The sequence below is a fragment of the Schistocerca piceifrons genome, chromosome 1 (assembly GCF_021461385.2).
Source record: "Schistocerca piceifrons isolate TAMUIC-IGC-003096 chromosome 1, iqSchPice1.1, whole genome shotgun sequence".
NCBI lineage: Eukaryota > Metazoa > Arthropoda > Insecta > Orthoptera > Acrididae > Schistocerca > Schistocerca piceifrons.
The window spans coordinates 1,169,276,102-1,169,420,280 of record NC_060138.1 but is presented as its reverse complement, the minus strand read 5'-3'; the positions used below and the strand labels follow the sequence as shown (position 1 = coordinate 1,169,420,280).

At 40.5% G+C, this 144,179-nt stretch overlaps 1 protein-coding gene across 2 annotated transcripts; it reads right to left on the bottom strand.

Moving 5' to 3' along the window:
- Window positions 1-22,961: 22,961 nt before the first annotated feature.
- LOC124801898 (SREBP regulating gene protein) lies at window positions 22,962-79,059 on the bottom strand. Of its 2 annotated transcripts, none has more exons than XM_047263107.1 (5): window positions 78,850-79,059; window positions 68,828-68,987; window positions 58,319-58,470; window positions 27,188-27,427; window positions 22,962-23,740 (listed from the first exon to the last, which is right to left on the bottom strand). In XM_047263107.1, the coding sequence occupies exons 1-4, from the start codon at window positions 78,949-78,951 to the stop codon at window positions 27,203-27,205; spliced, it is 639 nt and encodes a 212-aa protein (XP_047119063.1). In that variant the 5' UTR covers window positions 78,952-79,059; the 3' UTR covers window positions 22,962-23,740; window positions 27,188-27,202. The 2 variants fall into 2 exon arrangements, 1 of the variants encoding a protein (XP_047119063.1); XR_007017114.1 differs by having other exon boundaries at window positions 22,974-23,740; window positions 27,051-27,427.
- Window positions 79,060-144,179: the final 65,120 nt, after the last annotated feature.

Here is a 144,179-nt window from a genome sequence, read left to right as displayed (position 1 = left end):
GTGCTGCAAATACATAGAAAGATAGATCCCTTATCATTTAGCTACAAAATAGCAGGTCAGCAACTGGAAGCAGTTAATTCCATAAATTATCTGGGAGTACGCATTAGGAGTGATTTAAAATGGAATGATCATATAAAGTTGATCGTTGGTAAAGCAGATGCCAGACTGAGATTCATTGGAAGAATCCTAAGGAAATGAAATCCGAAAACAAAGGAAGTAGGTTACAGTACGCATGTTCGCCCACTGCTTGAATACTGCTCATCAGTGTGGGATCCGTACCAGATAGGGTTGATAGAAGAGATAGAGAAGATCCAATGGAGAGCAGCGCGTTTCGTTACAGGATCATTTAGTAATTGCAAAAGCATTACGAAAATGATAGATAAACTGCAGAGGAAGACTCTGCAGGAGAGATGCTCAGTAGCTCGGTATGGGCTTTTGTTAAAGTTTCGAGAACATACCTTCACCGAAGAGTCAAGCAGTATATTGCTCCCTCCTACGTATATCTCATGAAGAGACCATGAGGATAAAATCAGAGAGATTAGAGCCCACACAGAAGCATACCGACAATCCTTCTTTCCACGAACAATACGAGACTGGAATAGAAGGGAGAACCGATAGAGGTACTCAAGGTACCATACGCCACACACCGTCAGGTGGCTTGCGGAGTATGGATATGGATGTAGATGTAGATGTAGATGTACCAGAGATACCATAGGGACCTCAACTAGTATCCTCTCCTGTTAATTCTGTCTTATCTGTGGGAATTATGGGATCCATCATTACTCACTCACTTGACTGTGACTGGCATACCAATTCCTGAACAGGGGAGACAGAGACCAGAAAGAACTCAGGATATTACACCCATCCATCTAACCAACAATTTCAAGCTGCTATCTTCCACTGGAACCACAACAGTTAAAACTCACTTCACCTGTTGGAAAACCTTCTGTGTCCTGTGTCAAGACCAGACAAATGCAAAGGGTAGGGGTCTATTAATCATTGGTAGTTCAAACATATAGTGAATAATGTAATCCCTTACAGACATTGTGGCAATTCATGGGAAGGAACACCAGGTGCATTCATTGTGCATGCCTGGGGCCTCATTCAGCATGTTGTAGAGGCTATTCTGGCAGCCACTGAGGGAACAGGGTGCAACCAGCTGAAGACCATGGCACATGATGGAAGAAACGATGCTGTCGTCTGGGCTGAAAGGCCATCCTTGAATCATTCCAGTGAGTAGGAAAGAAAGTGGATAATACCAGCCTTGCTCACAGAGTTTCAATTTAGCTCACGATCTGCAGCATTGTCGCCAGAACAGATAATGGACCCACGGTTCCAAGTTAAGTAGAGGGCTTGAACCAGAGATTGTGGAAGTTTTGCGACAATCTAAGCTAGGACTTCCCAGACTTGTGTGATAACATTGAAAACTGTAGGGTCCCACTAAATGTGTCAGGTGTGCACTACACATTTGAGGAAGCTACCCAGGCAACTGACTGTGTGGGATGCACACAAAAGGATTAGGTGACACTCCATCCAGTACTGATAATGATAACTGGAAGTGTCAGTGTAGAAGCCAAAGAAAAGCACCTCACCCTATAGGTGAGATTATTAAAGTCCTAGTGGTTAACTGTTGAAGTATTCGCAACAAAGTGCCAGTGTTTGCAGCGCTCCTAAAAAGCAACTAAGCTCACATAATACTAGGTACAGAAAGCTGGTTAATACTTGAAGTTAACAGTAGTGAGATTTTTGGGGCAAATTTAAGGATTTACCAAAAGGATAGTCTAATGATAGTGCATTTGTCGCAGTGGACTAGAAACTCGAATCCACCGAGATACAAACTGAGCTGCACGTGAGATTGTTTGGGCAAGATCCATTATCAGTGGTAGGCTCACCTCCCAATATAACTGGAAACTTTAGAGAATGTCATACTTCACTTGAACATAAGTTTCTTTATCATACTGTAATCAGCAGAGGATACTTTAATCAGCCAACAGTCAATCCGGATAATTCAGTTTTGTTAGTGGTAGGCCTGAAAAGACATCTAGCAAACCATTATAAATACCTTTTCTGAAATCTGCCTAGATCACACTCATAATGGAAATGTATTGAATCTAATTGTGCAAATAGACCTGAACCCTCTGATGATGTCCACATCAAAACTGGTTTTAGTGACCATGAGCCAATTGTAGCAACAGTGAATACCAAAGTAGAAAGGTCAACTGAACAAGTAGAAAGATTTATAAGGAACCATCATAAAGTTTCTGTTCGAAGGTCTTACTTTCCAGAACAGATATGCAATCAGGCAAAATTGTCATGAGCATTGAGGTAATTATAGCACCGACCAAGTCAGTTGTAGGTAACTGTTTGGTAAAGTAGTCCAGCTGAGTGAAGAAATCTGTACCTGCCTGATGCATATCCTCATCCAACAGGATCGCAGCTTGTGGTCTTTTTATTTCATTATTTATTTATTTCATTCATGTTCTGTAGACCCATTAGCGATAAATCACTTGGGTGTAGAACATGTCATTTACATAGATTTGAGACATTTGTTTATAATCATAGGTTGTACAATGAATAATATATTACATAGAAAAAATGTTTACAAGAATTGTTTTTTGTAAAAAGTTACAAATTACATTGAACAGACTTACAATAGATCAAAATCAATTCACATATTCTCACACATAAATTCGTCCAGTGAGTAAATGGTTTTACTTAGAAGATACTGTTTAAGTTGATCTTTAAAAGTAGGTGGATCAGTAGCTGACATTTTTATTGCCTGAGGGAGAGCATTAAATACTTTTATGCAAGAATAGCGTACTCCTTTTTGCACCAAACTAAGATTCTTTTGCTCATGATGTAGATCATTTTTTACCCTAGTGTCATAGTTATGATACATGCTGTTTATTTCAAAAAGGGAATGGTTTTTACACAAGAAACACATGAGAGAGAAAATGTACTGAGATACTGTTGTGAGTATTCTCAGTTCTTGGAAGAGTTTCCTGCAGGAATGTCTGTAATTGACACCACACAGAATCCTAATGACTCTTTTCTGGGCTATGAGGATTTTGTTTGCCTTTGGCTTGTTTCCCCAGAATATAATTCCATAGGCCATCAGGGCATGAAAATAATCAAAATAGGCAGCTTTCAAAGTATTTAAGTCACTGAAGTAAGCAATTTCACGAATAGCATAAATTGCTGAACTTAGTTTTTTATATAGGTAAGGAATGTGTAAGGACCAGTTTAGATTGCTACTAACAAGTAGACCCAGGAACTTTCTTGACTCCACTCTTGCTAAATTCCCATCACTGTATTTAACATTAATCTCCCCTTCGATATATTGGCTTGTATGGAACTGAATCAATTGAGTTTTTTCAAAATTTAGTGATAATCCATTAGAGGTAGACCAGTTAAAGGTCTCCTGAAAAATTTCATTTACAGTGATTTCAAGATTAGTATTTGTTGAATTGTCTACCAGAATCATCGTGTCATCGGCAAACAAAGTAAATTTTATCTTAGCCCTTGTACACATTGGAAGGTCATTCATGAAAATAAGGAAAAGTAGAGGACCCAGAATAGAGCCCTGTGGGACTCCACAGTTTATTGTGCCCCAAAAAGAGGACACTGGTTCCCCATTAGTGTCGTTTACCATGACTTTCTGTTTCCGGTCCTTTAAACAGGAGGCAAGCCACATCCCCGGTTCTCCAGTTAACCCATAAAATTCTGCCTTCCTCAGAAAAATCTCATGGTTCACACAATTGAACGCCTTAGAAAGGTCACAAAAAATTCCAGTTGGAGACATTTTATTATTGATTGATTCAAGAATTGCATTGGCGAAAGAATATATTGCCTCTTCTGTTGAGACGTTTTTCTGAAAACCGAATTGACTTTTATTTAGAATCTTGTATTTACTAAGATATTCAAGACTCCTTCTGTGTACAAGTTTCTCAAGAATCTTGGAGAAACAAGTTAAGAGTGAAATATAACGATAATTGGTTACTACATTTCTGTAACCCTTCTTGTACAATGGTTTCACCAATGCATATTTAAGTCTATCAGGGACAATTCCTAGTCTCAGTGATTCATTAAAGATGTGGCAAGGACTTCACAAATGAAAATGTGTGTGCGTTTCAACACTTTGATGGAAATACCATCAATACCAGCTGAGTTTTTGTTTTTCATGGTCCTTATTATCTTCTTAATTTCCTAAACAGTGACAGGAGGCATGCTAATCTGGAGTGTTGCACTAAGTCCACTTCTTTGTAAAACATTCAGAACCTCACTTATAGAACCTTTATACCCTATTTTATCCACTGCAGTCAAAAAATGCTTGTTGAAAATTTTTGCAACATTTCCACCTTTATCAATGATATTCCCATTATGTCTAACTTCAATATTTTCTGCATTGTTTCAGTGACTACCAGTTTCTCTTTTAATAATACCCCAGATGGTTTTTATTTTGTTGCCAGAATTATCTATTTCTGATTTGATGAACATACTTTTTGCCTTTACCAGAACTTCATTTAAGATCTTGCAGTACCTTTTATAATGAGCTCTTATTTCAGGATCATTAGTATTTTTGAGAGAAACATAAAGCAGTCTTTTAGTCCTACATGATATTTTTATTCCTTTTGTGAGCCACTGTTTGCTGGTACGGCTCTGGCAGTTCTTAGAGGGAAGACAGCTTCAAAGTGGCACATAAATTCATTTATAAATAGGTTAAATTTGTCATTGACTTTAAGTGCTCTATAAATTGGACTCCAGTCAATGAGTTGAAGATAACTGTTGAAGATCATGAGATTTTCATTATTAATTACCCTAAATGACCTTTTACAGTCTTTGTCCTTCTTGTGTGGGCATATATAATTGATAGTTAGCAATTGGCCATCATGGTCTGAAAGACCATTAAGGACTTGTTTTACTGTTGCATTGGTGTTTCTATTCTCATCATGAAAATATTATCTACAAGACCTGAACAGTAGTTCGTAACCCTTGTGGTGAAGTCTACTATGGGTGTGAGCTTGTATGTGTTCATTATATGTAGCATGTCAGCTCTACTACTATCATAATCTAGAAAGTTAATGTTTGAGTCTCCTAAGACTACAGTATTTTTATTTTTTGAATATATATGGGATGGAAGAGATTCGAGTTGCTTAAAAGAACATACATTGCTTCCCTAATGGGGCCCTATACACTGTTACTACAATGAGTGACAGGGTCTTGGTGCTAATTTCTATACCACAAGCTTCAAAATGCTGATCAAAACAGTATTTTGTGAGCTCTAGAGATCTATACATTATATTCTTTTTTACAAATATAATTACACCACCCTTCTGCACACTGTTTCTACAACAATGAGAGGCAATATTATAGTCATCTAGATTCAGCATATTGATTTCCTCCTATATATGGTGTTTGGTAAAACAAAGGATATCGGCATTATCAATAGTATTACTGTCACTAATATTCACTGTCAACAGTTCTAGTTTACTTTTTAGCCCCCTTATATTTTGATGGAAAATACACAGTTTGTCACATTTAGTATTGACTTTTTGAGGAAGTGAGTTGCTAGGTTTCAAGATGGGTGAGTTTTTGCAAATGCTCGTTAGACTTACCCGAGTCATGGTTTTCCCCTTTTTGTTGCGAAACCATAAAAAAATCTTGATTTAGTAGAGCAGGTTTTCTAGGCCTCAAGCTCCTCTTTTGATTGTAGACTGCTGCAGGCCTTGGTGACACTACAGTAGTTTTGATGGAACACTGATCTAATTGTTGATCCTGCTGCAGTTCATATTTCTGGTGCTGTAGTTGCTGTAGCTGGAGTTAATGACACTTCCACCGATGACGGGACAGGTGATGTAGTAGAAACTGAGCTTGGCAAATCATCTATGTCGATTTCTTCACTTGAATTGTTTCTCAATTTATCCGAAGTCACTGCAGTTGTACCACTCTGTGATCCTAGATTAGGCTCCACCATACTTACTGCTATTGGTGGATACTGTGATTCATTGAGTTGATTTAGGTTTTCCAGTATTCAGTCACACAATCTAGATTTGCCACTGCTGTTCCTGTGCATACCATGCGTTGTGAAGTCTTCTCTTAGATTGGCAGCTTTAAGAAATCTCACGTTGCAGAACAGTTTGCACATTTTCTCAATTTTACAATTTGTAATTTCTATTTCTTTATTTACACAAGATGTTTTTGTTAGGTCATGTCACTCAGGAATACTAACTATAGTTATTTTGAGTGCTGGCACACACTCTAGCATTTTCTTCAGATCTCTTATTGCATGTTTCGCTTCGTTTTTGTAAACATCATTTGCTCCAGCTATTATTATAAATGAGTTATTTGAACCCGAATGTTTGTATTTGTGGATATCTTTCGTAACAACATGCAGAGGCGCACCTGGTTTCACTAGGCCCATAACATTTACCTTTTCCATTTTTTCTTTCAGTGTTTCAGCTAGCCCTCTTCCATGATTGTCTGAGAATAAGTAAATATTTTCTTGATTTACTTTCCGGTTTTCAGCCCTGTCATTTTTCCCCAGCAATAAAGTGTTCACCTTATCATCACATTTGTTTCTAATATATAATCCAGTAGTTATTTTTTTGCTGCCAGAACGAGTTAAATGTTTTTCATTGAGACCTTTTGCCGTAAGGTATTCATGAGAATTCGCAATGACTTTCTCTTTTTGCACTACAGTATTGTCTGATAATACCTGATACCTATTACTTAATTTGATATGAAAATTATCTGTAGAATTTCGCCTGATGAGCCTTTTTAGGTGTGTAGGGCATGTTACAAAGCAGGTCCAAGTGAGTGTCCGCTGCTTTTACATTCGCCGACTTGGTTTCTTCTACTGAGAAAGCATTTTTTAGTTTGTTTACTTCAGCTTTTAGCCAGCACACATCATTCATTAATGTTGTAACAACACATTGTTCAATGCCTGCATCATAAGCCACGAAAAGTTCGTTAAGGCGTTGCACTGATCACTACACAAACACGTTTTATTGATTGCAGTATAATTTAAACTGAGTGCGACAACACAAATTGAATGAACCCACTGTTGAGCTTCTCCACACATATGGAGTCCCTGCGTTACATTTTCTCCACATACATAACACTTAACACCATTATTTTCGTAATTTGAACTGGAGGGATTTACCACTACATCAATACGTGACGCCATCTTGGAACAGGTCTAATTGCTGCCTCTGGATAACAGGGTCCCGGGTGCCGGGTTGGGGATTATCTCTGCCCGGGAACTGGGTGTTTGTGTTTTCCCCATCATTTCATCATTATCATCATCATTTGTGACAATGGCTAGATTGGACTGTGTAAAAATTGGGCTGTGAAAAAAAGGAGACTTTGTGCAAGTGCTGATGATGGTGCAGTTGAGCACCCCAAAAACCAAACATCATCATCCAACAAGAATCGTCAACATTCAAGGTATTTTTTAAGGGACCAAAAGCATGATCAAAGCAAGGAGAGATAGCAGGACTAGAGGTTGGCTGCTCAAGTGGGTACCACTTGAATTGGAATAACTTACATTTGCAATGTGGGGATGTGTGTTATCATGAAACAGTATTTTTCCTGGGCATTTCCACTTAACTGCACGCTGTAATTTCTCCAACATTGCACAGTACTATTCCGTAGAGTTGGAGACAGCAGGGCCCTTGAAATCAATAAGTAATGGGGGCCCCAGAAATCAAACAACAGGGTGATCATCACCTTTCCAGCAGAACGTCTTGGGAAGAGGGGACAATGGATGACACCACTGCATCATTGATACTTTTGACTCCAGTTCTCAGTGATGCCACCGGCTTTCGACACCTAATACACGAATGTTTGTGTGTCAGCCCACCCTAATTGCATCATCAACTGCCTGCTTGTTGTTGCCTGTAATGGATCAGGCTGGCTTCCCATATCAACTTGCATCTTGTGTCAAAGTGCAACCAGTGCGGAACTTGGCGCACGACTCCAACAGTGGTGGTTTTCGATGAACCTGCTGCCCCATTCAAGTTCTTCTTTCTTCCATGGGTATTTACTGGTGTTTGTCCTTCAGCAGGAAAGAAAAGAATAACAGCAGGTTTCTTCTGTTTGGATGCATTTGGTAATAATGTCACCATAGTTCACATTTCTGCATTAACCACACAAATGTCGAAAAGACACGAATGCCATTCTAACCCCTTGCCTGCATTTCGGTCCTTATATACCCACCCAGAAGTCCTACTGTGTTGCATAGGCGTTGCAGCAACACCCTCAAACAGAAAATTTTTGATTGTCCCTTGCATATGTTCAGCAAACTAGGCAAGGAACCTATAGCGTCATACCTGAATGAAGAACCTGAAACTTTTAGTTCAGGACGAAATGTGACTCAAGTTTAGAAAAACAGATGACTATTCACTGGACAGATGTTGTTGTTGTGGTCTTCAGTCCCGAGACTGGTTTGATGCAGTTCTCCATGCTACTCTATCCTGTGCAAGTGTCATCCTCTCCCAGAACCTACTGCAACATACATCCTTCTGAATCTGTATTCCTCTCTTGGTCTCCCTCTATGATTTTTAACCTCCAAGCTGCCCTCCAATACTAAATTGGTGATACCTTGATGCCTCAAAACACGTCTGACCAACCAATCCCTTCTTCTAGTCAAGTTGAGCCACAAATTTCTCTTCTCTCTAGTTCTATTCACTACCTCCTCATTAGTTATGCGATCTACCCATCTAATCTTCAGCATTCTTCTGTAGCACCACATTTCGAAAGCTTCTATTCTCTTCTTGTCCAAACTATTTATTGTCCACATTTCACTTCCATACGTTGCTACACTCCATACAAATACTTTCAGAAATGACTTCCTGACACTTAAATCTATACCTGATGTTAAGAAATTTCTCTTGTTCAGAAACACTTTCCTTGCCATTGCCAGTCTACATTTTACATCCTCTCTACTTCGACCATCATCAGTTATTTTGCTCCCCAAATAGCAAAATTTCTATACTACTTTAAGTGTCTCATTTCCTAATTCCCCCAGCATCACCTGAGTTAATTCGACTACATTCCATTAGCCTCATTTTGCTTTTGTTGATGTTCATCTTTTATCCTCCTTTCAAGACACTGTCCATTCTGTTCCATTGCTCTTCAAGGTCCTTTGCTGTCTCTGACAGCATTACAATGTCATCGGCGAACCTCAAAGTTTTTATTTCTTCTCCATGGATTTTAATTCCTACTCCAAAATTTTCTTTTGTTTCCTTTACCGCTTGCTCAATATACAGATTGAATAACATCAGGGATAGGCTACAACCCTGTCTCCCTCCCTTCCCAACTACTGCTTCCCTTTCATGCCCCTCGACTCTTTAACTGCCATCTGCTTTCTGTACAAACTGTAAATAACCTTTCGCTCCCTGTATTTTACCCCTGCCACCTTCAGAATTTGAAAGAGAGTATTCTAGTCAACATAGTCAAAAGCTTTCTATAAGTCTACAAATGCTAGAAACGTAGGTTTGCCTTTCCTTAATCTAAGTCATAGGGTCAATATAGCCTCATGTGTTCCAACATTTCTACTGAAACCAAACTGATCTTCCCTGAGGTTGGCTTCTATCAGTTTTTCCAATCTTCTGTAAAGAATTCATGTTAGTATTTTACAGCCGTGACTTATTAAACTGATAGTTCGGTAATTTTCACATCTGTCAACACTTGCTTCCTTTGGGATTGGAATCATATTCTTCTTGAAGTCTGAGGGTATTTCGCCTGTCTCATACATCTTGCTCACCAGATGGTAGAGTTTTGTCACTCCTGGTTCTCCGAAGGCTATCAGTAGTTCTAATGGAATGTTGTCTACTCCCAGGGCCTTGTTTCGACTTACGTCTTTCAGTGCTCTATCAAACTCTTCACGCAGTATCGTATCTCCCATTTCATCTTCATCTACATCCTCTTCCAGTTCAATAATATTGTCCTGAAGTACATCGCCCTTGTATAGCCCCTCTATATACTCATTCCACCTTTCTGCTTTCCCCTCTTTGCTTAGAACTGGGTTTCCATCTGAGCTCTTGATATTCATACAAGTGGTTCTCTTTTCTCCAAAGGTCTCTTTCAATTTTCCTGTAGGCAGTATCTATCTTACCCCTCATGAGATAAGCCTCTACATCCTTACATTTGTCCTCTAGCCATCCCTGCTTAACCATTTTGCACTTCCTGTTGATCTCATTTTTGAGACGTTTGTATTCCTTTTTGCCTGCTTCACTTACTGCATTTTTGTATTTTCTCCTTTCATAAATTAAATTCAGTATCTCTTATGTTACCCAAGGATTTCTACTAGTCCTCATCTTTTTACCTACTTGATCCTCCGCTGCCTTCACCATTTCATCTCTCAAAGCTACCCATTCTTCTTCTACTGTATTTTTCCCTCCATTCCTGTCAATTGTTCCCTAATGCTCTCTCTGAAACTCTCTACAACCTACGGTTCTGTCATTTTACACAGGTCCCATCTCCTTAAATTCCCACCTTTTTGCAGTTTTTTCAGTTTTAATCTGTAGTTCATGACCAATAGATTGTGGCCAGAGTCCACATCTGCCCCTGGAAGTGTCTTACAATTTAAAACCTGGTTCCTAAATCTCTGTCTTACCATTATATAATCTATCTGAAACCTTCCAATATCTCCAGGCCTCGTCAATGTATACAACCTTCTTTCATGATTCTTGAACCAAGTGTTAGCTATGATTAAGCTTTGCTCTGTGCTAAATTCTACCAGGCAGCTTCCTCTTTCATTCCTTACCCCATGTTCATATTCACCTACTACGTTTCCTTCTCTTCCTTTTCCTACTATCGAATTCCAGTCACCCATGACTATTAAATTTTCGTCTCCCTTCACTATCTGAATAATTCCTTTTATCTCATCATACATTTCATCAATCTCTTCGTCATCTGCAGGCTAGTTGGCATATAAACTTGTACTACTGTGGATGGCGTGGGCTTCGTATCTATCTTGGCCACAATAGTGCATTCACTATGCTGTTTGTAATAGCTTGCCCGCATTCCTTTACTAAACCTGCTCCTGCATTACCACAATTTGATTTTGTATTTATAACCCTGTATTCACCTGACCAGAAGTCTTGTTCCTCCTGCCACCGAACTTCACTAATACCCACTATATCTAACTTTAACCTATTCAGTTCCCTTTTTAAATTTTCTAACCTACTTGCCCAATTAAGGGATCTGACATTCCACACTCCAATCCGTAGAATGCCAGGTTTCTTTCTTCTGATAACAATGTCCTCCTGAGTAGTCCCTGCCCGGTGATCCAAATGAGGGACTATTTTACCTCCAGAATATTTTACCCAAGAGGACGCCATCATCATTTAACCATACAGTAAAGCTGCATGCCCTTGGGAAAAATTATGGCTGTAGTTTCTCCTTGCTTTCAGCCATTCGCAGTACCACAACAGCAAGGCTGTTTTGGTTAGTGTTACAGGGCCAGATCAGTTAATCATCCAGACTGTTGCACCTGCAACTACTGCAAAGGCTGCTGCCCATCTTCAGGAACCACACATTTGTCTGACCTGTCAACAGATACCCCTCTGTTGTGGTTTTTGCATAAACAAAGTCGGAAACAGAATTCCTATGAACACAGCAACATAACATTAAAAGAAAATGGTGAAGAAATAAATGACTCAAAAAAAGTGTGTGAGAAATTTATACAATAGTTCAGTACAGTTGGTACAAATGAAGTTCATATCAAGCCCCAATCTAGCCAGTCGTTTTATATCCACGGCATTACTGACCGGGACGTCCTAGCAATCATAGCAGCACTTTGACCAAAAATGTCTTGTGGCTGGGATAATATTTCACCTAAACTGCTAAAGGAATGCAGGGATGAACTAGTGAAACCCCTGACTCACTTGATAAATAACTCCCTCAGGAATGGAGTATTGCCTGGCCTTTTGAAAATTACTGAAATTATACCAGTGCATAAAAAGGGATTAAAAACTGACACTAAAAACTATAGGCCAATATCATTAACCTCAGAACTAGGCAAATTGTTAGAGAGAGTAATACTAAATCAAGCTGAATCATATTTCACCAAACATAATCTGTTAAACAACCTACAACACGGAGATCTACAACAGCAGTAGCATCTTTTATCCATGAAATATTAAATAAGCTGGACAAAAGTGACAAGGTAATAGGCACTTTCCTAGATATGAGTAAAGCCTTTGATACTGTGAATCATACTGTTCTTCTGTGTAAGCTAGAAGAGTACGGGTTGAGAGGACTAGCCTCGAAACTACTTACCTCCTATTTGAAAGACAGGAAACAGTGTGTAAAGCTAACTTATCAAAATAATGAGCAGCTCCTAACAACCAAATCAAACTTCAGGACACTTCAATGTGGCGTGCCTCAAGGAAGCGTACTAGGGCCTTTTCTGTTCCTTGTTTATGTAAATAACTTATTTTAACCCCAAAATTGCACGGTTTTAAGCTATGCCGATGACATATCCTTCATCAGCTGTGGCAGTGATATGCAGTCTGCAGCTAACAGTACCAAGATCAGTTTCAATACTCTGTCCGCATACCTTACAGCAAACAAGCTTCTTGTAAATAAAGACAAAACGGTAATAATTAAGTTCATTCACAGTTATAACGCTGCCATAACTGATACTGTATTTACATCCCCATCGTGTCTTGCATATGCAAATTCCCATAAATTTTTGGGCATCATTGTTGATGAGCACTTATCATGGAAAGAACATGTAGATAATATTTGCAAGAAAATAAGTACAAATGTGTATCTACTAAAACGGGTCTCAGCCTTCTTGGACCATGATACTTTAAGGCAAATATATTTTGGGTTGACCCATCCGCAACTTCAGTATGGTATTGAGATATGGGGTGGGGCATCAGCAGTTCATATAGATAACTTTTTAGATTACAAAAAAAGGCAGTAAGAATGGTAGCCAAGGTAAAGAAGAGAGAGCCTTGTAGAGACATCTTTAGAAAATGTAAAATTCTTACGGTGTACTCCACGTATATACTGCAGACAGTCATGTTCGTGAAACAAAATCCTGAATTTAATATGAGAAACAGTAATGTACACAACTATGATACACGGGGAAGGGAAAATTTTCATAGAATTGTGACCAATAAAAAGGCAACGGACCACAGCCCACACAGAATGGGAGCAATTTTCTACAATGCACTACCCTGTGAACTCAAGAAAATAAATCTAGACATGCTAAAGAGTAGACTGAACCAATTAGTAACAGAGAAGTGTTGTTATTCTATAGAGGACTTTAAGTTGTAGTGCCACCTTGGAAAACAGTGTATATAGACAATGTCTCCGATCTATCAGTGGTATGAAAGAATGTAATTATACACTGTATTACGTGTACTGTACTATTATAAATATAAGCTCAATTGTGTTACACTATAGAGGAATCTACTTGTAGTACCCTTTTGAAAAATAATGTGTACAGACGTGTCTGATCCATCTGTTGTTATGAAAGAATGTAAATATTTTACTGTATATGTGTAATGTAATCTAAATTTTCCTGACAATGTCCGAAAACTTATTTTTATATGGATAGAAAATAAATAAATAAACCTATGGTCTAAAACAAGCATCTAAACTATGGAACTGACGATTCACCAGAGTGCTAAACAAATGTAGTCTGATAGCAACAGGCGCAGATCCTTGCGTTTTTGTAAATATCAAGGGCGGGCTCTTTACCATCCTAGCTATTCACAACAACGAGGGTCTGATTGTATCAAAGTCTAAAGAAATCATTAATTTGTTGCTGAATAATTTAGACCAGGAATATGATGTGACTACAAGCAGTGATAGTTGTTAACTAGGTTTGCAAATAGAGCAGTTTCAAGATGCTCTATCTTCATAAGTCAAGAGGCATATGCAAGTGCTTTAATGGAATGGTACAACATGGAGAACTGCAATGCTGTCGCAATACCTGCTGATCGTGGTAAAGTGTAACATGAGTTGGGCCTCAGTTCAGAAATTGTCATGCTCCATACTGTAAAGCTGTTGGAAGCTTGCTCTATCTATCGGTGATCACTAGATCTGACATCACCTTTGCAGAGCACAATGCTAGTTGTTGTTGTTGTGGTCTTCAGTCCTGAGACTGGTTTGATGCAGCTCTCCATGCTACTCTATCCTGTGGAAGCTTCTTCATCTCCCAGTACCTACTGCAGCCTACATCCTTCTGAATCTGTTTAGTGTATTCATCTCTTGGTCTCCCTCTACGATTTTTACCCTCCAGTACTAAATTGGTGATCCCTTGATGCCTCAGAACATGTCCTGCCAACCGATCCCTTCTTCTAGTCAAGTTGTGCCACAAACTCCTCTTCTCCTCAATTCTATTCAATACCTCCTCATTAGTTATGTGATCTACCCATCTAATCTTCAGCATTCTTCTGTAGCACCACATTTCGAAAGCTTCTATTCTCTTCTTGTCCAAACTATTAATCATCCATGTTTCACTTTCATACATGGCTACACACCATGCAAATACTTTCAGAAATGACTTCCTGACACTTAAATCTATATTCAATGTTAATAAAATTTCTCTTCTTCAGAAACGCTTTCCTTGTCATTGCCAGTCTACATTTTATATCCTCTCTACTTCGACCATCATCAGTTATTTTGCTCCCCAAATAGCTAAATTTCTATACTACTTTAAGTGTCTCATTTCCTAATTCCCCCAGCATCACCTGAGTTAATTCGACTACATTCCATTATCCTCGTTTTGCTTTTGTTGATGTTCATCTTATATGCTCCTTTCAAGACACTGCCCATTCCGTTCAACTGCTCATCCAAGTCCTTTGCTGTCTCTGACAGAATTACAATGTCATCAGCAAATCTCAAAGTTTTTATTTCTTCTCCACAGATTTTAATACCTACTCCGAACTTTTCTTTTGTTTCCTTCGCTGCTTGCTCAATATACAGATTGAATAGCATCGGGGAGAAGCTACAACCCTGTCACACTCCCTTCCCAACTACTGCTTCCCTTTCATGCCCCTCGACTCTTAACTGCCATCTGATTTCTGTACAAATTGTAAATAGACTTTCACTCCCTGTATTTTACCCCTGCCAAACTTCAGAATTTGAAAGAGTATTCCAGTCAGCATTGTCAAAAGCTTTCTCTAAGTCTACAAATGCTAGAAACATAGGTTTGCCTTTCCTTAATCTTTCTTCTAAGATAAGTCGTAGGGTCAGTATTGCCTCACGTGTTACAATATTTCTACAGAATCCAAACTGATCTTCCCCGAGGTTGGCTTCTACTAGTTTTTCCATTCGTCTGTAAAGAATTCGAGTTAGTATTTTGTAGCTGTGACTTATTAAACTGATAGTTCGGTAATTTTCACATCTGTCAACACCTGCTTCCTTTGGGATTGGAATCATATTCTTCTTGAAGTCTGAGGGTATTTCGCCTGTCTCATACATCTTGCTCACCAGATGGTAGAGTTTTGTCACTCCTGGTTCTCCGAAGGCTATCAGTAGTTCTAATGGAATGTTGTCTACTCCCAGGGCCTTGTTTCGACTTACGTCTTTCAGTGCTCTATCAAACTCTTCACGCAGTATCGTATCTCCCATTTCATCTTCATCTACATCCTCTTCCAGTTCAATAATATTGTCCTGAAGTACATCGCCCTTGTATAGCCCCTCTATATACTCATTCCACCTTTCTGCTTTCCCCTCTTTGCTTAGAACTGGGTTTCCATCTGAGCTCTTGATATTCATACAAGTGGTTCTCTTTTCTCCAAAGGTCTCTTTCAATTTTCCTGTAGGCAGTATCTATCTTACCCCTCATGAGATAAGCCTCTACATCCTTACATTTGTCCTCTAGCCATCCCTGCTTAACCATTTTGCACTTCCTGTTGATCTCATTTTTGAGACGTTTGTATTCCTTTTTGCCTGCTTCACTTACTGCATTTTTGTATTTTCTCCTTTCATAAATTAAATTCAGTATCTCTTATGTTACCCAAGGATTTCTACTAGTCCTCATCTTTTTACCTACTTGATCCTCTGCTGCCTTCTCTATTTCATTCCTCAAAGCTACCCATTCTTCTTCTACTGTATTTCTTTCCCCCATTCCTGTTAATTGTTCCCTTATGCTCTCCCTGAAACTCTGTACAACCTCTGGTCCTTTCAGTTTATCCAGGTCCCATCTCCTTAAATTCCCACCTTTTTGCAGTTTCTTCAGTTTTAATCTACAGTTCATAACCAATAGATTGTGTTCAGAGTCCACATCTGCCCCTGGAAATGTCTTACAATTTAAAACCTGGTTCCTAAATCTCTGTCTTACCATTATATAATCTATCTGAAACTTGTCAGTATCTCCAGGCTTCTTCCATGTATACAAACTTCTTTTATGATTCTTGAACCAAGTGTTAGCTATGATTAAGTTATATTCTGTGCAAAATTCTACAAGGCGGCTTCCTCTTTCATTTCTTAGCCCCAGTCCTTATTCACCTACTACGTTTCCTTCTCTTCCTTTTCCTACTGTCGAATTCCAGTCACCCATGACTATTAAATTTTCGTCTCCCTTCACTACCTGAATAATTTCTTTTATCTCATCATACATTTCATCAATTTCTTCATCATCAGCAGAGCTAGTTGGCATATAAACTTGTACTACTGTAGTAGGCGTGGGCTTCGTGTCTCTTGGCCACGATAATGCGTTCACTATGCTGTTTGTAGTAGCTTACCCGCACTACTATTTTTTTATTTATTATTAAACCTATTCCTGCATTACCCCTATTTGATTTTGTGTTTATAACCCTGTATTCACCTGACCAGAAGTCTTGTTCCTCCTGCCACCGAACTTCACTAATTCCCACAATATCTAACTTTAACCTATCAATTTCCCTTTTTAAATTTTCTAACCTACCTGCCCAATTAACGGATCTGACATTCCACGCTCCAACCCGTAGAATGCCAGGTTTGTTTCTTCTGATAACGACATCCTCCTGAGTAGTCCCCGCCCGGAGATCCTAATGGAGGACTATTTTACCTCTGGAATATTTTACCCAAGAGGACGCCATCATCATTTAATCATACAGTAAAGCTGCATGCACACGGGAAAAATTATGGCTGTAGTTTCCCCCTGCTTTCAGCCGTTCGCAGTACCACAACAGCAAGGCCGTTTTGGTTAGTGTTACAGGGCCAGATCAGTCAATCATCCAGACTGTTGCCCCTGCAACTACTGAAAAGGCTGCTTCCCCTCTTCAGGAACCACACATTTGCCTGGCCTCTCAACAGATACCCCTCCGATGTGGTTGCACCTATGTTACGGCTAACTGTGTCGTTGAGGCACGCAAGCTCCCCAACGATGGCGAGGTCCATAGTTCACGGGGGGGGGGGGGGGGGGGGGGGGGGGGGGAGACAATGCTAGTCAGTACATCGAAAAACCAGACAAGACACAGTGGAATGCTGTGAAGAGAATCTTAAAATACCTAAAGGGAACCGTCCTTTATGACTCATACTATCTAAGAAGAGGGGATATTCGTTTGTCTGTTTTTAAGGACTTGAGCTATGCCGGAGATGTCCCTACCTGAAAGTAAACGATAGGTTTTGTCATCAAACTTGGTGAAGCCAACATAGGAAGGCACTCTCAGAGGAAGAAAGTGGTAGCCTTATCAACAACAGAAGCAGAATTTTTATTTTTGTGTCAAACTGTAATGAAAATCATGTGATTCCAGTCAATTTTGAGAAATATTGTGAGGCTAAAAGAAATACCTGCCACCTTGTTTATGGATTGTCAGAGTGCTATACAGTTGACCAAGAACTCTGAGCATCACAAGTGAACAAAAGACATAGATGTGAAGTATCATTTTGTACAAGAAAAATTCAACTTGAGCAATTTCCACCTGGAACTTATAACCTTTGCTGATCAGCAAGCAGTTGTTCTCACCAAGCCACTCACTAGAAGCAACTAAGACAGCTGTTCTCTGTTGTAACCACTGAAGATGTTAGAGATAAAGACAGAGAAAGTATTATTATTAACTGAAGTAGGATAGTTGTAATCAGTTAAAAATGTTCAGTTTTGTTTGTTTCTCCTATATTCATAAACAGTGCTAGACTGTCAGTTTGTATTTGGCACACTGTTCAGGTATGTATACCGTGCTGCCACCTGGAACTTGCACATTGAACTTAATGGTAAAATGACCACCTTTTCTATATACTGTTGTGTGTATCTGACTGTGTGCGCTATGTGAAACGTTTTGTACTCACTTAACAATAAAAATTTGTCATTATCCTGCAGTGAGAATCAAGTGTAATTTTACTGTGACTCCTTCAACATTTAGCATATAATTAATTCAGTTTAAGTTTTAAATTAATCTTGTGTAGCACGTCATTGCAATAATGCAACACTACACTGTTATTTAACTTATTGGTAATGATTGATAGTGAAAAGCCTTATTACAGTGTAGAATGAAAGGCATGACGACATATAAACCATTCATTGGCACTGTGCATAGCACATGTCACAGCACTAATGTGCCACTGCACTACTGTTTAATTACCACATTTGTTGAAAATGATTAACGACAAAAAAATATATTATGTTATAGAAAGAGAGGCTACATGGGATAATACTGAATCATTAACACTGAGTATAAGAAACATCATTGTATTAGATACCACAGGACATGATGCTGCACAAAGCATAAGACCAATAACCATTATGATAAAGATGAATACAACAATTATAACAGTGATACATAATTGTTTAGAAAGGAATGGATCAGTATTAATGGGTTAGCCTTATCTCCTTCTGTACAAGAGTGTAGTTGATACTGAGGTTCATTTTTATCTTTATGTATTTCTTTGTATGTTCTCTACCTGATTTTTTTTTATTGTGTTGTTAATCACCTACAAAGAGATATGTTGTTCTATGTAAGTGCTCTGGTTTACAAAAAAAAAAAAAAAAAAAAAAAAAAAAAAAAAAAAAAAAAAAAAAAAAAAAAAAAGAAGAGATCAGTTTATGTGATTTTCCTACAACAAAATGACGTATGATAGTTTAGGAGAGATTATTACTTGCTACAGTGGAAAAGAAGGCTGACAGATTATGAAGACTTAATGGCTTGGATACCTGACTGAATTATTTCCTTCTCACAGAATTCATGTAATGTTAAAACAGCTAATGTAATATACCTATGTAATTGTATTTTTTTCTTATTTACTGTACTCATTTTTGTTGTCAACTGTTTAATTTGTACTTTTACTAGTTCTTTTGCCTGGAAGAGCCTTTCACGGCCTGCCAATATACAACACTCTTTGGAGAGGGGGGGGGGGGGGGGCTGTTACTGATACGTACATCAGTTTAGGGGGTTTACTGCACAGATTGATACAACAGCTCTCAACTCTTAGTTCATTTAGGCCATGTATTCAACCCAATTCAAATTAACAGTCAAACCTACAGAACCCAGCTGATTGATAGGAAAGTCTGAAATTATAGCATTCTGTTCTAATTATTGAATAGTGAAATGATATACTGCAGTGCTATTTAATTTTCATTTGTTGGTCTAAATACCTGAAATAGCATGTGATTTGTTAATGTACATAATGAATGTATTTAATTATCAATCAAATTAAACTAATGCACTAAATAATGCAATGTAATAATGTCAACAAACTAGCAAACAGGACTTCTGTATAAGAGGACAGAACTACTGCTCATACTTAATAAAAGACCCAGTCATATGTAACTCAAAAACCGTGGCAAGACTTTGAATGTATTTTCACCTTGATGCAATTAAGAAAACTAATAAGTTCACTGTTCGTTCTAGATATTTAATGCAAATTTCTGTAATAACATTGTAATTTGGCAAAAGTGTATGTGTAAAACTAAAGAGAATATCGGAACTATAACGCATGCCAGTCAGCTCAATTGGATGTAGTTATTTTAATATTAAAAACTACATTTACAGTGAAAACATTATTTGGAGTGATATATTAAAGCAAGAAAGCCAGCTTGCTGGAGGTTTTGTGACATGCCATCTGTATCACTGTGTACAATAAATCTGCAATGAGAAGAAAAAAGGAATATCTGTTTCTTATTTCACATTACGTGCTGATTGAATTTCAAATATGAATCCAGTTCTTGGCAAGATTTCCAGGACAATGAGCAGATCTTGAGATGTATACTGAATTACTCCTCCCATTCATACTGCTTATGTTTCATCAAATTTCTAACTGCAATAACTTGACATAAACTCATTTCATTTAAAGATGAACATATTATGTCGCAAAGCAACTGGAATATTTAAGTGTCACCAGATTTAACTGCATCGTAACCAGGGGGACAATAGGAAGAGGGATGGGTATAGGGAGGGATAGAGGGGGGAGGGGGGTGAGGGGGGGAGGGAGGGAGGGGGGGGGGAGAGAGAGAGAGAGAGAGAGAGAGAGAGAGAGAGAGAGAGAGAGAGAGAGAGAGATGGTGGTTACTTAAAAAACAATAGATCCATAGTATCCATCAAAATTTAGAACATTTTGAGGGCAACTCCTCTGAACATCTGTACTGAACTAGACAGTACCTAGTCATTGGTAAATAACATGGAAAACTATCATTTTATATGGCTGTAAAACTTTCAAATAAAATCTGGCTATGGGGCAGGGGGAGGGGCAAGATAACATATAGATCTATAAAATATTAAATCACAAACAGAAAAAAAATGTTTATACTATTAGAGTCCAAAAGATTTGATGAGGACTTGCACAATGACTTGTCACTCTGGTTATTTCCTTTTCAGTTTGCTACAGAGCACAATATGAATGTATTATGTCACTTAATGAAGTAACCATTTGCATCTCAACTTGCAATTAACATTTTCAATCACTAAGTAATGTTCTAACTCACAATATATGAGGATTGCCCAGAAAGTAATACACCGCATTTTTTTTTCTCAACTGAAAACAATTCTACGAATGTGAATTGTTATGTCTGTATTATTTGAAGTCTCCTGAGTGAGCCTGCCATGATTCCATCACTTCCAACAGATAGTGCAGCTGCAGGACAGTTTCAAAATGACTGACTGTAGGTGATGTATGTTACAAGCAATGTGTCATCATTGAATCTCTCACTGCACAGAAAGAAAACATGGGGAATTTTCACAAACGCTTGTGCAAAGGCTATGGAGCATCTGCTGTCGACAGTACAGTTAGTTGCTGGGCACGGAGGGTGGGTCATCAGAAGACGGTTTGGTGGAGCTCCACAGTTTCCAACGGTTGGGGAGATCATCCACGTCTGTCACACATGACATGTTGCAGTGAGCTGATGATGCCATTTGCGAGGACAGAGGCATTCATGAAAAACATTTTGAGGATAGTGAGGAGGTGATTCCCACAGTGAAGCACTGGCTCTGCCACCTGGACAAGGATAGGTACTGACAGGGCATACACGCCTTTGTTTCGTACTGGAGGAAGGCCATAGAACAGGTTGGAGATTAAGTGAAAAAATAGGGTGTGTAGATAAAACACCATTCTTTCGTGCGTGTAATTCTCACTATGTTCAATACAGAACTGTTGAAGAAAAAATGCAGTGTATTACTTTAAGCATAACCCTCATACACTCCTGGAAATGGAAAAAAGAACACATTGACACCGGTGTGTCAGACCCACCATACTTGCTCCGGACACTGCGAGAGGGCTGTACAAGCAATGATCACACGCACGGCACAGCGGACACACCAGGAACCGCGGTGTTGGCCGTCGAATGGCGCTAGCTGCGCAGCATTTGTGCACCGCCGCCGTCAGTGTCAGCCAGTTTGCGGTGGCATACGGAGCTCCATCGCAGTCTTTAACACTGGTAGCATGCCGCGACAGCGTGGACGTGAACCGTATGTGTAGTTGACGAACTTTGAGCGAGGGCGTATAGTGGGCATGCGGGAGGCCGGGTGGACGTACCGCCGAATTGCTCAACACGTGGGGCGTGAGGTCTCCACAGTACATCGATGTTGTCGCCAGTGGTCGGCGGAAGGTGCACGTGCCCGTCGACCTGGGACCGGACCGCAGCGACGCACGGATGCACGCCAAGACCGTAGGATCCTACGCAGTGCCGTAGGGGACCTCACCGCCACTTCCCAGCAAATTAGGGACACTGTTGCTCCTGGGGTATCGGCGAGGACCATTCGCAACCGTCTCCATGAAGCTGGGCTACGGTCCCGCACACCGTTAGGCCGTCTTCCGCTCACGCCCCAACATCGTGCAGCCCGCCTCCAGTGGTGTCGCGACAGGCGTGAATGGAGGGACAAATGGAGACGTGTCGTCTTCAGCGATGAGAGTCGCTTCTGCCTTGGTGTCAATGATGGTCGTATGCGTGTTTGGCGCCGTGCAGGTGAGCGCCACAATCAGGACTGCATACGACCGAGGCACACAGGGCCAACACCCGGCATCATGGTGTGGGGAGCGATCTCCTACACTGGCCGTACACCACTGGTGATCGTCGAGGGGACACTGAATAGTGCACGGTACATCCAAACCGTCATCGAACCCATCGTTCTACCATTCCTAGACCGGCAAGGGAACTTGCTGTTCCAACAGGACAATGCATGTCCGCATGTATCCCGTGCCACCCAACGTGCTCTAGAAGGTGTAAGTCAACTACCCTGGCCAGCAAGATCTCCGGATCTGTCCCCCATTGAGCATGTTTGGGACTGGATGAAGCGTCGTCTCACGCGGTCTGCACGTCCAGCACGAACGCTGGTCCAAATGAGGCGCAAGGTGGAAATGGCATGGCAAGCCGTTCCACAGGACTACATCCAGCATCTCTACGATCGTCTCCATGGGAGAATAGCAGCCTGCATTGCTGCGAAAGGTGGATATACACTGTACTAGTGCCGACATTGTGCATGCTCTGTTGCCTGTGTCTATGTGCCTGTTGTTCTGTCAGTGTGATCATGTGATGTATCTGACCCCAGGAATGTGTCAATAAAGTTTCCCCTTCCTGGGACAATGAATTCACGGTGTTCTTATTTCAATTTCCAGGAGTGTATGTTATTGTGTGAAACATCCAATGTGACAATGGAGATAAGTTATGATCTGGTATATAGGTTACACACATCAATTAGATAATAGGCTCCCATGTGAGGTACTTATGGTAAGCAAACAAGGTATTAAAACTTTAAATTATTTTTTTCTATGATTACACAAAGGACTGAAAACATACATAGTTCATTTCTTACAGAAATTTTCTATTAAGCACCAGAAGATTAAAGGAACGCACAATTCTGAACAAAAACATTCTGATATATGCTTGAAACTTATTAACAGAATATAATCTGTTTCAATAAAATAAAATACTGTCATGTCATTACATCAAAATCTAACAGCTGTGATAAATAAACAGCATATATAAAACAAATTGCATATTTTATGACTTAGTCAAATTTGAGTCTAAAAGGAGCACAGTTCTTAACCACATTCGACAACAACTTCCAATCACATGCCAACTTCAACATACCACAATTCCAAATATACTGCTAAAACCCTAAGTATACAAAAATCATTATATTATGCAGCTTTGCAATGTACGAGATAACTTTTGCAAAACAATACAATCACAGTTAATGGGAAATGACAAGTGATAGGGTGAAACTGCAGAGTTTCATGTAATATAGTGGTTATCACACTGATGTATCACAATGTCGGCGATACAGGAATCACAACTCTTCTGTAATGACTACAATACCAGTAACAATTATGAATATCTTCTCACAACGAGCACCGCCAAAACCTAAAGAAGAAAATTATGTTTTATTAGTTTCTGCCTTCCTTATCCAAATATATAAATTTGATATTTATAATACATGTGTTAAAAGCTCTTCACTGGTGAAAAATGTTCTTTTAATGTGAAAAATAACAGCTCAAACTATTAATTATTTAAATAATAACTACTTACCAGACAACAGCAAACTGACAGAAAAGTAACACAAAAAAAGAGAGAAAATTTCAAGCTTTTGGAAAATGAGACTTGTTCTTTGACACAAAAAATGAATGAGATGGGAGAAATACAATAAGTGAAAACTGCTTAGATTCCCATGCAAAATGGGACAAAAGTGATGACAGCAACAAAATGTCAGCAATGGCTGAGGTCAGAAAGCATGGGGTTTAAGAGAAGAGAGAAAAGTTAGGGATAAAGGAAGGAGACACAGAAGCCACAGACATAAATTAGATGATGATGATGGAGAGAGACAGATATGGACTTTGTACCGTGGGGTAACTTGGCATTTTTCACACTAACAAATTATTACCAGAAGTGAAAGATGCAATAAGTGACAGAAAAAAAATCTAGGATCAACATTGGATTGAACCCTAGCCCTCTCGATTTGAAGCATGGCACCTAACAGAGCCACTGTGCCAAGCTGCTTGACTGTACCTAAATAGAACATAGTATGTTTTGTGATTACAAATGCAGTAGTACTTCCAGAGAAACTGCTGCTCTGTGTGGCCTGTAAAATGTACCACAGCACATTGCGAAAGTTCACTGTGTCTTCCATTACATGAAAGTGAACATTTTTACTTTTATTTATTGATGCCCATTCAGAGTGCACTACCCAGTAACTCTGCATCTACTGACTGGCTCTGCTCTTGTTAAATAACCACCTGCTCTATTTGCTCCAGACAGGCTCCAATTGTACATCATCTCCTATGGCAGCACCAGAGATGGTGGGCACAACACCACTTCAAAACTCTGACTTACTCATCACTTAATCAGATCCGCTCATCAACTCTACTCATGTCACCAACAGTTGCCTCCAGAGAAATGATATTACTCAAAATCTGAAGTGAAGAATATTTCCATACCAGTTGGCTATAGAAAGGACGAACTGTTGGGTCTCATGGATCAGATTAATATTGTCTCTCTATTTATAAGTGTACCTGGCTAAGAAATACTGGCATGGATCTCTGGAATGCCTAGATTATTATGTTTCTCTCATTAGCATAAATTAAGATTAGAGCTGTGTTGCAAACAATGGAAAAAAAAATGTTCACCAGAAGTACAACACCCTGGGAAAATGAATAAGTACAAAAACCAAACTAACAAACAGTAATTTATTATTTCATTACAGCAGTCTGAAGATGAAGCTGTCTAAAATATATAATAATTCTAATAAATTGCTTTCACAGACAGTTGACTGATTTTTCTAATAAAATATGAGCAAATATTCAAACAGTTTACAGGATGATGACTTCTACATTGAAAACGACAGGGCGCACGCCTGTCAAAAATACTGGCAGTTGTCGAGGACATCTTTCGGATGGATTCCCATAAACTGTTTCACACATTTTATATGCTGGGGGAAACTCAAGCTTCATACTGTATATAAATAGACTCATGTTTTGGTCTTATAAAATGTACTTGCATTAGTTGTATGGAGTTAAGTTGTTAGATTCACAACATCTACTGTGTGTAACCTCTTTTAATTTCCACTAACTTTAAACAAGTAATTACAGTGTCAATATATGCAAGACAATCTCTTCTGTTTTCTACTGCTGCCACCAAAATAACCACCACCTTTACCCTCAGCAAATAATTCGAAATACACATTTTTGTTTCTTTTTGCAATGCCCTTTCAACCAGCAAATACAAAAGTACATGGCCTAATGCCTGCCAACATGCAGTGCATCCCTTCACCACTGTCACCTGTAATTTGAAAGTTATGGCCATGAAATGGTCGAGTGCATGAGTAGACATAGAAAAACTGGCCACCTCATGAACACAAATTATCAATGACGACTAACTGAAACCCTCAGCTGGGCAAATGTCTACAAGGTACATTACATATGTAGAATTGTGGACAGTTGGGAATGTGAGTGTCACGGGAAGCGTGCAAGGGATAAATCCCTGCAGTCGCGCTATTCATCTGTGTCCTCGGCGGCTCAGATGGATAGAGTGTCTGCCATGTAAGCAGGAGATCCCGGGTTCGAGTCCCGGTCAGGGCACATATTTTCAACTGTCCACATCGAGGTATATCAACAACACCTGTCAGCAGCTAAGGGTTTCAGTTAGTCATCATTTATTCCAGGGAAAAGCTGCACGGTCATCAACAGTATTCTGTTCTTTCAAGAACACTTACCGTCTTCACATACTGAGCCCATTCTACAGTGTGACCCAAGGGACATGAATGCCTGCTACTTTACAGGGACCACCCAGTATTAACTTACCTGAACTCCAGTGATGGGAACGTGCTCTCCAAACATATCATCTGCCCCCCACCCCCACCCCCCCAAAACCCACCCTTCAATCTCAATCTAGCTTCTATTAATAAATAACACCTCTCCCCCTTTTTTCTCTCCTTTTTGTTTTATTTTCATAGTTTGGATCTTATTATTTCCTTAATTATTTGCTCTATATTTCCTCAATTATTTGCTCTATTACTTTTATCATTTTTTACCATCACCTTCACTCCGCTTCTCCTTTTTGATTTTCCTCACCACCTTTTCTACTGTCCTCCTGGTCTCGATTACACTATTTATTTCTCTTCCATTCATTATACTGCTCACTCAATCCTTCTATCATATCTGGACAAAAGCGAGCACAGTGCTTACCAATATGTGATCTTTGATTCCTATTCTCTCTTACATCTCCCTGTTGATTTTTGTCTCTCCTTGTCCGCATAACAGGTGAGTCCCTCTCAAACTGCAGTCTGAGTGATTTGGCCCAGGCACAGGCCCTCCTTGAAACTTTCCACAACTTATCACACTACAACTTACAAATTCTTAGACTTAGGTATACATTTTTTTATGTGTGTTTGCAGTATTCAGTAATTTTGCTTTGCCTCATGAAAGGGAGCAAAGCATCTTCCAGCCATTCTGTCTCCTTGTAATTTTACAGTTATCTCAAATGAATTTTCCTTTCAATGCAAGCTAATTTAATCAGACAGCAACTGAACTTACACTGACCCACACTGATATTATGCCTCCTTTCTTACAATCTGCACAAGAATTCTTTACAGAAAGAAACAAGGTCAAAAACTAAACATTAATTTGGGAATAATTTTAACATGGATAAAAGAAGTTTGACAATGTTGATTTCATCTCACCTTTCAATGAACAGCAGGATAGTTTCTTTTTTCCCTGTAGTCATTAGGGGTCAGTCCAGAGCACTCACCAGGGAAAAGACAACACGAGCACCGAGTCATTCACTGAGCCCACACACATATTAAAGGGATGCACTCACACTGCTCTGACAGTCTCATGATGGTGCAGTGCCACCTTCACCAGCTGGTCCTGCTGGAGCAGCAGGTGTCTCACCGTAGCAGTGTTTCGCACGTGGATCACGGTAAGAATTCTCGTGCTGCACACTCTGAGAGCTAGTTCGGCATTTCGCTAGACAAAGCTCAAAATGGTCTGTGACAGAGGCGAATAGCACATTGAAAGTTTCTGATGCTTTTCCCAAGACATTCTGCAAAACATTTTTCTGTAATAGAAAGGAAAAAATAAAATGATCATCAATAAAAAGTTTGTCACAGTTTAAAAATAACAAGGGATTATATGGCCTTGGCTTTTGTGCTAGGCTCAATGTGTAAACATCAGTAATTTTACAGAATACAACATAGTGCACAACAAATAAAATCATTTACCATAGCAAATAATGGTGAACTCAAATTATTAAACTGTGCAGTCAGAATGGTGGCCACTGTAGTCTATTCCGAGCATCTCTCGCATCACTGCTTTATTAGGTCACTAAAATCAACAGATCAATAAAAAAGAGATGTAAGACATGCTCAGAGTGCACACAATGGTTGCAGGCCTCCTGTATGACTATGTCACAAATTATGCAACTGTAGTCTAGGAGGTAACATCTTCGATTACGAATCTCAGGATCTTGTATTTCATTTCCACCAATGCCAAAGCTTTAGATAAAAGTCATATGATGGCACCCTCATTTCCACAATGGCCATTAAAAAAATTAATTTAAAAAAAATGAAAGAAGTGATTTAAGATCGGAACACCCTGCTACCTTGGGGTGGTACTCTACACCTGAAGACGGCTATTGGGATGCCGAAGGCTATGTAAACAACTGAATTACAGACATAAGATGTTTGTTCATTGGGTGTAAAGTCTACTGAAATGAAATATAACCCCACTTTTTCATTCCTGAAATAAATTTTTTTCCCTCCTTTTATGACTTTTTTATCACTCTTGTCAAATTTCTTAGGTCCACAATGTTAATTCGCACCCGACTTTGTGTCAACATATTTATAATTTTCCCGCAGTTTATGCTTTATGAAAAAATGTTTGTGGGGAAAAATCTGACGTAAAAGGACACTGGAATGATGTTGGCTGTCAAGTAGTGTTTACAAACATTATGTGGTTAAATTTCTTAACACCAGGGCACCCTACTCAGCAGATTTGAACCAGTAAAAGTGTAAAAGTGGGAGCAATTCGTGTCCTATCTCCTGCCGCCGCTGAGCTCTACTCGGCATGGTGCCTGATGGGAGTAACCATTTTCATTTGAATGAAGATACAATGACCAACCGCAACGACTGTGCGCCTGGTCCCGGCGAGAGGTTTGAGTCCTCCCTCAGGCATGCGTGTGTGTGTGTGTGTGTGTGTGTGTGTGTGTGTGTGTGTGTGTTTGTTTGTCCTTAGGATAATTTAGGTTAAGTAGTGCGTAAGCTTAGGGACTGATGACCTAAACAGTTAAGTCCCATAAGATTTCACACACACACACACACACACACACACACACACACACACCAACCGCAACCATTTCCAAACTGTGTCTACTGCACATGCTCAGTTTCATCGTTGTTGTGATTGTCTTGACACCTCTGTCGAACCATATTTAGCATGTTTCACCGTTTGGCCACTTGTAGCACTAGTTGACATACACTCCTGGAAATGGAAAAAAGAACACATTGACACCGGTGTGTCAGACCCACCATACTTGCTCCGGACACTGCGAGAGGGCTGTACAAGCAATGATCACACGCACGGCACAGCGGACACACCAGGAACTGCGGTGTTGGCCATCGAATGGCGCTAGCTGCGCAGCATTTGTGCACTGCCGCCGTCAGTGTCAGCCAGTTTGCCGTGGCATACGGAGCTCCATCGCAGTCTTTAACACTGGTAGCATGCCGCGACAGCGTGGACGTGAACCGTATGTGCAGTTGACGGACTTTGAGCGAGGGCGTATAGTGGGCATGCGGGAGGCCGGGTGGACGTACCGCCGAATTGCTCAACACGTGGGGCGTGAGGTCTCCACAGTACATCGATGTTGTCGCCAGTGGTCGGCGGAAGGTGCACGTGCCCGTCGACCTGGGACCGGACCGCAGCGACGCACGGATGCACGCCAAGACCGTAGGATCCTACGCAGTGCCATAGGGGACCTCACCGCCACTTCCCAGCAAATTAGGGACACTGTTGCTCCTGGGGTATCGGCGAGGACCATTCGCAACCGTCTCCATGAAGCTGGGCTACGGTCCCGCACACCGTTAGGCCGTCTTCCGCTCACGCCCCAACATCGTGCAGCCCGCCTCCAGTGGTGTCGCGACAGGCGTGAATGGAGGGACAAATGGAGACGTGTCGTCTTCAGCGATGAGAGTCGCTTCTGCCTTGGTGCCAATGATGGTCGTATGCGTGTTTGGCGCCGTGCAGGTGAGCACCACAATCAGGACTGCATACGACCGAGGCACACAGGGCCAACACCCGGCATCATGGTGTGGGGAGCGATCTCCTACACTGGCCGTACACCACTGGTGATCGTCGAGGGGACACTGAATAGTGCACGGTACATCCAAACCGTCATCGAACCCATCTTTCTACCATTCCTAGACCGGCAAGGGAACTTGCTGTTCCAACAGGACAATGCACGTCCGCATGTATCCCGTGCCACCCAACGTGCTCTAGAAGGTGTAAGTCAACTACCCTGGCCAGCAAGTTCTCCGGATCTGTCCCCCATTGAGCATGTTTGGGACTGGATGAAGCGTCGTCTCACGCGGTCTGCACGTCCAGCACGAACGCTGGTCCAACTGAGGCGCCAGGTGGAAATGGCATGGCAAGCCGTTCCACAGGACTACATCCAGCATCTCTACGATCGTCTCCATGGGAGAATAGCAGCCTGCATTGCTGCGAAAGGTGGATATACACTGTACTAGTGCCGAAATTGTGCATGCTCTGTTGCCTGTGTCTATGTGCCTGTGGATCTGTCAGTGTGATCATGTGATGTATCTGACCCCAGGAATGTGTCAATAAAGTTTCCCCTTCCTGGGACAATGAATTCACGGTGTTCTTATTTCAATTTCCAGGAGTGTATTTACTCACTCTGTGATGCTCAAATGTTTTCGCTTTAAGCAGTGTCAGTTACAATTTTTTGTGATGAGCAAATCATATTTCAAGAATTTAATCTCATTGTCAAGTGCTGTATTTATGTATGTATTTTTTGTGGTGTTACACAAACAAACAATGTGAGTTATAGTTTGCATGTGTGTGGTTTTCTACATAACTGAGGAAGCACAGTACCTTATAAACTCAAAAAGATGACAAAAGTGCAAGAGACGAAGAACACCACATACGCAAACACCAACCCAATTACTCTGTAAATGTTAGAGGAAAAATTCTCGAAGCGTAATGTGCTACACATGAAAAAATTCGTAACTGGTACAGTGTTTCACTGTTTAAATGATGAATGACAATTGTACGATTTCCAAAAACGTCGAGCATGATGTATGAAAATGAATCAAACATTTCTACTTCCCAGACTGTTATCAGTTCCAGTTACATCACCGATTTTTATTACATAATAAATAAGCCCCCGACAAGCATTTTGTAGCCTATATGTATATATATCATATATAAAGCAAGGGGATATCCTACACGTAACTTTTACAGCTCATTTTACATTTTCCCATATTTTACACTTTTTTTTAAGTGCCTTGAAAAGTGTAAATGCGGGCTTTCACTGTATAATCTCCCTCTGGCCTGTACCTTTGCCCAAAAAAAGACAACACTAGCTCCCAAGGTCAAATTCCCCATTCTAGTCTTCAGATGGGGGCTGGTGAGGATCAACTGAGCAAACTGGAATACGAAGTATTACAAGTTTCAATATTCTGTGAAAATTAGAAAATTGTAAGATAGAGATTAAAGCCTGAATATACACTATGTTATCAAAAGTATCTGGATACCTGGCTGAAAATGACTTACAAGTTCATGGCGGCCCCCATCGGTAATGTTGAAATGGCCCACCCGTAGCCTTGATGACAGCTTCCACTCTTGCAACCATACATTCAATCAGGTGCTGGAAGGTCTCTTGGGGAATGGCAGCCCATTCTTCACGGAGTGCTGAGGAGAGGTATTGATGTCGGTCGGTGAGGCCTGGCATTAAGTCGGCGTTCCAAAACATCCCAAAGTGTTCTATAGGATTCAGATCAGGACTCTGTCCAGGTCAGTCCATTACAGGGATGTTATTGTTGTGTAACCACTCCACCCCATGCTGTGCATTGTGAACAGGCGCTCGATCGCGTTGAAAGATGCAATTGCCATCCTCGAATTGCTCTTCATCAGTGGGAAGAAAGAAGGTGCTTAAAACACCAATGTAGGCCTGTGTTGTGATAGTGCCACACAAAACAACAAGAGGTGCAAGCCCCCTCCATGAAAAACACAACCACACCATAACACCACCGCCTCCGAATTTTACTCTTGGCACTACACATGCTATAGATGCCTGCCTATTACACATTACGACCCTCTTCAATTGTCGGTGGTCTATTTCAGTCAACAAACAAGGTCGGCCTGTACGCTTTTGTGCTCTACAGGTCCCTTCACGTTTTCACTTCACTATCAGATTGGAAACAGTGGACGTAGGGATGTTTAGGAGTGTGGAAATCTCCCGTACAGACATATGACACAAGTGACACCCAATCACCTGACCACGTTCAAAGTCCGTGAGTTCTGCAGAGTTCCCCCATTCTGCTCTTTCACGATGTCCAACGACTACTGAGGTTGCTAATATGGAGTACCTGGCAGTAGGTGGCAGCACAATGCACCTAATATGAAAAAACATGTTTTTGCAGGTGTCCAGATACTTTTGATCACATAGTGTAGATGCAATTGGTAGATGATCAAGGAAGAGATGGCTGGATCTGGTGAAGGACATTGGAACACAATTGCAGTGTAGATACAGTCCTTAGAGAAGAATGGTGCATGGGCAGACACAGGTGGAGAGCACCCATAAACCCCAACTGGACAGTTGGAGTGGAAAACTGATGATGATGATGATGATGACGAATAACCATATCAGAAAAGTAGCACAAACTGACATCATTACAAACAGCAAGATAAGCTATAAGATAAATTACTATGAGCACTGAAAAAACACAGACACCTTCTAAGGAGTGAAATAAAGCCAAGACATCTACTTTCCATAATGAAATTTTCACTCTGCAGCAGAGTGCGCTGCGATATGAAATTTTCTGGCAGATTGAAACTGTGTGCCAGAACAGTGAAGTTTGAAAGGTAGGAGACAAGGTACCACTGAAAGTAAAACTGTGGAGACGGGTCTTGGGTTATACTCAGTTGGTAAAGCACTTGCCCGCAAAAGGCAAAGATCCCAAGTTCGAGTCTCGGTCTGGCACACAGTTCTAATCTGCCAGGAGGTTTCATCATTCTACTTATTTGCCTAACAATGTTACCAGCAGTAATTTATAAAGAATAAACAACAGCTGGAACTTCTCAGCCACATCAACTATCATCTCTGGACTACTGTCACTGTAATACTTTGCTGCAGTAGCTCACGCTTTTTGAATGTGGGGCATGCAGGTACCAATACGAGGCAACACTCTGGAGAATATGGCTGCTGTTTCTTCTATTCCAACGGTAAAAATGTTCTTCTGGAACCTCTGGACATGTAGGTTAACTGTGACATCCAGCTCAGAAGAACAGTCCGCTGCACTGTCCTGTTGTTGATCGAGTTGTCTTCTGGCTAGGTACCACAGCCAGTACCCACGGCCTTTTGTGCCATCCGACCTTAGATTGTGACATTGTAAACATTCTCTTGCCAGCTGTCAAAAATTCTTGTCTGCTTTCGACCAAGTAAAACACTGAGTAACTGCATTTGCCGACACTTGAATTCCTGGATGTGAGAGGTCGTGAACCATGTGAAATATAGTCTTACAGCATTGTTCAGGAATGCAGGGGCGAATCTGACCATGAACTGTGTCACACTACAATGTTGTTTGTGTGGCCAGTGCACAAATTTCTTTCAATTCATAACTCGAATTTTTGTCTTCTTTTAATCTCCGCATTTCTTTGTCCATTTTTTGTGCCAACACAGTAGCTGACCATGAAATTCCTTGAATTGCTGTACACTCTGTTGATAGACAGTATGTCACAGTGTTATCATAACCACTGATGTGACGTATGTCCATTGTAAATTGTCCTATGAATTCTAAATATCTGATGTGATGTGGGGAACTTTCTTGGTGAATCCTCTCAAAGGCATTGACTAGTGGACGGTGGTCTGTATAAACAGAGAAGGGTCTTGCCTCTAAATCTGCATGGAAATATTTTACTGCTTCACACATTGCCAAAAACTCCCTATTGACAGAGTTTGAGGTAGCATAAGCTTTCTTGAATAGAATGCCAATAGCTGCCATATCCCTGCTGTCCGTTGCTGCACTGCTGCACCAACGGCGGTCTAGCATGTGTCAACCTTAGAACTACTTCTGCAGTATGACTTGGATGGCATAAGCAGCCGACACCAAAGAATCCTTAAGTTTAAAGAAAGCTCCTGTCATCTGCTGTGACCATGGCACTTGACATTTACCACTGGTATGTTTCCCCGATAGCACTGCATTAAGTGGCTCTTCAATCCCTGCAACATGTGATAAGTGAAATCTGTAAAAATTTATCAGTTCCAAGAAACAACATAACTCTTGCTATGTTTCTGATTGGTGCATATTGCATATACAGGGTGATCAAAAAGTCAGTATAAATTTGAAAACTTAATAAACCACGGAATAATGTAGACAGAGAGGTAAATTTGACACACATGCTTGGAATGACATGGGGCTCTATTAGAACCAGAAACAAACAAAGTTCACAAAATGTCCGACAGATGGCGCGTGAAGGATCTCTTGCACGCGTCGTTTGGTGATAATTGTGTACTCAGCCGCCACTTGCCTCCCAGGTCCCCAGACCTCAGTCCGTGCGATTATTGGCTTTGGGGTTACCTGAAGTCGCAAGTGTATCGTGATCAATCGACATCTCTAGGGATGCTGAAAGACAACACCCGACGCTAATGTCTCACCATAACTCCGGACATGCTTTACAATGCTGTTCACAACATTATTCCTCGACTAAGCTATTGTTGAGGAATGATGGTGGACATATTGAGCATTTCCTGTAAAGAACATCATCTTTGCTTTGTCTTACTTTTTTTATGCTAATTATTGCTATTCTGATCAGATGAAGCGCCATCTGTCACACTTTTTTGAACTTTTGCATTTTTTTGGTTCTAATAAAACCCTATGTCATTCCAAGCATGTGTGTCAATTTGTACCTCTCTATCTACATTATTCCGTGATTTATTCAGTTTTCAAATTTATACTGACTTTTTAATCACCCGGTATATGCTCTGGAAGAGGCTTTATACCTTCTACTGTTACCTCGTACCCCAGAAATTTGGTCTTCCTTTTTCCTAATGTACATTTATCAAGGTTTAAAAGCATGCCAAATTTTTGTAAGTGACTCAATAATTGTCATGAGTGTCTCTTGCGTTCTTCCCTGCCTTGGGAAATCACCAGAAATATAATCAATATAGGCTACAAAAAAATTTAATCCATGTAAGACCTCATCTATGAATCACTCCATGTTTGTGCAGCATTCCATAACCCAAACGGCATAAACTGAAACTCAGAGAGCTTGAAAGGTGCTATGTTTTTGGAATATCACGGGGAGCCCTCGGGATCCAAGGGTATGTCTTATCACAACCTGTGACACTGAATACTGTTGATCCATGTAATGTACCCGTAAAGTTTTGAATGTTTGGGTTTGCATTAATGGTCTAGCACTGTCCAACTGTTCAGGTGTTAAACACCCTGAAATCATCACAAGGTCCTAAGGTATCATCATTCTTACTCACCAGATGTAGAGACAATTCCAAGGAGCTGTCTGAATGACGTACAATCCCTATGTCTAACCATCTATCAAAGTGTTGTTTGGCTGCTGCACACTTCTCTGGTGCTAGACAGCAGGCCCAGGCGTAGATTGGCAGACCAGGAACAGTTCTGATGTACTGCATCATTGCACGCTGCCTCTGCTTCCGTCATGTTTAACTCCGGGTAGTGCATTATCTGTTGAAATGGGTCATCACCCTTAGCTATGCTTGTTGTTGTTTGAAATTCCACCAGTTTAATGGCAGGAATCTTGTGTGAGAAGTTGCTAGTAATTAGTTGTTGATTATTTATATTAATTAGTAACTTGATGTATATCAATTAGTAAGTGGATGTCCTAGGAGGTCTATCCCCATGGGGATGAAATTCCACGTTCCCCGAATCTCTGGACTCAGTGTCACTGACATTCAAGTTGTTCCAGACGTCCATAGCATTGTCTCAATCACTGTTTTCGGCGTAAACATTTGCTTGGGATGCATCATCGCAATGCACTATTGGGGCAGAATGCTAATATCTGATCTGCTGTCGACAAAGTATTCTTTACCATTCAAGGTGTCCTTGACAAAAATATGCATCTTTGATATTGCTGGTTTGTTGACTAGCACTTCACACTACAGTCATGTTGTGTTGCTCCTGTCTCTCACTGGGGTTTGTGGGGTAATAAAATTGTTGCTGGTGATCAATAACGTACCTTCACAGCTGCTCTTGGCATTTGGGTACCCACATGGCTGTCCACACTTCCTAGCCTGTAAACTGAACTTCCTGTGATACCAGCACCCTGCTACCCAATCTTCCCTTCTCGAACATGGCCTGTGGTCATACTGTTGAGGAAACCATGTCTCCCTTGGACGTCAACTAGTGATGAGTTCTATATGGCTTCCACCTTTCTCTCTCCTGTGCTGTTCTCTTGAGATCCATCCTCCAATGCCCTCTTAACTGTGGCACATTTCCTTGATGTTGTAGCCACTGGTGAGAACTGGGAGATTGCGTCCAATTTTTTCCCCCAGTTCTGATAGCGACAAAGTATCGTGGGCCGTCAGTACTAATCCAATATTTGTTGGAAGATGGTTGAGCCAAATCGTATGTAATGTCTGATCTGAAATAGACTATGTCCTGCTGTGTGTGTTGTTCCTAGGGCAATAGTAAGTGCTTCACAACTCTCTCTTTGAAGGCTTGATACGATTGCTCATGAACTAGCTTCATGATGAGATCTTGTGCTACCTTTGCTAGTTCTTGGTCCATATTTACAAAAATATAGCTTAGTTTGTCACTGTTGCTGTTCACATCACATTGCTGGAAAATGTTCTCCACTCTTATAAACCACTCTCTTGGTAATGCAGTCAAAAAATTTCAGCGAACGTAAGTTGTAGTCATACTTATGGTTGCTGTAGTGGAATTGCACATTTGTGCCGAAGATGACTGTATGCTTGTATCCTCTCATTGCACTGCCATCATGCTACACTGCCTTTCATTTGTGATTTGCACTGTACTTTTTTTCGTTCAGGGTCACCAATGCAGGTGCTCACTATTCTCCAAAATAACAGGATTAATAGATTCATGTCAAACCCAAAAACCAAATCTGATAAACACTAAACTATGACAACCAGTAATTTACAAAGAATCAACAATGGTGGTGAACTTCTCAGCCATCTCAACTATCATCTCTGAACTACTGTCACAGTAATATGTCACCACAAGTTCAAGTGTGCCGCACTGAAGTGTGCTAGGGTCCCACACTAGCTGCTCATGTTGTATATTAATGACCTCACAGACAATATCAACAGTAACCTCAACCTTTTTGCAGATGGCAAAGTTATCTATAATGATTGCGTGAAAGAAGCTACACAAATATTCAGTCAGAGCTTGATAAGATTTCAAATACTGTAAAGACTGAGAATTTGCTTTAAATGTTAAGCAAAGTAAAATTGTGCACTTGTCAATAAGAAGAAATATATAACATCAATGAATCACAGGAGGAAAAAGTTTACGAATGTTCAACTGTGAGGTTATCAGTGTAATGGTGTCATAGTTGGATTCAACTCATACAAATACCTCACTGTAAAGCTTTGTGGGTTTCTGAAATGGAACAATCATATAGTCTCAGTCGTAGGTAAAGCTGGTGGCATACTGTGATTCTTAGTAGAATACTAGGAAAATTCAACTAGTCTACAGAGGAGACTGCATACAAAACACTGTTTCGACCCAACCTAGAATATTGCTCACGTGTGTGTAACCCACACCACACAGAACTATCAGGGAATATTGAATGAATACAAAGAAGGGAAGCATGAATGGTCACAGGTCTGTTTGACCCATGAGTGTGTGTCACAAAGATTCTGAAAGAAATGAACCTGCAAGATGCTTGAAGAGAGGTGCAAACTATACTGTGAAAATCTACTTGGAAAATTTTTAGAACTAACTTTCAGTGATGAATCTAGGAATATATTACAACACTCTCAGTATTGCTCCCATAGGGATTGCAAAGACAAAATTAGAATAATTACAGCACACACAGAGGCATTTAATCAATCATTATTCTGCTCCATATGTGAACGGAATGGGAAAAAGTGCAATGGGTCGTACCCTCTACGGTGAACTTCTAAGTGGTTTGCATAGTACAGATGCAGTTTTAGATGGAGATGAAGAAGTAAATGCATAACTTAATCCTGAAGCTGCTGTGACAGCTAAATGATGACAACATGATCACAGGATAATACAATATTTTGTGATTGGGATCAGGGGATGGTCACACATGAACCAGTATTTATTTGTAGCATTGTTTGGTCAGATGAAGCACATTTCAAACTTAATTGAATTTTCATTGGCATAAATACATATACTGAGCTGAAAACAATATATTACTGCTGAAAAGATTTTGAATTTTACGGGTGTGAATGTATGGTGCAGTTTGTCTCCCAAGACACTCACTCACTGACCCTTTCCATTTTGAAGCTATGAACACCTCCATATATAACATGCATGCCACTGTACTGTGCATGGCATGGAGTACATCATAACAACATTACCTCCTTTTTTTCTATTCCATTTGTATCACAAGGGAAAACTGAGTCCATGTGCCCTAATCTCTCTTACCTTATTCTCATGATGCTTACATGAGATATAGGAAGGTGGCAGCATAATGGTTGCACCATCTTATTGAAATACAAATTCTCTAGATTTATCCGACAGGATTTGTGAGAACTACACTGTCTTTCATCAATGGATTCCCATTTAAGTTCCCTGTTACATCCATAGGTGCTATACCTATCTTTTACAGTCCTGGCAGTACATTTCTGAATCCATTTGGGGTACGGCGATGACAGATTTTATTCCAATAATATGGCATACCACCATACTACCACAGGGAGTGGGAGTATATCTGGATGAAAATGTACCACACCAGTTAATAGGATGCAGGGGACCAACTGAGTTTCCTACATGCTTCCCAAACTTCAAAGAGCTCAATTTTTTGTTGAGAGACACAGGAAAAGGGAAAGTACACAGTCATACACTACATAATGTGAAGAATTTAGGACACAATTCAAATGGTGTGTGCAGAAGTCCCATTGGACACTGGTGAATTTGTTGTGATGCATACTATGGAATATATTGATACTGAAGGTCAACAATATGAACATTTACTTTAACCTGCAACTGGAATTCTTACTTTAAGTGGAAAGTACATGTCCAAAAACAAAAATAAATTTTACATTTTACTTCAAAGTGTGAACACACTTTTTTATGTATCCTGCTTTTATATGTATAAATACTTGGGCAGTTGTTGTTGTTGTTGTTGTGGTCTTCAGTCCTGAGACTGGTTTGATGCAGCTCTCCATGCTAATCTATCCCGTGCAAGCTCCTTCATCTCCCAGTACCTACTGCAACCTACATCCTTCTGAATCTGCTTAGTGTATTCATCTCTTGGTCTCCCTCTACGATTTTTACCCTCCACGCTGCCCTCCAATGCTAAATTTGTGATCCCTTGATGCCTCAGGACATGTCCTACCAGCCGATCCCTTCTTCTAGTCAAGTTGTGCCACAAACTTCTCTTCTCCCCAATCCTATTCAATACCTCCTCATTAGTTACGTGATCTACCCATCTAATCTTCAACATTCTTCTGTAGCACCACATTTCAAAAGCTTCTATTCTCTTCTTGTCCAAACTATTTATTGTCCATGTTTCACTTCCATACATGGCTACACTCCATACAAATCCTTTCAGAAACGACTTCCTGACACTTAAATCTATACTCAATGTTAACAAATTTCTCTTCTTCAGAAACGCTTTCCTTGCCATTGCCAGTCTACATTTTATATCCTCTCTACTTCGACCATCATCAGTTATTTTGCTCCCCAAATAGCAAAACTCCTTTACTACTGATACTTGGCCAGTATCAGCAGATAAAAATGACATTACAGTGCCTTTTTTGTTAAGAATTACAATGCAATGTTCCTTTGGACACACTTGCATGTCCAAAAGAATATTGCATCATCATTATTTTGTGATAAGTTGTACAAAGGTGGCCAATATGGCATTGTTTTACTTTGTTTTTGAGCACATGGAGATTTTTCAGTTTCCTGGCTGATGCCTACTACCAATCACATAGGCTTTTAAATCAGAACATAGAACTCCATTCTGACACCTAGATGGGGATGCATAGTCTCTGTGGAAAATATTTTTACTTCTGCTACTCTGGTAATAAATTTCACAATTATCCTAAATTCACATTTGTTATTAACTCAAATACCATTAGGGAATAACTGTTTTATTATATTAGTGTTGGCACCCCTAGGTCTCTGAATAAATGGCTGCATGGTGTTCAGCTATCAAATTTAGATAACATTCTTACTGCAGGATTCTGTAGAATAAATACTTCTTTCGGCTTAGGAACATTGCCCCAGTATACTATGTTGTATGATAGTACTAAGTAGGTATGGAACAGGTATGGAACTTCACATATGGAGTCTCATTTTCATGTGTCTGTAAAATTAATGATAAAGCTGTTGCTGTGAATCTGTTGTAAGCCTGTTCCATTATTGTCCAGGCTGTGTCTAATATGAATGTGTTTGTGTTGTTGATCAGGATACTAGTCTTGTAAGAACACATCACAGTTTTTTGAGAGTCCTCGAAAGCACCTTGTAAATCAGTTATGTAGGACAAAGATAGGAGCAGGACAAGCAGCAGATATTGTAAAATGCCAGATTTAATGTTTGCCAACTCTGAATTTAGTCTTATTCCTGTGATAACTTTTGTTAATGTGACAGTGTTTTCTTTGTTAAGATATGCTTCTATTTCCTTGGCCTTTCAAGACCTAAAATTTTAATTTTTCTATGAAGTTTGTAAGATGCATGACATCTGTTCAAAAAATTCCAGAATATTCGTAATTTCACGCCAATGGTGCATTGGAACAAAATGCAGTTGGCATCCCTACACATGCCTGTGTTTAATGTGTAACTGCCAGATGTTTTATCATTGTATGTCTATTACTTATTGTTCAGCGCTATATTGAGCAGAATGTTATGTCACACAGTTTGTGAATTAAAAAAAAAAAGTTTAAATGTGTGTGAAATCTTATGGAACTCAACTGCTAAGGTCATCAGTCCCTAAGCTTACACACTACTTAACCTAAATTATCCTAAGGGCAAACACACACACCCATGCCCGAGGGAGGACTCGAACCTCCGCCAGGTAAAGCCGCACACAGTCCATGAGCACGAAACTCAAGAAAACCTTTACACACACATACCAAATGATGCAGGAAGTCTACGGTGATGAATGCTTAAGTCATACTCAGTGTTATGAATAGTACACACACTTTAAAAATGGCTGGATGGAAGTTAAAGCTGACCTTCATTAGGACGCTTCCGATGTCTACCATAGACACTCATTTCAGGAACATCAACAAAATTGTGCATGCCAATTGAAGAATGACTGTCCGGGAGTTTACAGATGAATGTAACATTTCAGTTGATCATGTCATGAAATCCTGACACAGCATCTTGGAATGCATCGTGTTGCTGCCAAGTCCGTACCATGGGTCATAAATCAAGAACAGAAAGAACTTCGCCTCATAATCTATTGCACAAAAAACAAAATCACTGTGCTGCCTCATCCTCTGTACTCTCCAGATCTGGCCCCTACGAACTTTTTTCATTTTCAAAGTTGAAAACCCTGTTGAAAGGAGGAAGATTTGCAACAATAGATAAGATAAAAGAAAATTCGCAGGTGGCGCTTCGTGCGATCCAGCAACAGATATACCAAGACTGCTTCAGGAAGTGGAAACAGCATTGGGAGCGGTGTATCAATTGTGGAAGAGAGTATTTCAAAGGACACCATGTACACTAAGTTAAAATCAAGTGCTGAAAAATTTTGTGGACAAAGTTCCGGAATTTTAAATGCGAACTTTTTGGTTAGGCTTTACCGTGACCGTTATGGAGATTAAATGAAACAACAAGTTTTCTATTATCAGTCACTGTTTATTTACCTCCATGACACGTTTCAAATGTTTAAACCTCCGTCATCAGGTGGATTAACATTTGTTAATATGACATGTGTCTATGTGTTGTGTTACAATTTTTCGGATGTATTGTGGCACTGTCTAATGGGAAAAACAAACCACTATTTCAGAATATGGTTTTGGGGTTCTTTTGACAAAAAAACTAAACATACATCTAACGGTAAAAATAAAATAAGAAAAACAGAGTACCTCCAGAGGCCACAGGTTTCTTTCACTGCTGTAACATATCACATGTATACTGCCATATTTTGTAAACAAATACAGTGTCAGGAAACTATTTGGTGCAAGGATCATATAGCAGAAGAGAAACATTATCACTAAGTTCACAGAATACACATCATAACAACATTATTACAGAATAAATTTTAAAGGATTTTACAGAATAAATTTTAAAGAATTTTGGAGATCTCTGTTTCAAGGTGTTGAATACATGCATTGTAATAAATATTACAGGTGGTATATAAATCCGATTTTGTCAAGTTTTATTTTCCTGAGAAGTGTTGAATAACTGGTTCAACTCACTGATGTTATCTTTTGTGCCACTGATTAAAATTATGGTATCATCTACATATCTGCAGTAAGAGATGATATTTTTTAGGAGGCAGTGATTGAATTAAAGATTTTGTCATCCAAATTACTTATAAATAATTCAGCTAGCAATCCAGAAAGGCTTTAACACACTATCAGGCCGTATTTGTTTTTAGATTTTATTGTTAAATTTAAAATAGTTGTGTGAAAGTGTGAATTCGAGCAGGTCCATAAGTTCAATAATGTGAGTTGAAGGGATTTTTTTGTGCTTTTGTAGGTTGGCATTAATTATCTATAGTGTCAGAACTATTGGCACACTGGAATAAAGATTTTGTATGACAAATGAGCCAAGTGTGGCTCCATCAGGAACTTCTATGTTTGTGACATGTTGTGTAAATTCTGCTTTGTTTTTGGGGTGAAGTGTTCTCTAATTATTGAATGTGTATGCTTCTTTGAGAATATGAAAAAAAAAAATTGCAGTTGAACACCAAGCAGATGACAGTATAAATTTTGTAGACCTTATTAGAATAAAGAATAAGGAATAACAGACATCAGTCTGAAATCTATTGGAAGCCTACCACAAAACATACTACAATCCACAGCTCCTCTTGTCACACTGTTGTTGTGGTCTTCAGTCCAGAGACTGGTTTGATGCAGCTCTCAATGTTACTCTATCCTGTGCAAGATTCTTCATCTCCCAGTATCTACTGCAACCTACATCCTTCTGAATCTGTTTAGTGTATTCATCTCTTAGTCTCCCTCTATCATTTTTACCCTTCATGCTGCCCTCCAAGACTACACTGGTGAGCCCTTCAGAATATGTCCTACCAACTGAACCCTTCTTCTAGTCAAGTTGTGCCACAAATTTCTCTTCTCCCCAATTCTATTCAATACCTCCTCATTAGTTATGTGATCTACCCATCTAATCTTCAGCATTCTTCTGTAGCACCACATTTTGAAAGCTTCTATCCTCTTCTTGGAGGAGGAGGAGACTAGTGTTTAACGTCCCGTCGACAACGAGGTCATTAGAGACGGAGCGCAAGTGCGGGTGAGGGAAGGATGGGGAAGGAAATCGGCCGTGCCCTTTCAAAGGAACCATCCCGGCATTTGCCTGAAGCGATTTAGGGAAATCATGGAAAACCTAAATCAGGATGGCCGGAGACGGGATTGAACCGTCGTCCTCCCGAACGCAGTCCAGTGTGCTAACCACTGCGCCACCTCGCTCGGTCCTCTTCTTGTCTAAACTATTTATCGTCCACGTTTCACTTCCATACATAGCTACACTCCATACAAATACTCTCAGAAACAACTTCCTGACACTTAAATCTATACTCAACGTTAACAAATTTCTCTTCTTCAGAAATGCTTTCCTTGCCATTGCCGGTCTACATTTTATATCCTCTCTACTTCGAACATCATCAGTTATTTCCCTCCCCAAATAGCAAAACTCATTTACTACTTTAAGCGTCTCATTTCCTAATATAATTCCCTCAGTATCACCCGATTTAATTCGACTACATTCCATTATCCTTGTTTTTCTTTTGTTGATGTTCATCTTATATCCTCCTTTCAAGACACTGTCCAATCCGTTCCATTGCTCTTCCAGGTCCTTTGCTGTCTCTGACAGAATTACAATGTCATCGGCAAACTTCAAAGTTTTTATTTCTTCTCCATGGATTTTAATTCCTACTCCGAATTTTTCTTTTGTTTCCTTTACTGCTTGCTCAATATGCAGATTGAATAACGTCAGGGATAGGCTACAACCCTGCCTCACTCCCTTCCCAACCACTGTTTCCCTTTCATGCCCCTCGACTCTTATGGGATACCAGTTTGATTTTACACAGAGTACGCAAAGGAACTTGCCCCCCTTCTTGCAGCGGTGTACAGTAGGTCTCTAGAAGAGCGTGGCATTCCAAAGAATTGGAAAAGGGCACAGGTCATCCCCGTTTTCAAGAAGGGACGTCGAACAGATGTGCAGAACTATAGACCTATATCTCTAACGTCGATCAGATGTAGAATTTTGGAACACGTATTATGTTCGAGTATAATGACTTTTCTGGAGACTAGAAATCTACTCTGTAGGAATCAGCATGGGTTTCGAAAAAGATGGTCGTGTGAAACCCAGCTCGCGCTATTCGTCCACGAGACTCAGAGGCCCATAGACACAGGTTCACAGGTAGATGCCGTGTTCCTTGACTTCCGCAAGGCGTTCGATACAGTTCTCCACAGTCGTTTAATGAACAAAGTAAGAGCATATGGACTATCAGACCAATTGTGTGATTGGATTGAAGAGTTCCTAGATAACAGAACGCAGAATGTCATTCTCAATGGAGAGAAGTCTTCCGAAGTAAGAGTGATTGCAGATGTGCCGCAGGGGAGCGTCATAGGACCATTGCAATTCACAATATACATAAATGACCTTGTGGATGACATCGGAAGTTCACTGAGGCTTTTTGCAGATGATGCAGTGATGTATCGAGAGGTTGTAACAATGAAAAACGGTACTGAAATGCAGGAGGATCTGCAGCGAATTGACGCATGGTGCAGGGAATGGCAATTGAATCTCAATGTAGACAAGTGTAATGTGCTGTGAATACATAGAAAGATAGATCCCTTATCATTTAGCTACAAAATAGCAGGTCAGCAACTGGAAGGAGTTAATTCCATAAATTACCTGGGAGTACGCATTAGGAGTGATTTAAAATGGAATGATCATATAAAGTTGATTGTCGGTAAAGCAGATGCCAGACTGAGATTCATTGGAAGAATCCTAAGAAAATGCAATCCGAAAACAAAGGAAGTAGGTTACAGTACACTTGTTCGCCCATTGCTTGAATACTGCTCATCAGACCTTCACCGAAGAGTCAAGCAGTATATTGCTCCCTCCTACGTATATCTCACGAAGAGACCATGAGGATAAAATCACAGAGATTAGAGCCCACAAAGAAGCATACCGACAATCCTTTCCACGAACAATATGAGACTGGAATAGAAGGGAAAACCGATAGAGGTACTCAAGGTACCCTCCGCCCCACACCGTCAGGTGGCTTGCAGAGTATGGATGTAGTTGTAGATGTAGATGTTATAACTGCCATCTGGTTTCTGTACAAACTGTAAATAGCCTTTCGCTCCGTGTTTTTTACCCCTGCCACCTTCAGAATTTTACAGAGAGTATTCCAGTCAACATTGTCGAAAGCTTTCTCTAAGTCAACAAATGCTAGAAACATTGGTTTGCCTTTCCTTAATCTATTTTCTAAGATACGTCGTAGGGTCAGTATTGCCTCACATGTTTCAACATTCCTACGAAATCCAAACTGATCTTCCCCGAGGTCGGCTTCTACCAGTTTTTCCATTTGCCTGTAAAGAATTTGTGTTAGTATTTTGCTGCCGTGGCTGATTAAACTGATAGTTCGATAATTTTCACATCTGTCAACACCTGCTTTCATTGGGATTGGAATTATTGTATTACTCCAGTTATCACAGACATCTTCAACCTGTCTTGTCAGTAGTACATATCCTACTGAGTGGAAGCAAAGTTTAATTCAACCTATACCCAAGACTGACAACCCTAAGTCGCCAGGTGACTACAGGCCGTTCAGCATACTACCTGCAATATCTAAAGCCCTAGAATACATCGTCCATGAACAGCTGACGGATTACCTCAAAACTCATAACATCCACAATAAATATCAGTCAGGCTTTCGAAACCATCATAGTACAGCAACTGCATTAATCAAAGTAACTGATGACATTAAACATGCTATGGACAGACGTGAAGCTACCATCCTAACACTGCTTGACTTTAGCAAGGCTTTTGATACAGTTGACTTTGATATATTACTAATTAAAATGAAACAGCTGAATTTCTCAAACAGCGCAATACACTGGTTCGACAGCTACCTCAAAAACAGAAGTCAACAAGTCATTTGTGGGTCGGAAAAGTCATCATGGAAAAACGTGCGCTCTGGAGTTCCCCAAGGCTCCGTCCTTGGTCCATTACTCTTCTCACTGTACATTAATGATATTTCTTCAGTGATTCACTCCTGCAACTACCATCTATATGCCGACGACATCCAACTGTACATAAGTGCAAGCCCCAAGAACATTGCTGATGCAGTAGCGAGTATGAACGCAGATCTTTGCTCTGTTTCTCGATGGGCACAGAACCTAGGTCTGAAACTAAACCCCAAGAAATCCCAGGTCATACTTATATCTCATCCAAAGTTAATCAGTCGGTACTTTCGCGAAACAGTCCCTCAAATACTCCTCAATGGTACCCAACTACCATATCAAAAAACAGTAAAAGACCTTGGAATAATCTTGGATGAACACCTAAACTGGGAAGAACAAACAGTCACAGCTTGCCGGAAATCGCTGTCCTCCCTACATGCAATTCAAAAATTTAGAAAAATATTTCCAACCCATGTTAAACAAAAATTAGTCCAAACACTAGTCTTGCCTAATCTTTACTACTGTGATGTAGTTCAACACGGCACAAATAGTGAAAATTCGAGATGCCTCGAGCTAGTGATGAATGCTTGCGTTAGATACGTATGCAATATAAGGTTGTATGATCATATCAGTCCTTCATACTCCCAGCTGGGTTGGATACGCCCACATAAGGCACGCGATCTCCACACGATGTGCTTACTTCATCGATTTCTTAGCCACTGGTGCCCCCAATACTTATCTTCTCACATTAAACACCTATCATCATTCCACAACCGCAATACCAGATTGGATACGTCTAGCATATTGGCTGTACCTTTACATAACACAAAATCTTTCTCCTTGTCATTCTCCATCTCAGCCATACGACGATGGAACGCGCTCCCCTGTGATCTGCGTCTTATCCAGAACCACTTAACATTCAAGAGGGAACTCAAGACTTACATATTAGGGACAGTATAGCCACCATTGTCGTGCCCCTCCCATCTTTTTCTTTCTCCTCTTGTAACGTTCCCTGGCAAACTCACACATTAACAAACTAAAATTTATTTGTACCATATACGCCGCTCTGAGCAATCTGTATATAATGTAATTATTTAACGAAAAATATTATTGAATTTTGTGTAAAAGACATTTGTTATTATTGTAATATTTTTTGTAGTAATATTCTCTCTGTATTTAGGATGGTAATATTTCTATATTAATAATGTAATTGTGAAATGTGTCAATATCTGTGATAACAGAGACGTGAAATTCAGCCAGAGGGAAATAATGTCGTGAAATTACAAAGAAATGTTAATAGTCAGCAATACTATAAAAGCACAATGCACTATGCATTCTTTGGTCTTCCTCGTTTAGAGCTGAAAGCGGTAGGAAGCTGTGTCGATGTATTCGGTGAATGGGTAGACGTCATTTGTCTGTATCTAGATTTAGCCGCCATCGAAGGAGAAATTACGAACTAATGTGAGTTGAATATTTGTTGTGGTAAAAATATATTGAAATTTATAAAAAGTGTGTATTATTAATGTAAATTAGCTTGCCCATGTCATCTATAATATTTCTTTAAAGAGTTTTCAGCATTTTTTAGCGGTGTTGCTGGGCTGTGCCGCGACCGATCGATTTGCAGCGGCGGCACATTTAAAAAATTGTTCCGCTAAAGGAAAAATCAAGCAAACCCGTAAATCGGGAACAGATAGATAAAAAATTAACAGTGAATTAAGAGAATGTTCTTCTTTTACAGCGATCCAGAGACTGACTGAGATTTTAAAAAATAGTTACACATTTGTGCATTCTTAGACGGATAGTTAACATTGAAATTTAACAATTTTGGTTCTTTCAAATAACTTTAATGTATAGCAAAGTAGGTTTGATCAGTGATAATTAAATGTCGGCTTGGTAATAATTAACCATTTTCTGCTAATAGTGATAATCTTGTGTTCAAAAGCTAACGCCGGGAAAGAATTCAGTAAAAATATTTAACAAAAAATCCAGTGCATTTAGAAAATGTGTGCCAAGGCCGAATGATGTAAAGAATTTAATTTTCAACCAAATATTCTTAATCAGTTAATATGAGTTCACGTAATTTTTAAATGTACGTAATTCTTTTGAAAGTGAAAATTTTTATTACCACACGTAAATAAGAGAGAGGTTCTACAACAAAGTTCGCACGCAAAGAAAGTAAGGTAAAGAAAATTAACCAAAAAGCAAAAATTTATTATTCTTTAACGAAATAATTTCATAGCGATTTCGTTAAACTGGCGCCTAACGTGGGGCTCGAATATGCAGTGGCCACTAAATACCAATGAGATAACTAGGGAATTATTATAGTCGAACTTTGTTGGAGAACATTTAATAATTTTTCCATGTATTGTATGTATTGCATAACCAATATTGTGTGGTAATACCCGTATATGATTTTTTGCATGAGAACACTATATACCCAGAGGCAAGCTGAAGAAGAGAGCTCATTATTTCGAAAAATTAATTACCTACCACAATACCAGGGGGCAGCTGCACCCAAGATAGATCACCAAAAGGTAAAGCTACAGTGTAGTTGTCCTGTGGGTAGTAAAGTAGCCTCAGTGCAGTGTTCTCGGATCATTAGTGGTGTGCTTGTTGTTAGTGCTCTGTTTTAAAATAACAGGACATTTGAGTAGTTAGTCATTGTAGTATATAATAAGTGTGTTTTAACAAATGACCATTTCTTGTGTGATTATGTCAGTGAAACCTGAGTGTTAGGATATTTAGTTCAGATTTTATTTCTTTTGTTTACTATGGTTAGATTGCGTAGTCAGAAGGATATCAACATGGATAATGAACAACAGTCAGTAAGTAGTGATACCGAGTTAGAAAGTGGGACACAAAGTAATGTTAGTGACGTAGTTCAGGAAGTACAATGTGAGAATCTGGGGGCAGAAGGGCAAGAAATGTTGCCACTGCTACCCAGTGATTCAGTTGATAGCGGAAATACTGTGCCACCCGCAAGCACTGGACACGGACCAGAGAGTGGTGAGGTGTCAGAAGTGCAATCATTAAGAGTTATGTTCGAGCGCATGCTCAATTTCCAGGCTGAATTTGTACGTATGCAAGCAGAGCGTGATAGAGAACGTGATGCTGAACAAGCAGAGCATGATAGAGAACGTGATGCTGAACAAGCAAAGCGTGACCAGAGATTGGTAGCTGAATTTGCCCGTATGCAAGCAGAACGCGAAAGAGAACGTGATGCTAAACAAGCAGAGCGTGACCGACGCCTGCATGAGAGAGACTTGCAGTTAATGCAATCTTTGGAAGCTATGCAAAGTGAGATAGTTAGTTTGAAACAAAACTATGAAACCATACCCAAAACGGTGCAAGAACTAAGCGAAAGAGTAGATAGTATCCAAGTGGCTAACGCCAGTATCGTAGAGGAAATCAGTGTACTGACCAACAGGGTGGAACAATTAGAGATTGACACAAATCAAGTAATTGAGCACAAAGTGTCCGAACAAGTGCACAAAATGGAAAGCGAATTTAAAAAGGAAATAGGCGAGAAACTGCACGCCGCGATTGAAGCCAAAGACGCGGGCTCCAATGCGGAAAAGCAGGACCTTGGAAGGGCGGTGCGCACTGACATTCCGCTATGGCAGCGGAATGTCAACCGTCGTCTTGTCAAGCTAGAAATCAGCTTGCTGCACGGCGACGCGCAGGCGTGTGTCACGCCAGCCAGGTCCAACAATGATAGGCATATAAATACAGCAGTAAAAAATTGCGACTGCGTGACAGAACAGGCAACCAATGTAAGCGAAACAAATAAATGTCATTCCAAAGTAGTGATTGAAGAAAGCCTGATTAGAAACCGACAGTTTCAGACCTTTACAACGGAGAAGAAATCTGTTCACCCTGTAGTGTTTATCAAGGGATTTAGAAACATTTGGCTAGCGTTTGGAGTCATACACAGAAAATACAGTTCGTTATGTCTTACATACAAGGAGATGCTGCATTATGGGCAACTGAAGCAGCTGACAGTTGTGATACATATGAGCAATTTGAAAAGGCATTCTTGGCCAAATATTGGTCAACATGTATTCAGGAGAGATTACGGAAGGAGGTATATAATCCAGAGCCGTATTCTCCACAATTAGGCAATTTGCGAAAATATTTTGAGAAGTACATTAATAAGACCCGTTATTGGGACGAGCAGATTTCATCCCGGGATTTGATCAGACTTTTGAAATCACACTTGCCGATACACGTAAAGGAAAAACTTATACACGTGCCCGAAAACGATATGGAACATTTCTTGTCTGTTCTGGACTCAATTGACCTGATTTAGGAGGATGTTAAGGCAGCCTCTGAACAGGCTAGAAGTAACAGAAACGGTTACAGAAATGGTCAAAATAACACGCCTCCACCAAATAATGGAAACGGCAGAGGTAACAATAGGAGACAAGATTATGTACAAAACGGGAATAGAGGTAGAGACCGGAACAGCAATAGTCCGCCGGTGAATAATGACCGGAAAAGGAGGTATGATGACCGATATGAAACAGGCCCACCAAGCAATAGTAAATGGAAAAATGCCAGGGGGCCGTGGAACACTAATACTTATAATGATGCAAACCGAACTTGGCCACAGAACCAGAGGCCCAGTCCGGACCGGCAAAACAGTGAAAGATATGACAATAACCGACCGACACCACAAAATGCGCCAATTGCGCAACCGTGGCGGCCGACGCAACACAACTTACACATAGTGGAGGTCAGTGACACAGAGCAGCCACGCCCATCCACCAGCAATAATCCAACAAACTAGATTCAGCCGAGATACGCTCTCCATCGTCGGCTGAGGTTTGGAGTGAGAGCAGCCAGACACAGAACAAAACATCGGGAATCTGTATTCTTAGGTATAATGACGGGGTACAGATGGGACATGAATTAATAACTGAACCATCCACGTGCATAAAGGAGCACAAAGACAAAGTACAAGCGATAATAGAGATCAAAATTAACAATATTGATGTGCAAGCAATCGTAGATACAGGTGCTACTGTCAGTGTCATGAGTATGGACTTATTCAAAGTACTGGGGAAAGAAAGGCGTATGCTGACTTTTCCTGTGAATAATTGTAAAGTCACTGGAGCCATAAGTGCACAGCGACAAATAATTAAACTCCAAGTGCGGGTAGATATGTATTTAGGGGATGAAGCCATAGCGTGCTCATTCCTGGTAGTAAAGGGTTTAAAGGTAGCCTGCATTTTGGGGGTAGATTTTTTGAGAGAAAGGGACGCAGTAATCGACCTTTCTCGGGGAAAATTAAGTTTGATGAACGCTGGTAGGAGGATAGAATTGTCCATGCTCAGATCTGAAGAGGTACCTGTGCCTAATTGTAATACTATTAACATAAAGTGTAGGAATCAGTGGATACTACATTTAGATAATCATTGTCAAGGACAAAATCTCTATTATCCAGACGTACAAAGTGATCAATTAAAAGCAAATGTGGACGCACTTGTGAACAAAGTATCACAGTCCGAAAATTTGAATTCAATGCAACAGCAGGATTTGGTACAGTTATTATCTAATTATGTAGATGTATTTTCAGAACGAACAGGAATTGTTAAGGGATATCAGCACAATATCGAGGTGAAGCCTCACAAAACCTACTGTCGAGCCTCATACTCCATTCCTTAGTCCAAGAAGGAAATAGTAGCTATCTCTTAGCAGATCCCCACTCAGGGAGAGTACGGGGACTGTATCCGCATAAGGGTGTAAAAATATTCATACAGTAAAAGACTAATAGTCCTATGTGGACACCATTCTTTTGTAAATAATGAACATTAATGATGTGTGATCTGTAGAGATAATGTACTAGTGTAGAAGTGTTTAGTTATAAGAATATGATTGACTTTCTCATGTGTTTATAAATATTTGTGTCATGTACTCTTTTAATTTGTGTTATCTAAACATGCTCTAAATGTCTGCACAGATAATCTGATTAGTGCAATTATTTATAGTGTTAAGCTGTGACAGAGTTCAGTCAAGAGAAACATTTTAGTAATGATTAGTTTGTGTACTGCATAATATTTTATATGTGTGTCAAACTTGAAATATTTCTGGCACAATCTTTTCTATTATATGTGTATATATGTGTAGCTGTCAGATTGACAGATTCGAACCCATAATAATATCAATAATATGAGGCCCTGAGAACCTTATTATCTAACCAATGTTATCAAAGAGAATAATGCACCCAGTAGTGACCCGAGGGCACCATGGGAGGCAAACTTATTGCAAATTTAAGTAACGCAAAGTTACGCACAAAGAAGCTTCAATTGAAGCATGTGCAGATTCAATCAGTAAAAAAAAAAAAAAAAAAAAGGGAACTAGCCAGATACAGTCCAAGTCAATTTTAACCTACAGAGACTACACTGTAGTTACGTAGGACCTTGATAGTAAAGTGTGACATGATTTCAAAGGAGTTATTGAACAATATGCCTGAATCCGGCTGGAATGCACAAATAAAATCTACTCGAACACGAATATAGATGATTTTTGGGCAAACTAATACGAAATTTTAATATTTGTTACCATGTACGCAAATATCACACACCTTGGTAAAGAGTTACGAATGTGCTGTTACAAAAATTGCACAGCTGACATTGTAAATAAAAATAAAGGAACTTAAACAAAAGTGCAGTATTGTGTGGCAGAGACAGACAGTGACTGTTAAACCTGCAGCAATACGTCACGAAGTTGTTGTGTATAAGTAATAAAAAACTGTATCATCGCCGTGTGTGCAAGTGGACAAGGAACTAGCACGACACGAACAGTGAGCCGATAACGGACGGTGGATCAAGTTAGTGTCAAACTTTAATTCTTTGTGTGTCAAGGGACGCCAGAAAAGCGTATTGACTGCTGAGATACATTTTGTCCTAAGGTGAAACTTGCGTGTGACTAATGACAAGTCATGACATGGTGAAAAATATTGTGTGCCCATAAAACGTGTTACTGTGACAACGAAACATTGTGCAAACCAGACTAGTGAAGGCCTACTGAATAATAACTGCCAATAACTGTGTGCATTCTTTCCCACAGCAGGAAAAATGCCCATAAGGATAGTACACTGTTTGTGAACTTGTTGCATGTTTGCTGGAGCACTGCAAGAAGACGTCACACGGGCGAGCTGATATCCAACGCGCATCCGGCTACATCAGCCATGCAGCGGCCGCAGCAGCCCGTAGCAGACCAGACAGCCACGCCCCTCCGCGCCGTAGCTGTCAACACCGGGGGCGGTGACCTACACGGAGCCGACGCGCCGCGCCGAGCGCCGCTCAACAATCAATCCGCACCGCTCACCGACTACAGCATTGTTGTCATTTTCCAAAATATTTACACAAACTGCATAACATGTCAATGACTCCATTTTTGATAAACATTGAACATTTATTATGTATACCTGTGAAATGATAAGAGAAAATGAACACTAACAAGTGTAGGAGATGGATTTGTGACACGTAGGTAGTGGGAACATTATAAAAAGTGATGCTGTGCTAAATGATTTCAAAAAACTAAGTGATATATCCTAGGACAAGTGACCTTGCGGTATATCGTTGAACTGTATGTGACATTGATCTTATGTAACCGTAGATGACAAACTGTTAAATCAATTCAAAAGAATGACTGCTAAAGAGGCAAGATTAATCATGAATCAACTGGGATGGCTGGGCTCCGGCACAGTTAGGCCCAGGTTTTCTGTCTGCCTTCGCCCAAATGGGGGAGCCATAAACATATATAACCCTGGGACTAATTAAAAGAGCCATTCCATAAAAAATACAGAATTGTAAAGAACGTTACTGGCACCATTGTGTCAAAGTATAGAAACTCTTTGCCAAATGCTGCCAGGGGGCAATGTAACGTTCCCTGGCAAACTCACACATTAACAAACTAAAATTTATTTGTACCATATACGCCGCTCTGAGCAATCTGTATATAATGTAATTATTTAACGAAATATATTATTGAATTTTGTGTAAAAGACATTTGTTATTATTGTAATATTTTTTGTAGTAATATTCTCTCTGTATTTAGGATGGTAATATTTCTATATTAATAATGTAATTGTGAAATGTGTCAATATCTGTGATAACAGAGACGTGAAATTCAGCCAGAGGGAAATAATGTCATGAAATTACAAAGAAATGTTAATAGTCAGCAATACTATAAAAGCACAATGCACTATGTATTCTTTGGTCTTCCTCGTTTAGAGCTGAAAGCGGTAGGAAGCTGTGTCGATGTATTCGGTGAATGGGTAGACGTCATTTGTCTGTATCTAGATTTAGCCGCCATCGAAGGAGAAATTACGAACTAATGTGAGTTGAATATTTGTTGTGGTAAAAATATATTGAAATTTATAAAAAGTGTGTATTATTAATGTAAATTAGCTTGCCCATGTCATCTATAATATTTCTTTAAAGAGTTTTCAGCATTTTTTAGTGGTGTTGCTGGGCTGTGCCGCGACCGATCGATTTGCAGCAGCGGCACATTTAAAAAATTGTTCCGCTAAAGGAAAAATCAAGCAAACCCGTAAATCGGGAACAGATAGATAAAAAATTAACAGTGAATTAAGAGAATGTTCTTCTTTTACAGCGATCCAGAGACTGACTGAGATTTTAAAAAATAGTTACACATTTGTGCATTCTTAGACGGATAGTTAACATTGAAATTTAACAATTTTGGTTCTTTCAAATAACTTTAATGTAGAGCAAAGTAGGTTTGATCAGTGATAATTAAATGTCGGCTTGGTAATAATTAACCATTTTCTGCTAATAGTGATAATCTTGTGTTCAAAAGCTAACGCCGGGAAAGAATTCAGTAAAAATATTTAACAAAAAATCCAGTGCATTTAGAAAATGTGTGCCAAGGCCGAATGATGTAAAGAATTTAATTTTCAACCAAATATTCTTAATCAGGTAATATGAGTTCACGTAATTTTTAAATGTATGTATTTTTTATTACCACACGTAAATAAGAGAGAGGTTCTACAACAAAGTTCGCACGCAAAGAAAGTAAGGTAAAGAAAATTAACCTAAAAGCAAAAATTTATTATTCTTTAACGAAATAATTTCATAGCGATTTCGTTAAACTCTCCATCATAGCTTCGAATTTTACCATTCTATTTCACTTCCTCTAACCTATCTACCTCTTCTATATCTCTTTCACCCCATTCTATCGTCTTATGTCTCTGCTTGATGAGAATAACTCACAAGCTGCAAGAATATAACGAGAAAATTCCCAACTAGCAATAGGACTGACATTCATAAAAGAAAAAAATATGTTTACTTTCCTATACATAGTCATTACTATTATTATTATTATTCTTGATTGTTATAATTATTTTTTGATTGTTATAATTATCATTGTACTACTTCTATAATCTCTAATTTTTTTTCTGTAACATTAATACTGTATAACATGTTATATGTCCTTAATGTTCTGTAGAAACTGAAATTTGTTGAATCTGAGTATGCCTGGTTAGGTGTAAGAGAGGGCCTGAAGGCCCTAATCTTGCCAGGTAAAATAAATGCATAAATAAATAAAATAAATAAATAAATAAATTCTTCTTGAAGTCTGAGGATATTCCACCTGTCTCGTACATTTTGCTCACCAGATGGTAGAGTTTTGTCACAGCTGGCTCTCCCAAGGCTGTTAGTAGTTCTAATGGAATGTTGTCTCCTCCTGGGGCCTTGTTTCAACTTAGGATTTTCAGTGCTCTGTCAAACTCTTCACGCAGTATCATATCTCCCATTTCATCTTTATCTACGTCCTCTTCCATCCCCATAATATTGGCCTCAAGAATACCAGCCTTGTATAGACCCTCTATATACTCCTTCCACCTTTCTGCTTTCCCTGCTTGTCACACTATAGCCCACAAAATGGCAGCATTCCAGCACTAGATCAATACAGGTATCCAACTACCACTCTCTGAAGACAAATATCAACAAGAAATTGAAATTGCAAATGGTTACAACAGCTCCAAAGTAGATACCCTAAAACACTCTACAGTGGCAAAGCAATCGCATCACAAAAAAACAAAAAGAAAACATTTTCCATGCAATTCAATTTCTTAGTAACATTTCATATCAGATTGCTAATGTCTTCATATGAAATGGCATAAACATATACATTACCACAGAAAAAAAGATTGGACAGAAGTTACCCCACAACATCAGCACACGAAACCCACATCATCACACAGGTGTGTACAAAATTGAACGTTTGGACTGTGACTGCTTCTACATAGCCCAGACAGGCACATCATTTGAGATTAGTTTCAAAGAACACATGGCAGCTCAAAAAAACAAAAAATACCACACATCAGCAGTACCCACCCACTGCACGAAACAAAACATCTGTTAACTACAGAAGTATCAGCATCCTACAATCCAACCATCATAATCAGAAGAGATACTGTTTGTCAGTGACCAAATGATTTTTATTATCTTGTCAACAGTTTATCTGGCAACATCAGCGTCCACAAGTGAAGTAAGCAATGCCTGTCAAAGTAAATTTAATGGGTCTGTTTTCAATAGTCCGTTTTTTTGTCCCTGTGTTTTCAGCTACTTTCATGAATAATTCAGTGAATTGAAATTAGCATCACCTGTACCTTTGCTGCTGTCTCCAGGCTGTTTCGCCTTCCTAAATTGATTCATTTTACACACAATAATTTACCATATATGAAGTCTTCACAGGTTGTCAGCCGAGTAGCATCGTCATCTCATAGCAACGTTTCGATGGAATGCGTCTCCATCATCTTCGGGCGAAGATGATGGACACACATTCCATCGAAACGTTGCTACGAGGCGACAACGCTACTCAGCTGACAACCCGTGAAGACTTCACATATGAAATTTGCTGAGAAAGACTGCACTCGCACAATAATTCACCAAATTTCCTTTAGTTCGTACCTTGAATTTTTTGTGCATAGTGGGTGGTTTCTGGAGTTTTTATGGCACAATGAAAAATTATAACAATGGATATGAGAGAGGTGGACCATCCTAGCTTTTCTTATACCACTCCTGACACCAGTATACATATTTGTTTCCTTTATTTTAACTCATTTTGTTAAGAGTACACATGCAGCAATTATACAAATCGCTAGTTTCTTATGCATGCCTTATTATATTAAACTTTCTTATTCACCGTATAGTTTCTCAATTGCCGACAATAATATTAGGTACTTCACCAGGAAATAGTTTTTTTCTAAAGAAATATCCACAATTTAATATTGATAAAAACATACAGAGATGAAATTTTGACTGAGCAAATGGCTGCTTATTTCTAACTTGTCAGAGCTTATTTAAAAGCCCTCGTTCTTTTCGTTTCAGCAAACATTTTAAAACTATTTAAAAAGTTACTCGTTTTCAAAAATTGTGTTCATGAAAGTTCAAATCTTAAATAGTGATTGCAAAATATAGTACCCTAGTTTTGTAGCCCATATTTTTCTGATTCCAAAAATAACTACTTTCACTCTAATAACTTACTAGTTTGTTAATCATTCAATTTGCATAATTCCATTTTAGCAAGTTTCAGCAGGGCTTTGGGAATGACTGCGGAAGTAGCAATCATTTCCATTAAACAATACATAATATTTTGCCTTTGTTATGGTTAAATAGCTCATGGTGAAACAGATTGCTCTTTTGCCTACTGTAATTTTGTGCCCTCTAATTTTGCTATCTTTTGTGTTAACACTTAACATTTAACAACAAAGTTTGATTTCTAATCTTAAGTGTGTATAGATGTAGGCATTTGAGACAATGATTGAGTTGTTGGATGGTTTGTTTTTAATTATCAAAAACTTAACTAATGCACAATTTAGTCACCAAAAACGTAAAATTTGAATCAAAATAATGTGAATAGATGCATTAAGATACCACCAGTAAACAGTGTTACACTGCACCTATGAATGTAACTGCTAACATAGTTTATATGTTGAAACTATTGCGTGTGACAAAGCTCGTCATCAGTGACATTGGTTAAAAATAAACAAGAAGAAATCGAAAATTAAATATTGCACTGCACTGTACACTGTTTGCCACAGGTTTGAAAAATACTTTCACGACAGGAGAATCGTCAACACGTAGTGCCAGAGCAGCTACCAAGTGCAGAATACAATGTTAGCAAACGTAAAAGATGACAGAATAAAAAGTTCTTACATCAGCTTACCTTATCTGGGTGTAAGCAGCATGATATACAATATTCATAAATACTACAGCATCCATTGTCTTTGCAGGTTTCACATGAATATTGCTTTGTAGTATCTATATCTGTGTTGCAACATCCAGTTGATAAAACATCAGTCCGTGAACATATATAGCCTAAAAGGGTGAAATGAAATTTTTAAAAAATATATATTTTTTTTATAATAAAGAGGCAATATGTGACATCATAATCAAGTCACTGTATTTTGTTTCTGGTTTTCCTCCGAGCTTAAAGAAATAAGTAACAATTAACAAAATAAATTTTATCCATTTCACAAGTCACTCCCATTTCAATACCTGCCGCCCAAAAAAATATACCATATCAGAACCCCTTAGCAGTCATCTACATCAGCATATATACTCTGCAAATCACTGAGAAGTGCCTGACAGAAGGAATTTTCCACTGTACCTCGTATTAGAGCTTCTTCCCAAACCATTCACATATGGAGTGTGGGAAGAATGACAGCTTAAACACCTATGTGGACATTTAGCCCTGTATCTCTGCAGTTGTTAAAGCGGTGATAAATAGAGGGATATAATGAACTCGTCAATTCCTCACTTAATACTTGTTTTGAAACATAGTAAGTATATTTTTGAGGAATAATTTTCTGGAAAATTCTGGCAGAATGTAAATACTTCTGGAGTAAAAGAGACCCCCCGCCCCCACACACACACACACGTACATACACAAAGCGGTGCAGCCTATGTCATTACATGGCGCAAACGGGACACACAATGCCAGTGCTGCATTTCAGCAGTTGGGCTAGTTTGCGGGAGGGGGGATTGTGTCCAGTGAGATGGATAGTGGGAGAGAGAGGCAGGAGCCATGGAGAGGGGTTGGGGTGGGATGCTAGCAGCTCAGGAGGAGGTAGGTTTTTAGGAACAGTTGATGTCTACCTTCAAGTATGTGCCAATTCATAAATTGGAAATTGCATGATGGAAATGATAAATTGTTACTTACCACATACAGGAGGCACTGATTGCAGGCAGACACAACAAAAAAGTATACTAGAAATATTTCTGCTTTCAAAAAAAGTCCTTCCCCTTAAATGAACTCTCATACATTTAAGCGTAGTTTACATGATGACACTAGGTTGCAGGCAACTGCGCTACCGTCCACTGCGAATGCGCGCCGTGCATTTGCGCAACTCGTTGGTGAAACTAAACACTTTCGGCGTGTTCCAACTTTGGCAACACTAGTTGCGCGAGTTTTGAGGTTATGTTTGTTTGTAGAGTGTAGACAAACTGAAATATGAAGTGGGGGAATGGAGAATAATGTTCGCTTTTTGGATATGTATGCTGTGCATAGATGTTTGTGGGATTTCAGTGACGCTGATTACAAAAATAAGCAACATATTGCTGCCGCTGAAACCGTCATGTGCGATCATAACATAGATGGTTTGACAATATCTGAGCTGCAGCGCAAGATTTATTGAGTTAGGAGCACATGTATGACTAAATTAAGAAAAATACAAGTGTAATTCTAGCTGTGGCAATGCTCTCGTCTACAAGACTAAAATCCCATCATTCAAGTTGGCCACCTCTTTGTTAAGGAATATTGTTGACAGGAGGGAAGGCTATACAAATTCAAGAAGCTGCATTCTTTATTCAATATTCATCTATTACTCGTAACCTACCCTTCTATATAAAAGAGACCACCCATTTCCTGCACTGACTTTCCACTGTTCCTGTCCCTCTACCACACAACACCCTGCTTATCACTGCTGGTGCCACGTCCCTTTACACTAACACCCCTAATGCCCATGGCCTTGCTGCTATGGAACACTGCCTTTCCCCGACATCCAATTGATTTGAAACCTACAACCCCCGTCCTGATCACCATGACCTACTGTATTCTCACCCACAACTACTTCTCCTTTGAAGGAAACACCTTCAAACAAATCTATGGTATGGCAATGGGTACCTGCATGGCACCATCCTATGCTAACCTATTCATGGGTCATTTAGGGGAATCCATCCTAACCACTCAGAATCCCACACCCCTCGTCTGGTTCAGATTCAGTGATGACATCTTCGTGATCTGGATCAAGGATGAGTACACCCTATCCACATTCTTCCAAAACCTCAACACCCTCTCCCCCATTTGCTTCACCTGGTCCTACTCAACCCAACAAACCACCTTCCTCAATGCTGAGCTCCACCATAAAGATGGCGACATCAGTACTTCATTCATACCAAACCTACCAACCAGCAGCAATCCCTCCATGTCAACTGACACTCATTCTATACAAGAAGGCCCTTTCATACAGCCTAGCCACATATGGCCATCACATCTGTAGTGATGAGCAGTCCCTCGCCAAATACACCAAGGGTCTCACTGAGACCTAAACATACTAAAATTACTCTCCCAACCTTGTCCAGAAACAGATATCCCATGCTTTATCTATCCAATCACGCACCACCTCATAAAGTCTCATCATCCAGCCAACTGAGCTTAACGCATTATTCTTTTGCGAAGGCACAGTTTTTATATTTCTGAGCATTTTAAATAAATTGCCAATATCTGTACCATTTTGAAGTCGTATCAAGAGCTAACTGAATATTTGTCAGAAACTACTTAATTATAGATAACGGCATCCTCTGCGAGAAGTCTGAACTGACTATCACTATCTTCTGCTAGGCTATTAATGCAACACGAGCAGCAAGGGTCTCAACATATTTCCCTGGGGCATCCCTGACATTAATTCCAATTCTAATTCTGCCATTGAATCTCCATGAAAGATAACACTGTGTCCACCTGATTCCCTAAGATCCATAACTTTCAGGATGTCATATGAGAAAAGCATGAACTGGGTTTCATATGATCTTTATTTATGTAATTCATGCTAGCTGAGATCGAAATGGTAATTGTGTTAAAGGTACTTCATAACACAGAGTTCCAAGTTTGTTCTAAAATTCTAAAACAGATTGATGTCAATGATATTTCGTGGACATTTTCTGGGTCATTTCTTCTGCTCTTCTTTCAGACAGGTGGACTTGTGCTATCTTCAAAAGATAGCTGCAATAGCAAATTTAATGCCTTGTATTAAATAAGAGAGCAGTGTCAGCATAGAGACAGAAGAACTTATTGGTTACAGAATAAACAATGATTTAATGGATGAAAGCTATGTGTGAACAACTTCCTAGTGTATGAGGCAGAAAAAGCAGTGAAATATTATCTATGGTACAATATTTAAATGCATCCATCACCAAATCAGTTATTAATGCATATGTGGAATAAATCATATCACAAATTTTCTTTCTTTTTGTGTGTGCCTGTTGACGATTCAACACTTCTGCTTTTTGGTGAGTGGCCTCCTTTACTTCTACAGTATTTCCAAAATATATTGTTACCATGTGGAGCTTCTCAGCTGTCTTACAAAAATTATACATTTTCTCTAGATACTCTATGGATATCTGCGCTCTCTCTCTCTCTCTTACTCGTACTAATGCACGCATGCATGCAGGCATGCGCGGGCGTACACGCACGCGCACACACACACACACACACACACACAACACACAACACACACACACACACACACACACACCTTTTTTTCTCTGCTTAGTTGGGTTCACGAACAACGGCAATCAAGTTTAGGCTTTTTCTGCGCACCTACGTCATGCATTCACCGACAGCCAATGAGTGTACAGTGGGGTCCTGGGTGCTATGCTGTGGATGTCATAGCCAATGCGAGAATTAAACGTGATCATAGTGAGTTTTTAACTAAAGTTTTACTGCATTCGTTGTCAGCTGTCAAGGGGTGGTGGTGGTGGTGGTGGTGGTGGTGGTAAGCAGCAAATACTACATAAGCAGGTGAGAGGCACAATTTGCCAGATGACTGCCAACAGTCCTCAACAATCAGTCTTTCCTTCTATCCCGTACAGTAAGTCTCCCCTGACCCACGGTTTTGGGTGACTTTCCCCAAATCTACCACTTTTCCTAGACCTCTCCAGTCCTTTTCCTTCACCCCTCTTCCTTCCCCTTCAACCCTTCTGCCTGAAGAAGGAGCTACTAGCTCCTAAAGCTTGCCAATTACAACCATCCTTTACGTGTGTGTTCTGTCGCCACATGGTGAGTAGATTTTTTATCTATCCAATTAAATAATTCAATCCATCTGTATGTTATTAACTGACTCAACATTGCTGCAGTGGATTGTACCTCTGCCACAGATCTGCTCCCGCCAGTTCCATTGATAGCCTAAGCCTTCACAACAACAACTACCCCTTAAACCATATTGCTCACCTCAACCACGTGACCATGTCGACTGCTTTGCCCATGCTGACAACCCTCCAATAGCTCAAAGATTGCTGAAAACTTCTCAACATGCTTCTCCTTTTCTGTCACCTTCACACCTGCTAAATTTACTTTGTTCATAGTTCTTCCCCCCCCCCCCCCCCCCTTCAAAATACTTAAGAGTGTTGCCGTGTCATTAGAGTCTTTTAACATCAGTTTGCCTAAAATTTTCTGCAAACAATTTGTAGTGCTGTAGGTTCCTTGGAGTATTATTTGTCAAACTGCTTCACTGCCTCAGACACTGTTTCCTTATTCACAGTGTATACGTGGACAAGGAAAAAAAATTCCCGGATTTCCTGGTTAAAAATACACTTTCTCCCGGATGAAAACACACTTTTTCCATGTTAAATGACAGGATATGCTCCCTCAGAGCTGTAAAACTTATCAATCCTTTCAAGGGTTAAGGTTTCATACACCGGCCTGAAATTCCCGGCATATTAGCTAACGACCGTGAGTGGGGTAAAAAATAATTATATGCAGCAACATGTACGCTGCTTATTTTCATATTACAAAAGTATAAATTCGAATTTCCACCAAACTCGGCAAGTTAAAATTGAGATTGCGATGCGCTTTTGTAAGTCAATCATAGCTCATGCCACATGATCTCGCCAGCCAATGAAAGCAGGTATTCAGAGCATAGAACATGCGATGTAGTCAATCAACAGCAACATCGCTGTTAAATAGTGCGAACACACAAGAAGAAAAAGTTAATGGTTTAAATTAATATATAAGTGTGGCTGCAAGGGAAGGTATGCTTTCACATATAATACTGGACTCGAAGATCAATTAGCCACCAGAAAAGCTAAGGTTTCAACTGGTCTTTTTTTACGTGTGTTACACTTTAAGATACATCACACAAATCTGCCAGGAAAATTTTAAGTTTTAAACGACAGTCAAACGGTCTATGATTTAAGAAATTCATCGAATATTCTCATACGCAACATAATTCATCTTGCATAAAAGGATATTTACATTGACGCTTTTCAAACCACCATTCATGATATTTTCCCACGAGCTATTAGAAACATGTTCGTTTCTTCAGCTGCCATTGACTGCCAGAAAACAGTTGTTACTGCTCATGAGCAGCCTGTATGTTCGTGCGTTTAAAGCATTAAGAGAACTTACATAATGTAGTAAAAGAAACAGAACATCACATGATAATCCAAGACCATCGGAATTTCGTAAACCATACTAAAATACCCAATTCCGCTTATAGTGAACATTCGTATGTCCGGATTCACAATGAAATAGGTCCAAACCTTATATTAAGCTTTTCAGTGTGGTTTTCTGGGTGTAAATTTTCTTGGAGTACCAATACTGCATTATCCCATGTTTGGTTCTTTATTATCTTGGCGTCGAATGAAATAAAGACTTGCACCTGGAGGCCGAACTTCCCGAAATAGGGGCCTCCCGGCCAACCATGCCATACTCTCATTTCATTATATCGATAATTCCATACGTGCCAGAAGATGAAAACGTACACTTGAAATCCAGCAAACAGTTGAAACTAGCCAAAAGTATGGAACGAAACACTTCGTTTCAAATAAACTGACAGCCTCAGCGGAAAAGATTAAGAACAGACAAATTTCTTTAGCAAACAGACGAAAATAACTTCACCGTTCTGCAAGGTGATTAATGCTTGACTGTTAAAAACCTGGAAATAAAATAAAACCAAAAAACTGAAACGAATAATGTACTTTAGTCTTCCATAATCATGTGAATCTATTTTATCTATGAAATCTATGAATTGATGGCTCCCGGCCATAGAAGTCCGTTTTGTTTTCATGACGTGAGATCTGTAAAAGAAGAGGAAACAGCAAAATAACTAAATGTAAACACTGTGTGCCAGAAAAAATTTTCCGGGCAGCATCTGGCTGCTTGCTACAGCTACACTTCCGAGTAGCCAGAAGTGGGAGAATGTACTGTTCATACGCGACTGGCTTCTTCCCTAATGAAGTTAACGTAAACAATTGTGACGTCACACTCATTGGAAGCTGTTTGCTGTTATGAAGTACTGCATAGTCTTTCATCCTAATGCCTTTAATACGTTTTGTTGTTGGCAAAAGTTTGTGTGTGCAGTTTGGTTTGTTGTACATGGTGCATTTCCTTTGCAACTTAAGTTTTACTTAATTTTTTTTCTCTTTTTTATGTTTTATAGCTGCAATATAATACTGTGGCAGCGAGATAGAGTAATATTCTTAGTTAGACTATCAGTTGTTAGCAATCAAAATTACAAAAAATTAATTGAAAACAAAAACTCCGAAAAATTCCCGGAGTTCTAAAAAATTCCCGTGTTTTTCCCGGTTTTCTCCCAGATGAAAAAATTCCCGGGTCTTTCGCAGATCTCCTGTTATTACTCACAAATCTCAGCTGCTTTTTGGTAATCACTCAACCAATATCTGTAGTTCATTGTGTTCAGAATTTCTTCGTTCCAAGTATCCGCCTTCTCCATGCTCATGTTTGCTCTTGAAGCTACTGTCAGAGATTTATTCATTTTCAGATACACATCCATTTGCTTTTCTCAGTTCCCATGGTCCTCTCCACCAACCAATAGTTATCTTAACATCAGTCATGACCAATTTCACAAATCAATACTTTATCAAATAACAATCTTCTTTTTCGTTAACAACCCCTCAACACTGCCAGGTTCAGATTTTACTACTCTTACAGCAGACACATTGATCTTTACACAGAGAAACTAACATGTCAACTATTCTCCTGTACTCATATATATACTCTATAGACAGCACCACTTACACGAAATTTCTGGAACACACTTCACACTAGAACCTTATCGACATTTGATCAGCCTCAACGGTTGAGGCCAGGGAGTTATGGGAATGAAGGATATGTTACACAGACTGTTCCCACCCACACAGTTCAGTAAAGCTGGTGTTGGTGGGAAGAATTCAGACAACACTGGCTGTGAAACTGTCATTAAAGTGAAGCATCTCGTCAGTAACTGGACGATCCGTCTGTCTCATGGCCAAAATTTGGTGGTGGCCATTCAAGTGGACAGCAGCTGTGCCCGCTAGTAGCCAAGCCCACTTACAATGCGGCACAGTGGTTACAGCTAAGTCTGGAGATCACACGGGTGCTTTCACAGGTGGCCCTGCCTTTGATGGGGTAGGAGTGCCCGTGACAGGACTGGAGTAGGTGGTAGTGGCAGCAGGTATTGGACAGATCTTGCACCTGGATCTATTGCAGGGATATGAGTGGTGAGGCAAGGATGGCAGCAGTGGGGGAGGGGGGAGGAGGGGGGGGGGGAGTGGAGGGCAATGATAATGAATAGGTTGGGTGGGTAACAGAATACCACTCCGGGAGGGGTGGTAATGACAGTATGAAGAATATTTCTCATTTCAGGATGAGCTACCATGGCCTTAAACTTCTCACAGCCATGGCAGCTTGCAATGGCACTGCTGCAGTTTGCACATTAGACTGGAGCTTCCTCAGTGGTGGACAAATGGCATGCGCAGCTGTAATGGCATCCATAGTTTTCTCATGTACATCTCGCATAGACCCCATCTCAGCTTCCCAATTGCTAATCACTACAGATGTGATGACCACGGTGGCTAGGCTGTATGGAAGCGCCTTGAAATGAGTGGCAGGTATCGAAGTGGAGATATTATTGGTGGTTCCTTGGTTGGTTTGATGTGGACAGAGGTACTGATGTAACCATCCTTAAGATGGAGGTCAAAATAGAGGAAGGTAGATGAGGAAGAACAGGTGAAGCAAATGGAGAGAAATTGTTGTGGCTGTGGAAGAATGTAAATAGGGTATGCCCACCCTTGGTCCAGATCATGAAGGCAACATCAATGAATTTGAAACAGTTGAGGAGTTTGGTATACATGGTGGTTAGTAAGTATTCCTCTAGATGGTCCATGGATATGTTAGCAAAGGATGATGCCATGGGGGAGCCCATTGCTGTACCATTTGGGTTCATTTGTGAGTGTTGCCTTCAAAGGAGAAGTAATTATGGGTGGGGATATACACTCCTGGAAATGGAAAAAAGAACACATTGACACCGGTGTGTCAGACCCACCATACTTGCTCCGGACACTGCGAGAGGGCTGTACAAGCAATGATCACACACACGGCACAGCGGACACACCAGGAACTGTGGTGTTGGCCGTCGAATGGCGCTAGCTGCGCAGCATTTGTGCACCGCCGCCGTCAGTGTCAGCCAGTTTGCTGTGGCATACGGAGCTCCATCGCAGTCTTTAACACTGGTAGCTTGCTGCGACAGCGTGGACGTGAACCGTATGTGCAGTTGACGGACTTTGAGTGAGGGCGTATAGTGGGCATACGGGGGGCCGGGTGGACGTACCGCCGAATTGCTCAACACGTGGGGCGTGAGGTCTCCACAGTACATCGATGTTGTCGCCAGTGGTCGGCGGAAGGTGCACGTGCCCGTCGACCTGGGACCGGACCGCAGCGACGCACGGATGCACGCCAAGACCGTAGGATCCTACGCAGTGCCGTAGGGGACCGCACCGCCACTTCCCAGCAAATTAGGGACACTGTTGCTCCTGGGGTATCGGCGAGGACCATTCGCAACCGTCTCCATGAAGCTGGGCTACGGTCCCGCACACCGTTAGGCCGTCTTCTGCTCACGCCCCAACATCGTGCAGCCCGCCTCCAGTGGTGTCACGACAGGCGTGAATGGAGGGACGAATGGAGACGTGTCGTCTTCAGCGATGAGAGTCGCTTCTGCCTTGGTGTCAATGATGGTCGTATGCGTGTTTGGTGCCGTGCAGGTGAGCGCCACAATCAGGACTGCATACGACCGAGGCACACAGGGCCAACACCCGGCATCATGGTGTGGGGAGCGATCTCCTACACTGGCCGTACACCACTGGTGATCGTCGAGGGGACACTGAATAGTGCACGGTACATCCAAACCGTCATCGAACCCATCGTTCTACCATTCCTAGATCGGCAAGGGAACTTGCTGTTCCAACAGGACAATGCACGTCCGCATGTATCCCGTGCCACCCAACGTGCTCTAGAAGGTGTAAGTCAACTACCCTGGCCAGCAAGATCTCCGGATCTGTCCCCCATTGAGCATGTTTGGGACTGGATGAAGCGTCGTCTCACGCGGTCTGCACGTCCAGCACGAACGCTGGTCCAACTGAGGCGCCAGGTGGAAATGGCATGGCAAGCCGTTCCACAGGACTACATCCAGCATCTCTACGATCGTCTCCATGGGAGAATAGCAGCCTGCATTGCTGCGAAAGGTGGATATACATTGTACTAGTGCCGACAGTGTGCATGCTCTGTTGCCTGTGTCTATGTGCCTGTGGGTCTGTCAGTGTGATCATGTGATGTATCTGACCCCAGGAATGTGTCAATAAAGTTTCCCCTTCCTGGGACAATGAATTCACGGTGTTCTTATTTCAATTTCCAGGAGTGTAGTTGGACATAGTGACCAGGAAGGGGGCTATAGGTTTTGAGTAAGTCAGGCACTAGGAAAGGTTGTGTAGGCAAGGCCAAGGACATTGGGGATGTGAGTGTAGAGGGAGGTGTCACTGACGGTAACTGGGTGGGTGTTGGGTGATAAAGGAAAAAGAACTGTGATGAGTCAGTGGAGGAAATGTTTGGGTATTTTATACAGGTGTGTAGGTGTGGATAATAGGCCGAAGATGTTACCACAAGAGTAGAGATTCTGTGGGGGCACAGTCATCAGCCACAATTGGGACATCCCAGTGGTTGGGTTTATAAACTTCAAGAACAATTAGAAGATAGGAGTAAGGTGAGTGTTTGGGATGAGGAGAGAGAGAGACTCAAGGGGGAAGTTCTAGGATGGACCCAAGGATCTGAGGAAGGACTGGAGAACCTGTTGGATTTCTGGAATGGGGCCACTGTGGCAGGGCTTGTAAGTGGATGTACATAATATCTGGTGGAGTCCACAAGGTGATTTCTGCAGTTCATAACCACAGTGGCTGAGCCTTTGTTGGCAGGTACGATTACAAAGTTAGAATCCATTTTTAGATTGTTATTCTAACAGTAACAATACATATATTAACTTTTTTCTATATCAAATTATTTTCAGCCTATATTTGATTTGGTATTTTATTGTTACCATGTGTAAAAGACTTAGGCAGGAGCTACACACAACTTTCCTACATCACTACATATAATGATAATAGGCAAACGATAGAAATCAGAAATACATACCTCTGTCATCAACTATAAGCACCTTCCCTTGCACAGAATTCCTGCAAGTTGTAACTTTGACATCTGTCCCATTTGAATCATCTTTTGGAGAATGCCACAGAAATGGTTGCTGAAATCTTCTCACAGGCAAGGATTCAATTTCATTATTCTGGGAGCTATTCTGTAATAATAAAATGATACTGATGGTCATACATAAGAGTTCCCTTAAATTTCCTTTAATAGAAGGGGAGAAAAAGAAAGTGAATCACAAAGGAACACTGAGAATTGCAAACTAACACAAAAAATAATTGTCAGAATATATATATCACACCATTCGCTAAGAAATTCTTCTACAGGGCAAAGAGTGGTCACAGAGTTATAACTGAACATTATTATCTGTTACAACCTGCAGAGCACAAGTAAATTCCATCTAGGATAAAGTAATGGAAAGTTATATTTGCTCCAAATACATTACATCCTTTCAACACTGGAAAATAAACACAATAAAGATGATCTGTGCATCTGAGGTGGACAATGATTATATCCTTCTCAAAATAAGTCAAGAAAGGTCATAAAAAGTTGTGAACTCAAGTCAACCATATGTATAAAGATGAAAAGCTGATTTACTATATGCCTGTTGTCAGTAAGTCCAACTGTGTTTGAACAGCTGCTCTTGCAGCTGCCTGCAGTTGCAATGTAGAACATAACTCACTTGTTGGATAATCTGCTGGCAGACTTACCATTTGGTTTTAGAAATAAATCACAAGCTAATAAAGGAAATGTATTCAAAAGGAAAGTTTTAAATGAATGCTAGCTCTATCTGCCCATAAGGTTTGAATTCACTGCAGTCTCTTCCCTTGACTGAGTCCTTCCTTCTTTATTTATTAAGCATATCTATGGAGCAGGGCCAAGTATTTATTTGCTTTTGTCAGTTTCATGTTAAAAAAACATTAGTTTTACTGATTCAAATTGCAGATTTACTTACGTAACTAATAAATTTTAGCCACAATACTACTTCTGTAAATGTACATAATTTTAGAGAAGTAAGGCTAAAAGATTTTATGAGGCACACATATTTTAAATACATAAATGAAAGAAAATTTAATAACAATCACTCTGTACCAAGGTTAAATCATTTTAGATATAAGGCACAAGACAGTCATAAGGCACACACATTCTAACAAGGAGAGGTCCCCAGTGGTGGGATCAATTTTTTGAAACCATCTACGGTTATGTAGTTTAAGATCCCAGGTATCATACATTGCAGCCATTCAACCTGCTGGGCCCTCACTAGCAAGTAATTGATGAAAAAAAATTTCGGAACTTTGTGTGACGCTCAGTAGCTTTAAAATAGGGTGCATGAAATAGTCTGGTTGCATGCTGTAATGGATAGGACAGAAGCTTCACATGCAGGATGTTGTGGATTTGAGTATCACCAGGTGCAGTAATTTTTTTAAATATTTTTAGATCTTCATTGAAATGACTTTGATCATCATTTTTAATCAATTAACTGATTTAAATATGGCCTTGTAACATCGACCAAAATTGTCTTGCTGTGCTGGTACTGCAAACAGCTGAAAGCAAGGGGAAACTACAAGCATTATTTTTCCTGGAGACATGTAGCTCTACTGCATAGTTAAATGATGATAGCATCCTCTTGGATAAAATATTCCGGTGGGTGGGAAGAATATCAACATCACGAGAAATAAAACTAGTGTTCTATGGATCGCAGTGTGGAATGTTAAGGATCCCCGAATCGTGGAGGTCGGTTAGAAAACTTAAAAAGGGAAATGGATAGGTTAAGGTTAGATATAGTCGGAATTTGTGAAGTTCAGTGGCAGAAGGTACACACTTCTGGCCAGGTGAATACAGCATTATAAATAAAAAAAAAAACTAGTAGGGGTAATGCAGGAGTAATTTTAGTAATAAATAAGAAAATAGGAATAGGGGTACACTGCTATGAACAGCACAGTGAATGAATTACTGCAGCCAAGGTACAAACAAAGCCCACACCCACCGCACTAGCAAAAGTTTACATGCCAACTAGCTCCACAGATGAACAGATTGAAGAAATGTGTGGTGAAATAAAAGAAATTATTTAGACAGTTAAAGGAGACAAAAATGTAATAAAGATGGGGGACTGGAGTAAGATAGTAGGAAAAGGAAGACAAGGGTACATTGTAGGTGAATATGGACAGAGGGAAAGAAATGGAGGAGGAAATCACCAGGTAGAATTTTGCACAGAGCATAATTTAACCATCGGTAGCATTTGATTTAAGGATCATGAAAGAAGGATGTACAAATGGAAGAGACCTGTAGATCCAGAAGGTTCCAGATTGATTATGTATGATAAGACGTAGATTTTGGAACCAGATTTTAAATTGTGAGACATTTCCAGGGGCAGATGTGGACTCTGACCACAATTTAGTGGTTATGAACTGTAGATTAAAACTAAAGAACTGCAAAAAGGTAGGAAATTAAGATGATGGGACTTTGATATGTTGAAAGATCCAGAGGTTGCCGAGAGTTTCAGTGGGAAAATTAGGCAACAACTGACAAGGACATGGGAAAGAAATACATTAAAGACAAATGGATAGCTTTGAGATATGAAATAGTGAAGGCAGCAGAGGATGAAATAGATAAAAAGACAAAGCCGAGTGGAAATCCGTGAACAACACAGGATATATTTAATTAATGAAAGGAGTAAATATAAAAATGCAGTAAATGAAGCAGGTGAAAAGGAATACACACATCTAACAAATGAGATTGACAGGACTTGCAAAATGGCTAATCAGGAATGGCTAGAGGGCAAATATAAAGAGTTAGAAGCATATATACGAGGGGGAAAAATCAAACAATGGAAAATCAAGGATGGAATGTAACAATATTAGAGAAAGAAAGTTGCTACTCACCATATAGCAGAGATGCTGGATCGCGATAGGCACAACAAGAAGATTCACACAATTATAGCTTTCACCCATTAAGGCCTTTGTCAGCAAAATACACACACACACACACACACATACACACACCCACACACCCACACACACACACAACCTGTACATATGTCTGCAGTCTCAAACAAGCCAGTGTGGTTTCAGTTGTCTGAAACTGCAGACGTGTGTGTGTGTGTGTGTGTGTGTGTGTGTGTGTGTGTGTGAATTGCTGACAAAGGCCTTAATGGCCAAAAGTTATAATTGTGTGAATCCTTTTGTTGTGCCTATCATGACTCAGCATCTCCGCTATATGGTGAGTAGCCACTTTTCTTCTCTAATATTGTATACTAGGGGAAAGATATATAACACCTACTAGGGAATTAAAGAGGTCTTTGGCAAAAAGAGAAGCAGCTGCAGGAATATCAAGAGCTCAGATGGCAAATCAATCCTAAGCAAAGAAGGGAAACCTGATAGGTGGTTGGATCTGTACAAGGGAGGGCATTATTACAGAAATGAAAGAGGACATAGAAGAAGACGAGATGGGAGATACGATACTGCAAGAAGATTTTCACAGAGCACTGAAAAATCTAAGCCGAAACAAGGCCCCAGGAGTAGAAGACATTCTGTCAAAAACTACTGATACACTTGGAAGAACCAGCCATAACAAAACTCTTCCATCTGGTGTGCAAAATGTGTAAGGCAGGTGAAATACTCTCAGACTTCAAAAAGAATACTATGATTCCAATTACTAAAAGGCTGTTAACAAGAATTCTTTACTGGAAAATGGAAAAAGTGGTAGAAGCTGACCTTGGCAAAAATCAGTTTGAATTCCGTAGAAATACAGAAACATGCAAGGGCAGTACTGACCCTCCAACTTCTCTTGGAAGATTAGGAAATACAAACCTGCGAATATAGCATTCATGAACTTAGAGAAAGCTTTTGACAGTGTTGACTGGAATACTCTCTTTGAAATTCTGAAGGTAGCAGGGTTAAAATATAGGGAGCAAAAGGCTATTTACAACTTTTACAGAAGCTAGACGGCTGTTATAACATTTGAGGAACATGAAACGTAAGCACTGGTTGAGAAAGCGATGAGACATGGTCATAGCTTATCCCAGACATTATTCAATCTGAACATTTAGCAAGCAGTAAAGAAAAAGCATAGAAGCAATTGGTTTAGGAGTTAAAGTTCAGGGAGAAGAAATAAAAACTTTGAGGTTTGCTGATGGCATTGTAATTCTGCCAGGGACAGCAAAGGACTTGGGAAAGTAATTGAACGGAACAGTCATTGTCTTGAAACGAGGATATATGATGAACACCAACAAAAACAAAACGAGGGTAATGGAGTGGTGGTAAATCACATCAGGTGACACTGAGGGAATCAGATGAGGATGTGAGACACTAAGTAGCAAAGAGAGCTGCATCAAATAAATGTCTTCGGGCTGAAGACCACAACAACAACAATATTCAACTAAATGAACAGGCTTATCTGGAACTTTCCAATTTGCGTGAAGAAGTTTCAGCTTTACAGGACTGTAACAATCCCTTTGTTAGCCATGGCAGATTTCCCCCCTTTTTTCTTAGTGGTTTAGTGTTGCATGGCAAACACGCTTCAGTAATTTGTAAATAGACTAGGAGACAGTAAAATTTTTATTAACACTATCAGAGAGGTACAATTCTGAACATGTTTTCATTTTGTAGTTTTATCTGTAGGTCTGTTATGTTAGAACTGCTGATATCTCAGTAACAGATAAAGTTGACAATACCTAATTTCCCTACTTCTTTTATTTTTGCTGTCTGTGATCTGTGAACTGATAAAATTACGTCTTTTACAAGGCATTTATATTTACTAGAAAGAATATTAGTAATGATGTAAGTTACTCAATGGCAGTCCAAGTGTTTATACATATTCTAGTATAATTTTGAACTGTGTTATCCACAAGTTGTAATTAAGTTATCTAGTTCTATTTTGTATTTTGATTAGGCTTCACTCTTCTACTTCAATATTTATATTGTACATTATATTTTTTTTCTTCCTTTAATACCCGAGCTCCCCAAATCTTTTTTCCCACACTTTGCCCCCATTTTTATTTATCTACACTAATATTTTTAGAAAAACTTGAGACTTTATTAAATTTCTTTCTTAGTCCTCAGTGGAAGAAATATAGTATAGTGATTGGTGGTGACATCAATGCCACATTTGGTGTAAACAAAGACGAATTTAAAAACCTGTTACGACAATTCAACTTCATTTTTATGAACTGCAAACCCACAAGACAGTCCGCTTGTCTCGGCAACATATTTACAAATGTCAATAGGGAGTTGTTATCTTCAGATGTAGCTGTCTTCGATTTCTCGGACCATGACTCAGTTTGGGTAAAAATAGGTACAGATAGGCCTAATATGGAATATAAGGAGTTTAAAGAGCCTAAAATAGTCATCACAAGACCAATAACGCAAGAAAAATTGTCGAATTTCATGGTCTCACTCAGTAATTATGACTGGTCACCTATGTTTAACAATAATGCCCAGGGCTCTGGTAATACATTGTTCGATAGATTTTTTAATTCTTTCTTAAATATATTCGAGACCAGCTGTCCTCAATACAAATGTAAACTTAATCCTAAAAGTAACAGTAATAGACATAGGGATAAGAATCCATGCTATACCACTCAACTAGCCAATATGAAAAGGAGATTGTTGTTGTATGGAGATTCGTACAGACTTCAGAAAACTGATATGGCTAAACAAAGGTACTCAAGAGCACAAAAGGAATATAAGTATGCTTTAAAACAACATAACCTAGTCAGCATTGAGCCATCAAAAAATAAATGCAAAAAAGAATGGACTATAATAAATTCAGTGGCTGAAAGCAAGTAGAAAGCTGAGGTAGAAATTTCAGCAGATGAATTTAATAACTACTGTATAAAATCTGTTAACCAAATTAGGGAAAGCACTGGGAGGCCGTACGAAACTGTAGCTGATCTCATTAAATATCATAATGTAGACTACACCCTGAAAGACAAATTCCTTTTAACAGAGGTCACACCAGATGTTGTTTTAACTAGTGTAAATAATTTTAGGCCCTCTGACAGTGAAGATATATACGGTATTTCTTGCAATATGTTAAAAAAGATAATTGGGCACATAGTATATCCTCTAACTAAATGTATAAACAGATGTCTAATTGAAAGAGTATTTCCAGATGTATTAAAATTATCCCGAATAGTGCCCATTTACAAGAAAGGAGACAAAAATTGCCCATCTAGCTATCGCCCAATATCTCTGACACCTATTTTATCTAAAGTTTTGGAATCCATCATCAACTCCCAGTTGTGTGATTATCTGACATGTAATAACATTATTACTGCGGTACAGTTTGGCTTTAGGAAGGGCAAATCCACAGTCCATGCCATTGACTCCCTGATTAAAAAAGTGCTTAGTGCTTATGAAGGAAAAAAAAATTGCTCAGGCTACCTTTTGTGATCCTAGCAAAGCCTTCGATTGTGTGGAGCATATTTCACTCATCAACAAACTAGTTTATTATGGAAACACCAACAGTGAAGTTGACAACATTTTCGAATCTTTCCTCAGCAGCCGCAAACAAATTGTTTGTATTGGTAAACAGAGATCACAGCTAGCTGAAGGTAAGTGTGGTGTGCCACAAGGCTCAGTATTAGGACCTCTGCTATTTATCCTAATGACAAACGATCTACCATCTTACATAAATACTCATTCCATTCTCCATGCAGATGATACCACTTTTTTCAATATCAGCCCAGCCTCGGATATGCTGCAAACTGTGGCAAATGACACAATATCACAAGAATCAGTCTGGTTTCAAGCTAATGGGTTCCTGCTTAGTGAGAGTAAAACTCAAAATATTGTATTTAGTTTAAGAGTTCTGCCAGTAGCAGACTTCATGGATAGTGTTAAGTTCTTAGGTATTGTTGTAGATAGTAAATTGACTTGGGAGCCACATACTAAATACATTAGTGCAAGGCTGTCTAGAGTGGTGTATTTGCTAAGGAATTTAAAAAACCATGTTCCTGCGGCCTATGCAAGATCGGCCTACTTTGCTTTTTTTCAAAGCATGATATCTTATGGGCTTTTAATATGGGGCAATAGCTCACACCTTCACGACATTTTTGTACTCCAGAAGAAAGTAATTTGAATTATCACAAACAGTGATAAACTGGCCCTCTGCAAACCACTGTTTATCAACTTAAAAATATTAACTGTTATAAACATGTATATTTACACTGCCCTACTGCATATAAAGAGCAACTTATCAGAATACCAGCGTAGAAGAGATGTACACTCTCATGGAACAAGAAATAGTAACCACCTTAACATACGTTACTACAGATTATCCAAGTCACTGAACAGCTACGAAATGGTGGGTATGAAGATGTTTAACAAACTGCCACTAGAATGGGTAGAAGCTCCATTTGATTTATTTAAAGACAAATTATTCAGTTGGTTAGCTGCAAATCCTTGCTACTCATTCAGGAATTTTATGACTGTAAAATATCTTAGTGGTACTGGTTTGGAGAGTACAGCATAATTTCTTTAACTGAGTAATTTATGATGTAATGTTTTTCATATTATTTGATTTTAAATATTGTATTATATGGAAAACCAAGAGTGACATATTGATCTTCAACCCATGTACGTATGCTGTATAACATGTATATATGTAACTTGACTTTGTAAATTTCTGTAATAGCTAACCGACAATAAAATTTCATTCAATTCAATTATGATTACTCTGCAATTCACAGAACAGTGTTCATCGAATGAACAGATCTTTCATTTACATTTACTCTTTATTATATCTTTTACAGTATGGCTCTCCTTACTGGTCATTTGGTATGCAACTGCTCATTACAAAAAACAAATTAGAATTTGAATCTTTGGTTCTAGTCCATCGTTACAGACTAATTATTTCTTGTTGCTCTTCTTGTATATCGTTACAAACTAATTTGCTTCCTTGCTTATACACTTTAACTTTTTTGTCTGTTCATTGTATTTTCTTTGGGGAATGAATATTGGCCGCAAATCATAATCTAAGTCAAAAAGAAATAATACAATGATCAAATTAGTAGGAATTAGTCACTGTGCCTAAGATTCATAGATTGTAAGAATGTTTTTGGCATGTTTTCATCTAAATCTGAGAGGACAAATCTTAAAATCAATAAGCTTTCAGAGCCTTGAACTGGGAAAAATGAAGAAGGAAACACATTAACATTATAGTTCTTAGTGTTTACCTGGTTCTGATATTATTTCAATAATGGACAGAAGACTTTAACGGAGCTAACTGACAGAAAGGTAACACATAACAAACACAATGAATATAAAACAAAACAAACAAACAATGAACAAAGCGGACAGGCTTTTGTATTCAGGGCAGTTGAAGACAATGGCTTGATGGACAGAAAAGGAAATGAACAGAAGAATAAAAATGGCTGGGTGAATTAATTAGATTTCCTTAAATTAAACTTCCAGTGTTCTGAAAGGGAAAGTTAGTAACAAGTGAGTATAATCAGTTTTAAATTACTGTCAGCAGGTAATGGACTTCACATATGAAAACCATTCAAAAGCAGAAGTTTGCTCCACAGGTAGGGGGGAGATGTATGTTGGAAATCACTAGGAAAGTGGGAAAACAAACATAGGGACCAGGAAACAGAATGGCATGGAAGGAGTAATCAAAACTGTAATGATAATCAAACAGAAGTGGCAGGACACATAGGCAGACAAATGGACAGTGGCTAGATGATGGAAATTCTTTGCTAAATTCCACAAAATAAGTCAGAAAAAGACGATGACCTAATGGAAGATGGGTAGATAATTTCAGAAAACACACAGGACCAACATGAACATATACAGTTGAATTCTGCAGTTCTTGGAAATGTGATGGAGGTTGCCTGCATCTGACAGTTGGTGTCAAATATCTTATAATGATGTTTAAGTAACCCACTAAACATACGCTACACTATAAATTGTAACCAATAAACTGACATCTAATACTGATAAAAATTCTTTCTAGCTTTCAAAGAAAAACCAAAAGGATGTTCTTGCCAAAGCAGAATCTCTAATGCGATACAGTGTAATAATCTGGTGAAACTCAAGTGGCAGCGAACAAAAGTTGTTTCACAATATGGGCCATAGAAGGTGCAGCTTCCAGAAACTCTTTCAAGTGCTCTCTCTCTCTCTCTCCTTTTTATTAATGACTTACAAGTCTTTCCATTACCTTGTTAATATATTTTTTCAAGTATTTTCATTAGGAAAATCTTAGATGATGATAAACGGTTTGTAGTTAAAAACCAAGATATTCACTTACGTAACACAAGAAGAAACCAAGATATACATGTCGAATATTTAGATACAAAACTAAGACAAAGTGGACCATTCCAAGCAAGAAACAAGCTGTACAACTAATTACTTTGTGACATCAAAAATTATCAAGGCATTTCAGCATTTAAAACAGATGTTCAGGGCTAACTACTCCAAACGTATTAGTATTATGTACCTGACAAAAGGTTAAAACCTAAATGTGTAAATTATTATCGGATTAATATAATTATGGCGTAAGATTTGTATAGCTTCTGTGAAATGGTTGCATGAATTCCATCCTATTGCATAAGGCTAATTCAACAGCTTTATTCCTATGTCATAAAAAAATGACCAGCTCAATATCATACTGTAGTCTACTTGCCGTACACAAATGATACAAAGTGGTAATAAAGACTACAAAACCACGTACTTTTCTGCCAGAGTAGTTACGTTTATTTTGTTTACAAGAGACAAGGCAACGGAGCTTTGCAAATGAACTGTAAAAAACTCTTCTCTTTATTAATGCAATAATCGTCACAAAGTTCCAAAGACGTATTCGGCATGTGTTGGCACCCGTCACAATGGTTCGTAGTTCTCCTGATTTCTGAGAGGCGTCATTACCACAACTGAAAACAGCGATTTCTCCCTGATCATACGGCCTCCATCTGCTCTCACAAATAGATTAAACACTAAACAAGAAACAAACATACATTTCCGCTGTAGGAAATGAATTGGATCAAGAATAAGATGTCCTAACCTTTAACAACGTACCTCTTTCACGAAGCTTACCACGCAGTAAGTAAAAGAGACGGCGAAAATCAATCCTAGCACAATTCTTTTTCTTATTATACGCATTAAAAATGCTGTCCACATGTTCGATCATATATTCCTCACCTCTAAAAGCAAGATAAACTTAATAGCGCCTACATTATGAAATGTTTTTGTTATTGCATTCCGCGCATCGCTTTGCGTCTTCGCTTTGCGCTTTCGATCTTGTACTTGTACGGCGCCTTTTTCAAATGGCAACGCACGACTTCTGCTTTTCCAGTCGTGTACGATATTGGCCACAACAGCATATAAACAATGTACAAAAACGTAAATAATCCATGGGCGTGGTCACTGCGGATTTTTTTCTCTCTTCCTATTTGTTCCGGATAAAAATACCATAATCAGTGGTTGTGAAAATATGATTAAAAATGTCACTGACGATCCACGGCAATTGCAGCTTGAATAAAAAGGTGATGTACATTTTTTTATCGTCCTAATTAGTTTTCAGTGACTAAAAGCTTCTTTATTCTACGGTAATAACGCGTAAAATGGTATACAGATACTAATATTTCTATTTTTAAAACACAACGAAACTGTCTACTTTTCTTACACAAAGTTGAAGGCATCTTGTTCTTCGGAGTAAGTCTGAACGAATTAGTAAATTTTATGGCTATTATTAATCACTACAAACTGGAATTTGCTAAATCACTAATAAATTGTTAATGCGTTACTGTCTGAAATGAAAGATTATTTCCCGTTGAGTTTTAGTACGAGCACATTATTAACAACATTTTAATATACACGCGAGAACGAATAATCGGAACACCTCGAGTTAACAGCAGAAAATACGAAGTCAACGAATAAAAATGAAATCGAAGAATAAACAATACGTTATTGTTCTAGGATAGCTCATAATGACGTAGACTGTGGTAGTACCAAGCAGGTTCTAACCTCCTTGCATAGTACATCGCCTAGAGACGTTTAGGTGGTGCTGCATAATGTCCTTACCTCTCTTCATCACAGCCGACACTCTTTATGGTGATTTCCAAGAATGTTTGCCCATCGAAGCCGCGGGCTTCAAACGATAGATATCGAATGTGCAATGGTGGCACGCGTTATGATAAATTATTTGTGAGAGGCTAGAAAAACCCAAACGATTTATGACGGTAGTGAGTGGGATATCTGGTATTGTAGACGCTTCTTCGGCCGATTCCCTTACGTGGGAGAATCTAATTTCATGCTTATGCAATGTAGAAAATTGTTTGAATTTTTGTAGGAAATGTGACACTCTACCCGGATTTCTGCGTGACACTTGCAGAGTCTACCCAGGTTACGGCAAAAAGGGAATTCTTCCCGTAGCATACACATCAAATGGACTTCATGACCACAACGTCGACGTCGAGTGTGGTAAGTCGTTTCCTTTGTAGTTACAACTATTTTAGTAACGCTCTTCTTTTGCCGTTGCTGCAGTGACCACTATAAACATGCTCATACTGCGCGCCACCATAGCTGCGTGATCGATTTAGAAACGTCACATTCGATATGTATCGTGTGGAGCCCGCGGCTTCGATAGGCAAACATTCTTGGAAATTAACCCCTTTATTTCCAACTTCTTTTGCCGTTGCTGCAGTGGCCCTACAAACATGCTCATAATGCGCGCCACCATAGCTGCGTGATCGATTTAGAATCGCACGTTCGATATCTATCGTGTGGAGCGCGCGGCTTCGATAGGCAAACAATCTTGGAAATTAACCCCTTTATTTCCAACTGTTCTTTCTACAGAAACGGAAGTGGCCTCCAGGTAGCGTGATGATCTACAGAATGGTAGGTGACTCTGCCAATCTTGTTGTAGATTCATCAGGCATTTTGTCCGACATCCGCTGTGACGTGTCTATTTAGGAGGTGCAAAAAACAGATTTTACTCGAGCAATGGAAGTCATAGTTGAGGTAGCATTACCAAATAAGTCATAGTGTACCACAGGGTAGCATAACAGGACCTCTGCTGTTCCTTACTCTTACTTACTTACTCACTCTCCTGGTCCCACAAACCACTGTCGGCTTTTGGCCTCATCGAAGTACTGAAAAATGGTTGAAACCTGAAACTGGTAGCAGTGACATTTTCGGGGAAAGTTACATTGTGTATCAAAAGGATAGGAAAATGGGAAATGGATGTAGTGTATTTGTGGCAATAGACAGGATACTCAAATTACTTGCACGTAAGTTCCCCAGTCATTCTGTAATCATTCGTGGAGACTTAAATCATCCAACAATCAAGTGAGAAAATTATTGTTTTGTCAGTGGTGGATGTGATAAGACATCCTGTGAAACTATAAATGCCTCCTCTGAAAACTGCTTAGAACAAACAGTTAGGAACACCACTCATGATGAAAATGTATTGGATCTAATGGCATCAAATAGACCTGACTTCTACTAAAACGTCCACATTGATACTGTTATTAGTGACCATGAGTATTTGTGGCAACAATCATTATCGAAGTACAAATGACGACTGAAACAAGCAGACAGATATGTATGTTCAGTGAACTGGATAAAAAATCAGCAGTGTCATATCTCAGTGAGAAACTTGAAACTTTCAGCAGAGGGCAGGAGCATGTAGAGGAACTGTGACTCAAGTTTAAAAGAATAGTTGACCATTCACTGGATAGGTACGTACCCAGTAGAAGGCTTCACAGTGGGTGGAAACTCCCATGGTATACAGTCACTGCAAAGAAATTTCTAAAGAAACAGGCATTACTACATAACAAGCGTAAAACAAATCATAGGACTATAAATATACAGATGCTGAATTAAATGTGTGAGCAATGCATGATGTCTTCAATCACCAACATAGCAGAATATTGTCAAATCATATTTCACAAATACAAAGAAATACTGGTCATATATAAAAGCTGTTAATGACACGAAAGTTAGTGTCTAGTCCCTAGCGATTGAGACAGGAAATGAAATTAAGAGTAGCAGAGAAAAACCGTAAATGCTAAATTCTGTTGAGGGTAGCAAAGCAAAAACTGAAATGCTTAACTCCATTTTCAAATCTTCCTTCACAAAGGAAAACCCAAGAGAATTGTCCCAATTTTATCCCTGTACCACTAAAAAGATTAATGAAACGAGTATTAGTGTTGAGAAACGGCTAAAATCGTTAAAACTGAACAAAGCTCCAGGGCCTGTTGGAATCCCCATAAGACTCTATACTGAATTTGTGCCTGACTTAGCCCCTCCTCTAACTATAATCTATTATAGATCTCTTGAACAAAAACCGTGCCCAGTTCTTGGGAAGAGGCACAGGTCATACCCATCTACAAGAAGGGTAGTAGAAGTGATCCACAAAACTACCGTTCAATATCCTTGACATTGGTTTTTTTAGAATCTTATAACATATTTTGACCTCAAGCATAATGAGATATTTTGAACAAAAATGACCTCCTCAACACCAGCTAGCATGGATTTCAAAAACATCAATCATGTGAAACCCAACTCACACTTTTCTCACATGATATATTGAAAGCTTTAGATCAAGGTAGTCAGATGCAGTATTTCTTGATTTGTATAAAGCATTTGACTCAATACCACACCTGCACTTATTGTCAAACATATGATCATATGGGGAATCAAGTGAAATTTGTGATTGGATTGGGGACTTTTTGGGATGGAGGAGGCAGCATGTTATCTTGGATGGAGAGTCATCGTCAGATGTAGAAGTAATTCCAGGTGTGCCCCAGGGAAGTGTGTTGGGGGCCCTTCTATTTATGTGGTGCATTAATGACCTTGCAGACAAAGTTGACAGTAACCTCAGATTTTCTGTAGATGATACATTTATCCATGATGAAGTATTGTCTGAAAGAAGCTGCACAAATACTCAGTCAGCTGTCAATAAGATTTAAAAGTGGTGCAGAGACTGGCAACTTGCTCTAAATATTCAAAAATGTGAAATTTTGCACTTCACAAAATGAAAAAATGTAATATCCTATGACTATAATATCAGTTGGTCACTGTTAGAATCAGACAACTTGGTGTAACATTATGTGGGGATATGAAATGGAATGATCACATTGGCTCAGCCATGGGTAAAGCAGGTGGTAGACTTCAGTTTATTGGTAGAATATTGAGCAAGTGGAATCAGTCTACAAAGGAGATTGCTCAGAAATCACCCAAGTAACAGGTTCTAGAACATTGCTCACGTGTGTGGGACCTGTATCAAATAAGACCAACAGCGAATGTTGAACATACACAGATAAGGGCAGCACAAATGGTAACAGGTTTGTCTGATCCAAGGGAGAGTGTCACAGAGATGCTGAAGAAACTGAACTAGAGGAGTCTTGAGGATAGATGCAAACAAATTGAAATGGAAGACCGTTGAAGGTAGAAGAACACTATTCCAAGAAAGTCTACAAACAAATTTCAAGAAACAGTTTTAAATGATGAGTGTTGGAATATAATACAACCCTCTATGTGTCACTCATTTAGGGATCAAGACGACAAGATTAGAATAATTACACCATGTACAGAGGCAACAGTCATTCTTCTTGTGATCCATATGTGAATTGAGTGGGAAGAAACCCTAATAATTGGTAACATGAGATGTACCCTCTGCCTTGCACTCCACAGTGGTTTGCAGAGCATCAATGTAGATGTAAATGCAGTGCAGAAATCCACACACACATAAACCTGATATGGTGTCACACAATTGATTGTGCATCCAGCCACCACCACGTACAGATGTGTGTGTGTGTGTGTGTGTGTGTGTGTGTGTGTGAGTTAGATAAACCTATAGTGCTATAGTGGGAATTAGTGAAGTGCGGTAGCTGAAAGAACAGGACTTCTAGCCAGGTCAGTACAGAGTTATAAATAAAAAGCCAGAGAGAGGTAGTGCACCATTAAGTCTAATAATGAATAAGAAAACAGAAATGCAGGGGAATTATTATGAGCAGCATAGTGAATGCTGGTAGCCAGCAGTTAAGACCATGGAGCTGAAAAAAGTGGCTTCCTCAAACTTTGCCCAATTTTCCTGTACTTACAGTCCTATCCCACTCTGTTCCAACATGCTTCATTGAAGTTTGTGCATTTAACACCAACCAAAAGCCTCCAGCAAGCTCTTCCATCACTAAAAAAGGCAATGTGTACACTCAATCTGGGCTCAATAATACCATCATTGATCATCTTTTGTATGTCTTCTTCGAACACCACAGCTCTTGGGTATTGGATATGGTTTGCAGAAGAAAGGCTTCTTATCCTTTATCTCAGATCTACAAACATATTCATCAATAATAACCGGTTTATCAGAAAACACTTCTTTCTACTTCCCACTTCTGTTATAGGGTCAATATATTGGATCTGTGTTAGCAGTAGCTGCCAGATGGACTTGTTCCACCTTTTTTAATTCCTGTTTAAAAGTGATTAAATTACTCTTAAAACGTACTTAATATATTGTATTCCCATTTTTCCGCCATACTCTTATTTGTGTCAAAACTGAGGGACACTTTACTTCCCAATATTTATTCTAGACCTAGAAGTGCGGCCGGCCGAAGTGGCCGTGCGGTTAAAGGCGCTGCAGTCTGGAACCGCAAGACCGCTACGGTCGCAGGTTCGAATCCTGCCTCGGGCATGGATGTTTGCGATGTCCTTAGGTTAGTTAGGTTTAACTAGTTCTAAGTTCTAGGGGACTAATGACCTCAGCAGTTGAGTCCCATAGTGCTCAGAGCCATTTGAACCATTTTTTTTTTTAACCTAGAAGTGCAGTAGCCACCAGAAAGATCGCGGGAGGCGCACATCGGTATGGCGCGTCACGGACAGTAGTTGCCGCAAGTAAAATCCCGCCCACCAGAGCGCATGCAATAATTCGGCCGCGCCCTCTGCCGGCGGAACAACTCGGGCGGCACGGGCCGTGCCCAGCCAGTTCATATCGGGCATGCCTAGCAGACAGTTCCTGGACTACTCTAGGTGAAGTGCGACGGAAACGTGAATCGTGTTACTACACAATTGGCGACGAGTAGGGTCGTTCTTTCGCGTGTTGCGTCGTTGTTCCGGTTTCGCAGCTTATCCACGACATAGAGGATTTAGTGAGGGTTTTGGTTGAGCAGCAGACGGAGCTCATGGCAACCATGAAACAAGTGCTTCCGGCGTTGCTCTCCACGCTGTCTGGTCCAGCGCCGTTCCCTGCTCCCTTTCCCTCGTATGACGAGACTGCGGAGGATTGGGACGCATATGAACATCGCCTTCGGCAGCATTTCCAGGCGTTTCATGTTGCCGATGCGGAGGTATGTCGTGCTCTTTTCTTGTCTCGGATATCTCCCTCGCTGTATCAAGTTTTGCGGTAGCTAGCGCCGTTTCAGGAACCCTCGTCCTTGTCTGTTGACGCATTGTGTTCGTTACTGTCTTCATATTATCGCCTCCGCACTCATGTTGTGGTGGCTAGGGTCGAGTTCTATCAATGCAAGAAACAGCCCCCATCAGTCTTATCGGGCATGGGCCGCTACGCTGCACGGTCTTAGTCGCAAGTGTCATTTTGTCACGGAGCAGTCGCGAGAGTCGTATGCCCACGTTATGGTACGCGACGTCATTGTTCGTTCGGCCCCTGATAGGGAGGTTCGGCAACGGGCCATGCAGTTGGAAGACCCTTCCTTTGAGGAAGTCCTGTCCATTGCTCAATCGTATGAAGTCTCTCACGCCGCAGGTCAACAGTTGGAAGCGTGGTACGACGTCCCGGCGGTTCAGGGCGGCGCGGCCGCGTCCACTGCGTCCGGGCAACTCCGACGCAAAGGCCTCGGCGCTTGTTCGTGACGTCACATCAGCTAGGCACGGCGAACGCCAGGTCTGTTGCAGGCATACTCATAATGGTGGTGTCTCCCTCTCTGACACAGGAAAATATGAAACTATTGGCGATAGTTTACCAACACACATTGTTCTGAAAGATTTCTGCAATCAAGTAATCGTGCAGTTCATTACACTTCTTAACAAATAGTGTACTCCTGAACTTAAATTTGCACCTGTTTTAAGGATTGACATACAAAAACGACTTCATGGTCCAGCAGCAAGAGAATTCGTGCTTCTTTACCTTATTTGTAAATCTGAGGAAGTTAAGTTTGTACTGGGTTGCTTTTACAAGAAACTGTGAACATATTGGTGCTCTTCTTTAGGTATCTTGGTTGACTGTGGGGTGAGGAGCACTGAATGTTAATGAAATATCTTGCGATTGTACACGTTGGCGGAGGGGTTGGGGGACAGAAGAGGCAAAAGAGAGATACTTGTTTTATCAAATAAAATTATTTTGTCTTATCAAGTTTCTCCTTTGTTCCAAGAGGGCAATATTTATCTTTTCTAATGTGCATGTTTAAAATAGTTTAAGCTCAGCAGTATATTTGATGTATGAAGCTATTTTGTTTTCTGTTTAGAATTCCTTTCGTTGAAAACGACTGTAATCTAATGACTGGCAACAGTTGGACATTTACACATGTAAATTAGTTCACATTTCCAGTGACGATGTCAAACGAAAATAAATAAATAAAAGAAACGAGTTAATTATAAGGGGGTTGGGTAAGTTTAGATAACAAAATGGATCAAGTAAATATAGTTACTTAAATGTAAAATTTCCGAAGCTTGCAATGGGGCAAAGCATCTTCTCATATTGATCTACGTCTGTTTCGACAGGATTCAGTAATACAGAACTATGATCTTCATTTGTAGCTTTACGATAGTAAGAAAATCTTTCACCGGAAATACGGAAGCGTCCGATCCCACCCGTCTGCTTTGACCCATGACGTCACAAATATGGCGGAAACAAAAGCACACACACACACACACACACACACACACACACACACACACACACACACACACACACTCTCTTTCCACAAGAAGCCTAATGACACTAACGGGACAAGCGCGGGAAATGAGGTGTTTTGGGTGGGGGGCAAACTAAATATAAACAAATTTAGACGCCTTGCGTAGCTACAACGTGTAAGTGAAGACTGCCATGCATGAATACCCACCCTCCTCCCCAGGGGTCGTAACCCCTGCAACCCATAGAAGATAAAGATACTTCTGTAGCTGATTAGTGTTTTTTGTCTTTTTAAAAAAAAATCTCACGGGATAGAACGAACAGATCAGAAAGATAAATATAATAAACTAAAACAGAAATTCGAGGAAACAGATAATTAAAATAAGTGTTTTTAAATTTTAAAAAAATCTCACGAGATAGAACGAACAGATCAGAAAAGTAAATAAAATAAGATAAAACAGAACTGGAGACAGCCACACTCAAACCAAACTCCGCGCCGTCATGACGTCACACACAACACCCTTACGTCACGGGTCAAAGCCGACGCGTGGGATCGGACGCTTCTGTCGACCCCTTTCACCTAAATAAAACTGCAGAATCCAAAACAATACCAAACATTTTGTCCAAAAATAAGAGATAAGCACGCCCAGGCGTTTCTGCCTGCAACAGACCTGGCGTTCGCCGTGCCTAGCTGACGTGACGTCACCAACAAGCGCCGAGGCCTTCCCTTTGAGTCAGTGTTGGTCCGGGGTGGACGACGTGCGAGCGGTACAATCCGGCCGTTACGGCCGCTCCCGCACGGCGCGTAAACAGAGTTCCGGCCGCCGGCCCCTGTTACCGTCCTGTGCGTCGTGCTATATACATCATGATCGATCAGTGCCCCCAGCGTTGGGCCGTTTGTCGCAAATATAATAAAAAAAGACACATTGCTAAAGTTTGCCGCTCAGCCTCAAAAGAATCGAAGGAAGCAGATACAGAGGACATTGACACTGACATTCAGAAAGTTTCATCGGGCCAGGCTCCCGACGCATCGGCACACACACTCTATCGAGGTGTCGGTTCGGTCGCGCCGATTACAACTGCATGTAGATACGGGCGCGGCAGTCTCCTTGTTGAATGCACAAACTTACTCCGGCCTTGGGTCGCCCCCGTTGGCGCCAGTTACCGGCGTCTACGCGGTTATGATAAACAGCTCATTCCCCTTCTGGGTCAATTCACTACCGATGTTACTTACAAATCAGTCACTCGGCCTCTTACTTTTATTGTCAGTGATGCGAGCTCCGCTAACCACCGAGCGAGGTGGCGCAGTGGCTAGCACACTGGACTCGCATTCGGGAGGACGACGGTTCAATCCCGCGTCCGGCCATCCTGATTTAGGTTTTCCGTGATTTCTCTAAATCGCTCCAGGCAAATGCTGGGATGGTTCCTTTGAAAGGGCACGGCCGATTTCCTTCCCCGTCCTTCCCTAATCCGATGAGACCGATGACCTCGCTGTTTGGTCTCCTCCCCCAAACAATCCAATCCAAAGACATTCCCTATCAATGATTGGAATCTTTGATCTCTGAGTTTCACGATATCTTTGAGGAGGGCCTGGTGCATGTTTCGGACTTTGCAGCTCACTTAACGTTGAAGGCGTCGGCTCGCCCGCGTTTTCTACGCGCGAAGTAGACCCCCTGGCTCTCTGCCCTCAGGTAAAAGCAGAGCTAGACTGGCTGACAGCCCTCGGGGTCATTCCTCCCATTTCTTCTAGTGAGTGGGCTTTGCCCCTTGTTATGAGGAAACCCTCGGGAAACTTACGTCTTTGTGGCGATTTCAAGGCCACCATTAATTCCCAACTAGTGGTGGACACCTATCCCTTGCCTCGTTCTGATGAATTGTTCTCCGCTGTGGCAGGAGGCCAATATTTTTCGAAAATCGATCTTTCGGAGGCATATCATCAGATACCACTTGATGAGGACTCCAAATGGCTGGCGGTCGTCAACACCCCGTTGGCCTTTACCAATACCAGGGGTTGGCCTTTCGGAATATCCAGTGTCCCGGCGATATTTCAGCATTATCTTGAGCATGTCACATAGACAATCCCTCATTGTATTAATTACCTGGACGACAGAATTGTCACGGGCCGCAGCACGAAGGAACACTTGCATAACCTTTGAACCCTCTTTCTCAAATTGAGGTCAGTGGGCCTGCATTGCAACCTGCGCAAGTCGAACTTCTTCCAACTGTCCATTGAGTATGTGGGCTACACCATCTCTCAGCACCGCGTCCAGCCACTAGGAAGTTTGGTCCAAGGTATCGACCTTCCGCAGCCCGCTTCACTGAAGGAGTTACACGCTTTTTTAGGCAAGATTGCCTATTACCACCGGTTCATTCCCAGGGCTTCCACCATAGCCCGCCCCCCTGTACTGCCTTCTGCGCAAGGGTGTTCCTTTTGATTGGTCACCTGCATGTGAGCGAGCGTTCACCTCATTGGAGGGCCTCCTCACGTCAGTGCCTTGTTCGGCTACTTTTGACCCCAATAAGCCATTGGTCCTGGCTACAGATGCTTTGCAGTATGGGGTGGGGGCGGTCCTGGCCAGTCAGAATGTAGATGGCTCTGAGCAGCCACTGGCATTTGCGTCTAAAACTCTTAGTCCCACGCAGGCCCATTAGTCCCAGGTGGAAAAAGAGGCTTTGGCCACTGTATACGCTGTTACCAAGTTTCACCCTTTCTTGTATGGCACAAAGTTTCAGTTAATCACTGACTACAAACCATTAATATCGTTATTTGGCACTGCCTCTGATTCCGGATAGGGCGACCCACAGACTGCAGCACTGGGCCTTGTTCCTCTCTAAGTACCATTATGACATTCATTTTCGCCTACCAGACAACATGCCAACGCTGACGCTCTTTCCCGGCTTCCGGTGGGCCCGGATCCTAATTTCGATCAGAAGGAGATTGTGTTTTCATTTGGATGTGGCGTCCCTCCAAGCAGTTGATGGCTTCCTGATCACTAGTTCGAGTCACCGGGAAATGGCAGCTGACCCGGTTCTTTGGCAAGTAGTTCACCGCGTTCAGCAGGGGTGGTCGTCCCGACCTCCTTGTCAAGCCTCGGACCCTCTTCATAATTATTTTGTTCTACAAGACCGCCTCTGTCTTGGAAGGAGTTCTCCTTCTGGCTACCGATGATACAGCTCCTGCAAGTTTGCAAAGGGAGGTCCTCACGTTATTACATGAGGGGCACTGGGGTATTTCCCATACTAAAACCTTGCTTCACAGACATGTGTACTGGCCCAGTATTGACAGAGAAATTGAGCACTTAGTGGCCGCCTGTTCCCAGTGTGTGAGCCAACAGGCATCTCCCAGGTCAGCGTTCTCTTCATGGCCGCCTGCAACCCAGGCATGGGAATGTGTTCACATTTTGTGGGCCCGTTTATCAATGGCTTTTGGCTCATTGTCATTGATGCTTATTCCCGATTCCCATATGTGGTTCGCTGCTCCTCAACTACTTCAGAAGTTGCAATCCAGGCATTAGCAAAAATCTTTTCTGTGGAAGGTCTGCCAGTCAACCTGGTATCGGACAATGGACCTCAGTTTTTCGCAGACCTTCCAGGATTTTTGTAGGCGCTTCTGTATTCGGCACGTTTGCTCTCCCCCCTTTCATTCACAATCAAATGGGGAACCCAAGCGCATGGTGTGCACATTTAAGACGCAGATGAAAAAGTATGTGCACTAATTTCCTGCAGAGGAGGCATTGATGTTTTTCCTGACAGCATACCGGACCACACCAATAGGAGAACGCAGCCCTGCAGAGCTCCTCCATGGGTGCCAACCTAGGACTCTGCTGCACCTCCTCCAGCCTGGTCCTCGCCAGTCTTCGAAAAATGGGGTACCCGGCTTTCCACCGGGTATGTCGGTCTGGGCACGTGGGTTTGGTCGCAATCCATGTTGGATACCGGCGTTGGTCCTGTGCCGCAATGGCCACCAGCTCTATACCTTGCAGACGGGGGACTGGGAGGTACGACGTCACCAAAATCAGCTACGTCCATGTTTGGGCACCCACCCTCCGACCCCTCGGGCACCGGCTTCCCCATTGCCAGCACCCGTGTTGTTTTCTCAGGGGACGTCACCACCCCTCCCACCTGTGACTCCACCACACTGCGAGGGTTCTCAGCCTTGGCAGCCTCCAGTAGCTCCAGCACTGGCATTGCCATCGTTAGAGATGCCCCAGCGAGAGCCGACCCCCTCGGAGGCCCAGTTTCTCAGGCGGCTGGACCACCTGTGGTCATCCATTCCCCATCGTCCTTGCCACTGGGTCTTGCCCCTCCCAAGGTGGACTGGGATCCGGTGTTCAACGGCTTCTCGCCTGTTCTGTCCTGCACTCCGGTGGTGGGATGACGGGGGGCCTCTTCGTGTGGGGTCAGTTCCAACTGTATTCGAAGGTTCCGGCTCGAGGGTGGCAGATCCCCCCTGACTCCAGCCTTCCAATTGACGTGGAGGTCATCGCTACTGCATAACACTCCACCTTCCGATGCAGTGGATCACAGTGGCTTCACCCCCTGAAGGAGGAGGAGTGCAGTAGCCACCAGAAAGATCGCAGGAGGCACACATCGGCACAGCACGTCACAGACAGTAGTTGCCGCAAGTAAAGTCCTGCCCATGAAAATTCGGCCGCCCCCTCTGCCGGCGGAACAACAACTCGGGCAGCACGGGCTGTGCCCAGCCAGTTCACATCGGGCAAGCCTAGCAGACAGTTTCCGGTCTACACTAGGTTAAGTGCGACGGAAACGTGAATCGTGTTACTACAAGAAGCGTATCTAAGTTTTGGTTTGGCACAATTAATAATTTTTGATAGAAAGCAGTCTCATTTCTTCCTTTATCAGCTTTCCTGTATTTCCAGTTACGCCTACAACATAAATTCCAGTTACTGAGACTGTTAAGTACACATACTTATTTTGTATAGTTAATGTTAGTTCATGCAGTATTAGATATACCTTGCTCCCTGAATCTAAATGAATACCCACATCCTTGCTGAAATCTTTCCCTGAAATTCTTGGTTTTATTTGAGCTTCCTTATTACTGTTCTCTTCTTCAAGCAACTACTTACACTTTGCCTCTTAGTGGGCAAGGAACAGTAGCTTGTTTAGTAACAGTGAGGAAGAAATTGTGAATGAAACACAGAATCTGATTAGATTGGTGAAAACTGTATACCCAACATCCAGGCTGGTAATTAGTGGAATTATTCACTGAAGATTGGTAAGTGATAATTACACCAACAGGATAAATACCGGCATTAGGGAACAGTGCAACAGACTCAGTGCAGTATTCATTGATCCCAGCCGTGCGGGATTAGCCGAGTGGTCTAAGGTGCTGCAGTCATAGACTGTGTGTGTGTGTGTGTGTGTGTGTGTGTGTGTGTGTGTGTGTGTGTGTGTGTGTGTGTGTGTGTGTGTGTGTGTGTGTGTGTGTGCGCAAATAGCTAAAAGCAAAAATGCTCTATTGATGCACTGGAATATAAATGGCTTAGGGGCAGAACTACCAAATCATAAATACTCAAAAATCGATGAACTAAAAATTCTGCTTTCAGAATCTGTAAATATTAAAATAATCTGCCTAAACGAACACTGGTTAACAGAAGATAGTATAAAAGTATTAAATATGGTTAGTAATTTTAAGGTAGCTGCTAGCTTTTGTAGAATAAGCAAATCCCGTGGAGGCTCTTGCATTCTTGTCAGTTCTTCTGTAAGTTATACAGTAAGAGATAGTTTTAATTATCTAACTGAAGAGAGTGTGTTTGAAAGTTGCTCTGTAGAATTAAGTGATCTGAACACACTGGTTATAGCAATCTACAGAATTCCTGGATGTGCGGTAACAAGTGTTTTTAGCCAAATTTGAATGCCTCCTAGGAAAACTCCAGAAAGAAAGAAAGATAAAAGTTGTTATAGCAGCAGACTTCAACTTAAATGTCTTAGTTGAAGGCAATGATTCAACAAAATTTCATGACTTAATTCAGAAATCTGGTTTCAAGCTAAATTTTTCTGAAGGCACTAGGGAAAACAGCAGATCAGTGACCTGCATTGATAGTATTTGACAGTGGAAATAAGCACAAATACTGCTTAGACTTGGGTATTTCAGATCACTCAACTCTTTTTATTGAGCTTCCAAAAGAAAATAACCTAAAGCCTGCAGAAGTGTATATAAAAAGGGATCTCAGTAAAAGTAAAATGGATTTATTCTGCAGTAAATTAAGTACAATAAGTTGGCCTGTAGACCACAATAGTTCAAGCTTGATAAACTATGACAAATTCTTAAAATGTTTCTTAGAGGTATTTAATGGATCATTTCCTCGTAGATATAAGCAAAAGAAAGTAAATGGTGAACTCAAATGGATTACAACAGGAATAAAAATTTCTAGTGCCAGAAAGAGAGCTCCACAATGAGTTAAAACCAAACAGAAATCCGGATTTTGTTACTTATGTCAAACAGTATAAAGCTGTATTTAGGAAAGTTGTAGTGGCAGCTAAAAATATGGCAAATAATAAATTCTATGAGAACACAGAAATAAGACAAAAGCAGTGTGGTCAGTTGTTCAGTCTGAATTAGGAGCCAAAGTAAAAATTCATGAGATTTTGAAAATTAGACATGAAAATGAAATATAGTAAACCCTGTTCAGATGTCAAGTTGTTTCAATGAATTCTTCCTAAATGTAGTAATATTGGATGTGGATATGACATTCTATGAGGGCATCACAAATTTGGAAAACAGCCAGAACACATCTTTCAAACAATGTGAAAAAATCACCCAAAGGGATGTGGAAAAGAAAATATTGTCTCTAAAAAACAAAACTTCACATGGGTGGGATGAAATAACATCATCTGTAATAAAGTATGTGTACGATATTATTTCTCAACCACTGTCAAACATTATAAATCAATCTTTTGAACAGGGCTGCTTTCCAAATGTATTGAAATATGCTGATATCAAACCTCTATTCAAGAAAGGATTGACAAGATAGGGGGAATTACTGCCCTATCTCTCTCTTGCCGGTCTTCTCTAAAGTGTTTGAAAAGATTGCAGCAAAACAAATTAATAAATTTCTTACTGTAAATGATATAATTTCTAAAAACCAGTTCGGATTTCAACAGGGTAAAAGCACTGTGAATGCCATAAATGAGTTTATCCAAAAAATATGCTCCAGATTAGATAAAGGTACAAAGGCCACAGGAATATTCTGTGATCTAACTAAAGCTTTAGATTCAGTGAACCATGCATTACTCCTCCACAAATTACAGGTGTATGGAATGAGGGAGACTGCTTTAAAATGGTTTAGCTCTTGCCTGTCAGGTAGGAAACTGTAATTTTAACTTCAAATGGAATCGATTATTCCTCAGACTGGAAAACAGTTCACCCAGGAGTCCCACAAGGTTTGAAATTGGGTCCCTATCTGTTTCTTTTTTACGTAAATGACCTACCACTTGCTATTGATGTTCATTCAGTCTTTTTTGCTGATGATACAGCAGTTCTAATTGAAAATGGAGTATCTGAAAATACTCCAGAAAAAGCCAAAAATACTTTAGAAAAACTTGAATCTTGTTTCTATCAAAATGGACTAAAACTAAATGTAACTAAAACCAAAATGATGCAATTTGAAGCTAAATCAGTAGAAAGGACTGAAATAAAGATAACTTGCAATGTTCAGGATAACGCAGAAGCAAACCACATGAAGTTCTTAGGCCTAAAAATTTAAATTGGAAGGTACATATAGATTACTTAGCAAATAAACTGAACAACTTAGCATTTGCAATGTGTATTTTGTCAGGTGCCACAAACATGGATACCAGATAGATAGTTTATCACTGCTACTTTGAGTCAGTAATTCATTATGGCATAATCTTCTGGGGAAATTCAGCAAATGTCACTAGGCTCCTAGTATTAAAAAAGAAAGTAATTAGAAACAAGTGTGTTGCAAAAAAAGTGAATCCTGTTGACCACAGTTAAAAAAAATTATAAATACTATCTATCCCCTCACTTTTCATATGAGATGGTGGTGTTCCTAGATAAAAATCAACATACACTAGACACTTTCCGTTTTGGCCACAACTGCAGCACTCGCCACAGAGATAACTTCAAACTTCCAACACATCGTTTAAAACTTTATGCCCAAATGCCAGAGTATATGGGGTTAAAAATTTTCAATAAAATAAAAGGCAGTAATATGTATGATGGAGCTTGGTTCACTAAAAATTGCTCTTTACTCTTCTGGTGGAAAAGTGTTATTATTCTGTCGATGAATTCATTGAGGACAGCTTCACAGTCTGAACACGGGGATTGTATTACATGTATTATTTTATGTACATGTGTAACAGTAACTAAGAAATGTAAAATATAATGTAAACTTTTGTATTTCACTTTAAAAAAGTGAAAAAGTTTCTTTTGTAAACCTTGATATGTGTCCTGTACGTCAAATCAATAGATTTGAAAATTGTACGTAATGAGATGAATAAATCACATATCACATATGTGGACTTAATGTTCCATTGTTACAGTCTGGAGCCCCTGCCCCAGAACATTTGTTTCCCAATGCCTCATGTGACAATGATGGGCAGTGGGCCTGTAAGTCTCTGTAGTATTAGAAGCAAATGTCTGTATTTGTATACGCTATTGGTTACTTCTCCCGTTATTTTGTTTTCTTACTCAACATTATATACTATCATTTTTCCTTTGGGAACAGGATGGGTAATGGTTACCTTCATTATTGCCATGGTGTGATGATTTCCTCCTTGTGTATAGTCCCCACAGTCTTTGTTTAAGGTACAGAGGCCTTCAATAAACATCAATAGATTGTTTACTGTTGGCCATCCCCAGTACCATTTTTCTTTTCTTACATGGTAAAATGCCTCCACACTAACACTTTAATCAGGTGACTGTCCTCTATAGGCTCATCCAAGTATTTTAACCTTGTTGGGTGCCACTAAGTATAGAGGGTTAGTCAAAATTATGATGTTAACTTTATGTACATCTACAAACTAAATAATCTACAATGAAATAAATCAAATGTGTTGAAAGATATGATGCAAGTGTTAAATACCTGCAAACTGAACCTGTTTTTCATCAAATTCAACACGTAAAAACCAATGATTAACAAGAGCATTTAAGGACTGTACACTCATTTCCCTGGGAAAGGATGATACCACATCCCCTTTACAGGTCCTTAGGTCACTGATGTAGCAAAAATAGCTACTTTAAACTAGTCCTTTAACATGCCCCATAACCAGAAATACACTGAAGAGCCAAAAAAAACTTTGTACAGCTGCCTAATACCGTGTAGGGCCTCCATGAGCATGCAGAAGTGCCATAACACAACGTGTCATGGACCCAACTAATGTCTGAAGTAGGGCTATAGGGAATTGACACCACGAATCCTGCAGGGCTGTCCATAAATCCATAAGAGTAAATGGGGATGGAGATCTCTTCTGAACAACACATTGCAAGGCATTCCAGATATGTTCATTAATGTTCATGTGTGGAGTTTGGTCACCAGCAGAAGTGTTTAAACTCAGAAGAGTGTTCCTGGAGCCACTGTGTAGCAATTCTGGACATTTGTGGTGTTACATTATCCTGCTGGAATTTTCCAATCCATCAGAATGCACAACGGTCATGAATGGATGCAGGTAATCGGACAGGGTACTTACGTACATGTCACCTGTCAGTCATATCTAGATGTATCAGGGATCTCATACCACTCCAACAACACACACCGCACACCATTGAGATAGTCTCTAACAGTACAGACCCATTGCAGTGGTGCGCCATCTTGTTGGAAATACCCTGTACTGCAGGTGTCTAGTGGTAGTTCATCAGTGGTGTGTTGCTGCGACATCTGTAAGTAGACGTCAGAAGTTACTGTTTGTTTGTCAAAAAAGTAGAGTCCAGTTCTCCAGTGGTGGTCACAGTGCACTAAACATTCATTTTTGGGAGTCTTGTGCATGCTACTGAAAGACTCATGGGTTTTTGGTGGCCCAGGAAACTGTGTTATGAAACTTCCTGGCACATTAAAACTGGAAGGTAGGAGATGAGGTACTGTCAGAAGTAAAGCTGTGAGGACGGGGCATAAGTCGTGCTTGGGTAGCTCAGTTGGTAAAGCACATGCCCGCGAAAGGCAAAGGTCCTGAGTTCGAGTCTCAGTCCGGCACACAGTTTTAATCTGCTAGGAAGTTTCATATCAGCGCACACTCCGCTGCTGAGTGAAAATCTCATTCTGGAAACTGTGTTATGTTTGTTCACAAATCCTCTTGTGTAAAAGTGGCGTCATCACTGAATGCCATTATATTCAGAATATCTTACCAGGTATTCATCTTTTCAGCTGGAATCTGACAGTATTCCACCCGCTTAAATTTCCACGCCAATGTTAAAGCTTGGGCAACTTGGATGTGGTATGGTCTCATCCCAAGGTTGTGTTTCAAGATGTGCCACACTGCTTTTTGAGAAATTCCTGTTGGCAAACTGCATTGTATGATTGATTTTGACAGCCTCTGCAACACAGCTTCCTGTATAGCAACAATATTTTGTTCACATCTTCCTGAACTTGGATGTCCCGCATTGCTTTGCTAGTTATTAGCTACCAATTCAGTATACACAAACTTCTTGTAGAAGTGTTACACTGTTAAATGGCTTGCTGGCTTATGTGCAAATCACTGTCCAAACTTTTCACTGACAAGTCAGTGAACCATACATTTCCATCAGGCTTTCTGCAAATGTTCTTTACTCCAGTGTCAGTAATTCAGCCATTTGTCAACTAAAACCACACGAGATTGAAGATGTTACAATGATCAGCTGTGCAACAACTAAAAACACAATATAATACATGTTGGAATACATTTCAATAAATTATTTCTGCTGTCTACGTGTTATCTCCATTTCAGTGTTAACCTAGTTCTGACTAACCCTGTACTTCTTACAACCACCCCAGCTACTGTTGTTGCATCTTGGGTTGAGTAATTCAGTTGTTAATTTTTCTTAGGCACTGAACAACCAGTACTTCTCCTTAAATTTTTCCTAAAAGTTGTTCCAACAAGAGAATTCTTTTGAATATGCAGTCTCCCTTTAAGGAGAACCCCCTTCCAAGTAAGTTAGAGCAAAATCAATTTCTCTTTGAGTCCTCCCAACACTTGGGCAAGCTTTAGAAAATTCTCATAAAAAGTACATAGAATGAACATCTTCTGGCCTAAATTTAGAAAACTGCTATTTTATTTTTATTTTGAGTCTGTAGATCCATATGAGAATGTCTCTGGATATAGATTGAGTCAAATTTTTACAAATTACTGTTTAGTGCACAAGTACATTGTTCTTATCATATAATTGACAGGAACGGATAAGCTAACTTATAACCTTATGAATGAGCTATCATACTAGACTTCTGAATGAATATACAGCTTTACACACAGATACATGCACATTTCAGTTTTAAATTACGCTGTAGATGGACAAAGAATGATGATTAGGCCATAAAGGCAACAAAAATAGATTTAAGAATACTCAGGATGCATTATGCATTGAGGCTTAGAAATTTGTCTGTACTATAATAAGATCCATCTAAAAGGACTGTCTCAGCTTTTCTTTAAACTTGGGTATGTTTGCAACCAGTTCTTTAATAGTTGGTGGCAGGGCATTAAAAATCTAGATGCCACTGTATAAAACCCCTGTCTGCACCATGCTCTTTGTTTTTAGATCATGATGAATATCAAGTTTTCTTCTGGTGTTATAATTATGGTTCAGACTATTGATTTTAAATAAGTTGCTATGTTTTGAAACAAAGCACCCCAGAGAAAAAATATGCCGAGCAGTTGTAAAGATTTGAAGATCTCTAGATAGATTCCTGCAAGAATTCCAAGAATGTACTCCACACACAATTCTTATGATTCACTTCTGTGCGTGGAACACTCTTCTTGCTGTCAGTTGACTTCCCCAGAATATTACACTGCAGGCCACAAGTTGATGGAAATAGCCAAAGTATGCTGTTTTTATTGTGGTCACTTCCCTACTGTCTGATATGATTCTCATGGCAAATGTTGCTGAGCTTAACCTTTTGCACAGATCTTGAATATTGTAGTGCCACTTAAGTTTGCTGTCTATATGCAGACCCAAGAATTTGGAGGACTCAATCTTTAGAATCTCATTTTTAGATTCGTTTCATTAGTAACATTTGTATTAGAAGAAAAAAGAACATAATTTGTCTTTTTTACAGTGATGGACAGACCATTAGCTTCGAACCATTTTGTCATATCTGCAAAAGCCTTATTTACTATCTCATTTGACACATTCCCCAAGGGATTATTAACTGCTATTGTAGTGTCATCAATGAACATGGTAATTTTCCCATGTTCTATGCACAGTGGCAGATCATTTATAAATATTAGAAAAGGAAGTGGCCCAATATTGAGCCTTGAGCTGCTTCAATGGCAATGGAGCCCCAGTCTGAAGATGCATGGCCACCATGCCAGATTTGCTTCACTTCAAAGATGCACTTCTTAAAGTAATTCTACTGGGAAACTATCACTTTCATTACATCTATTTTTATTTAGCTTGCAAGCACTCTTGAAAAAGAACTCAAATGTTACTGCTAATCATTTCCCTATTTTCTGGAAATATAGTTGTTCCTTCCAAACTTCATGTTTCTGCAATGGAAAAACTGCAAATCTTACAGCTGATTTGACAGCTGCATGTTGTGTGATATCCATGGTGGAGCACATGCACTGCAGGCAAGATATTCAGCAACACAGGAAAACTGTAATTCTTCCACTGCCCAATTGGTTAGCTTATGTATGGTGAAAGATTTAAAAAAAAATGAAAGTAAAGTAAAGTGAAGTTTGAATTAAAATTGTTTTCAGATGTTACAAGTTCAGATTACAATATCAATATAATGTAAGTATGGTATTTATTTATGTTTAAGTTCATTGTGATTACATTCTTCTTTATTCTCTGTTCGCAGTTTGATGGCATTGCAGTGTATAATAAAACAATTGTTGTAAAGAACATTTCATTTAAAGACCCCAAAAGAAAAACTGGCAATTGTGCAGTCCAGTAGACCCTGCACTGAATTGCTTAACCTCAAGACAGCTCACGAAGACAAAAGTCAAAAATACATTCAACATTTCCACACATCTCAGTACAGTGGGACAGAATGGATCACAGGGAGTTCAAAATTAACCTTTTTTGCTGGCCATGTTTATTGTTCTCAAAAGAACAAAGTATATGGTCAAACAGTAGATAGAATTAGTTGAATGATTTACACAATACCGTACAGAAGCATGAGAAACCTTAATCTCACTTTTTTCTTGCTGCAGCTGAAAGCTTTCAACACTAAGTATATATACATTCAGCTTGATACAGTTTTGCACCGAAATTGCACATCATAGTAGAAAAGTGCTGAGGATATTAATTGATGTTGTATATGTCATGTTCATGAGCTTCTATTTCAAAAACATAATGAGGAAAAATTACCTCAAAAAGGTTGTTTCCTGGGTCTTCTTGAGTTACTACTCCAGTATGATGTAACATTAAGTAATCATATTGAGACGTCCCTAACATATCACTTAACATCTAACAGAATTCAAAATAACATAATACTTGCCATCAGTGAGGACTCCCAAAACAAATTAAAGAAGAAAATACAGGACAGAATGTAACAATATTTTAAAAAAAGATACTCACCATAAAGCAGAGATGAGTCACAGATAGGCACAGCAAAATGACTGTCAGTCTTTTTGTTGTGCCTATCTATGGCTCAGCAACTCCGCTAAATGGTGAATAGCAACTATCCTCTTCATAATATTGTTAAATTAAAGAATAAGTTACACAATAAACATTTGTTGCTTTGTTATTAGATGAAACTTCAGATATAATGATTCTTCTCAACTCACAATTACTCTAGGGTAAGTCAGTTCTGAAACTGAAAAATCTATGATAGGTTCATCACATTTACCAATATCAGTGCAGACAGAACAGCCAATGGGTTGCTTCAGCATGCGCTCAAGGTGGTTGAGAAATTTGATCTAAGTCTTAATTTGGTTGCATGAACATATGATGGTGCAACTGTGATGACAGGCTGTTCAGATGGACTAAGTGCTAAAGTTCATGAACGATATCCAAAGACTATATTTGTTCATTGTTTTAGTCACAGCTTACATCTAACTCTCTCTCAATCTGGTTCCTGTGTGTGTAAAAAAAAAAAAAAAAAAAAAAAGTGCAGAATGTTTTTTCAGATGTTTCCACAAATCCTCAGAAAGAACACATACACTAAATGAATTACAGTGAAAAGAATGCCAAGACATGCTCCAACATGGTGGAATTTTTCATCCCATTTGGTTCACACTGTAGGTCACAGAGCCTCATTTATTGAACTCTTTCAACATGTGCTGGATGAAAGTTCAAATTCAGTCAGTGAAATAGTGACTGCAGGTCAAGGATTTTTGAAATTTCTGACTAGCCCTAAAAAAACTTTTTTTGTTACTGTCATTCAGCACATTTTTTTGCTTCACATATGTATTTTTCAATATCCTCAACCCAGACACCTAGGTATTCTGTGTTTTTTCACAAAAGGTTCAAGATATATTGAACTCCAGAAACTAGAATGTTTTGATCTAGAGTAAGACGCCGGTACTACATGCTGATGCAAAACGTGAACCACCTACTAAATGACAATGTTGTAATGTAGGTTCTTCCGTTTTAAGAAGGTCTCTCCACTGATATTGTTGATAATATAGGTCTACATCTACTTCTATATTTCTTCAAACCACCATGAGGTGCATGGTAGAGGATACGCCCCATTGTACCAGTTATTAGGGTTTCTTCCTGTTCCATTCATATATGGACCACACAAAGAATGATTGTTTGAATGCCTCTGTGCATGAAGTAATTATTCTAAGCTTATCCTGATGATCCCTGTGTGGACGATGTGTAGGGTGTTCCAGTATATTCCTAGAGTAACCAATTAAATCCATTTCTTGAAACTTTGTTAATAGACTGCCTTGGGACAGTTTACATCTATCTTCAAGATGACTCTAGTTCAGTTTCTTCAGCATCTCTGTGACATTCTCCCATGGATCACGCAAACCTGTGACCATTTGTGTTGCCCTTATCTGTATATGTTCAACGTTCTCTGTTAGTCTTATTTGGTATAGATCCCGCACACTTGAATAATGTTCTATAATCAGTCACAAGAGTGATTTGTGAGCAATCTCCTTTGTAGGTTAATTCCACTTCCCCAATATTCTACCAACAAACTGAAGTCTACCACCTGCTTTACCCATGACTGAGCCAATGTGATCATTTCATTTTATATCCCTATATAATGTTACACCTGTGACGATGTTCCCTGCTTTATTTCTTCGTTGATCATCCTCAGTGTTGACAGACTGGTTGAAAAAATAGGAATGGAAGTGCAGTACTGTCTTCTGTTAATGATGTAGCCCACAGGTGCACATTTGCGTTTCTCAGTTGTTTACTTTCACTTTTCACAACCCCCCCCCCCCCCCCCCCCCCGGATATACACACTTTATATGGCCAGTGCACTATTGTTTAACTGTCAATAAGCCTCATTAATAGATTGCAGCCAATAATCCACATACTGCTACCATAGTTTACTGTTGTACACCTATGAGCAGTGAAAACTTAACCACACAGTTCACAAGTCTTGCAGAATATTGCAGTACTTATTGAACAGAGACTGTCATTGTTTTAACACATGGCCTAATTGTGTTACACTTATTTCACAGTTGATTTGATCCATTTTTGTTGTTCTAACCAACACAGGTTTCTTGTCTGAAACTCGGCCTTGGGCTGACTGTCTCGGGACCAAAAACTGGGCCCTTACATATCCTCACAAGAATAAGTACTGAAACTACACACTGTTCAAAGTTAAATTTACAGAAATTACAATTAAAACTTAACTCATTAAACAAACTGAATACATTGAAAAATTTGTTCCTTTAAACAGTTTCTTCTACGCAAGGGTTAGGCCAAATTATTTGTTTAAATTGTGAAATTAACAAATATAAGTATGCAAACAATAACTTTGACAAACTTATTAATTACTTTGGAATTAATTAAAGGATGGCTGTGCTAACATGTTTTAAAATAGAGTCAAATAGATCCTTTGAGAATACTATTAGTTGTTCCACCAAATGTTTATAATGAGTACAGAATTTATATTTGTTTATCCATCAACAACAGAATTTAAGTTATGAAACTCTCACTGATTTCACACTAACACAAAAGATACTACCTAGGAATAGTCAAAATAAATTTGAAAATCAATCGCATACATAAAACTAAGCACAAAATTAGGTCTGGTGTTGTTGTTGTTGTTGTCGTCTTCAGTCCAGAGACTTGTTTGATGCAGCTCTCCATGCTACTCTATCCTGTGCAAGCTTCTTCATCTTCCAGTACCTACTGCAAGCTACATCCTTCTGAATCTGCTTAGTGTATTCATCTCTTGGTCCCCCTCTATGATTTTTACCCTTCATGCTGCCCTCCAATACTAAATTGGTGATCCCTTGATGCCTCAGAACATGTCCTACCAACCCATCCCTTCTTCTAGTCAAGTTGTGCCACAAACTCCTCTTCTCCCCAATTCTATTCAATACCTCCTCATTAGTTATGTGATCTACCCATCTAATCTTCAGCATTCTTCTGTAGCACCACATTTCGAAAGCTTCTATTCTCTTCTTGTCTAAACTATTTATCGTCCATGTTTCACTTCCATTCATGGCTAAACTCCATGCAAATACTTTCAGAAATGACTTCCTGACACTTAAATCTATATTCAATGTTAACAAATTTTTCTTCTTCAGAAACGCTTTCCTTGCCATTGCCAGTCTACATTTTATATCCTCTCTACTTTGACCATCATAAGTTATTTTGCTCCCCAAATAGTAAAACTCCTTTACTACTTTAAGTGTCTCACTTCCTAATCTAATTCCCTCACCATCACCCGACTTAATTTGACTACACGCCATTATCCTCATTTTGCTTTTATTGATGTTCATCTTATATCCTCCTTTCAAGACACTGTCCATTCTGTTCAACTGCTCTCCCAAGTCCTTTGCTGTCTCTGACAGAATTACAATGTCATCGGCAAACTTCAAAGTTTTTATTTCTTCTCCATGGATTTTAATTCCTACTTCGAATTTTTCTTTTGTTTCCTTTACCGCTTGTTCAATATACAGATTGAATAACATCGGGGATAGGCTACAACCCTGTTTCACTCCCTTCCCAACCACTGCTTCCCTTTCATGCCCCTTGACTCTTATAACTGCCATCTGATTTCTGCACAAATTGTAAATAGCCTTTCGCTCCCTGTATTTTACACCTGCCACCTCCAGAATTTGAAAGAGAGTATTCCAGTCAACATTGTCAAAAGCTTTCTCTAAGTCTACAAATGCTAGAAATGTAGGTTTGCCTTTCCTTAATCTATTTTCTAAGATAAGTCATTGGGTCAGTATTGCCTCACGTGTTCCAATATTCTACAGAATCCAAACTCATCTTCCCCGAGGTCAGCTTCTATTAGTTTTTCCATTTGTCTGTAAAGAATTCGCGTTACTATTTTGCAGCCATAACTTATTAAACTGATAGTTCAGTAAACATCTGTCAACACCTGCTTTCTTTGGGATTGGAATCATTATATTCTTCTTGAAGTCTGAGGGTATTTCGCCTGTCTCATACATCTTGCTCACGAGATCGTAGTTTTGTCAGGACTGGCTCCCCCAAGGCTGTCAGTAGTTCTAATGGAATGTTGTCTACTCCGGGGTCCTTGTTTCGACTTAGGTCTTTCAGTGCTCTGTCAAACTCTCCACGCAGTATCATATCTCCCATTTGATCTTCATCTACCTCCTCTTCCATTTCCATTATATTGTCCTCAATAACATCGCCCTTGTATAGACCCTCTATATACTCCTTCCACCTTTCTGCTTTTCCTTCGTTGCTTAGAACTGGGTTTCCATCTGAGCCCTTGATATTCACACAAGGTCTCTTTAATTTTCCTGTAGGCAGTATCTATCTTACCTCTAGTGAAATAAGCCGCTACATCCTTACATTTGTCCTCTAGCCATCCCTGCTTAGCCATTTTGCACTTCCTGTCGATCTCATTTTTGAGACGTTTGTATTCCTTTTTGCCTGCTTCATTTAAGGCAATTTATATTTTCTCCTTTCATCATTTAAATTCAGTATCTCTTCTGTTACCCAAGGATTTCTACCAGCCGTCATCTTTTTACCTACTTGATCCTCTGCTGCCTTCACTACTACATCCCTCAAAGCTATCCATTCTTCTTCTACTGTATTTCTTTCCCCCATTCCTGTCCATTGTTCCCTTAGGCTCTCACTGAAACTCTGTACAACCTCTGGTTTAGTCAGTTTATCCAGGTCCCATCTCCTTAAATTCCCACCTTTTAGCAGTTCCTTCAGTTTTAATCTACAGTTCATAACCAATAGATTGTGGTCAGAGTCCACATCTGCCCCTGTAAATGTCTTACAATTTAAAACCTGGTTGCTAAATCTCTGTCTTACCATTATATAATCTATCTGATACCTTCTAGTATCTCCAGGCTTCTTCCGTGTATACAACCTTCTTCCATGATTCTATGATTCTTGACCCAAGTGTTAGCTATGATTAAGCTATGCTCTGTGCAGGCGGCTTCCTCTTTCATTTCTTAACCCCAATCCATATTCACCTACTACGTTTCCTTCTCTTCCTTTTCCTACTATCGAATTCCAGTCACCCATGACTATTAAATTTTCATCTCCCTTCACTATCTGAATAATTTGTTTTATCTCATCATACATTTCATCAGTTTCTTCAACACCTGCAGAGCTAGTTGGCATATAAACTTGTGCTACTGTAGTCGGCGTGGGCTTTGTGTCTATCTTGGACATAATAATGCGTTCACTATGCTGTTTGTAGTAGCTTACCTGCATTCCTATTTTTTTATTCATTATTAAAGCTACTCCTGCATTACCCCTATTTGATTTTGTATTTATAAACCCGTATTCACCTGACCAAAATTCTTGTTCCTCCTGCCACTGAACTTCACTAATTCCCACTATATCTAACTTTAATCTATCCATTTCCCTTTTTAAATTTTCTAACCTACCTGCCCGGTTAGGGATCTGACATTTAACACTCCGATCTGTAGAACGCCAGTTTTCTTTCTCTTGATAACGATGTCCTCTTGAGTAGTCCCCACCTGGAGATCCGTATAGGGGACTATTTTACCTCCAGAATATTTTACCCATGAGGACGCCATCATCATTTAACCATACAGTAAAGCTGCATGCCCTCGGAAAAAATTACAGCTGTAGTTTCCCCTTGCTTTCAGCCGTTTGCTGTACCAGCACAGCAAGGCCGTTTTGGTTAGTTTTACAAGGCCAGATCAGTCAATCGTCCAGACTGTTGCCCCTACAACTACTGAAAAGGCTGCTGCCTCTCTTCAGGAACCACACATTTGTCTGGCCTCTCAACAGATACCCCTCCATTGCGGTTGCACCTACAGTATGGCTATCTGTATCGTTGAGGCGCGCAAACCTCCCCACCAACGGCAAGGTCCATGGTTCATGGGGGGGAGGAGTTATACTCTTAAAAACTGAGGGCCGACTTTCTCTTTTATGAAAATGCAGATTATACTCAAGTATGTTAATGGTAATTAGTTAAGAACAAAACGAATTTTTAGGAGGCAGACGGCTAAACAAGAGGGGAAGTAAAATTATCCCAGCTTGCTTTGTCACATGCCCAGGTATTCATATGTGTTGTCAGATTCCAACAGTGACTCACTTATATTATAGTTATCAGATATTACATTTTTGCATTTTGTGAAGTGCAAAATTTTACATTTTTGAACATTTAGAGCAGGTCGCCAAACTCTGAACCACTTTGAAATCTTATCAACATCTGAGTGAATAGTTATGCACCTTTTTTCAGTTAGAACTTCATTATAGATAACTGCATCATCTGCTAAAAGCTTGATTTTATTTTTAATAAAATACATCATGAACAGCAAGGATCCCAACACAGTTTCCTGGGGAACACCCAAAGTTATTCTACGTCTGATGATGACACTCTATCAAAAATAAAATACAAAAAGGCCTCAGCCCAGTCTAAAATTTCATAGTGTAAGTGTAGGTGCAGTACTGAGTCAAATGCTTTTCAGAAATCAAGAAATACAGCATCTACCTGGTTGCCTTGGTATAAAGCTTTCTGTATGTCATGTGAGAAAAGTGTGAGTTGGATTTCACACAGTTGATGTTCTCAAAATCCAAGCTGGATGATGTCAAGGAGGTCATTCTGTTCAAGATACCTCAGCATATGGTCTTACATTCTACAAAAAATCAGTGTCAAGGATATTGGATGGTAGTTTTGTGGATCAGTCTACTGCCATTCTTATAGAAGTGTGTGACCTGTGTCTTTTTCCAAGAACTGGGCATGATTTTTTGTTTGAGGGACCTACAATATTTTAATAGATTAGTGTTAGAAGATGGGCTAAGTGTGGCACACATTCAGTATTAATCTGACAGGGATTCCATTGAGCCAGGGAGCTTTGTTCGGTTTTAATGATTTCAGCTGTTTCTCAACACCACTGACGCTGATATTTATTTCATTCATATTTTAGTGGTACTAGGATTAAATTGGAGCAATTCTTGTGGGTTTCCTGGGTTTTATTTGTAAGGGAAAATTTCAAAATGGAGTTACACCTGTGACGGAGCAAGCTGGGATATTTTTACTTCCTCTCTTGTTTTGCCATCTGCCTCCTTAGAATTCATTTTTTCACTTTTAACTAATTACCATTAACATACCGTATGTGAGCATAATCTGCTTTTTCATGAAAGAGAAAGGTTGGCCCTCAGTTTTAAAGTATATAACACCAGATCTAATTTTGTGCTTAGTTTTACGTATGTAATTGATTTTCTAATTTATTTTGACTATTACTAATTAGTGTCTTTCATTATAGGGCAAAATCAGTAATTGTTTTGTAGCTTAAATTCTATTGATTAACTTCTCATGGTTGGGATTCACAGTCATATAATATTTCTTAAAAGACATCATAGTCGCTGTTGACTGTATAAAATATTTATTGTTACTATTGCAATTTTGGCCTTATGGCCATTTTCAAGTAACACTGCAAAGTTACATTCTGTCAGAATATAAAACTATCTGACATGAGTACATGTCATCGTGACTTAGCTCCACATGTTGTCAGTGCACCTGAACTTGTATGTGCGATAGATTATTAGAACGATGATAACATCGACTGTTCAGAGTATATTTAACAACATATTATGATGTAATAAGTGTTGTACTCATCAGATATTGTGGGACTCTCACAGTCAAAAGGCTGCATTTTGACGACGACAGTACTCTGCTTGGTCTCCGCATGTCCAGACTTTGCCCCACACCCTTTGAGGCTGTTGCCCTTTCTGTACTTTCCCGAGGCCATCTAACCTAAAAAACCACCCAGTCCATGCCATACAACCCCTGCTACCTGTGTAGCCAGCTGTTGCGTGTAGTGGACTCCTTACCTATCCAGCGGTACCCGAAACCCCACCACCCTATGGCGCAAGTCAAGGAACCATCTCGGCCTCTGATTCAGACCCTCCACTCAGCTCTGTACCAAAGGTTCGCTGTCAGGCTTGTCAATGATGCTGCAGATGGTGAGCTATGCTTTCATCCCACTAGCGAGACTGGCCGCCGGAAGCCAGAGAGGATTTCCTCCGATCCATAGCGACACACATCAATGGTGCCGACATGAGCGACCGCCTGCAGATGGGTGCACTCTGTACCCTTCATGGCATCCGGAAGGACCCTTTCCACATCTGGAATGACTCCTCCCAGTATGCACACGGAGTGCACATTGGTTTTCTTCCCCTCTCTTGCAGCCATATCCCTAAGGGGCCCCATTACGCGCCTGACGTTGGAGCTCCCAACTACCACTAAGCCCACCCTCTGCGACCGCCCGGATCTTGCAGACTGAGGGGCAACCTCTGGAACAGGACAAGCAGCCATGTCCAGCTGAAGATCAGTATCAGCCAGAGATAGAGCCGGAAACCGATTCGTCAGACAAACTGGAGAGGATTTCCGTTCAGCCCTCCAGAATGTCTTTCACCCCCTACCACACCTCGAGACGACCTCCCACTCTACCACGGGTGAGGAGTCAGCCTCAATGTGGGCAGTATTCTGGGCAGCCACAGCCATAGTCCGATCGGGGGGTGCGTGGGATGAGCTGGCCATCCCCGACAAACCCCCGTCTGGACCCCCACAGTGATGCCCATTGGCAACAGCCTCAAGCTGTGTGACCGAAGCCAACACTGCCTAAAGCTGGGAGCGAAGGGATGCTAACTCAGCCCGCATACGAATACGGCAGTCACAGTCCCTATTCATGCTAAATACTGTTGTGCAAAGAACGTCTGAACTAATCTACAGAGAGCACAAACAATTTGACACAAAATTTAAATGGTTATTAAAATACAAGACTGCCTAGTAAATGCAGTAATGATGCTACTTGCACACTGCTGACACACTGCTGACACACTGCTCAGTGGCAAAAGGCTAACTGTACTGTCAGTAACATACAAAGACTATTTGAAAGAAATAAACAAATGACAGACGACTTCGCAACTTTACATGTCACAGATATTAAAATGCAAATCTGTCCCTGCTAATTATGAAACTACACAATAATTTGATGGCTTTAACTAAACAAGTGCGCTAAGAACAATCAAACAAATTTTCAACTTGACTACAACACTTATATGAACACTAAATAAGCCACTTGCTATTTGCGCACTGCTGACACACTGCTCGGCGGCAGAAGGCTAACTGTCTTTGGGTGCTGTGGAAGCTAACTTGACACTATTCTGCTGTGGTAACTACTCAAGGCACCACACATTGCTCTCCTGACAGCCAAATGTGTTTCATTCAGCATCTCTGTATCTATAGCCCTACATGATTAATGGAAAATCTCATATAAAGATGTGAAACAAATACTAACAGAGAGATAGAGGGGCTGGCCAGTACTTACCTCAGCTCAGTACAGCCGATAGATACACATGAAACAGAACTGAAAATTTATGTTCCTAGCTTTCGGAACAAATATTCCTTCATTGGGGAGGAGAGAGGGAAAAGAAAGGGAAGAAGGGAAAGGAGATTCAGTTACTCACAACCCAGGTTATGAAGCAACAGGGAAAGGAAAATAGGGAGGGTAGCAAGGATGGAGGCATGGTTGTCAGAGGGAAGCCAAAGATATTCTACTGTAAGTACTGTGCCAGCTTCAAACCAAAGAGGATGCATACAGAAGTAAAGAGGTATATAGTATAAAGATAAACACAACTATGCAGGATGAAAAGATGCGTGAATGGCTAAAGAGGAAAGGGAAAGAGGAGAAGACTGAAGAGTGAATGGGAGTGAGGTTTAGTTTTACATCTATTATGCAGTAATCTCCTTTTTTTTTTTTTTTTAAGAAGTTTCTTTACAGTGACTGTATACGATGGAGGTTCCCCCCCCCCCCCCCTCCCCCCTTCCCCCATTATGAACTGTTCTACCAGGCAAATACCTATCCCGTGCATGGTCAACTATTGTTTTAAACTTGAGCCGTAGTTCCCCTACAGGCTCCTGCCCTATGCTGAAAGTTCCAAGTTTATCATTGAGATATGTCACTAATGCCTTTTATAATCTAGTTTCCTTAACGTACATATCTTTATGCTTATTTTAGTTATCATTTTTGCCACAACCACGTCATTGCCACTGATACCAGTTTCAATGTGGTCATCCTCAGAGAAGTCACATCTATTTGTTGCTTTGTTGCCATTACATGCAATATATTTGCATCATGAGTGGGTTCCTAACAATCTGTTCTATATAGTATTCAGAGAAGACATTTAATAAGGTTTCACAGGGCGTCTTATGACACACACCACTAACAAAAATGTCATTTTCCCAATTGATTGTTGGATGATTAAAGTCTCCACCAATTGTTACAATATGATTGGGTAACTTATGTACAAGTAACTGAAGTTTTCTCTAAAGTTATCAGTTACATCAGTTGGGTGAGATAAGGATCCAATTATCATTTTATGCCCACTCCTGATTCTTGCCCAAACAATCTCACATGCAGCTTCAGTTTCTCTCTCTGTGTGAGTTTCTTGTCTACTGCAACAAATACACCACCTCCATTCCCAACTTGCCTATCCTTGCAATATACACTTACATTTTATCCAAAAATCTCATTGCTATCAATTCCAGATTTCAACCAGCTGTGCAAATTGAAGCAAGATTTGAATCATTTCACAAACTTGATTCATATCTTTACTGGACACAAAAATGTTTGAAAAGTGGAGAAAAAATTTTCCTACATCTGCATCTGAAAACTGAAACAAATTCATAAGGAGCTGTTTGAGATTTCTTTCAACTTAACAATGAATATCCATGTTGTATGCCTACGAAGACTTTATTAGCGAACACTCGTATAAACTTGTGAGTTGACTGAAGAGCAGACAACTAGATACAGCTCTGCCTGAAGTATATAAGCTCGATTTACTCATTGTTGCTGTCCCAAGCACAACTGCATCAGTAGAAGGGTCTTTCTCTGCACTAAGAAGAATTAAATTGTACCAAAGATGTAAATAGTTAATGGCATCTTTTGGGTTTGCCCTTCTGTCCATAGAAGTACATGTTTTTCATAATCTAAGAAGTAGCCATAGTTTCCATAATGCAGTCATTGAGTTCACCAGGCAAGATAGAAGAATGGAGTTAACATACAAATAATGATTAATATTAACTTAGTTACAAGCATTGTTTTTAAAATCTAGCACATTACTTCAACAAGTATATGTTTCAAAAAAATCTGTTATCCATGACAGTAGATCTTTATTGTCATCCCTTCAGTACATTGTCACAAACCTAAAAACATATTTCTCAGCATGCCCTGCATTTTATATCAACACATGTCCCTGTTCATCCCACAAATTATCCAATTCCCCTTCAGTCATCTCTATCTTAGCTGTAGAATGAGATGTAATGATGAATGACTCAGTCTTTTCCTGTACCTCCTGCTCAGTTAAATCACAAACATTCCTCCAAAGTTGCAAGGCTAGAACATGATATTGCTGTGCGACATTCATACACTCTCTTCTGCATCATTTGCACTGACCCACACAATGACTCTATCTCACATCCCTTAAGACAACTGATCAGTCGTTGATGCCTAGGGTGCCGCAGCAAGAGATTGATCCAGCTGCCACGAGTTTGATTATTCCGTTTTATGGCAAGGCATCTGAGGATGTGTTTGTTTGTGGAGGACTTGGAAATTTGTGTGATGAATGGTTGGTCTGATGAACAGTTGTTACATGTAGCCAAGATTAGATTAACGGGTGAAGTGAAGACATATGTAAGGTGTTCTCAGGCCTTACGGAAGGCAGGACAGTTTAAGCAGGTGAAGGAGGGGCTTTTACAGAGGTACAAAAAACAGAATAGCACTCGGTACTTTAGGGAGAGGTTAAGTACAATGGCGAAGAAATAGGGGGAGACGGTAGAGAAATTTGCAGGCAGAATAAGAGAAATTAATGAGTATACTTACAAGCTGGGTCAGAGCGATGAAACGAATGGTGTTCTGTTGCAGGAGGCCGAGCAAAGGGCACTTGATGTATTTTTGAGGGGGTTACCAGTGCACATGTCGCAGAAAGTGCGTGAAGGGACTCCGAAAGATTTGTATTCGGCCATTCAGCTGGCAATCCAACATGAGTAAATAGACATGGCAAAAGGGGTACATGATAGACAAACAGTGTTTACAGTGGGTATAAAATGTTATGAGTGTGGTCGTATGGGACATGTGCAGAAGCAATGTACCCAGTCACCGAGGAATAGAGAAAGGAGTGGAAATCAGCAGCGTGGAGGATTGAGAAGTGGAGTTAGTAGAGGTGAACAGACGGTAAACGGCAGAGGAGACCCAAGACCCACCTAGGGGAGCTCCTGTTTAATTTCAATGCTACAAATACGTATGTAGAGATGGAATGTTCAGTGGTAGGGTCCATAGGAACTAAAAAGTTTAAGATTTTGTTGGATACATGGGCGCAAGTGTTAGTGGCTACTAAGAGTTTCATGGGACAAAGGAAGTTAGACCCACCACATTATAGATTGTGTGGAGTGGGGATAAGGAGGTCACACTTCTGGTCACAGTTGACTTTCACATAGGGAAAGTCTGATTTGATGCATGCATGGAGGTAGTACCATGGGTAAGCGAGGGCTGACATGATCCTAGGAGTAGATTTCTTGCATCAACATCAAGCCAAAATTGACCTTGGACAATGAACTGTGGAACTTTCATCAAGCCAAAATTGACCTTGGACAATGAACTGTGGAACTTGGTGGAATGTTATTTCAGCTAGGGGAAACTGTTGTCAATGCAGAGCTGTCATGAGGGGTGTTCAATGTAATGAACAAACCAATTGAGCTGTGTACACTAGCATTAAGGCTTAATTTGCATGAGTGTGTGTCTAGTGGCACTGGGAAGTCGCTTTGGTTAAGTGTGGAGTCAAATCTACCTGTGGGTACAGTATGTGTTATTGAACCATTGGAGGATAGTGAAGTTTTGGATCCATTAGGTTGTTTTGTGAAATGTAGAGTTGTACACAGGAGGGGATTGATGGGCGAGTAGTTCCCATGAACATAGACAATTTTAGCGTCGTAGATGCAAATTTGAGGAAAGGAGTTTTAGTTGCATATTTGGATGTGCCAGGTGACGAAGATTGGTGTTCAAGAGGTAGGTGAAGCAATCAATCACTAACTGCCGATAGAACTGCATTGCATGACAAAATTAAGCATTTGAAAGGAGGAGCCACAAAGGCCATTACCAGCAACTCCATTAGTTTAACATAGGATACCAACAGGGAATGAAGCACCTGTTTACCATAAACCATACAGAATACCAAGGTATTTGCAGCCGATTGTGAACGATTTCATGATTAGCAGCTTGGGGATGGTATTATAGAGCATAGTAATAGTTGCTGGGGATCGGGCATTGTCATTGTGCCTAAAAAATCTATGAGTGGAACTAAGAAATACAGGTTCTGTTGTGACTACCAATACCTTAATAATAAGACACGGAGATCTTGGATCGCTTAGGTCAGTGCCAATACTTTTCTACAACGGATTTAACAAGTGGTTATGATCAGTTAGAGGTGGCTCCCGAGGATCCTCCAAAAACTGATTTCTCTACACCTGGAGACCATTACCAGTACATCAGAATGCCATTCGGTTTTAAAAATGCTCCGGCAACGTTTCAGAGGTTGCTAGACAGTGCCTTGAGGGGTTTGAAACCATGGCAGTGTCTGGTCTATTTGGATGACATTATAGTGTTTTCACGTAGTATGAGCAGCACAGACAGCAGTTAAGGGAAGTCTTTATGAGGTTAAGAGCAGCTTGTTTGACATCAAGCCTGGAGAAGTATCATTTTTCATTGGAAGAAGTGAAATATTTAGGTCATATCATCAGTAACGACGGAGTGTGTCAGATCTGAGGGTTGTACAGGCTGTAAGGGATTTTGGGAGTGGAAAACAGTTAAGGATGTGCAATCATTCATTGGAATTTGCAATTTCTATCAAAAGTTCATGAAGGGTTTTGCAGATTTAGCACAGCCATTGACATGATTGTTACGAAAGGGTGTCAGAAAGTGTTTCACAGGCTGAAAAAAGTGTTAGCATCAAGTCCAGTTCTTGTCTTTCCAGATTCTGAAAAGGAATTTATTCTAGCTTGCAATGCATTGAGTCAAGCATTAGGGTGTGTTCATAGTCAGGAAATTGATGGGAAAGAACATCCTGTAGCCTATGCGCCTAGGAAGTTGAATGCAGCAGAGAGGAATTACTCGATAACAGAGAGGGAGATGCTTACAAGGGAACCTCCCCATCGCACCCCCCTCAGATTTAGTTATATGTTGGCACAGTGGATAGGCCTTGAAAAACTGAACCCAGATCAATCGAGAAAACAGGAAGAAGTTGTGTGAAACTACGAAAAAATAAGCAAAATATACAAACTGAGTAGTGCATGTGCAAGATGGGCAACATCAAGGAGAGTGTGAACTCAGCAGCGCCGTGGTCCCGTGGTTAGCGTGAGTAGCTGTGGAATGAGCGGTACTTGGTTCAAGTCTTCCCTCGAGTGAAAAGTTTAATTTTTTATTTTCAGTTTATGTGACAAACTCTTATGTTTTCATAACTTTTTTGGGAGTATTTATGACATCCACAAGAAAACCTAAATCGGGCAAGGTAGAAGAATCTTTTTACCCATTCGCCAAGTGTGCAAGTTAGGTGGGTCGACAACATATTCCTGTCATGTGACGCACATGCCGTGACCAGTGTCGTATAGAATATATCAGACGTGTTTTTCTGTGGAGAAATAGGTTGACCTATGACCTTGCGATCAAATGTTTTCGGTTCCCATTGGAGAGGCACGTCCTTTCATCTACTAATCGCGCGGTTTTGCGGTACGGTCGCAAAACACAAACACTAAACTTATTACAGTGAACAGAGACGTCAATGAACGAACGGACAGATCATAACTTTGCTAAAATAAAGAAAGTAAAATTTTCAGTTGAGGGAAGACTTGAACGAAGGATCTCCCGTACCGCAGCTGCTCACGCTAACCACGGGACCACGGCGCTCCTGACCGCACACTGTCCTTGATGTTGCCTATCTTGCGCATGGACTACTCAGTATATATTTTGCTTATTTTTTCATAGTTCCACACAACTTCTTCCTGTTTTCTCGATTGATCTGTGTTCAGTTTTTCAAGGCCTATCCACTGTGCCAACTTATAACTAAATCTGAGGGGGATGCGATGGGGAGGTTCCCTTGTTAGTGTAATCTATGGAATCATATATTTTTAATGTTATTTATATGGGAGAAGATTTTGGGTAGTGACAGATCATGCTGCATTGAAGTGGTTGTTGGGGGTTGAAGGACCCGTCCACTAGACTTGCTAGGTGGGTTGTGAGGCTCAGTGAATTCGACTATGAGGTGGTGCACAAGCCTGGGAAGAAGCGCGGTAATGCAGATGCACTGAGTAGAAAGGTGACAGAAGTAGAAGTCACAGGTTATGACCTAGCAGTATGGCAAGAATTACAGGATGCTGACAATGATTGTAAATTGCATCAGACACAGCCACAATTTAATATGTACGGCGGTCTTCCGTGCAGAGAAACAAAGTTAGGGCCAATGGTAGTAGTGCCAGCGAAGCTGAGGGATGAGATTTAAAAAAAAAACACATGAACACGTGTTATCTGGTCATGGTGGGGGTAGAGCGATGAATAGGAGAGTGGCAGAGAGGTAGTGGAGAAGTAGGAAAGTAGATGTGGACCATTATGTCAAGAATTGTATACCATGTGCACAGAGAGCAGATTTGAGTCAGAAACGGGTACAGCTACAACGATTGCCGGAAGTGACATATCCATTTTCTATGTTGGGAATTGATGTCTTAGGACCTTTGGGCAAACACCATCAGGGAACAGATTCGTTCTGAAAATAATAGACAATTTTTTGAGGTATGTGGAGATGGTGGCTATGCCAAATCAACGGGCAGCAATGGTCATGCAAGCGTTAATAAACAACTGGACTTTGAAGTTTGATGTACCAGAGATAATAATTACTGATCAAGGGACCAACTTCATATCGGATTTAATGAAGGAACTGTGTAAATTGTAGAACGTAAAGAAGTTGAGGACAAGCATGCTGCATTCACAGGTGAACAGAAGGACAGAATGGGTACACAGAACAATCAGGAAAGTGCTGAGTTTTTATGTGGATTTTCATCACCGTCAGTGGGATGAGTATTTGAAGCATATTGTATGTGCATACAATGAAAAAAATCCGTACTAATACCAGTTTGTCTCCATTTGAGGTAGTGTACGTGTGAAAAATGCCGTCACCATTTGACGTAGTGAGGCTACAGAAAGGAAGGACTGGTGAATCTGTACGTCAATTCACGAGGACAATTCGGGATGTTTGGAAACGGATACAAAAGGCGAATATGAAGGCTTTGGAAAGGCAGGAAGATGCAGTGAAGCAGAAAGGAAGTTTACCGCAGTATAGAGTAGGGCAGTGGGTAATGTTATGCAGCCCCTATACACCAAAAGAGAAAATGAAGAAGTTCATCAGAAGGTATCAAGGGCCATACCAAGTAGTTGAAACCACATCCCTCATTAATGTTAAACTTCAGCTGCCAACTAGAACAACAATAGTAAACATTGGGTGGTTGTGGCCATTTAAGGGTTGTCTGGATGTGATTTCAGGCACCTCACAGGAAGGGAAGAGGAAGAAAGAGAGAGTGGAGACAGGTGTTAAGTGCAGGGAAAACCAGGAAGATAGAATAGAGCATGATGTACCATATGCCTTGCGATCCAGGAAGTAGTAGAGTATTTGTAGTTTTAGTTTTCTTGCTATGTATCATTGGGTTTGCGTAGATTAATTAGGCATTGTATCTTCATATGTTGTATGTGTTTTCGAGTATTGTGAGCCTGCTGGGGACAGCAGTCTTTTTGAAGAGGGAGGAAGGGTGATGGTGATCCCTGTCCTCAGGTCACTGAAAAGGGGAGTGTTGGCATTAATTCAGCTCTTCATCATCGGGGTGGACACCTTGCGGATGCAGCATCTGGATGGAGGTGTGCTGTACTCGACGCAGGAAGATGTAGTGTCAGGTCACCAGTGGGCATTAAGGTTGGTATGGAACGTATGGGAAATGCGGAATGAAGTAAGGAGGCTTGAGGAAATGCTTGAAGAGCTTAGGCAATGTGCAGAGGGAAAGGGAAGCTGAAGGAAGTAGCCAGGGAGTAAAAGAAATTGCATGAGGCTTGTGAGATGCTACGGAAGTAGGTAGGATGGATGAACAAAGCAGTGCCATAGGTAAAATGGAAACAAGGGTGGCTAAACACGGGGGGGGATTTAGAAAACAGTCTTTGGAACTGCAGACGAAAGTGATATAAAGGAGCTGAACAAGTGGCGAGGCAACTTGCACAGAGAGTAGAGCAGCGGAAACTTGGCACGCAACCCAGATAGGGACATTGGAAGGGGAACTCCTGAATAACACATGTTTACTCCGCTCATTAGCAGGGCAGGTAGTGGAATATGCTAAAGCATCAGAAGACGTAATAAATCATAACCTGGGAACCTTACAGGGGTGTCTGGAAGTCCTAGATAGCCGGGTGGTGTTAACTAGACTTCTGCAGGTGGTAGCTGACAGTGTGTGGGATGTACAGGGAGTGATAACGAATCTGCAAGAACCACTGCATCACGCATTGCGAGGCAAGATAAGTACTGATCTGTTACCACCAGACCAATATTTACGTGGGTTATGGAAGGCACAGAAGGAACTACCGTCAGGGTTATATTTAATAATGGAGCCCAGCAAGCAAAATTTGCCATTAACAGTAAGTTACGCTTACCAGCGGTTGCGAAGTAGAATGGAGGCCACAGGGCCATAGAACTGCTGAAAAGAGTAAATGCAGCGTTTTGTATGGCGCAAGTTACAGGCAGAAGGGTCCCACTGGCCCAAACTAGATGTTATGAATTAATGGCTCAGAGAGGCGCGTTAGCAAAATAGAGGCACACAGCCGCTTATAAATAGGTGCCGGTTTTCTAATGAGGGAGATTCAAGTGTGGCAGCTCTCCTGGACAGCATGTCACACCACCGGCTACACGCAGCAGCAGATGGGACGCCAGCATTCCAGTCCATGGCGGGTCGCTGGTTTGACCCTCTGAGGTCAACGCAGGGTCCATAGCCAGCCAGCGGTGGGTCACTCGATGCCTTGCTACCAGGGCAGTCTTGTTGGTTCCCAACACACACCAGGGGCATCCCGAGGTGATGGCTGCAGATCTGGCTGTTGGATTGCAGGCACTTGTTGTCGCTGCGATCTTAACCACAATGGTAAAGAAGGACGCAGCAGGCAGCCCTGCGGACCCCAGTAAGCAGCACTGAGGCAACAGGGATGAAGGCCACTGAGTTGGCTGCCAGCACATCCTAATGCTGTCTAAACACCACCGCTGTACATGGCCAGCATGCCACAGTACATTGCACGGGATGCTGAGGAAGCCCTTCCACGCCAAGCTGTTTTGCATACAGCAAAGTGGCGTCCTCAGCATCATGGGATCCTGTGACACAGACAGAGAGGAACTTGGCACTGTAGCTGGGAATAATAAAACACTAGAAGATCACGGCTGAGTTTTATTACGGCACATCCTGACAGTTTCCATCCATGTCCAACATTCTTCCACCGCATGCCAACATCTACATTTGCCCGTGACAGCTACACTTTACTGGACCCAAAAACGTTTGAAAAGTGCAGAAAAAATTTTCCTACATCTGCATCTGAAAACTGAAACAAACCCATAAGGATCTGTTTGATTTCATTAAACTTAACAATGAATATCCATGTTGTATGCCTATGAAGACTTTATTAGCGAACACTCGTATAAACTTGTGAGTTCACTGAAGAGCAGACAACTGGAAACAGCTCTGCCTGAAGTATATAAGCTCAATTTACTTATTGTTGCTGTCCCAAGCACAACTACATCAGTAGAAGGCTCTTTCTCTGCACTAAGAAGAATTAAATTGCACCAAAGATGTAAATAGTTAACGGCATCTTTTGGGTTTGCCCTTCTGTCCATAGAAGCACATGTTCTTCATAATCTAAGAAGTAGCCATAGTTTCCACAATGCAATCATTGATTTCACCAGGCAAGAAAGAAGAATGGGGTTAACACACAAATAATGACTAATATTAGCTTAGTTACAAGTATTGTTTTTAAAATCAAGCACATTACTTCAAGTTCATCAAGTATACGTTTCAAAACATCTGTTATCTATGACTAATAGAATCTTTATTGTTATCCCTTCAGTACATTGTCACAAACCTCAAAATATATTACCCAGCATTATTTTTCAACACATGCCTCTATTCATTCCACAAATTATGCAATTCCCCTGTAGTCTTCTCTATCTTGGCTGTAGAATGAGATGTAATGATGGATGACTCAGTCTTTTCCTGTACCTCCTGCTCAGTTAAATCACAAACATTCCTCCAAAGTAGCAAGGCTAGAGCCTGATATTGCTGCGCGACATTCATTCACTCTCTTCTGCATCATTTGCACTGACCCACACAATGACTCTATCTCACCTGGCATAAGACAACGGAGAAGGTTAAGGTGCTGTACATAGGATTAAAACAGAAGTAAGATTACAGAAGACCTAAAAGAAAGGCACAGGGAAATGTGACTGCCTGACCACTTACAAAGAACATGGGTAAGCCAGTTACCCTGTTTATACATTAAGATCATCTCCCTAAAATTTAGGAAACAAGTTGGACGAAACAACGAATCTTAAAACTCTCACCATGTTTGTTTGAATGTTACATAAAATGCACAGTGATCTGTACACCACAAGCATCACAAATCGGAGGCTCTTCTCACAGGAGCAAAAAGCCATGTGTCATAGGGCTGTGGCCTATGTGCAGATGAGTAAGAAAAGTCTTGTCCTATCTACAAGGCTGAAAGGAGGTACTCCATGGCTGCATTGTGGGCTTTATTAGATGGAGCATTTGTAATCAGAGTAGGGAATCTTGCATATCCTGGACTACTTCATAAGATGCAGAGACTGAATTCACTCTTGGAGTTGGAACAGAGGAGAAATTTAACAGGCATGTCACATTGCATCTCCTTCAGTGCCCTTAAGAATGTAATAGTTCTAAGTTGAATACAGTGAACTCCAGAGGCAACTGAACCTTCAGGATACGATCTGGGTTAAACAACAGAGCAACCTTTGGAGTCCCTCTGTTTAGAACCATCAGTGAACAGCGCTACATAGTTGTGGTTATGGTGCTCATTTAAAATGTTAGGAAACAGTATTAAAAACAGAAGCAGGAGTGTAATCTCCCCTGCACTGCACTAAATCTAAAATTATTCTGGGACTCTGCAGTAATGAGGGTGGCAGTTGATTAAAACCACAGGTTTGAGTGTGTACATCATCCACATCAAGGGACTCCAGTACAACTGTGCACTGATCCTAAATGGCCTCATTGCTCATGGACAATTGGTAAACGGGCACTCCGTAACTGTGTGAGCAGTGGTATAGTATGCTGGGAAGTGGGATTAGTAAGGAGTTGACATGCCTGAAGCGCCATGAGAATATGCTGCCAGATAGTAAGTGGTGGTTCACCAACCTCCGTAGAAACAATGGGTACGGGGCTGGTCCTGTAAGCAACCTTGGCCAGCCTGATCCTCTCATGGTTATTTTTTATTTATTTACAAGTCAAGTTCCGTAGGACCAAATTGAGGACCAAATCTCCAAGGTCTTGGAACGTGTCAGTACATGAAATTACAACATAAAAGTAATAACAGATAAAAATAGAATGCTTATGAACCTGAAAAAAGTTGATCCATAAGTTTAAGTAAACACAATCAACAATACAACAAGAAACAGCTTAATTTTTCAAGGAACTCCTCAACAGAATAGAAAGAGTGAGCCATGGGGAAACTCTTCAGTTTCATTTTGAAAGTGCATGGATTACTGCTAAGATTTTTGAATTCGAGTGGTAGCTTACTGAAAGTGGATGCAGCAGTATACTGCACACCTTTCTGCACAAGAGTTAAGGGAGTCCGATCGAAGTGCAGGTTCGATTTCTGCCAAGTATTATCTGATTGAAAGCTGCTTATTATTGGGAATAAGCTAATATTGTTAACAAGAAATGAAGAGGGAAACATTCCATGTAGGAAAAATATATTTAAAAACAAAGATGATGTGACTTACCAAATGAAAGTGCTGGCAGGTCAACAGACACACAAACATACACACAAAATTCAAGCTTTCGCAACAAACTGTTGCCTCATCAGGAAAGAGGGAAGGAGAGGGAAAGACGAAAGGATGTGGGTTTTAAGGGAGAGGGTAAGGAGTCATTCCAATCCCGGGAGTGGAAAGACTTACCTTATGGGGAAAAAAGGACGGGTATACACTCCCACACACACACATATCCATCCACACATATACAGACACAAGCAGACATATTTAAAGACTATATATATATATATATATATATATATATATATATATATAAAACACACACACACACACACACACACACACACACACACACACTCTCTCTCTCTCTCTCTCTCTCTCTCTCTCTCTCTCTCTCTCTCTCTCTCTCTCTCTCTCTCCTGGAAATGGAAAAAAGAACACATTGACACCGGTGTGTCAGACCCACCATACTTGCTCCGGACACTGCGAGAGGGCTGTACAAGCAATGATCACACGCACGGCACAGCGGACACACCAGGAACCGCGGTGTTGGCCGTCGAATGGCGCTAGCTGCGCAGCATTTGTGCACCGCCGCCGTCAGTGTCAGCCAGTTTGCCGTGGCATACGGAGCTCCATCACAGTCTTTAACACTGGTAGCATGCCGCGACAGCGTGGACGTGAACCGTATGTGCAGTTGACGGACTTTGAGCGAGGGCGTATAGTGGGCATGCGGGAGGCCGGGTGGACGTACCGCCGAATTGCTCAACACGAGGGGCGTGAGGTCTCCACAGTACATCGATGTTGTCGCCAGTGGTCGGCGGAAGGTGCACGTGCCCGTCGACCTGGGACCGGACCGCAGCGACGCACGGATGCACGCGAAGACCGTAGGATCCTACGCAGTGCCGTAGGGGACCGCACCGCCACTTCCCAGCAAATTAGGGACACTGTTGCTCCTGGGGTATCGGCGAGGACCATTCGCAACCGTCTCCATGAAGCTGGGCTACGGTCCCGCACACCGTTAGGCCGTCTTCCGCTCACGCCCCAACATCGTGCAGCCCGCCTCCAGTGGTGTCGCGAAGGCGTGAATGGAGAGACGAATGGAGACATGTCGTCTTCAGCGATGAGAGTCGCTTCTGCCTTGGTGCCAATGATGGTCGTATGCGTGTTTGGCGCCGTGCAGGTGAGTGCCACAATCAGGACTGCATACGACCGAGGCACACAGGGCCAACACCCGGCATCATGGTGTGGGGAGCGATCTCCTACACTGGCCGTACACCACTGGTGATCGTCGAGGGGACACTGAATAGTGCACGGTACATCCAAACCGTCATCGAACCCATCGTTCTACCATTCCTAGATCGGCAAGGGAACTTGCTGTTCCAACAGGACAATGCACGTCCGCATGTATCCCGTGCCACCCAACGTGCTCTAGAAGGTGTAAGTCAACTACCCTGGCCAGCAAGATCTCCGGATCTGTCCCCCATTGAGCATGTTTGGGACTGGATGAAGTGTCGTCTCACGCGGTCTGCATGCCCAGCACGAACGCTGGTCCAACTGAGACGCCAGGTGGAAATGGCATGGCAAGCCGTTCCACAGGACTACATCCAGCATCTCTACGATCGTCTCCATGGGAGAATAGCAGCCTGCATTGCTGCGAAAGGTGGATATACACTGTACTAGTGCCGACATCGTGCATGCTCTGTTGCCTGTGTCTATGTGCCTGTGGTTCTGTCAGTGTGATCATGTGATGTATCTGACCCCAGGAATGTGTCAATAAAGTTTCCCCTTCGTGGGACAATGAATTCACGGTGTTCTTATTTCAATTTCCAGGAGTGTATATATATAAAAAAAACACAAAGATGAGGTGACTTACCGAACAAAAGCGCTGGCAGGTCGATAGACACACAAACATACACACAAAATTCAAGCTTTCGCAACAAACTGTTGCCTCATCAGGAAAGAGGGAAGGAGAGGGGAAGACGAAAGGAAGTGGGTTTTAAGGGAGAGGGTAAGGAGTCATTCCAATCCCGGGAGCGGAAAGACTTACCTTAGGGGGAAAAAAGGACAGGTATACACTCGCACACACGCACATATCCATCCACACATACAGACACAAGCAGACATATTTAAAGACAAAGAGTTTGGGCAGAGATGTCAGTCGAGGCAGAAGTGTAGAGGCAAAGAAGTTGTTGAAAGACAGGTGAGGTATGAGTGGCGGCAACTTGAAATTAGCGGAGATTGAGGCCTGGCGGATGATGAGAAGAGAGGATATACTGAAGGGCAAGTTCCCATCTCCGGAGTTCGGATAGGTTGGTGTTGGTGGGAAGTATCCAGATAACCCGGACGGTGTTACACTGTGCCAAGATGTGCTGGCTGTGCACCAAGGCATGTTTAGCCACAGGGTGATCCTCATTACCAACAAACACTGTCTGCCTGTGTCCATTCATGCAAATGGACAGTTTGTTGCTGGTCATTCCCACATAGAATGCATCACAGTGTAGGCAGGTCAGTTGGTAAATCACGTGGGTGCTTTCACACGTGGCTCTGCCTCTGATCGTGTACACCTTCCGGGTTACAGGACTGGAGTAGGTGGTGGTGGGGGGGTGCATGGGACAGGTTTTGCATCGGGGGCGGTTACAAGGATAGGAGCCAGAGGGTAGGGAAGGTGGTTTGGGGATTTCATAGGGATGAACTAACAGGTTACGAAGGTTAGGTGGACGGCGGAAAGACACTCTTGGCGGAGTGGGGAGGATTTCATGAAGGATGGATCTCATTTCAGGGCAGGATTTGAGGAAGTCGTATCCCTGCTGGAGAGCCACATTCAGAGTCTGGTCCAGTCCCAGAAAGTATCCTGTCACAAGTGGGGCACTTTTGTGGTTCTTCTGTGGGGGATTCTGGGTTTGAGGGGACGAGGAAGTGGCTCTGGTTATTTGCTTCTGTACCAGGTCGGGAGGGTAGTTGCGGGATGCGAAAGCTGTTTTCAGGTTGTTGGTGTAATGATTCAGGGATTCCGGACTGGAGCAGATTCGTTTGCCACGAAGACCTAGGCTGTAGGGAAGGGACCGTTTGATGTGGAATGGGTGGCAGCTGTCATAATGGAGGTACTGTTGCTTGTTGGTGGGTTTGATGTGGACGGACGTGTGAAGTTGGCCATTGGACAGGTGGAGGTCAACGTCAAGGAAAGTGGCATGGGATTTGGAGTAGGACCAGGTGAAACTGATGGAACCAAAGGAGTTGAGGTTGGAGAGGAAATTCTGGAGTTCTTCTTCACTGTGAGTCCAGATCATGAAGATGTCATCAATAAATCTGTACCAAACTTTGGGTTGGCAGGCTTGGGTAACCAAGAAGGCTCCCTCTAAGCGACCCATGAATAGGTTGGCGTACGAGGGGGCCATCCTGGTGCCCATGGCTGTTCCCTTTAATTGTTGGTATGTCTGGCCCTCAAAAGTGAAGAAGTTGTGGGTCAGGATGAAGCTGGCTAAGGTGATGAGGAAAGAGGTTTTAGGTAGGGTGGCAGGTGATCGGCGTGAAAGGAAATGCTCCATCGCAGCGAGGCCCTGGACGTGCGGAATATTTGTGTATAAGGACGTGGCATCAATGGTTACAAGGATGGTTTCCGGGGGTAACAGATTGGGTAAGGATTCCAGGCGTTCAAGGAAGTGGTTGGTGTCCTTGATGAAGGATGGGAGACTGCATGTAATGGGTTGAAGGTGTTGATCTACGTAGGCAGAGATACGTTCTGTGGGGGCTTGGTAACCAGCTACAATGGGGCGGCCGGGATGATTGGGTTTGTGGATTTTAGGAAGAAGGTAGAAGGTAGGGGTGCGGGGTGTCGGTGGGGTCAGGAGGTTGATGGAGTCAGGTGAAAGGTTTTGCAGGGGGCCTAAGGTTCTGAGGATTTCTTGAAGCTCCGTCTGGACATCGGGAATGGGGTTACCTTGGCAAACTTTGTATGTGGTGTTGTCTGAAAGCTGACGCAGTCCCTCAGCCACATACTCCCGACGATCAAGTACCACGGTCGTGGAACCCTTGTCCGCCGGAAGAATGACGATGGATCGGTCAGCCTTCAGATCACGGATAGCCTGGGCTTCAGCAGTGGTGATGTTGGGTGTAGGATTAAGGTTTTTTAAGAAGGATTGAGATGCAAGGCTGGAAGTCAGAAATTCCTGGAAGGTTTGGAGAGGGTGATTTTGAGGAAGAGGAGGTGGGTCCCGCTGTGACAGAGGACGGAACTGTTCCAGGCAGGGTTCAATTTGGATGGTGTCTTGAGGAGTCGGATCATTAGGAGTAGGATTAGGATCATTTTTCTTCGTGGCAAAGTGATACTTCCAGCAGAGAGTACGAGTGTAGGACAGCAAATCTTTGACGAGGGCTGTTTGGTTGAATCTGGGAGTGGGGCTGAAGGTGAGGCCTTTGGATAGGACAGAGGTTTCGGATTGGGAGAGAGGTTTGGAGGAAAGGTTAACTACTGAATTAGGGTGTTGTGGTTCCAGATTGTGTTGATCGGAATTTTGAGGTTTTGGGGGGAGTGGAGCTGGAAGTGGGAGATTGAGTAGATGGGAGAGACTGGGTTTGTGTGCAATGAGAGGAGGTTGAGGTTTGCTGGAAAGGTTGTGAAGGGTGAGTGAGTTGCCTTTCCGGAGGTGGGAAACCAGGAGATTGGATAGTTTTTTGAGGTGGAGGGTGGCATGCTGTTCTAATTTACGGTAGGCCTGTAGGAGGATGCTCTGAACAGCCGGTGTGGATGTGGGAGAGGAAAGATTAAGGACTTTTATTAAGGATAGGAGTTGACGGGTGTGTTCATTGGCTGAGTTGATGTGTAGGTGAAGGATTAGGTGGGTGAGGGCAATGGATTGTTCAGTTTGGAACTGGTATAGGGACTGATGGAAGGAAGGGTTGCAGCCAGAGATGGGAACTTTGAGTGTGAGGCCTTTGGGGGTAATGCCAAATGTCAGACAAGCCTGAGAAAATAAAATATGCGAGCGTAATCTGGCTAGGGCGAAGGCATGTTTGCAGAGGGAATGTAAATAAAACTTAATGGGGTCATTGTGGGGGTGTTGTGAGGTTGACATGGTATTAGAAGGTGGAAAGTGTAACATGAGGTGAAATGAAAATGAAAATAAAAATATATGGGGAGAGATAAAGGTGAACCGGAAAGAAACTGGAGATCTGGAATGAAAAAAGGCGAAAAGGTGTTGGTTACAGCTGGGCTATGTTGGACTTGGGTTGGTAGACAACGATGTGCATAAAGGTTAGGTGGTTGTGTTGCCGCCAAAACACGTTAAAGGACGGAGAAATTCGGGAAAATTTCGAAAAAACTGCGTGTAGTATATTAAAAGGGGTGGTATTGTGGTGGCAGATTATGAAAATGAGGCTAACAATTGTCTGACGAGGAAATAATAGCGTTAAAACCTGTGGGAAGCGGCTAAAAATGATCAGTGATGTGGGAAAAACGGAAATGGAAATAAAGCGAAAGTTATTAGAACTGGCCGAAATGGTTGTTTAAAAGGTGAAAGGAGCTGTTTGTGAACTAGAAACGGTGGATATTATAGCGGCGGTAGTGCTGAAAGCGGCAAAAAAAAAAAAAAAAAAAAAAAAAAAAAAAAAAAAAAAAAAAAAAAAAAATAATAATAATAATAATAATAATAATAATAATAATAATAATAATATTTTTTTTGGCTAAGGTAAGTCTTTCCGCTCCCGGGATTGGAATGACTCCTTACCCTCTCCCTTAAAACCCACTTCCTTTCGTCTTCCCCTCTCCTTCCCTCTTTCCTGATGAGGCAACAGTTTGTTGCGAAAGCTTGAATTTTGTGTGTATGTTTGTGTGTCTATCGACCTGCCAGCGCTTTTGTTCGGTAAGTCACCTCATCTTTGTTTTTATATATAATTTTTCCCACGTGGAATGTTTCCTTCCATTATATATATATATATATATATATATATATATATATACACACACACACCCCAAAATATAATATCACACAACATAAGCAAATGAAAATAAGCAAAGTAGACTAATTTTCATGTCAAACGATCACTCACTGCAGATACTGTTCGGATAGTAAAAATGGCAGCCTTAAGTCTTTGAACAAGATCCTGAATGTGGGCTTTCCATGACAGTTTACTGTCTATCTGAACACCTAGAAATACGAGTTGTTCAGTTTCACTAATCATATGCCCATTCTGTGAAATTAAAATGTCAGGTTTTCTTGAATTGTGTGTTAGAAAGTGTACAAACTGAGGCTTACTGTGATTTAACAATAGTTTATTTTCTACAAACCATGAACTATTTCAAACCAAACCAACGTTGCACACATCATTTACTACCAAGCTAGTGTCATCAGCAAACAGAAATGTTTTAGATTTACCTGTAATACTAGAGGGCATATCATTTATATAAATAAGGAACAGGAGTGGCCCCAACACTGATTCCTGCCCCCCCCCCCCCCCCGACCATACCCCACTCAGACCCTCCATTACAGCTGTTGTCAACACTGTGAATAATGTCCTTTTGCTTTATGTTGCTAAATTAAGAGGTGAACCAATTGTAAGTTACTCCTTGTATTCCGTAATGGTCCAACTTCTGGAGCAATATTTTGTGATCAACACAATCAAATGTCTTTGTTAAATCAAAAAATATGCCTAGCATTTGAAACCATTTGTTTAACCGATCCAGTACCTCACAGAGAAAAGAGAATGTAGACTTCTAAAGCTGAACTGTATATTTGATAGCAAATCGTGTGATATGAAATGTTCACTTATCCTTACATACACAGCCTTTTCAATAGCTTTAGCAAACACTGATGGCATAGAAATAGGTCTAAAATCATCTACATTATCTATTTCTCCCTTTTTATAAAGCGGCTTTACTACTGAGAACTTTAATCCTTCAGGAAACTGATCATTCCTAAAGGACAAATTACAAATATGGCTAAATACACGGCTAACATCTGCAGCACAGCTCTTTAATATTCTGCTAGGCACTCCATCATATCCATGAGAGTCCTTAGTCTTCAGTGATTTAATTATTGACTCAATCTTCCACTTGTCTGTATCACAGAGGAGTATTTCAGACATCAGTTTCGAAACTGCATTTGTCAAGAAAGTTATGATTCCCTGTAGAAACTAAATTTTTATTTAATTCACCAGCAATGCTCAAAAAATGATTGTTAAATACTGTGTGTGTGTATATATATATATATATATATATATATATATATATATATATATATATATCTCTCAGTGACAGAAATACTTTTACTATGAACTGACTTTATATCGTCGACCTTGCACTACTGACCACACACTTCCTTCACAACTGACCATATGGTTTTAACTTTATCCTGTGAATTAGATATTCTATTTGCATAACACATACTCTTTGCCTTCCTAATAACATTTTTAAGCACACTACAATACTGTTTGTAATGGGATACTGTAGTTTGATTGTAACTATTTCTAACATTTTGATATAATTCCCGCTTTATTCTATATAATATCCTTATCGACTAGTCAGCCACCTGGGCTGCCTATTACTCCTAGTAACCCATTTAGAAAGTTCTAATGGAAAGCAACTCTCAAAGAGCATCAGAAATGTGTTAAAGAAAACACTATATTTATCATCTATGTTATTGGTACTATAAACATCCTGCCACTCTTGTTCATCGACAAGTTTTAAAAAACTCTCTATTGATATTGGATTAACTTTCCTACATAATTTGTAATTACATGTGACATTTGTTTGAGTACAAAAGCCTTTTAGTGTTAAAATTTGTGCATCATGGTCTGAAAGGCCATTCACCCTTTTGCTAACAGAATGCCGATCTAGAGATGAAGAATGAATAAAAATATTGCCTATGGCTGTGCTACTGTTCCCCTGTACCCTAGTTGGAAAAAAACAGTCTGCAACAGATCATATGTATTTAGGAGATCTATCGACATCCTTTTTCTTGCACCATCATATACAAAATTTATATTGAAGTCCTCACATGTAACTAATTTCTGGTACTTCCTACAAAGTGAATCAAGAAGCCTGCCTAGCTTGAGCAGAAATGCTCTGAAGTCAGAGTTAGGGGATCTATAAACAACAACAATTAGAGGTTTAGTTTCACTAAATTCAACTGCCCCTGCACAACATTCAACTATTTGTTCAGGGCAGTGCCGTGATATGTCTATGGACTCAAATGGAATACTGTTATTTACATACATAGCCACTCCCCCACCCCGCAAAGAACTCCTTGAAAAACAGCCAGCTAATCTGTATCCTGGTAAAGGAAGCCTCTGAATTGTCCAATTATTTAAGTGGTGCTCTGGTATACCGATAATTTCAGAGTCAACATCTATAAGCAGTTCACTAACTTTATCTCTAATACCTCATATTTTGATGAAATATGCTAATTCTTTCTCTACTTGGAAACATGACATCCTCTGAAGGACTTCCTTTAAGCAGGCATACCTATCAGCTGACTTCAATCTAAAAAAAGGTGTAGCTCTAACACCAACTACTACAGGAATTTTTGCATGAGTGATCCCATCACCACCCACTTCCTATAAGCTTTGCCAGCCTCCCCTTCCCATACCTATTGAGGTGCAGGCCATGCCATGCCTAGTGAAACCCGATCTACTGACAGACCCCCCCAGCTGGCACCACTGAAAAGTGACCCATGCCCTCTGTCATCAGTGCCCTCCCCAGCCCCATGTTAACGCACCTAACAGCCTCGTTAAAATGAGGCCGATCATGACGCTGAAACAGTTACACAAAATGCACATTAGTGCCACCAGTTTGAGTAACTATCTTTACCAGGTCACCATCAACATCATATTCCCCGTCCATATCAAGACTGTTCCTTGCCCCACCCACTATCTCTACCTGATCCTCTTTCATAAAATTCCTAAATAACTCCTCTATGCTGTCAGTCACCTCAGCCAACCTTGAACTAAGCTTCACAGTACTGGTGACCTGGTACTCACTCCCTAACACTTCCTGCAACTGCTGGCCCACACCTCTACTGTGCAAACTACCTAGCAGCAGAACCTTCCTCTTTCTGTTAGCCTTCCCAACTGACCTAGGCCTACTGAGGACTGCTGCAGTTTTCTACATCTACATCTACAGCTACGGGAGGCTCCTCTCCACTCAACTCTGACAGTTGGTCAAATCTATTGGATATACGCAAAGTATAACTGTCTGAACACCACCTCCTCTTAGCTGCCTTCTTGCCAACAGTCAGTTCCCATTCGCCACCACCCTTCACTCACTGGCTTCCCCACTGCATTACCCCCAATGAAAATACTTTGTACAAATCCCACACCATAACCCACTAGTCACAAACCTATGACAGAGCTCACACTTCTCACTCATGGTAAAACTTTACAGTTACTGAAAGAAACTATATGTCTATGTTACCTAAGTTCAATTACAACAGTAGATTGATTTAAAGAACTAACAATAGTGGTCTCGAAATTCTCTATCTACTAAGAATGCAACTACTTGTGTTAATACTACTACACCACAGCTAATACAAATACCAACAAAACGTCACAAAATTATTAGCTAAAACCAAACATTCAAGCAACCACTAGTACATTCGATGAAGTTAAAACACTGAATGAGAATTTTACTGAAATATTTCACTAGAAACAATAAGAAATGTCAGCTGAAAACTAAAGCACAAAATTTAGTAAATAACTTCAGTGCACAGGAAACTCTGAAAAACACAGCGAGCAAAGGTTTCCAAAAGTTTATTAAATTGTTATTTTGCCAAAAACAGCATGAAACACCAGTGAAAACTATTAAATTTAGTAACTGTATAACAGTGCACAAATAACTTTGTCAGTGCTTAGCTTTATAACTGCTACAGCTGCAACTGCATGCCGCAAAATGTAAACACACTACTGAGGCAAGATGCTTGGATGAATGACGTAAGCACACTTATGAATAACACACCACTTGAGTCAGTAACACACAAAGAAAGACTGGGATCAATGAAAATCCACTAATAAGTTACTTTTACAGCAAATATCAACACAAATAAACTTTAAAATAAGTAACTGAAGATTAAAACTTTATAAAATATTGAAGGGCAATTTCAACAGCAGTCCAGCCCACGTGACGTCAATGATCTTCAAGTACAAAGGCCTAGCTGACCTGTACACTGTGTACATGTAGTCCAGCCATGATTGAACAAAGAACTAGAGAAATGCGTCCTGCCCATTCCCAAAGACCTGTGGCTACGACACTTCAAGGTGTTCAATGTCTCCAGGGCCATTGTCTTCATGTGTAGTCAAAAATGAGGCCCAAAAATTTCACAGAGCTTTTAAAAGGAAGAATAGTGTTCCATCTATGCAATTCAGGTAAATTAAACATATGATGAGAATTATTTAAATGAACACACTCACATTTCTCTGCAGAAAACAAAACCAGTCATTGTAGCCCACTGCTCCAGTCTCTCCACTGTAAGTTGAAACTGATGAGCAGCTGTATCACTACTGGAGGAGGAAAAGGAAATGGCAAAATTGTCCACAAATAAGGAGCATTATATAGGATTCTTTACCACAGACGTAATACTGTTTATGGCTATGGCACAGAGGGTAGCACTTGAAACGCTGACCTGAAGAACACCATTCTCCTGCTAAAAACTATTAAACAACAAGTCATCATTTTGGCACCAAAAAATGTGCTTTGATAAGGATTGAATGAAAACGGAAAGAAGACTACGGAAGCCCTATTGGTGGAGCTGCACTAGAATACTGTATCACCAGGTACTGTCACACAACTTACTGATATCAAAGAATATATCTGTACAATGATGTTTACATAGGAAAGCCTGCTGCATATCAGGGTCAGGTTGTCGACAATAGATTGAGAGAGTGACTTAGGAGCTGTCTGATCCCTGACATCCACACCGATTGACATTTAACTGTTCACTCCAAAGTATTTCCTACACAGCTCATTAAGGTGACACTATGGTACTTACTGGTAAATGTTTCGTCCTTCCCTGGTTTGAGGAGAGGTATCAAAATGGCTTCCCTCCATGAGCTAGAAAAGTGGCCTGTCTGCCACATCAAATTAAAACATTGTTTGGTGCTGGTTTCAAGTTCTTGCAGTATGCTGTATTGGTTTTGGTCACGAGCAGGCACAGAATCATGAGCATGAGACAGTGCCAAATCCAGCTCCCACATGGCGAATGGGCAGTTGTATGTCTACAAAGTAGTAGACCTGAAGTTCAAGCCACATCTTTCAATTGTGGCAAATGAAATCTCTTGGAACCTGTGTTAGTTGTCTCTTGCAGAGGTAAATATAGCAACCAAACAGTGATCCTCTGACACACATGAATTTCAGCTGCAACCACTTGCAGGTCAGCTGGCCGGTGTGGCCGTGCGGTTCTAGGCGCTTCAGTCTGGAACCGCGTGACCGCTACGGTCGCAGGTTCGAATCCTGCCTCGGGCATGGATGTGTGTGATGTCCTTAGGTTAGTTAGGTTTAAGTAGTTCTAAGTTCTAGGGGACTGATGACCACAGATGTTAAGTCCCATAGTGCTCAGAGCCATTTGAACCATTTGAACTTGCAGGTCAGTAGCTAGGGGGAGAGCAGAGAAGTGGTGCACATTATTGACAAACACAGAAAATCCTCCCTTGGCCCTTTTCACGGTCAGGTCATCCCTGCAATAGAGCATACAGCCCATAGTACAGGGGCATCAGACTCTTTTTAAATGCATTTTCTGCAAACACAAGCACAGTGGGCATTCCTGTACTAGGAGTTTCAGTTCCTCCACATGTCCTGACACATTAAATTTCCTCTGTGGAATGGGAGCCATCTACCATGAGGGTAGCACTTTCATCCTGACTTTCTGCTGGGGAGGGGAGCGTGCAATGGGTGGAGGCTCAGGCTTGGGGAGAGATGGCTGCCCCAGTCCAATATCAAAGTCCATTCCCTCAAAACGACATTACAGACGAAGGAAAGTTAGAAACCACATTAAGTGGAAACTGCAGCAGTCTAATTCATTCAGATAATTGTGCAACCCTAGATCATGTAGCGAAAATAAATGAATACAGAAGGTTCTGTGAAAGTAGAATACCATTATGTAGCAGTGACAGTTTCCTCCTCCTTCATATAAATGTACAATCTCCTAGGTGTAAAATCAATGAATTACAATACTGACTCGATAAAATCAACTGCAGTGTTCTATGCATCAATGAACACTGGATGAAAGATACTGAAATAGACTTGTGTGTTCCTCTTGGATATTCGTTAGTTACAAGCTACTGCAGAAAAAGTATTACACATGGTGGGGTCTCAATATATGTCAAAAGTAATCTTGAATTGCATTACTCAGTTATAGACCTTAGTAGAATATGCCTTGAAGCTACAATAGAAATAGCCGGTGTGGTAATGCACAAATAGAAAACTGTAATTGTCTCAATCTATCGAATCCCAGGCTCTGATGAGATAGTATTTATAGAAAAAATTAATACTTTAATATTGTTGTTGTCAAAATATAAACAGCATAGAATTGTAATTGTAGGTGATATTAACGTAGATATAAGGGCAAAGAGAAAAAATGTAATTCATATTATTAACACTCTGAAGTCATTAAACTATTACTGTCTCAATGAAAAACCCACTAGACTGAACGCATGCCTTGATAACATAATTAGCAATGTACAAAGAGACTCCATACAATGTGATGTAATAGAATTAGGAATATCAGATCATGCAGGGCTATGGCTTTAAATAGAAAAGTCAGCCTTCAGTTCTACAGAGAGAGAAGTGACATATAGAATTCTAGGTGAATCCAGCGTAAACAAAATGATAAACCAGTTAAAAGAAATGGATTGGACTCATGTAATGGATAACAAGAAAATGATTAATAAATGTTTTTCCATTTTCCTGACAGAGATCAAGCATATAGTAGAAATGACATGCCCCTTGGTACCCAAAAGGTACCAGAGTAATATTACTCATAAGCAACAAAATACTAACAAGTGGTACACCCCACAACTTAACAAACTCAGAATACTACTGATGATTATGAAAGGCAAATCTCATAACAGTGATAGGGACAAGGGAAATTACACTAAAATGAGAAACCTTTACAGATTAGAAATAAAAAATGCTAGGTGCTGTGCAAATGATGAATATATTTTAAATTCTAAAAATAAATGTAAAGCTGCCTGGACTGTCATTAAAAGGAAAATTAATGATACCAATAAAGAAAGGAGTATCCCTATTGACTGCAATATTCTCAATGAATATTTTGTAAATAGCATCACCACCCCACCCATCAATTCTGCCTCTGATGCAGAAGCATTGCTCACTTGTGCAAAACAGACAAGAAGTGAGAAGTTCACTTGGACCAGACTCACATTAAACGATATTCATAAGTCAATAAACAAATTAAGTAATTCCAAAACAGAAGATTATTATGGACTCAGTAATCTCATCATTAAATGTATAGCAAAATAAATTGAAATGCCATTTCTCTCACTATCAAACAGAGTACTTGATGGAGGAATATTCCCTGACTGTCTTAAGCTCACAGTTACATTGCCTGTGTATAAAAAAGGTGAAAGAAACCTCCCAAATAACTACAGACCCATTTCAATAGTACCAATCATATCCAAGTTAGTAGAAAATTGTGTGCATAACCAGATATACAGGTATTTTGAAACCAACAAAATTTTGAATGAACAACAGTTTGGCTACAGATCACACCTATCAACTGTAAAAGCAATAGAAGCTTTGGTAAGTAATGTTTATGAAGGGTATGAAAAAAGGGTATCAATGTCTGGAACACTTATTGACCTAAGTAAAGCTTTTGACTCGGTGTCACATGACATACTCATCAAAAAGTTAAAATACTATGGCATTGAAGATGACACACTCCGACTATTCAGATTTTATCTAAGCAATAGGTTACAACTTGTATATGCAAATAAGCAGAGGTCAGAAATACTCCCTATAGAAAGAGGAATACCCCAAGGCTCTGTTCTTGGACCTTTTCTGTTCAGTGTCTATGTTAATGACTTCTTGAATTACATACCGTGTAAGAACATACTATATGCTGACAATATGACATTAATAAGTACAGGAGAGAACTTACAGAGTGTACTGGACAAAAATAGAGAAATGATGCAAATGGCTAATTACTGGTGTTAGGCTAACAAGCTGTGCATAAATCAAACAAAAACAGAAGAAATAATATTTAATCTCAAAGTAACTAAAAATGAAAACAAAACAGTGAAATTACTTGGACTAATCATAGACCAAAAGCTCTCATGGGAAGGACACACCAATTATCTATGTAGTAAACTAGCACGAGTACTTTTCTTATTGTATAAATTAAGAAACAGTGTGAGCAAGCAATTGCTACTCCACTCATACTATGCTTTTTTTCATTCCCAACTACAATATGGAATATTGCTTTGGGGTAACTCCCCAGGGGCTGAATGTATTTTCAGATGGCAGAAGAAAGCAATCAGGTGCACAGAGGGGTTAGCACCCAGAGAGTCCTGCAGAAATTATTTGAAATCTCTTGGTGTAATGACAGTGCCAAGCATGTACATATATTGTTGTTGTTGTTGTGGTCTTCAATCCTGAGACTGGTTTGATGCAGCTCTCCATGCTACTCTATCCTGTGCAAGCTTCTTCATCTCCCAGTACCTACTGCAGCCTATATCCTTCTGAATCTGCTTAGTGTATTCATCTCTTGGTCTCCCTCTACGATTTTTACCCTCCACACTGCCCACTAATGCTAAATTTGTGATCCCTTGATGCCTCAGAACATGTCCTACCAACTGGTCCCTTCTTCTAGTCAAGTTGTGCCACAAACTCCTCTTCTCCCCAATCCTATTCAATACTTCCTCATTAGTTATGTGATCTACCCATCTAATCTTCAGCATACTTCTGTAGCACCACATTTCAAAAGCTTCTATTCTCTTCTTGTCCAAACTATTTATCGTCCATGTTTCACTTCCATACATGGCTACATTCCATACAAATACTTTCAGAAATGACTTCCTGACACTTAAATCTATACTCGATGTTAACAAATTTCTCTTCTTCAGAAACGCTTTCCGTCCTATTGCCAGTCTACATTTTATATCCTCTCTACTTCAACCATCATCATTTATTTTGCTCCCCAAATAGCAAAATTCCTTTACTACTTTAAGTGTCTCTTTTCCTAATCTAATTCCCTCACCATCACCCGACTTAATTTGACTACATTCCATTATCCTCGTTTTGCTTTCGTTGAAGTTCATCTTATATCCTCCCTTCAAGACACCATCCATTCCGTTCAACTGCTCTTCCAAGACCTTTGCTGTCTCTGACAGAATTACAATGTCATCGGTGAACCTCAAAGTTTTTATTTCTTCTCCATGGATTTTAATACCTATTCGAATTTTTCTTTTGTTTCCTTCACTGGTTGCTCAATATACAGATTGAATAACATTGGGGATAGGCTACAACCCTGTCTCACTCGCTTCCCAACCACTGCTTCCCTTTCATGTCCCTCGACTCTTATAACTGCCATCTGGTTTCTGTACAATTATAAATAGCCCTTCGCTCCCTGTATTTTACCCCTGCCACCTTCAGAATTTGAAAGAGCGTATTCCAGTCAACTTTATCAAAAGCTTTCTCTAAGTCTACAAATGATAGAAATGTGGGTTTGCCTTTCCTTAATCTAGCTTCTAAGACAAGTTGTAGAGTCAGTATTGCCTCATGTGTTCCAATATTTCTGCGGAATCCAAACTGATCTTCCCCGAGGTCGGCTTCTACTAGTTTTTCCATTCGTCTGTAAAAAAACCGCGTTAGTATTTTGCAGCTGTGACTTATTAAACTGATAGTTCGGTAATTTTCACATTTGTCAACACCTGATTTCTTTGGGATTGGAATAATTATATTCTTCTTGAAGTCTGAGGGTATTTCGCCTGTCTCATACACCTTGCTCACCAGATGCTAGAGTTTCGTCAGGACTGGCTCTCCCAAGGCTGTCAGCAGTTCTAATGGAATGTTGTCTACTCCCAGGGCCTTGTTTCGACTCAGGTCTTTCAGTGCCCTGTCAAACTCTTCACGCAGTATCATATCTCCCATTTGATCTTCATCTCATCCTCTTCCCTTTCCATAATATTGTCCTCAAGTACATCACCCTTGTATAGACCCTCTATATACTCCTTCCACCTTTCTGCTTTCCCTTCTTTGCTTAGAACTGGGTTTCCATCTGAGCTTTTGATATTCATACAAGTCGTTCTCTTTTCTCTGAAGGTCTCTGTAATTTTCCTGTAGGCTGTATCTATTTTACCCCTAGTGAGATAAGCCTCTACATCCTTACATTTGTCCTCTAGCCATGCCTGCTTAGCCATTTTGCACTTCCTGTCGATCTCATTTTTGAGACGTTTGTATTCCTTTTTGCCTGCTTCATTTACTGCATTTTTATATTTTCTCCTTTCATCAATTAAATTCAGTATTTCCTCTGTCACCCAAGGATTTCTACTAGCCCTCGTCTTTTTACCTACTTCATCCTCTGCTGCCTTCACTACTACATCCCTCAAAGCTAACCATTCTTCTTCTAGTGTATTTCTTTCCCCCATTCCTGTCAATTGTTCCCTTATGCTCTCCCTGAAACTCTGTACAACCTCTGGTTCTTTCAGTTTATCCAGGTCCCATCTCTTTGAATTCCCACCTTTTTGCAGTTTCTTCAGTTTTAATCTACAGGTCATAACCAATAGATTGTGGTCAGAATCCACATCTGTCCCTGGAAATGTCTTACAATTTAAAACCTGGTTCCTAAATCTCTGTCTTACCATTATATAACCTATCTGAAACCTGTCAGTATCTCCAAGCTTCTTCCATGTATACAACCTTCTTTCTTGATTCTTGAACCAAGTGTTAGCTATGATTAAGTTGTGCTCTGTGCTAAATTCTACCAGGCGGCTTCCTCTTTCATTTCTTACCCCCAATCCATATTCACCTACTACGTTTCCTTCTCTCCCTTTTCCTACTGCCAAATTCCAGTCACTCATGACCATTAAATTTTCGTCTCCCTTCACAATCTGGATAATTTCTTTTATTTCATCATAAATTTCTTCAATTTCTTCGTCATCTGCAGAGCTAGTTGGCATATAAACTTGTACTACTGCAGTAGGCGTGGGCTTCGTATCTATCTTGACCACAATAATGTGTTCACTATGCTGTTTGTAGTAGCTTACCCACATTCCTATTTTCCTATTCATTATTAAACCTACTCCTGCATTACCCCTGTTTGATTTTGTGTTTATAACCCTGTATTCTCCTGACCAAAAGTCTTGTTCCTCCTGCCACCGAACTTCACTAATTCCCACTATATCTAACTTTAACCTATCCATTTCCCTTTTTAAATTTTCTAACCTACCTGCCTGATTAAGGGATCTGACATTCCACGCTCAGATCCGTAGAACGCCAGTTTTCTTTCTCCTGATAACGACATCCTCTTGAGTAGTCCCCGCCCGGCGATCCGAATGGGGGACTATTTTACCTCCGGAATATTTTACCCAAGAGGACGCCATCATCATTTAAACATACAGTAAAGCTGCATGCCCTCGGGAAAAATTACGGCCATACTTTCCCCTTGCTTTCAGCCGTTCGCAGTACCAGCACAGCAAGGCCGTTTTGGTTAGTGTTACAAGGCCAGATCAGTCAATCATCCAGACTGTTGCCCTTGCAACTACTGAAAAGGCTGCTGCCCCTCTTCAGGAACCACACGTTTGTCTGGCCTCTCAACAGATACCCCTCCGTTGTGGTTGCACCTACGGTACAGCTATCTGTGTCGCTGAGGCACACAAGCCTCCCCACCAACGGCAAGGTCCAGGGTTCATGGGGGGGAGGGGGGGGGGGGGGGGGGAGGGTACATATATAACTGTCTAATATATGCCAGAGAAAATCTGAAAGAATTGAACATGAGATGTGATGTGCATGCACACAGTACAAGAAACAGTCACCTGCTGGACTTGCCTTCCACAAGACTTGCTGTAGTCCATAATAACTATAAGTACTTATGCATAAAATTTTTCAATAAGTTACCATGCTCAGCTCGTACAGTACCACTAAATAAATATAAGAATACATTCCAAACCTGGCTAAAAAACAACAAATTCTATACAACTGAAGAATTCTTAGAAACTAATCATCAAAATATATGTTTTACCTAAGTTATGAAGAAAATGTTTTGATATTATATAAGCTAGTTATTTACTGTGATTCTTTGCTTATGTATGTATTTAATTACTGTATAAAACATTGTTTTACATAATGCTGAAGAAAAGGTCTTTAATTCCTTTTCTCCCCTTTCTGTAACTATTTGAATATTGTACTGAAACTAAAACCCTCTGTAAACTTTGATGAAGCCAATTGTATGTAAAATACTGAAAGACTAATAAAAATATTCTATTCTATTCTATTCTGAAGAAGATTCAAGAGAGAGGTGAGAGAGGATGACATCTCTGCTCATTCAATTATGTACTTCCTATCTCCATCACTGGGCCAGTCTACATCTTTGATTTTGATTTTTTGGTACGTGGAGGCTTTGGAGCCACAACTATAGAAGTGGTAGTGTATTGTATTTTTTATTGGTCCTGTTGTCTACATAGCAGCTTATACATAAGACATTGGACAAGTCAAGTTATAAATATACAGGCTGAAAGTCATTTCAAGGCATACATATTTAAGGTTACAGTAATACACTTTACACGTAAGTATTTATATAACACATTTCATAAATTTAAATATTCTTCAATGGAGTAAAAGCAGTGATGCTGTAAATATGACTTTAGAGATTTTCCAAATGTATTGACCTCAGTGATAGCTTTTATGTTTTCAGGAAGTTTGTTATAAAGCTTAACTCCCATGTGAAAAGTACCTTTTTGGCACAGTGCTGTGCTGATTTGAGTCATATGTAAGTTTCTGTTTTGTCTGGTAAAGTGATCATGTATATCACAGTTTTTTTGCAGTCTCCAGTCCTTGCCTATTACATTTAATTTAAAGAACAAAAGGGTTTCCATAATGTATACTCATGGTAATGGAGGAATACCAGATTTCTTGAACAGGGGTTTACAAGAGTCTCTAGGCTTGCACCCAAACAAGATTCTAATGGCCCTTTTTTGTAGTTTAAAAGTGCTATTAGCTGTTTTAGAGTTTCCCCAGAAGGTGACCCCATATCTAAGACGAGAATGAAAGTATGCATGACACGCATTCAGTACTGTTTTCTCACTACAGCATGATTTTAATGAACAAAGAAGGGAACATGTTTTGCTCAGTTCTGCATTGAGATATTCAATATGCTTATTCCATCTGATGTTACTCTGTAGCCAAAGTCCTAAGAATTTGGTTTCAGTATTGTTACCAACTGGTTCGTCATTGATAGAGACTGATGGGATAAACATGTCCTTGTTAGGAACATTGTGGAATTTTTTAGCAATGGTTTTCGTACTGTTTATTACAAGCTGATTACTCTGTGCCCAGCTGCTAAGTTGTTTCGTGACTGTGTTTACTGTCTGCTGTAACTGTTCGTTGCCGTCTCCTTTTAGTAGAATCGTGGTGTCATCTGCAAATATGATTGTTTTGTGTGCATCAACATTTAAGCAGCACCAGACTGAATCTTTGGAGAGGAACCAAGAACCAGCAGCTAATTGCCTTTTCTGTAGTTCTGGGTGGAGGGACGGGCTTCAAATTAAACGCAGTTGCACAAGTGCATTGACAAACATAGATACTAGTGCTGGCACTATCAACTTCCATTTGTGTAGCAGCATCAGTTTTCTGGACTGGCTGTTCGAGAATGGAGGCAAAAGAGGCAGCGAACACGGGCAGCTGCATGGCCTTGTATAACTTATTGACTCGATCATATGGGATGCTATGTCATTTTTATCTCCTGGATCTTCCATTCTTCAAGGAAAACAATGCAGCCCCTATTCCAGACAGGGTGATCCTCGAGCAGTTGTCACATTTTGGAGGGGATGAACAACCAACTCTGTAATGGGCAGTTCTACTGCATTTGTGACAAGTGGCTTCTCCCTTACAAACAAGAGTGGAGTGCCCAAAATTCTGGCATTTAAAAAAGGGTATTGGGTTGGAGAAATAAGGCCACATGATTAGGTGAATGAAGCCTTGTTTGACATGCTCTGCAAGTTTGGTGTCGTTAAATTTGAGAACAAAAGAGTCTGATTTGTTAAGATTGCCATCCACCATTGTCATGACGTTTTGCACATCAGGTGCCTTCTTTTGACCACTCAGTTTCCAGTTCCTCTTTGGAAATATTGGCCAGATCTCTGCAAATCATGAAGTGTTGTGCAATTCAGTTTTGAGTGCATACTCACCAAGTCATTGAGTTTTCAGGAGGTTCTTCACTTGTTAGAAACTAGACGTTTCTACCAACAGGGTCACATTTTGCAAGTGCCTGATAGATTTTAAGGTTCCAGCAATGCCCTCTAAACCTTTTTTAATGTAGAATGGTGAAACTTTTTGAAGCTGCCCTCTTTCCATTTAATTATCAGAACCGCATTCTGACAACCAGAATGCATTCTATCACTATTAACCTAGGCTGTAGGACTGGCTACCCGAGCCCTCTTGTTAGACAGAGTATTGGTACCTACCAGCCACCCACCCATTCTACTGGGAGGAGTAAGAGAAAATTTTTAGGGTTCTGTATCAGGCCCATGAAAAGCTGGCGAAACAACAGTCTGCTTAGGCAGAGCCCCACATACCAGATAAGCCTTATACAACTGAGGGGCACCAAATTATCCAGATAATGACTGTTCCTCCTTAACAGCCATGCATCTCCTCAGTTCACAGCACAGCCTGAGACTGAAGGCTGTTTTACGGAGGTTTTTACCATCCTTGAGATCCAGGAAGTCAAGCCAAGATCCCCACTCCCTGTGACGCGCAACATTCTACCACCATGCCGCATGGTGTTCGCTGAAGCATGCCAAGAGCTTACGGTGACAAAAGACTGGCAGTAATCTCTAGTCTACTGTTAAATTCTGCAATTGTTTTCCTTTGTCTCAGCCAATACCTTCTCAAAATTAATGCGTTGAGCTTTGATACTCTTATTGATCTGCTTGATGTGTTTTCAAATCTACAAGGGTTGAATGAAAAGTAATGTTGCCACCTTCGTTAATTGGGTTTGGATAGAAAAATTTTAATAAATCACATACAGAAATAATCCTTAGAATGTGATCTTTAATCACCAATATCCATATACTAGCCAATTGGATACATTTCTGCCAATAATGAACAAGTTTTCTGAAACTGTCATGGAAGAAACTGACACACTGTTTCCACAACCACAGTCTCACAGTTCTCTCAATGTCTTCATCAGAAGCATAATGATGTCCCTGCAGATCGTCTTTCATTATCGGGAACAGAAGTCAAACGGTGCTAAATCTGGACTGTATGGAGGATGGCGTATGGTGATGAGATTCAGTCTCTGAAGTTCTGCTGTGGTGGCATGTGAAGTGTATGGTTTGGCATTGTCATGCTGCAGGAAAACATTTCCCTTTTCCTTTTGGACCCTTGTTAGCCGTTATTTCAGAGTTTGCAGCATTGCGATGTAACGCTCTGAATTTATTGTTGTTCCACAATCAGTGAAATCAAAACGGATGACACCATCTGCATCCCAGAATACTGTGGCCATGATTTTTCCAGCTGAAGGCTGCGTCTTGAATTTCTTTTACTGGGGCAAGTCTTTGTGTTGATATTCCATAGACTTACGTTTCATCTCTGGGTCGTAATGGTGTATCCACATTTCATGTCCTGTCACAATTGAATGGAGAAAGGCATCACCTTCATTTTCGTACTGTGAGAGGAGTTCCTGGCAAACTTCAAGTTTGTGCGCTTTCATTTCAGGATTCAGCATCTGGGGTACCCATCATGCACAGATCTTCCGATAGCCAAGAAAAGCAATAATGTGACACACATGTTATTGTGAAATGCTGATTGTGCTTGAAATTTCTCCCTAAGTGATACTACAATCATCCTGAATCAAACAGTCAACATTTTGCTGGTTAAACTCGGTGGTTGCTGTCACAGGACGTCCAACTTTTTGTTTGTCATGCAGGTCATATGTCCCCGCCTCAACATCTCTAATCTTGCTCGCCCAACACCACAGTACTCACATAAAAAACTGCTTTCATTCTCTGATGAATCTCCTTGGGGGTGACATCTTCTGCTGTCAAGAATTCAAAGACTGCATGTTGCTTAAGTCACATTGACCGACTGTCTGCACAGGGTTCCGTACTTCACATTGAAACAACACAACCATTCAATGATAACACTTCCCGCCAGTTGGAACTCTAGAGAAGAGGCTATGGAACAAGCCAGTACCTGCCACATACCAATTCTGCCAACTGTTGAAGAGTTACGAAAGTGGAGGCATTACTTTTCAGTTAACCCTTGTATATAATAACATTCTAACTGTTTAATTGTAGCATTTACCTCAGCTACGTCTTTAAATATTTCCTCCATTTTTAAAGTTTTTACAAGCACACAGTCATAGTGAGAATAAGTTCATAATTAATATCAGTCTTCTCTCAATTATTACAGTACTTTGACAACTTTGTCAAACAAAACCAATAAACTCTGATTGCCAAACATACCACTAGATTTATAACAATGCTATCTCTCTCTCTCTCTCTCTCTCTCTCTCTCTCTCTCTCTCTCTCTCTCTCTCTCTCTCTCTCTCCCGCAAACGCAACTTGCACACATGTCTACAGTCTCAGAGA

Coding starts and splice junctions, on each gene's coding strand:
- LOC124801898 (XM_047263107.1), bottom strand. CDS start 78,951: ATGTGGACAGCATTTTTAATGCGTATAATAAGAAAAAGAATTGTGCTA. Junction 58,471..68,827: donor GCTTATAGTTGATGACAGAG/GTATGTATTTCT, acceptor TCACCCTTTTAG/GCTATATATGTTCACGGACT. Junction 27,428..58,318: donor GCTGCTTACACCCAGATAAG/GTAAGCTGATGT, acceptor TTTCTATTACAG/AAAAATGTTTTGCAGAATGT.